Source organism: Diplotaxodon limnothrissa, linkage group LG3 (assembly GCF_057381915.1).
Source record: "Diplotaxodon limnothrissa isolate DT_005_m linkage group LG3, D_limnothrissa_male_GT1.1, whole genome shotgun sequence".
Classification (NCBI taxonomy): Eukaryota; Metazoa; Chordata; class Actinopteri; order Cichliformes; family Cichlidae; genus Diplotaxodon; species Diplotaxodon limnothrissa.
In genome coordinates, this window is record NC_140598.1 from 48,519,258 (window position 1) to 48,636,417 (window position 117,160).

Below are 117,160 nucleotides of genomic sequence, written 5' to 3' on the forward strand. Positions count from 1 at the left end.
AAAATGAGCTGGTTAGATTTTTATGGTCAAAGGTCAAGGTCATTGAAACTTCACTTCTTTCCACTGGTCCACTGGCCAGAAATGATGACTGTTTCTGGTGGAAGTAGTTTGGACAGCCATGTTTCTGCACACTCCTCGAATTTGGACATTTCACAGTGCACAAGCTTATCCATTGCATTGCATAACTAAAAACTGATTGAAATGGTTGAATTTTGTGATTAGTCGAACAACACACGTCTGTGCAGCAGCGCCTTCGGTCGTCTCTGTCTGTTCGGTTGCGGTGTGGGATGAATAATTGATCAGCTGGCTGCTTCCAGGCTGTTGTGCTATCACAGAGACGGTGGGTGGGAGCCGCTGTCCGCCGATGTCCGCCGCTGCTGCTGCTGGAATATGATGGGAACAGGAAGTGAACGTCACTGACACAGGAATGGGACTGAAAAAAGGAAAACACCACCAGGATGAGGAGAATGTCAAGCTCCTCGGCGTAGGAAACTAAACCCCGGCTTCAGCTCAGGAAAAGGATGAACTGCTGCGTCCGAGCTGGATTTGAGGCATCAGGAAGGTACGTTTGCTGTCATTTGCGGGTGCTGAGGTGAAGGTTAGCCAGCTGTGTGCTGGAGAACAGAGATGTGTGTTTCATCCTCCGAAGCTCTCCGTCCATCCACCCGTAGCTGTCAGATTCAGTGAACTTGGCTTCATTTCTCATCCTCGGCGCTGTCGAACAGGTGCTAGCGGGTTTGCTAGCTAGCTGTGGATACTAGCCTGGCTCCGCGTCGATGCCCCTTCAGTGGAAATTTACTGTTAGCCTGGCTGCACGTTTCACTGTGTTTTGCAAACAGTTTGCTGGAGTCAGGCCCTCGGGTTGCAGCTCAGGGTGAGTCTAGCTGGGGCTGTTGTCTTGTTGTTGTTGGTTTTTTTTCTGGACCTGTTTACCCTGTAATGCAGATGTAATAGTAGTGCACGCGCGGCTAACTGCCGAGCTCGTGTGGGTGCGAGAAAGGACTGTCGGTGCGATTCTGTTTCTGCCATGCTGGCTCTGACAGGGTTGTTTTTCTTCATTGGAGCCGAGGAAGCATCAGTGCGTCTGTACCTGTGCAGCTCTGGAGCTGAAAGCTGGCTTTTCCTTACTTAATCTCATGTATAGGAGCATTTTTAAGCTATAACTCGCTTACTAACTAACTGTCAGGGACTTTAAAAAAGTTGGTCTGCAGGTCAAGCGCTGCATCTTTACAGTGGTGTTGTTTTCTTTTCGTGCACCAGATAATTCAGCATGATGTTATTAATTTTACTCTGAGGTGTTTTCTACAAAGTGGAAAATACATTTGAAAACTGATGAGTATTTTTTTTTTTCAGGCATAATGTCCCCAAATCACTGAAAGTAGTAGCTTTCGAAAAGTGAACGTTTTCAGGCTTTCTGTGAAGGGAAACTGATTTTTGTTTTTTGGTATCATTGATCATTTGAAGTTGACCTATTATGCTGTCATATGCATGAAGTCCTAATTGTGGTCGCTGTTATTTATCACAACCATACAGGTCAGAATTACAATACACTCATCATGTGCAGAAATGTTATGGTGATTTTAAACTGTTCTTTTTCCAGGCTGGAATGATTATACAGCAATGAGTTTAAAAACAGATCTTGGTGCAAATAAAGTTTGAATTTACTCTTGATTTTCTCTAATCCATTCAAAATTACATATATATGTAAAAGCTGAAATACATATATACATACATTCCCACTAGTATTTGGCTAAATGTCCCTAAGCAAGTCACATCTCGATGCTTTTTGTAGTCATCAACAAGCTTCTGAATATTGGCTACTCTTCTTGGCAGAAGGTGTGGAGTCCATTTAAATTGGTTGGTTTGCTAGCATGGACTCTGCTGTTAGGCGCAGTCCACAAATTTTCAATAGGGTTGAGGTCAGGACTTTGGGGAGGCCATTCCAGAAGCTTAATGTTAGCCTGATCGATCCAAAACCACATCTGAAGTGTGTTTGGGATCATCGTCAGTTTGGACACCCAAATGTGTCCAAGTTTTATCTGTCTTGCTGCTGATTTGAGGTAAAGTTGAAGAATTTGGAGGAAGTTCTCCTTTATTATTATTCCTCCACTTTGTGTAATGTATCAGTACCACTGGCAGCAAAACAGCTCCTGAGCATGGTGCTACCACAACTCCCTTTAATGCTGACGAAGAGAAACGACCAGTTTTAGTTGATCATGATCACTAACAACAAGTTATTAAACCTTGGCCAAGTCAAGATAAAAATGTTGAAAAACACTACTTATTAATAGTTAAGTGAGTGTATATATACTTTTGACTGTGTGTATTAGAGAAAATTCTAAATAAATTTAAAATTATTCAAAAACAAGAATTGGATGCATAAGTTTCTTGTTCTTTCATGTTTTTGAAAGAAATTAAAGATGTATGGTGGCAGCCCGGCGTTTAGCACTGTTGCCTCACAGCAAGAAGGTCCCGAGTTCAATTCCACCATTGGGTCAGTGTCTTTCTGTGTGGAGTTTGCATGTTCTCTCTGTGTCTGCGTGGGTTCTCTCCAGGCAATCCGTCTTCCTCCCACAGTCCAAAGACATGCAGTTAGTGGGGTTAGGTTAATTGGTGATTCTAAATTGCCCATAGGTGTGAATGTGAATGGTTGTCTGTCTCTATGTGTTAGCCCTGTGACAGACTGGCAACCTGTCCTGGGTGTACCCTGCCTTATAGGAGAGCTGGGATAGGCGACTCTGATAAGGCTATGTGGAAGAGGATGGATGGATTAAACATGCATGTACAGTGGGGCAAAAAAGTATTTAGTCAGCCACCGATTGTGCAAGTTCCCCCACTTAAAATGATGACAGAGGTCAGTAATTTGCACCAGAGGTACACTTCAACTGTGAGAGACAGAATGTGAAAAAAAAATCCATGAATTCACATGGTAGGATTTGTAAAGAATTTATTCGTAAATCAGGGTGGAAAATAAGTATTTGGTCACCTCAAACATGGAAAATCTCTGGCTCTCACAGACCTGTAACGTCCTCTGTAAGACGCTTTTCTGTCCCCCACTCGTTACCTGTATGAATGGCACCTGTTTGAACTCATCATCTGTATAAAAGACACCTGTCCACAGCCTCAAACAGTCAGACTCCAAACTCCGCCATGGCCAAGACCAAAGAGCTTTCGAAGGACACCAGGAAAAGTATTGTAGACCTGCACCAGACTGGGAAGAGTGAATCTACAATAGGCAAGCAGCTTGGTGTGAAAAAATCAACTGTGGGAGCAATCATCAGAAAATGGAAGACATACAAGACCACTGATAATCTCCCTCGATCTGGGGCTCCACGCAAGATCTCATCCCGTGTGTGTGTGTGTGTGTGTGTGTGTGTAATTTCTGATTAGCCGGTAGTCCCGTCACAGCACAATCAGCATCTGTGGCGCTTTCACTTTTTCCACCCTGGCAGACACAGACAGGTCAGACCAAAGGCGCTGCAATGCTCTTTATCTGATTTGCTCTCTGCTGGGTTAATCAGCACTCACAGCAGCTCGTTCAACTGTTTCTCTCCCTCCTATCCACTTATGACCTGGTCTGTAAGCTTTGCTCCTTGCTATGTTGTAGGTCAGATTACACACACTGCCTGAGACTGGTTGAACATTTACAAATCCTGCTAAGTCTCAGTTTGTCTTCTTCCTTACAAGAAAAATATAGCCTGTGTCTTTAGTGAGACTTGTTTTCATTGTTATTGACAGTAATAGAAATAGTATTAGTGCTTTTGACTGCTGAGTATATACTTTTCTGTCAAGTTACTTCCATGTGTGTGTGTGTGTGTGTGTGTGTGTGTGTGTGTATTCAACAACCAAAATACAATCACTTTCAAAGTGAGGCCTGCGGTTTATACACAATTGATGACAATTAATTTAGTTTTTTTTTTTTAGGTAAAGATTTACTGATACTTCAGTGAACTTATAAATAAAAACTGTCTGTAGTTGGAGTGCAGTCCCTCAAGCTGCCGACCTTTTACTGGTAGTGTCCTCCACACTACATTAACTCTCCTGCTAGCTACCAATACGCCACTGCTGACGTGCTGTGTAGTAAACAACATGCAGTTCAGTTCCATTCAGGTTTATTTATGTAGCACCACTTCACAATAATGTGTATGTGCATACAGAACTTATTTTGACTGTGTACATTTGACAAATTTAGCTATTTATTGGTCATTTTAATATGTTTGTCTGGAACAGGTCGCTCTTGCAAATGACACATTGGATCTCAATACGACAACTTGTATAAATAAAGGTTAAATAAATAAATACAACTTTGAATTCCTCTGTGGTCCTTGTGCTATCAGCACCTGTATCAATCTGTTGTTATTGAATCACATATTTGTTCTTTGTGATACAAAACTCGCTTTGGAGAAATGCATATTCTGCTCCCACCGTTTGAGAAACTGGGACCCGATCAATACTGAGTTTTAGAGGCAGTCTAGCTATTATTCATGCTTTTATTTCCTCTCAATTAGATTACTGCTGTGGCCTTTTAACAGTTATCAGTCAGAACACCACTTAATAGATTTCAATTTGTTCAAAATGGAGCAGCAAGAATTCCTGCAAGAGCAAAGACAAGTGAACATAGTAGACCAGTTTTAAGGACTCTGCACCGGCTCCCAGTTTGTTTTAGAAGTATGTTTAACTCTACTGTTAAAGCCTTTCATTGTCCCAGTATTGGCTCTGCAGTCACCTCCTGACTGTTCTGCACCGCCTCTTTAATACAAAACACAACTGAGTGTTTGCTGCTAGCCAGGCAGGCAGAAGAGCCTGAACTTCACAACTATCTTCTTTTTCGTTACTGTTTTTTATTTTTTAACAATTGTTTGTTTTATAACGTCCAACTTTTACATTTTTAGGTTATTGTTAGTTTATCCTTGTCTGCTGAGTCACACTGCAAATACTCTCAATGCTGTGCTTCAGTCTTCACTGGTCTGTTTGAAAATGTAGATTTTAAATAGATATGCAGATTATGTCTATAGCTCACTATAAGATAAATAACTTTATTATTATTAATCATACTTTTATAATCATCTGCCAAACACATTGTCCACTTCGTATAGTTTTCTAAGTACAGATTTAATGTTATAAACTAGGTACATGTAGTTTGAACCGTTGTGCCTTTAAGCTAAACCCAGTCACACAGACCTAGAGACGGGTTGGTGACTATCTGGCAACCACCGGTCTCTAGGGAAAAGTGAGTATTCCCCAGCTGACACGTTCACCATCAAAGTAAAGATGTGCCTTCCTGCAGCAAACAACATGTTTCCATAGGTGCAGCTTTTACTCTGAAGGTAAATATTTTGCAGTTTGTGTTGCATCTTTCTCAGGTTCTCAACCGCTTGTAGAGCAACTATTGAGCGTTTGCAGACAAGTCTGAGTCCTCACTGCAGACTACAGGCAACCCAGGCCACCTGCCACTGACCAACAAATGTGCCTGGGCCTTTAGTAGTCTTCACAGACACTGCTATCAACTTTTAGCAACACTAGCCAACTGGGGAGAGAATACACTTTGCTTTTTGGGGGGGCTTTTTCCACTTGTAGCTGGTGGTTGCCAGATAGTCTATAGCCCTGTTTGACTACGGCCTATCTGATCAAATATATTATCACTGATAGTAGTAGTGTTATTATAAGTATTACCCTTATTACATTTTACTTTGACTGCTCGTTAAATAATTATAAAGCATTTTGGAAACGATCATTTCTATTGGGTGTAACTTTGGTGCTGAAGTGGCAGAAAAATGATGATATAAGTTGATTAAATGATACTCGTCTGTTTCAGTAAACTAATAACTGCTTACATTTATTATATGTGCATGTTTGGCTGTATATGCGTGTGTTATTTTCTCAAATTGACTTCCCTGCATGACTTCACACCTTCAGCCATCAGTGTCAGTGACACAGTCAGAGCAGTTGGCTGCTTGTTGCTGAAGTGCTGTTAATTATGATGAGTGAAAGCCCCGTGCTGTGCTGGGCTGCTCTACATCGGATGTTCACGATCCATATATCGACCGCCCGCTGCCTATGATGGATACGCATGTCAAGTCCTCTCTGTGAAGGAGGTACGAGCCCGACCGTTAGAGGGAGGGTAAAAAGCTGAGTCACATCTCAGCAACAGTCGCCTGGGCAACACCTCCATAGTGACCGGCTGAAGAAAGATAAGGTCCCTCGCTGCTCAACTAGTTGTATAACATCAGCAGACCCTGCAGCATTTTGTTGCTGCGCTGCTGATTATGCCGCACTTATCAGCTTACCCTCAAACAGCGAGCTGCAATCTGAGTTGCTCGGTTGCAGCTCCTAAATAATCAACACCCTCCGGTCTCCCTGGTGTAATTATTGTTTTGATTTCTGTTGCAGAGAAAGAGGGGAAACTTGAACAAGTACACTGCAGACTGTCATAATTATAGCTATCACATGGCACTAGCAGAGCTGAGTAAAAGAAAATACGATGGTTAGAAGTGAAGCTGTCCATCATTAAGAGACGCAGCAGTGTGGTTCATCTCATACGTGCATTTTATTGTCTTAGCTTGCGATGCTTCGTGAGTCAGCACCCCTGCTGTGCGCTTTATTTAAATGCCAGAATTGGCAGAGTATGGATCCAAGATCTTGGCAGTTTTTATGTAACTGGAGGTCAAACAGCGAAGAGAAAACAATCTCTGCCTCAGGGTTGTTTCTGCAAATAGGCTGAATTGAATTTCCTGACCGTACTGATTTGATAAAGCTCAAAGGGAAATCCCGTCTCACAGTGAATGAGTGTGATTGTTGGCTCGGGGAAAGTTTGTCTTTTCTTTTTTCCTCACATTGTGGAGTTGGTTCAGTGAGGATTACTGCTCTGTAGCTGCACCGTTGGCCTTTGCAGAAGGCTGTCGTGTGCTGTCATAACAAGTGTCAGCGTTTGCTTGTTGGAGGTGAGAGATTTTCACTACAGAACAGCGTCTGAAGGGAGGGGTCCAGTTATGGGAAACATGTTTGTGTGGTTCCTGCGGGTGGGTAAGAACGGGATATTTAATGACTTAGCATTTTTATTTGCAAACTGTGCGGGATAGATGATGATAAATTGTGTATTAGTGCACAATTATTAATTGTGATGAGTAATAATTGAAAATTGCAGATCTGTTGCCGTCTGCTGTACATATGGAGAAAATGACATTAAAGAAATTCACATAGATGCCTCCACAAATCGTGAGGTAGGTGCTGCCAGATAGTGATTCAACTGCCAAATGCCATAGGGAGAAACCCTGAAACCAGAAACCTCACCCTGCATCAATCTGTCTGAGAATGATTGAAGTCAATCTGAGGCGGACCACGATCGTTGGAAACAGGTTGCCATGTGTCGCATGTTCCACCTCTGGGTGACCAGTTGATCATCACAGGCTACGTCCACACGTTTCTCTTGTTTTCTCTCCGTTTTGGCCCCCGTCCACACTGAGAAACGCAGCGTTTTGAAAACGCTCTCGAAAACGCATTCATTTCAAAACGGAGCTGCCCCGTCGTAGTGTGGACACTCGAAAACGCAGCCTTTCTAAAATGATGACGCATTTTAGTCATGTGATGCAGTCATTTGACCAATTAAACAAAGATAGCAGAGGGCATTATACAGCAGTTGTTTTGATTGCTCTCAATTTTGACAGATGAATATCAGTTTGTACATGCTCCAGATAGCTTTTCTTCAAATTCTTTAATTCTCACTCGCTTGTGCGCATGCGCAGGACTGAAACGTAAGCGTTTTGGGCCGTTTCAATGTGGACGCACAACTCTGTGAAAACCACTGAAAACGCTAGTGTGGGCGCAGAGCGTTTTCAGACGAAAACACGGTTTTCAGATCTATCCGGGCTAGTGTGGACTTAGCCTCAGTTACATCGAAGCAGTTGCCAAATGTGACAAATGTGGAGAAGTACCTCATATGGGGCTGTTGAATGAAGGCTAGCAAGACAGGAGAGAGATGTCACAAAACCAGGTTACTCATGTTTGCAGAGGATTGTATTTGATCTATATTTATTCTTTCAAAAAGCCGTTGTGTGTGTCTTTCTGTGAACCACACAATTCACTTCATTGTTAACACAGCCTCAAAACATGCTGTGACCACCAGCTGTGATTCACACACACAGACTTTCAGCAGTGCAGTGTGCAGAGGTTAAGATGGGCTTAATTTTTGGGGCGAATTTAAGGACGATGCCACTTAATTGTGACAGGCCCAGTGTGACTCTGGCCTGCAGTGGAAAGCTGGATCTCCCGCTATTCCCTTTTTCCTGTCTACTTTTATACTATTATATTCAATCTGGATCCAATGACAGAATCTGTATCACTGATGGACATATGGTTATTTTAAAAGTCAATCTAGAGTTCCACAGTGAGTTCCAGTATCCCAATACTTAATGAAGAAAAAAATACTTCCTTATAATCCTGAAAAAGCAACAGAGCGGGGGAAAACCCCCAAACTTTATGTCAGATATAATCTTGACAAGGAGAAGATAGATGAACAATAGCAGTGCCTTCCCCGCGGTTTTTATCTTAAAACAGAGTTTTGTGCACCTTGAAGTCTAAATTTAACTGGTTTCAGGAAGTAATATGAAGAAAAGCACTGTGTGGAGAAACACCCGTCAGGAAATGAACGACTTTAGCGTGAAGCAACGTAGGAACTACAGGGCTGACTAAGCATGTTTTACTTCTGGCCATAATTCAGTCAGTGTTATCCAAGCAGGAAAACACACACACACACACACACACACACACACACACACACACACAAATCAGCAGTGGTCAGGTTTCAGCTCTACGCTACTTTTCTGTAGGAAGTTTAGCTCCTGTGGAATATAAATATAGAGAGCTAATGTCTGTTTTAAGCCCAAATCTCCTTTCACAAGTGTGTTGGATAAATATAGAGCCACCTGTGCATGCTTGATTAATAAAGACCCCCCATTATTCAGCACCAGGCTGCTGATATTCCATCTTTCCCCATTACAGCGTGGCTCATCATGTTTCGGGGTACATATTTCTATTAATAGCCGAAGGTCACCTTTAATCTTCAGGACCCGCTGCACTGTCATCGTGTGTGGGGCCTGCTGAGGATCACTTTTGGTTTGGTCCTGAGTCACGTTTGTGGTTACGTATTGAGTTGTAATTTCCAACTTTTCCACAAGGGGGCGAGATGTAAGAGCAGGTGGCATGCAGTGGCATTGAACAGGCTCTGTAATTTTTCCCCCAGCAGGAATATTATCATAATCGTGCTCTCATTGTGGAGAGGATACCCATGTGTCATTTTAATCCCTCAGTCTATAAATAACCTTCCCTTGGCTGCGCTGCGAGTGGAAGGGCCTTCGGTTTGGTGCATCATCTTTGCCAAATAAATCACCAAATCACTTTTATTGTCACGTCACATGTGCAGGTACACTGGTACAGTACATGCGAGTGAAATTCTTGTGTGCGAGCTTCACAAGCAACAGAGTTGTGCAAAAATACAATAACATAAAACAAGAAAAATATAAGACTGGCTAAATCTGAGAGTAATAAATATATGTGCAAAATAAGAGTGTAGCTGTTGCTTGGGGGAGCTCGTGACGAGGCTGCCATACTCGGCGCCATCTTGGTGTATCAAATACTTAAGATTTAAAATTTTTAGTGTTGTCTGAAGAAAACAAGTAGGCTAAGAAACAAAAATAAAGAAATGTCTCTTATTCATATGCCAAACACCATTGAAAAATTGGGCATACAAAACAAAATAAAGCTTTTACACAAAAAGGGAAAAAAGACTTTAGACGAGCGTTAAGAATAAGTAATAATATAGGGTTGTTAGGTTTTGGGGGGGGGTTTGTGGTTAAATGACCCATTTAAGTCTGAAAAATAACCCCAACACTGGGATTTATTGATGGACTGATCTCTTCAGTTAGAGGCTGGAGGTTTCTTCTGCTCACTGCGCCTCAGGTCTGATTTGTTGCTGTGCCACGTCATTGCCATGAAGGGTTCACTTTGGGTCTGATCATCATCTTCATCATCGTGCGTTTTTCTCTTCTCATTACCCGCTGTCAGCCTGCATTCATCTTTCAGCTGAATGGATGTCTCATCCCTCTCGTCTGCAGAAAGAAATTAATGGCTGCAGATGGTTTATCATATCAAAGCTACGCTCTGCAAAATGCCAGCAGATTAAATGGTGTAATATCTTTATTATGCTGTGTACTTTATATATTGGATCTTGTTATCTCTTTTTTATATTATTCAGTTAGTACAGATGGAGATACAAAGCATGTGTGATGCATGAAAAAGAGAGAGGGTAAAATTTTCTGTTTGGGGTGGGATAAAGTGTACTTGCAGACCCATGACGTGTGTGGATGTGTGACAGCGTAGGATCATGTGAATAAGTCTGCATTCACACTGGACTAGAGACCAGTCTGCAACCATTTGGCATCCACTGGTCATGAAGTAATGATGGGTATTCTTCGGCCAGTTGCGAGCCCCAGTCACACAGGTCTACAGACCATTCGGTGAATGTATCAACCATCAAAGCGTTGCTGTATTTGATTCTGATGTGTTTGTTTTGCCCGTCTATCGTTGCTATTTACCTGCTAACATACCACCCTGCTCACCTGTGCCCATCATAGACTCACTTCACCATGTAGACTCTAATCAAGCACAATATGTATAACTCCACCACTCCCCTCCTTATCACCCAGGGTCCCGGCGCGTTGCTAAATGGAGTCGGAGCAGCTGTACCACAGAGGTTACTGCAGGAACAGCTACAACAGCATCGCCAGCGCCAGCAGCGACGAGGAGCTGCTGGATGGAGCCGGCGTCATCATGGACTTCCACACCACCGAGGACGACAACCTGCTGGATGGGGACGCTGCCTCCCCAGGTAGGGAGTACGGGAAATTCTTTTCCAGCGCTTTGATTGGTCAGAATCTGGACATCTTGAGCTTCCCTTCACGAATCCCCCGACCCTCCTTTCCTTGAACTCTCAGTGAGCTTCCCCATCGTTGCCATCTTACGGCTCTCTGTTGGTCTCTGGGTGTGAGTCATTGCACTGCTGACGCTTGTGTATGCTTCTGTCTTGTGCCACCGCCACCCTCATCTTCATCATCATCAACTGTTCTCTATGTCAAACCCTGGAAAAACTTTCTCTTAAACCATCCACCCAGCATCATTGTCCTGCTTCCATTTTCACCATTGAAGACAAAGAACTTTAACTTATCTTATCTCGTATTCACTTTCTAGATTTTCTTTAAGAACCATTAACTTCTTCCTGTTTTCACCCATGAAAATTTCTGGAGCTGTATTACCAAATATGATAGTTTTCATCAATTAAATGTAACAGAAGTAACAAACATGTAAAACAGACATGGTACTTAACTGATTATCAATATCGTCCAATTAAAACTGAGTTAATTAGCTGTTTTGTAATCATATGTAAGGCAGTTTCAGCAGCTCCATGTAGTTTTTTTTCTTCCTTTGTTCATTTGTTGCTGTCTCTGCATACCACCTTATTTATAATTGTTGCTCTGTTGCGTGGTTTTATAGTTTGTCCTCTTCTAGCATCCTGTTTATCTTGCCGTGCTGTTTCCCTCGATCAGTTTGACCTTATCACCTCTTTAATGTTCTTGCTTCCTGTTTCCTAAAGTGTGCCTCGTTGCATGTTGTCATTTCTGCTTTTGCGCTTTCTCCTCCTCCTTTCATCCCTTGGCACATGCAGATGTTCGTGTCAGGTAGCTGTTAAGCGGAGGTGGTGGTAGTAGTACTGTCATATGACAGAGCGAGTTGATCCGCTGTGTTTTGCCAAGTTGGAGCAAATGTTACAGTTACTTAATTACTTCAATCACAGACAGCGCTGAATGTGATCTCTGTGCCAAGCTGCCATGTTTCATAATTCCCATCATGCCTATCATTTTTCAGCGCGGTCACCCGCTTCTCAGTCAGTCAGCGTCTCAGTGGTGCTCCGACTCGCTTATCCCCATCAGCACCCAATCCGCAGCTTCCTGTTTTCTCTTCCTCGTCTCAGTAAATATGCTGATTCGTTTAATTTCTTACTCGCAGCTGATCAAACAGAGAGCGCGCGTCGTGCTGAGGATGGTGTCAGAGGTGTCGGCCGAGCTCGGCTCTCCAAATATGAGCCGCTCGTGTTTAGTCAGGATATCTCTGCGCTGAAGCGGTGTCTCTCTTTGAATGCAGAACGAAGACTGATTTTGGCAAGCTAGTGTGTTTATGCAGGCGATAAAGGCACCGCATTCAGTTTCAACCCTGTTTTGAGTGTTTGTTTAGCACAGAGGTTATTTTCCCTCTTTGATAAAAGGATAATTAGGATCAACTGTTTCTATTTGATACATTTCTTGAATTGCAGATGACTTAAAATGAAGATACAGTACACGACAATAATTGTTTTCTTTTTTTTGGTAAGCCTGTGCTGAAAGCACAATCCTGACTGTCATCTTTCTTTTCTGTGGTCCCGGTGATTGCAGCTCTTCTTGCATACTGAATAGTGCAGCCGTGCATCTCTGCCACTTTTCCTGCTCCTTCTCCTGACTTTAAATCTGCAAAGTAAACACTAATACCTGTAGCCAAGCATACACACATACCCTAAGAGTCAGTCTAAGTAAAGGTTGAAAGGTTTCAGACAGGAGATTCCCTTTAGTAAAGTAAAATGTTGAGTCTTGACTGAGCATTTTCATTATTAAACAGTGAAACTGAGGGTGACCAGGCTAGTCAGAGGAGAGACACATGACTTTTAACTGCATGGGCGACCAGACAAGAGGGAGATTGTACGGAACAAGATCAGTCTGGCTAGCTTTGTTGTAATGATGATTAGAAATAAGTAAATCAAGTTTGGCTGGATTAAACAAAAGTATCCTGGCAGGATCTTAACAGGAGCAGCAAAGGCATCAGCTGTAGAGCTGATTGCTTGAAGCATGATTTATGTCTGCAGGTAGGTTTAGCATGCTAACACGTGTCATGGCTATTACACAACCTGATATTGTTCGTTATCAGGATTTCTTCAGTCACTGGGCCTGAAAATCATGTTTATATACAGTTTTGAAAGACTGCACATGGGAGAAGTTTGCCTGCAGGGCTTTTTGTAAAAAAAGACAAAAACAGAAAGGCAAATTAATGTGTTACCTAAAGACCTATTTTAAAGCAAATCCCCTTCTAAAAATAAATGTGTAGTTTACACCCATCCATAGGGGCTAGAGCTTATCCTAGCTGTCCGGTCGGGATTCTGTCGCAGGGCCAGCACTGAGTGATGCACAAGCATTTATAGTTACCAGCTGGAGAGAACCAATACAGGCACAGGAAGAAGATGTGAACCCAGCCAGTGGATTTAAACTGAGGAACTTGTTCCTGTGAGCAGTGATAGTGCTAACCACTCTGCTGCACCATGCAGTTCATTTTCTGCCTAAAACGAAATAGTGATTGATAACTGCTTTTCTTACAGCATTTTTTAAAAATTGTTATAAAATAGTCTTTGTTTTATCTTAAAGTAATGTTGGCAAATTTAGGGGGTTGGTTTTGCTCCTTAGCAATGTCAAGCTCTGAAAGCGACCTCTAGAACACAGCTCGATCCTTTTTTCTTTGTAACTCAAAAACACTGCAGCACGTTCCCGGGTAGACCCTGGTCAGTTCTGTGTGTGGCTTATTTAGCCAAAGTCACAAATACATAACAGTGGCTATACTGACCACACCGTTTACAGTTTAACTGCTGTTTATGTGCACTGCCACCATCTTGGATTGTTAAGCTGGGGTCGGTGGGGTTGCTTTGACGTTCCGAGTTGGAGATCTGACTTGAGGGCATGTTCCAGCCGTAAATTTCCACTTCAAAAGAAACCATCTTTATATGGAGCACACCCCTTCCACTTCAACATGAGCTACACCTTAGTGTTTCTCACTGAGCCGCAAAGCTGTGACATCACAATGTTGTGATTGGACAGTTGCAGTGATGGCGCTGGAACAGCAACACTGTGTATATATTGTTAGAAAACTACGAACACAGTGACATCGGATACACAATTACAGCACTGATGTTAGTTTTTGCTCTGATTTAGCATTTTGACATGTCAGCTTATTAGTATAAAATTCTGAACATGTTTTATAGATATTAGTATATTAGTGTTCGTAAAATAGCCCACCCAATATTTTTGACGCAGGTAGTAAAAGTAATATTTAGGAGATATGGCCTGATAGTATTATAGTTCCTTAAATGTCTTATAGTACATTTTATAGTAATTGTTTGGTATTGCTTGGTGTATACCAATCCAGGGTATACACCAACCATGGAGCTGGATCATTGAAGTCACTGAAATTCATCCTGTGTGGAAATATTGAGGATGGCTCTGAGAGTTGTCGTCTTTGTCTCGTCTCTTTATGTGCAGAGAGTAGCAGAGGGTGTGTTTCAGGTACTGAGTGTTTATATAAGAGGGTTTGGCTTAAAGTTCCGTGTCTTCAGGTTCTGTTGATGTACTCTGAACGTGGTGAAAAGGTGAAAGCATAAATTAACTTTAAGCTGTCACCTTTTGTGTTCTCACTGTTGCTACAAACAGAAAACTGTGAGAGAAAACACTAATTATACACTAATGACACAGTCAGACAGAGAAACCCTTTTCTTTCTTTAAGAAATCTTTAATAACTAACAGTAATTAACAGCTAATGACTGGCTTCCTTTCCACATTGATATTTTGGACCATATTGTAATGCAGCACATTACTACAGGCCTGAGCTCCACCTACCTGACTCGTCATTCATGCTTTGTGTGTGATAGACGTGGAACAGCATTCCCATGAACCAGTCTTGGTGTGAGCGAAGGAAATCTCTGGATGAATGCCTTTCCTTGAAGTTGGTGTGCTGCCCGTGTCTGCTTCTCTGTGCTATTTTTACGTGAGGGGTGGGTTCATAGAAAGCCCCGTAAAGCCCTCCTCTGAGCTTAGACTGCAGTGTGACCAAGGAGCCGGATCACTCAGTAGTCCCATGGAGTGTTGGAGTGAGACTTGTTGCACTGGACTTTTACTGGAACACATTTTATGGAAACCTGAGAGACCTGTTGTGGTTTTGCTGCTTTGAAGTGCTGACGAGGGCTTTTTTTAAAGGAGGGAGGTGACAAACTATGGCTGATATCACCTGTGCCACTGCTGAGCAGCGATAACGCGGCGTGACAAAAGGTAAGGGGGCGTGAAGGTAAAAGGATTTCAATTTGTGAAATCCTAGAATAACACATGTTAAGCCTGAAACCACAAAAGAGGGAACTGAGTCTGGTTTTTGTTTCATATAATAACACGTGATTACACCGAGTTTACAAAACATCTTTGAAACATAGGGACTGATTCTTTTTGGATTTTACCCGTGACATTGTTTTCAGTTATTTTGGAGATGTTTAACCAGTAATGTTGAGTCATAGTGCCTAAGTTCTGGGATGTCCAGATAATATCTCGGGTGATTTTTGTTTTTGTTTGATTTGGTCTGTGTCTGCTGTTCTGACGTGGTTGAAACTTTGTTTTTAGTTTTTATTCGGGATTCAGTTTCTTTTGCAACCCTCATAAATGTTTCATTTTCTTCTTGGATGCTAAAGGCAAGACAACACATCAGTGCCCAACTACTACATTCTGCTTTCTTTCTTTCCATCCATGGACTGACAGAGATTTCAGATAAAAACTGGTGTGGAAAGTTTTCTTTATCATTTTAGGATGTAAGTAGAGGTGTACTGTGCTGGCTGAGGCTCTAGGCTTTTCAAAATGCTTTTTATTGGCTTTTATTGGCATTCTTCATGTGTAGTGCGTCTTCAAGTGAGGTTTTACAACTTCACAGTGTCACGGACAGCAAATATTGATGCACTTCAGAAATGAATCAGTCTGTTGTGGAGTAAGATTTCAACGTGGATGACTCAAACTAAACAGCAACATATTAATGACTAACCTTGTGCTCTGGGTGAGCTCAACTCTTGGCTAAACATGAATGTTTACTGAGAACAGTCTAACCCACATCCTACATCCTTCCTGTGCTAATGTGTTTTACATTGGTGTAACCATAGCTCTACTGCTGGTCACAAGGCAGCAGATATACGCTAACTAGCTCAATTTCACTAGCCTTCAAAAACGTTGCTAGCATTTACTTTTCTGTCTTTGTTTACGTCCACTGTTTAATGTGTCACAGTGCTTGTTTGCCTTTGGGATTTGAAGGAGCTTTGCACTGAAGGTTTTGTCCTCGCTGCTGAGGGTTCAATTCCCCGCCTGGCCATTTGCATGTCATCCCTTGACCTCTATACTGTTACATATATGGTCATTATGTGGGTTTTTTGGCCGTTTTAGTCCTCCCTGCGGAGACTAGGCAGATCTAATGGGGATTTGATTTTCCTGAAATAACGCACATCAGTCTTAAACAGGAACGGGAAAAAGTAATCCCGTTACTTTACTGATTACTTATTTTCAAAAGTAATTAATTACTTAGTTACTTTTTAAAAACACGATTTACAACCTGAATAGGTGATAAAGCGATAGATCTTTCAGCCCAATTCTACTTTTCTGCATAATCCATCATACAAAATGTAATCAAATGGAAAGGTCTCTTTTTAAAACTTGTTTTATTTGTTTTAACCTTTTAACTTTATGCATCAAGCAAAAAATTAATTATATGCAACATTCTCTGACTGGAAGAAATTTGTTTAACAACATCAGCCCCTCTGATGACATGGTCCAAAAAATAAATAAACTGTGGCCACAAAATACTACTTCGTGGGCACGAAATGGGTATAACGTGCCCACGAAATACTATTTCGATGGCACTGAAGGTTTTGTCCTCGCTGCTGAGGGTTCGATTCCCCGCCTGGCCACGAAATACTATTTCGAGGGCACGAAACAGGTATAACGTGCGCACGAAATGCTAATTTGTGGGCACGAAACACTTGACCGATAACCGCGATCCTTCCCAGGCCCTTGCAGTTGGTTGACAATAAAATCTATTATTTAGGTAGCAATTACGTCTGTAAAGCAACTTGGCTCTCAATATCCTGTTTAAATGTCTCTCCGTAATAATGGTTCCTTGCATTGCAGGCTTTTCAAAATGCATTTGTAGCTCATTCCCAGCCTAAAATAAAACTCAATCATACCGTCTCTGTCCATGGTGTATGGGTTTAGCCTACTCTTATGCCTATAGTTGTACGCAACTGTGATGTGCGCACGTCATCTATTTCGTTGCCACAAATGCGTAATTCGTTGCCACGTTTCGTGCGCACGTTATACTATTTCGAGGGCACGAAGTAGTATTTTGTGGCCACAATTTGTTTTGTTTTTTTTACAAGTAACGCGTTACTGCCCATCTCTGCCATAAACTATTAAAAAAATTAATATTAGTCCGACTTTATTTATTTTTTTTATCATTAATTGATTTAATTAACTACCATATGATACAAAGAAAAGCAAGAAACATTCACTGTTGGACATTTTGGCTCAGAAAAATTAATTAATCGTAAATCTCTGGTCAAATTTGTTGCTAGTTAGCTATTTTGTCTTTTTTAAAGCATGGTGTATGTGTTTCACTCCATACGGCTCTGTAAAAACTTTCTTTTATCCTCCGTACTGCAGTGCTTAGAGTGGAATTTTCCGTTTTGGAGCTCACCAACTCCACCGCTTGTAAAACACACGCACACCCCTGTGACCCGACACTATGGTTTCTTCCGTAAGAAGCACGGCTCACTGATCTCCCTTAGCAACTAAAGCGGGTAGGGCCGACCGGCCTGTGATCGTCTTTCCCTGTGTATGATGACATCATCAACTCTAGCAGTCAGCTGCTGCAGTGAGGAGCGAGCGAGGCGGAAAAGGAAGGCAGGGAGGGAGGGCTGTGCGCGCTCTCTAACACACACACACACACACACACACAGGCACGTTTTTCCGCTCAAACAGACACGCGCGCTCTCTCTCTCACACAGCCCCATTTGTCCTCCTCTGGTAAACATGGCAGCGGGAGCAGCGAATGGCACACGCAGCGAGCATAGCGTAATGAAACTGAGCACGGTTTAGTTTAGCCTCATCTAGACTGTCAACATGGAGGAGGAGGACGCGGCGGCCGATCCCTATTTGCCTTACGACGGGGGAGGTGACACCATCCCCCTGCAGGAGATCCCTAGAAGAGGTAACGACACGTCCCCCCCTCCCTCTTGATTCCCTCCTTTTATAACGCTGCTGCGATAACATAGGTCGACCTCCTTCTGCTTGTACACTTGAGTGCATGTATCCATATGGCAGGTGGAGCAAACGACTGCCTCCTCTGCTTTATGGACCACAAGCTGCCATTTCCACAGTCAACAAGCTACCTAGCCGGCACATTCCTGCTCTGGCCTCTCCTGCTGATGATTAACCAGCAGTGTGTGCACGTCAGCCAAAGATAATGAGATAAACACAGGGTGGATTTGGTGTGAAGACTCGAGCTCGGGCCTGAGAACATCACGGGCATCCATTTTAATTTGTGCACAGACGTTCTGCAGAAACTGCTGGTTGTGCACATGTAAGCTGGATGTTTGTACATCTGCGCTGCTGTGCGTCTTTGCACCTCTCACAGTCTTTCCTGCAGTGAGTGTGAGGACACCTGTTGGCAAGATACAGGATGTCAACTCGCATCAATCAGCCAGGCTATCATTTTTTTTTTTTTATGACATGTTCTCCGCTCTAATCTTTATCTTTCCTCTGTGGCGTTCAGGGAGTCAGGAGTTGGTTCCTTTTGGCCTTGTTAGATTTTTTATGGTGAGCGGGCAGGGACAAAACACTTAAGCTTAGTAGGCAACCCCTACTCCCAGCATTCACGCTTCAGTCGGCAAATGTCTTCTGTTTTCATCAGTTTAATGTTGTTACTCTGGAATTTCTAGCAATTTTACGGTCAAAAGCACACTAGCTGTACTGCTGAAAAGTTTGAATTAAAGGTGAAAGTGGACACGGTGCAGTGCGCAGAGTACAGGCACTGCAAAACAAACTTATAGTAAGTCGATCGTCTTGTGGTCGTTGACCTGAAACACTGTGGCCTTGTCTCAGCTTGGTGAGCAGCACAACCTTTTGGACTTTGATCCATTTTTCTGTCCGCCTGGTTCATGGTACTCCAGAGACTCCAGCAGTGTGGACAGCACGCTGCTGTCTGTCCTCGGGCTCTAATGGGATCATTTATGATCACATGATGGCTGAGAAGTCTAACCCTGATGACCCAGCTGCCTCTAAACCCTTCTTTGAATTACTCAACAGTAGTAGAGTAGATCTAATGAAGATTAATACAGCTGTGGTTGTTGGAGTGAAGCATGAAACCTCTAGTCACTTCTCATTTCATTGGTGATGGTTGTACAGGAAGGCTGTCTGTTCATTTAGAGAAGTGTGTTCTCCACTGTCAGCAAGACTCCGTGCACACTGACGTGGCGTTCTTCCTCCAATGCAGGACCGCAGCGTCGCGGTGCCAATGCACAGGGGAACATAGTTGAAGCCTTCTTTTTCTTTTCTTTTTTAATATGCATGTGTATTGTCTGCATGTCTGCTGAACCATCCAAGCACGATGCTGGAAATGTGCGCACATACAATCCCCTCTGGTTTCCGTGGCGTCACCATCCACACCTGCAGTGGGACTAATGAGTGCCTGAAAGCGCAGCATCATCAGGAGGGGCTCGTCTGGTTTATTCCATCAGTGAAATCTGTTGTTTTGAAACGTTTCCCTTCTTAATCGAGCCACGTTGGTTCTGCAGTGTAGAGCAGCAGTCGTGTCTTCATCCTCCGTCGTATTCATAGGCAGATACTGCTGTGGTCAACAAACCAGTCGACAGCAGAAAATATTAAAGGCAGTTCGTCTCTTTCGTAAAGCATTCACTTTTCTCTTTTGTTTTTCTATAAATCTGGCCTTTGTCAGGTTCAAGGATGGGCTGGCACATCTGCAAAAGAGCAATAGCAGCACGTGGTGCACTGACGTAAACATGGAGGCCAGTGTAGTCAGCATTTATGGTGTCGGTTATGTCGATGTGCTGTGGAAACCTGCAAAACCTGAGCTCCAGGATAAATGGAGCCAACTATGGGCTTCTGTGGCTGCCACTTCTGCATGGAGGGTTAGGGTTGTGACTTAGATGACTACATTGAAATGCAGTTAGGCACAATTTAAGGATGTGATGAAACATTTTTAACCACATCCATGAGCACTTCGCTAGATGACTCTCACGGTAAGATACTAGAGTCCAGGAAGTGACATAGAAGTCCCTTTACTTCTGATTTGACTATTTAGATGTGCTGTGTACTCGATTCTCGCTTATGAAAATGAGAAGTGAAATGATTAGATTCTGTGTAATATGTGCTGCTCTTCACGTTGTCATGAAAAAGAGTTCAACACACAAATAAATTGGGTCACATTAGCTGTGGTATGATGAACCTGTTCTAACGTTGGACATTTCTCTAACCAAACTGTTTGTGGTCGTGTTCGTGGTTAGCATTTATTAACCAGTTGTCAGCTGTGTGTTGGAGTCTTTTTATTTCCTGTTCAATCAGGCTGTTTTTTTTCTTTCACTCCTCTCATGAGTCAGGCTGTGAATCATCTACAGAGATGCCAGGATAATAATTTTGGATAATAACTTTTTCAATTAAGGGGTAACATCAGGGCTAAAGGATTCTGAGAAAATTATTTTTTGTGACAAAATTCTGTTTTGTTTTGTTTTTTACAGTGAGTCAGGCTTCAGTTCAGTATTTACAAGCCATCAACTTTTTAAAAATCCTTTTCAGTCATCCTTGTAACGATTTTGATACGTTGCTCATACCGAGGCTGCTGGCCGCCTGTGAGCCCTGGATAGCTTTAGCTTTAGCGCTTTTTTCTTTGTAAGCTTCTTTGAAAAGTCCATGCGTCAGCTGCGTGAGGGTGATACAAGTGTCTAAGTAGGGTATCGTTTCATTTTTGAGGTGGTCTCCCTCTGATTTACCCTGGCAAAATGGCATCTTCAATCACGGTGAGGAGCTTCCATGCTAACCACTTGTTAGCATGTGGCTGCGTGACGACTGTTCGCCTGAAACTGACTGCCTCATAATCAAACATACATGAAGCTGGCTGTCTGATCAGTCCGGTCTCTGGCCGGTCCATTGGTAATGCACTGTGTGTTTTCCTCTCTGCCACACATACAACTGAGGATGCAAGAGGCAGGTGAAGATAAACTTAGGATTATACTTAAACTGACATCATTTCATTTCATTAAATAAAAACTGCAAACTGTAAAGGCCTTTTTCCAGAGCTTGATCCTTTACGAATCTGAGTTTTAAATTTGAATATGTTGTCTTGATATATTTAATGTCAGCTAAACAGCACATGCTGCAGAGCCCTGTCAGCAGAGGTTGTTATAGCAACAGGATGTCCAACTTGTGGTGTCGAAACAAAGTAAGTAATTGAAATTTGTTCTCAATAAACTAAAACCACCGAAATTATAGAAGGATTTTTGTCACTCTTTTGTAGTTACTATGCAGATGTAACCTTGATTAGTCAAAGGAAACTCGATACATAAACAGAAGGTTTATTTCTACCTTTGTTATTTGTTGAGCCCTTATAGGTGCACCTAGTTTATTGACCTGTCCAAAGCAAACATATGAGGCTTGTGTTGTGAACTGAGTCATCGCCCCATCACTCAGCCAATCCATCCCCGCACTGTAACCGTCACTCTGAAATCAAAATGGAGACGGATACAATCTCTGTAATGCTTCTCCTTATTGCTGCTGACTCCACAGCAGCTGCAGTAGTGTCTTACACAGTCACTACTCCTTACTGTTCACTGGACAGGATAGGCAGCGTCTAATCAGGAGCATTTCATCCCTGCTTCTTCTCCTCCTACATCCTGTCAAACCTCAAAGGGAGCGACATGAGCTAATAAGCAGCTCTTTCAGAATCTCTGTTACGGCCCCGTTCAGGTCTGTGGGAATCGGGCTTTACTCTGGACTAATGTCTCAGAAAGATTTTGACGTTACCCCCCTGCAGTAGTAGTTAATGATGTGGCTGTGTAGGAATGCAGAGGACAACATGAGGATGTGTTTCATGATCTGTTTTAATGATCCCAACCACTTAAGGTCACAGTGATGAACAAACCTTTGTGTGATAAGCCCCGTTCATTCTTAGTTTCTCAAGATATTAAAAATGTAAAGAGGAGTTCTGTTGTGGTGCCTGGAATTGATGTGTTTGCTGTACTGAAGGTCATGAGAGTTACCCCGTTGTATGTTTTGACTGGTTTGGCACTTATACTGTATTTATGCTTCTCTCTGTGTGTGGGTACCATATAATGAAATGCTGTTTCTACTGTAGGCTGTTTCTTTTTATTGAAGGTAAATTTATCTGATATTATATTTGCATATCTTACTAAATACTTAAATAAAACAATTATAATTTGTGTTGTAAACTTCTGACACAGTTATTTAGTTTAGTTTTACTCTTTGTCTCAGGGACTGTGCGCAAAAACAGTGGTGTCATGGCATGATTGGCTCGTTTTTGGAAATTGCCTCAAGTGGCCAGAAGAGGAACTGCAGGGATTTCTTTTTTATCCTTCCATGTTTGCAGCGCTTTTATTTCAGTCAGGGTGACTGTGCATCTAATTAATACTGACAAGTATGGCTTCTGGGAATTGGCTTGTGTGTGTGTGTGTGTTCCTGTCTAGCTATCTTTGTGAGGACCAAAATCTGCATTCTAATGTACTTGTGAGAACCAGCAGTCACTTGTGAGGACACACAACCTGGTCCTCACATTTTTGAAGGCATTTTTGAGGCTCAAAATGGGGTTTTAGTGTCAGGGTTACAATTAGGTTAGGGTTAGGCATTCATTTGTAATGGTTAGGGTAAGGGGCTAGGGAAAGCATTATGTCAATAAAAGAGAGAAAGCTGAACGTGTGTGTGTGTGTGTGTGTGTCAGGAGATATAAATATGAAAATCTATCCATGTTTTTAATCCTTTAGGGAGCTCATTCTGTTCTTTATTGGACTTGAGTAAAAAAAGAAGACTGTGCAAAAGCTGAGCTACTAGTAGTAGAGTACTAGTAGAGTGTAGCTCTACTAGTAGTTCATCACAGTGTGCTGACCCTGCTCTAGTTTCCTATTCAGAACTTGTGAGGTTTGTTTATAAAATAGTCTTTTAAAGTTGTCTAAATATTAGAAAGTGTCATTGCACTCACATGCAGCCTTGTTACTTCCTGTGAGTAACTTTCTGAAGATGACTATCTTGTATTTCCGCGTGTTCATCTCTAAGCTCAGAGAGCACCAAAGTATTAAACGAGCTCAGCATGAAGATCTGAAAAAGCCTTTTTGCTTAGATGTCCCAGTAAAATATCTGAAAGCCTTGTTTATGAAGATGTCCTGGTTTAGCTGCTCATCTGTTAAAGACAGTAAAATACAAACATTGTATCTTTTGTCCCCGTCATTATCAGCTGGGTCAGGTAGGACTTGTGAGCCATCTTACTGTCTGCTTTGGTGGTGTTGGTTTTAACACACGCAGTAATTACACCCATGTTCTTATTTGTTCATTAATCTCATATTGTTGACTGTCCCCACACAGGAGAAATGAGCTATACATGTTGGATTTGCAGGCCTTGTTGTTGTGTCATTTAATCTGATTGTTGCGCACAGTTCAGTCTTTGTTTTCAGATGAATACTTGTGTCATCTGAAGGAGGAGGCTCGGGCTCGATTTGATAACAGTTTTAAATGTCAGAGGATGGACTTTTCTCTGATTTCTCAAACAGGCTTTGTCCCAAGTTAAACAAACTAAATGGCGCTCTTAAGGAAACCTGCTGCATTATACGGATGTTGTGGAGGGATTTTAAAGTCTCCCACAGGTCGCTGTTGTACATCAGAGATCATTTCTCATCACGCCGCCGCCTCAGGCAGCAAAGAGAAATGTCAGCCGTGTAAAGCCTGTGATGCTTCTCAGATAAGAAGCAGAGAATCGGCCCCTCAACTCGCCCTGATGTGTGTGCGTCTGTGTGTGCAGATGACTCAGTATGTTTTGTTCTGTGTTCATACTGAGCATGTCCGTCCTGCCAGAGCAGGTCAGACCTAACCAGTGACTGCCGGCGTCTCGTCCCAGCATAATGAGCAAAGTCATTGCACAGAATGAGAGGATCAGCCCATCTCTGAATACTATATGGGTATTCATATAGTATTCGGCTAACAATGTTTGCTGCTGTTTCGCTTATCATTAATGAATTTTTCCTGATAATAATCCAAGTCATGTTCAAGTCATTACTTACAAGATAGAAGTGGTTATTTGGCCTGAAGGGAGTCACATGGTCCTGCAGCCTGTGGACCAGTGAAGCAGAATTCAAAATGGCTTTTACCCTCAAAGCAAACCTAAACATACATAAATATATTTAAAATGTAATGGCCTTTAATGGTTACATCTAGTTTGTAGAGGTAAGCTGTTATGATTAGTTATGGGTTTTGTTCCACATGAGGTGATGGGCTGCAGTGTTTCCAGCAGTCTCATTAGATCTCAGTGATGGACGTGCAGTGATCTCTGCGGTGCTTGTGATGGGGCTCGATTATGGAGGAGGTGTAACTCTAATGCAGCCGAGGCAGCACTGTGATGGATCTCTTTCTTTCTTTTCCAAGGATTATGTGTAAGAATCAGAAGTATAAACTGCCAAAATGTATCGTTTGAAAAGTCATCAGACTGATGTATGGTGTAACACTGTAAGCCTGCTCACACAGCCTTCTGGTTTCATACATTGTGGGGGAAAAAATCATATTTCTTGTTTTTTACTCTTTCAAATATGTTTTAAATGTCAATAGTCTTCTTTTAAAAAATTGGACCGTGAACTTGTGCTCGTTGTTTTTTCTTCAGGATCTAACTACGCCATGTCGAACGGGGGCGGGGCTCCCAGCAGCTCCACCCACCTGCTGGACTTCCTAGAGGAGCCCATCCCTGGTGTTGGGACCTACGATGACTTTCACACCATCGACTGGGTCCGTGAGAAGTGCAAGGACCGCGAGAGACACCGGAAGGTGAGGACCCCGACGCCAAACCAGCTACAAACCAGCCACTTTTCAGCTTCGAACAGAGACCGAAGCTGACCCAGAGACAGAAAAATACTTTTAATATTTTGTAAAGAAAATATTTTTCTTCACGGGCCACAAACAGCCCTACTTAATTTAAAGAAAAAAATACGTTTCCCACCACTGTGTTATGCACTTCCTGTTGTATAAACAGTTTGTTTGGGTCACATAAAAGAAAGAAATGTCAGGTAGGATCAGCACCTACTGCTCTGATGGCTTAACAGAGAGGGTAAACAACACTTTTCCAACAAAAATGATCCCTTCTTATAATGTTTTTCATTTATACAAACTCGACCACAGTTTCCAAATTATAAATTAAGAGATCAACTTCTTATCCACCACTAGCATTCATGGGCTAAGTGTGTGGGAGATTTTACGGCCCTTCAGTTGGTCATGAGCACATTTCGGGTCTGCCAACACTTTTATCCAAGTGTTTTACTGCAAGACGCTGCAGGACAATCTGAATGTTATTTGCATACCCGGTGTTCTCCGCCCCTCAGCTGACTGTTATATTGAGGCAACAGTGAATATCATGCCTGTAGAGGTGGTGTATTGTCACTGAAGGTCACTGTTTTTACCCCTCAGCTGTAAAAGGCTGATGAGGTATTGTTAACCTTTCCCTCACTTGCATTACTCTCACTGTAAGTTGATCTAATAGTTTTATTTTTAGCCATCGATGCTTGTTATTGAGTCTTTTGTGTGTGTTGATACAGATCAATAGTAAGAAAAAGGAGTCTGCATGGGAGTTCACCAAGAGCCTGTACGACGCTTGGTCCGGCTGGCTGGTGGTGACGCTCACTGGCTTGGCATCAGGTAACATACATGTGGTACTAAAGTGCACACAGCTCTTATCTGCCCTGCCGGTGACTCTCACATGCTTTGCCTCAGGCAGCTCACACTCAGTCTTTCTCTTGTTCACTGTCTTGTGCTTTCGCTCACCCACCTCTTATAAGCACACTGTTCTTCCTGCAGAGCCCCACGTGACACATCTCAGAGCCATGAAATCCTCGCCGTGTGTGTTTTATGGCCACTAAATAACAGAAAATCTTTTTCTAGCTGAGCTAGTCAAAGTGGAGTAGTTATGAAAAGGTCCAGGCTACAGAGGGGAGAAATGAGTAAAATGAGTATGCCTGTTGGGCTCTTTGTGTAAAAGAAGCTCTGCACTGTGATATCACATTATATAGATTTAAAACTGGGGTGACTGAGCTGTTTTAGGGCCTAAAATGTCCATTACTTCATAAAATACAGCCTTTTGAAATGAGATAATTATTACTGATAAACTTACAGATACCACTTTCCATTATCTTTATCACACCAACAGGCCTTTTCCCCACTCTCCCCAAAAAACTGACAGGTTGTGGGAGAAGTAGGCGGATAAAATGATGGTAATAATATGTAGAAATCTAGAAATGTGGCTGCACTCACTCACGTGAAGGTCAGCGAGCCTGTGATGTTTACAAAGATCCATCTGATATGAAAATGTCAGCCACACAGTCCCCTTACATGCCAAAGGTCACTGGTTAGAGAACAGGAGGAGACCCAGATCCCAGTATCAGGATATCCAGGTATCAGGCATTAAACATCTGTCAGATCAAACATGTGAATCTTTCCACTGTGGCAAGGTTTGTGAATAAAGGAGCAGCCGAAAGAAGCTTTGCTGTTTAAGTCAGACACTGATTTTTGTGCTGTAATATTTATGCATTGAGAGCTGAAGATCGTCTAATGTGAAGATTTGCTGCAGTTTTCTAGTGTGCGTTTAGGTTCATATTCAGTGAGGATGTTTCTCAGAATTATTGTTAAATCACCTGAAAACATCTTTGTCAGGTAGTAAGCCTGGTAGTGTAGTTAGGAACTCATCTCTCTCTCTGTTTTTCTGTTCTTCACCTTTCCCACTCGTCCCTGCCTTCACTTCTTTGCCCTTTTATTTCCTTTCCTTTCCTGGTTCCCTCCTCCCGCCAGGTGCTTTGGCTGGCCTGATTGACATTGCTGCTGATTGGATGAACGACCTGAAGGAGGGCGTGTGTCTGAGCGCCTTGTGGTTCAACCACGAGCAGTGCTGCTGGACGTCCAATGAGACCACCTTCGCTGAGAGGGACAAGTGTCCTCAGTGGAAGAGCTGGGCTGAGCTAATACTGGGGCAGGCTGAGGTAGAGGAACACGGGCACATGAAAGGGAGCGCATGCTGTCGATTTAAAACCAGACATTTTCTGCAGTACGTATTCGTCACTGCAGTGAGACCAAGAGGCTACGGCTTCTAAGCAACGATGCAAAAATAAAACCCTTGTTGTTCAAATTCATTAAAAAAAATTTCAATTAAAAAGTAGACAGTTTGCAAAAGCTTTGCACCTTTTCTCATGAGCTGACTGCAGTGACACTGACACATAAGGGCAGACGTAGTCTCAGGCGTCCACACGAGTTTTTTTTAAATTTTTTATTGAAGGTTTGGACGTTTTTCTTCCACTCTTTAACTTTTCCCTCCCTCTTCATCCGCCCCTCTCTGCAGGGCCCCGGCTCGTACATCATGAACTATTTCATGTACATCTACTGGGCTCTGTCCTTCGCCTTCCTGGCAGTTTGTCTGGTTAAGGTGTTTGCGCCGTACGCCTGCGGCTCAGGGATCCCAGAGGTGAGGAAAACATTGCTTTTGTAAGTCCTGGTACAGCTGAAACTTTCTTCATTTTAACCTCTTCTGGTGATACATCGATGTGCATGAAGGAAATCCTTGAACTCTTAAATGGGAAATGTTGTTCGACTGTTCGCTGGGTGATCGATTTGTCTCCCGGTGACTCTGTGAAAGAGTCTGATGGGTTTCAGGATCTTTTAATGTACTGAAGCACTTAAAAATGATTAATTCAGCTGGGAGATGTGAAATATTTTACTGCTAAGAAAAAAAAAAAGGGGGGGGGGGCTCTTTGTTGCCATGGAAACACAAAAGCGGCACGTGTTAGACAATGACCTGAAAGCAGAGATGCAGCTCAACTAACAACCCAGTGAATTTATGTCATTATTTCATTTTAACTTTCATGTGTTTACGTGTCTGATCCTGAGCACTTCGCTTTCCTCACTCCTGCCTCTGCCATAGATCAAGACCATCCTGAGTGGGTTCATCATCCGGGGATATCTGGGCAAGTGGACCTTGATGATCAAAACCATCACTCTGGTGTTGGCTGTGGCGTCGGGCCTGAGCCTGGGGAAAGAGGGCCCCCTGGTCCATGTGGCCTGCTGCTGTGGGAACATCTTCTCCTACCTCTTCCCCAAGTACAGCAAGAACGAGGCCAAGAAACGAGAGGTGAGAGCAAAAAAGTCCAGGTCCCTGTAGCACGAGTAATAAATGTTTAATACGTACGAGTGTTTTTAGTAGTTTGTGCCTGTGTGAACGAGCCCGGCGCTGGTGCTGAGGTGTGTTTGTTTTGTGCTCTCAGGTTCTCTCTGCCGCGTCAGCTGCCGGGGTGTCTGTTGCTTTTGGAGCACCAATTGGGGGAGTCCTCTTCAGCTTAGAGGAGGTGCATCAGCACTTAAACAAGTTACTATGTGGTGTTGTTTTAATGTGATGGTAACAGCAACAGTATTAATCCACCAATGCTCTCCTCGCTCCTTCAGGTGAGCTACTATTTCCCTCTAAAGACGTTGTGGCGCTCATTCTTTGCGGCCCTGGTGGCGGCCTTCGTGCTTCGCTCCATTAACCCGTTTGGGAACAGCCGCCTGGTGCTGTTCTACGTGGAGTACCACACGCCATGGTACCTGTTTGAGCTCCTCCCGTTCATCCTGCTGGGAGTGTTCGGGGGCCTCTGGGGCGCCTTCTTCATCAAAGCCAACATCGCCTGGTGCCGGCGGCGCAAGTCGACACGTTTCGGTATGATGTGACCTCGTGGTGACCTCACTATTTAAAACTTTTACTGAGAGCTTAATGGTGGAAAAAAGTGAAATGGAATAAAGACTGTTTCTATCAGTCGATACTCTCCTCTCATGTGCTTTTTATGATTTTAGTGAGTCCACAGTGCCGTGTCTGAATTTTAAAATCCTCTTTTCTTAAAATCAAATGTATAAAAGCATCTTTCCATGAAGCAGAGCAACAGTGTTTAATCTGCATTTGAGGCGTTTCACACAAACCTCTGTCTCGCTCTGTAGGCAGGTACCCGGTGTTGGAGGTGATCCTGGTGGCGGCCATCACTGCGGTGGTTGCTTTCCCAAACCCTTACACGCGTAAGAACACCAGCGAGCTGATAAAGGAGCTGTTCACCGACTGCGGTCCGCTGGAGTCTTCGCAGCTCTGTCAGTACCGCAGCCAGATGAACGGCACCAAAGCCTTCTCTGATGACCAGCCGGCGGGGCCCGGCGTCTACTCGGCCATGTGGCAGCTGTGCCTGGCGCTCATCTTTAAAATCATCATGACTATATTCACATTTGGACTCAAGGTGAGAGATTTTTTTTCCTTAATAATGAAGCAGATGTTTTGCCCTGCGAGTCTTCATCAGCACTGAAACATGTTCCTTTCTCATCGTTAGGTACCGTCGGGTTTGTTCATCCCCAGCATGGCCATCGGGGCGATCGCGGGGCGGATTGTTGGCATTGCCATGGAGCAGCTTGCATATTATCACCACGACTGGTTCCTGTTCAAAGAGTGGTGCGAAGTCGGAGCTGACTGCATCACTCCAGGGCTCTACGCTATGGTGGGAGCTGCAGCGTGCCTGGGTGAGTCAGCACTTAATGGGATTGTTAAGCTTTGCCACCAGTTTGTGCCAAAGCCTTCACGTTTCAGCACCGAGGGGCGGGTGATGAGCATATATGAGATATCCTGCTGCTATTGCAATAACTGGCTGTGTCAGAACATGTTACTCACTGTGAGTAACATGTGATCAGGGATGTGTAGCTTTGCCTCATCTGTTATAGAAATAAACACTTGTTTAGTTGGAGTCGTAGTTTAATGCGTGTTACTGTCACGCCTTCCTCCCTCTGTAGGTGGAGTGACTCGTATGACTGTCTCCCTCGTCATCATCGTGTTCGAGCTGACCGGCGGGCTGGAGTACATCGTCCCCCTCATGGCCGCCGTGATGACCAGCAAATGGGTGGGCGATGCATTCGGTCGAGAGGGAATCTACGAGGCCCACATCCGACTGAACGGATACCCCTTCCTGGATTCAAAGGAGGAGTTCACGCACACCACGCTGGCCCGGGAGGTGATGAGGCCCCGACGCAACGACCCGCCATTGGCAGTGCTCACGCAGGACGACCTGACTGTGGAGGAGCTGCAGGGCATTATCAATGAAACCAGTTATAATGGTTTCCCTGTGATCGTGTCTAAGGAGTCCCAGAGGCTAGTGGGCTTCGCTCTGCGCAGAGACATCACAATCGCTATAGGTAAGACTGGAGAGACAACACCTGAACCCCCCGTGACCTTCTGGAGTTTAAAGATGGTGTAAAGTGAATGCTTTTCATATCTCTACAGAGAACGCACGCCGCAAACAGGAGGGCATCGTGCTGAACTCAAGGGTGTACTTCACCCAGCATGCACCCACGCTGCCTGCCGACAGCCCTCGACCCCTCAAGCTTCGCTCCATCCTGGACATGAGCCCCTTCACCGTCACTGACCACACCCCCATGGAGATCGTGGTGGACATTTTCAGGAAGCTGGGTCTGCGCCAGTGCCTGGTTACTCACAACGGGTAAGTGTGTCTCGGAAGGAAGGAGGTGCTGTAGGAGCTGAAGGTGGATCCGTCTCACATCGTTGTTTCTGGTGTAGTGATTGCTTAACACACACACACACACACACACACACACACTGTCTGGTGTTGCATGAGCTCTGGGATCCCTGGATTTATGCTGTAATCTGCATGGCCTGGCCTAATCGCTGTGCTGCACCTCCTTTTATCCTCCCGGTGAGCAGTGACGGTCTCCTTTACAGGAGAAGCTGAGCTGCTGACGGAAACTAACCACAAACACATAACAGGTGTCACGCAGTGGGAGTATAGACAGTAAGAGGAGCTGATGTGTGGTCTGAATCTGAGGAGGAACGTTAAAGGTTTTACCTCCGCGAGAAACCTTCAGTGAAACTAATTTAAAAGTAAAGTCTCGTCCACGTGTGGAGACGCCTGCAGGAGATCCGGTCTGTTTGGGTCTTTGCAGATGTGCGATGTTGAAACTACGAGACAGACCGTGTTAATTTGCTGTGATGATCACTGGAGAGGAACTGTGCAGCAGTGTTTGTTTCATTTACCTTTTTTAGGATTAACCTTTTATTTCTTTCTTAAATAATGACACTAGGTTTTTTTATTTTTCATATTTTTGTTGTTGTCAACAAATCTCATGAAAAGACCTAAACTGTCAGTCATGAAGGAGGTTCAGGATGATTTAAAGATGTAAATTTATTACGATCTTTCCTTCTATTGTTATTGGGATTTGCTAGAGTAGCTTTGCTTGATTAATAGTTCAGAATAATCTGTATTTACCTGATACTGGGTCTTCATCCACCTGAATATAGGCAGCTACTTTAGCCAGCTTCCTTCTCATTGGCTGCCCCTCCTAAGCAGAAGGTTTGAACAGCAGGGGATTTGCTCAGAGTTCCTGAGATGACTGTTTTAGTGATAGACAGTGATGTCATACAGAGCAAAACACAGAAAGAACTGAGCACATAGAGCAGTCCGAATGCTGAGTTTGTGGCTCAGAGTCACACACTTATCTCATAATTTAAAATGTTTAATATGAACACTCACTCCTGTAACAGTAAGGAAGGAGCAAGGCCTCCTTTATACGTATGAAGAAGAACAACGTTACACAATGATTGAAAAACAAGTACTTATAAAACACTGAGCAATCCTACAGAGATTAGAGGGATTAGGTTCATTGGTTGGATTATTATTAGCTGCTAATAAATGCTGGTTCTTAATGATTCTTACATTCGCGTTGGATAAACCTAAAGTCATTTAATGCACCTGTCTGATACTCTGCTGTAACGTAATCTTTTTTACAGCTTACAAAAGACACTGTACACTTTATTAGGTACACCTGGCTAGTACTGGGTGTGACCCAGGTTTGTCTTCACAGCTGCTTCAACAAGGTGTTTAAAACATTACCGAGATTTTCGTCCATGTTGACATGAGAAGTTCACACAGTTGCTGCACATCTGTCTGCTGCACATCCAGGATGGCAGTGCCACGAGCAGTCTAACAGGTGTACCTAATAAAGTGGCAGATGAGTGTAAAATCCCTCTTCATGGGATTTGTTGACAGAAGAATCAGTCATATTATGAGTAATTAAACCGTTATTCTTTTATCATTACACTTTGACTTCATTTATAACTTTAGTTGTATTTGCTTGTTTAGTTTTGTTAGTTTTGAGTTGTATTTTTTGTTGTGTTTATTGTGTACTGCTGCTGTGTGTTCTCTCTGTGTCTGTCTGTTGTTGTTGTTGTTTTGGGCAGTCTGCTGAGTAACAGGTGTGTGTTTCAGGATTGTGTTGGGCATCATCACTAAGAAGAATATATTAGAGCATCTGGAGGAGCTCAAGCAGCACACGCCGCCCCTGGTGACTAGCCCCGCCCCTTTCACACGTGATCTGTTCCCCCACCTTTTTTTTTTTTTTTTTGCACCTGTCTCTTAGGCTCTGCCTCTTAGGGGAGGGGAGGGGGGGATGCATGAAGTGTAGTGTGAAAAGCTGATGGCAGTTCCCGGCTAAAACATCCAGACTTCCTGCCCTCTTCCTTACTTCAAGCACTTTTCTGCTCCTGGGTTTGTTTGTTGTGGATTTACCTCTAATGAAGCCAAACATGCGTAGACAGACTAGTCTGACCTCCATCTTCATGGTAGCTGTAGCAGTTTCGGAGACATCGCGTAGAGAAGCATTAGGCTGGTCCTGTAATGTTGGACCTCGATGGGAACTGTCGCCCACATCAGTTCAGAGCCCCTTTCAGACACGAGCTTCAGCGCTTACTGTGACTCGTGTTGGACGCAGAAGGAGTCACACGAAGGGCCAGACAAAGGCTCAGCTGCTCAGGCATGGCAGCTTCTCATGTCTGAGAAACTGGACAACAGAGTTTATTGACGTCCTGTAATACAAACAACACAGCCTTCATCAAACTTGTCATTTGGTCCTCCAGAAAAAAGTCTAATAACCGTTAAAACACTTAGTTCAAGGTTATTGTTAATAATATTGTTAATAAAAACTAAAAGTAGTTTAAAAGCAGCAAAAAACACAAAGAATGAACTAATATTATTAATTTTACTTAAAAAACAAAGGAAAATGCTGAATCTTACCGCTGACAGTTAAACTTCAGTATTTTAATCACTCATAAAATTAAAACTGAGCGTTATGACTAACGGCAACTAAACTAAAACACAACAGAACAAATTAAACTGAACTGGGACAAGAAGAAACTAATCAGAAAACACAAAACCGTCATAACTCTGGTTTAGTCCAGCACATAAACATCTCAAACTCATGACAACAGTAGCTTCTGGTAGTGCGAAGCATTTAATAAAACTAGACTGTATCCTGATGTAAAAGGGAAAAAATGTCTGATTTTTGATGATGGAGGAAGCTTCAGTTGAAAAGTAAAGAATCTGTCATCATGTAGTTTTTCTGCGCCGTACAGCCCAGCTTTGTGGCATAAAACCAGCTGCACATGAAAACAAAGCTTATCTTTGCTTTCAACTCCATTACTTTGATATTTGTCTCAAGGAGAAGCACACTGTGTTTCAGCTGCATGGCTATTTAATTTAAATGACTCTCTTCTCTTTCTGTGGCTTTCTTGTTTTTGCTTTTTGGAGTCAAACAGAGCCTCGTGGCAGGTGGATAAAGCTGCCTCTCTTACATTTAGTGCCTGAACTTCCTTTTTGCTGTCCTTTGACTTAACTGTGTGTTTAGTTTGGGACATAAATCAGAGTTTACTGAGAACCTGAAGATATTCATCGAGCCAGGTTGTAGCATGATCAGGGCCTTGATTTGATCAGATATGCCTCTTACACTCAAAACCTTCAACTTCAAACACATTAGTGGGGAAACCACCAGAGCCTCTGAGCGCGCACCTGAGCAGCTGCATCAGAGTAAACAAACTCTGCTACACGTTTTAATATTGGTCTAGAAAAAACGGTGTCCATTAAGTATTAATTGATAGTAAAGATAACGAGCATCGCCCTCCCTAAAACTGTTTGCATCCATAAAGTGCGTTAATGCACACGCACCACTTAAAAGCTGCAGTTTGCATGGAGTGTGTAAGCAAACAGAAGTGAGTCATAAACTAACACTGTGCCTGATAACTGAGATACTTCAGGCTATAAAGCAGGCTGAGCTAGTGATTGTGTGTGATGAACAATGATGGCACGTTGTAGTCGCTGTAAATCTCTGGATTTTATGCACAGTTCTCCGTCACTAATCCAGATTCAGATGCACTCTTTTGCTTTTCATGGACATTTTGTTTCACACGGCTTGAGATTTTCAACACTATTCAGTAAAAGACGTTTAACATAAATTGACTGATATTAACTGAAACAGTGATTTCCTGGTTTTTAAAAATAAACGGTAGTTTAGCAGACGTGTGACGAGTGCTGCTGACGGTGTCTGAAAGGGGCTCAGTAGATTCCCACAGAGCAGAGTTCATCCCATCGACCTGCATTTGTACACACAGTAGCTGTTTCGTGCTAGCCCCGTTCACTCACAGCACCCTGTTGTGTTCCTGGCTGACTGTGTGATCAGAGACACTCAGCATGTGTGCAGTCGTGTAACCGTGAAGCCTGTTGTGTGTTTCCCATCTCCCCCTCACAACAGAAGTCATTTCAAGTTCAGCCTCCCAAAGTTTTCTGTTTTCATTAACGACTGCTTTTTCCCTCCCCCCCCCCCCCCCCCTTTTTTTTTAAACCCCTCCCCTCTCAACCACAACCGCCCCGGGGGCTCCACAGATCAACGACATGTGAGCCGTCACCTGTGCAACGACTGGGCGAGTAGTTAGCCGCCTTGGGAAAGCGGACCACCGTTGCTTTAGTCCTTTTAAAGATTGAAGGGGGGGGGATGTTAGTAGGAGGGAGGGAGGGGGGCAATCTGTAGTGATGCGACTCATTCCTATAATCCCCCTCATCCTGTAGTGGTAGTGCGCGTGGTGGAGTGACGATGTTGTGTTGATTGGTGCCAGTAGTGCTGTAGCTTATGTAGCTAGCGTGCGATGATCACATGATTCCTTTTATGAAGTGATTACTAATCCTGTTCTTTAACCTGCCGATGTTTCCTCTGAGCCAGCAGTGTCCCGCCTTCTGCGTGTGGGCCCACAGCAGACATGGAGAAGGTGTTAGAATATACTCTGGAGTAAATGTTAAAAAAGCACGATTATGAGAAGCAATAGGAAGGAAAATAGAAACTTTCAAAGTAAATTATAAGTAAATTGTGTATATTGTCATTAGAAACACACAAAAAACACCATTTGCACAAGCTCCAGTTGATATAATAATCTGTAATAAGCAACATGGCTACATCAGCTACTGTGACACCACCCATCTGCTTCTGTTTCCAGATTTTGAAGCTTCAGTATTTTTGGTGCCATCATATCAGACGTTAGAAACGTCCGAGTGTGGACGAAAGGATGGAGGGCTCGTTTATCAGCTAACATGGCTGCACACGTAAACTGCAGCTCGCACACTCGTGTATCAGCACCAGAGGAATAATGACGGTCTGCAGCACAGATTTATGACCTTGCTGTGCATGCAGAGAAGAGTCAGGTGTACAGCACAGTTACAGGCTGCTTTATTATTAATGTGTTGTAATGTTAGTGCAGGTGGTGCTACGCTCACTTCCTGGCCCAGATTTTTACCTGAAATTAGCTGGGGCAGGTCACTGCTGGTTTAACTGGAAACATTGTGGTCACTCTTCACCTGACCCACTCTGATCTGCACCTGGCTTCCCGAGCCTCTGCTGCCGGTCTGATCGGCCGGCGGGGGAACCCAGGTCTGATCTGTGTGACTGCTGCTTCACACCTCCGCCCTCCACAGGTACCTCAGCTCCACCCACTCAGACCTGGGTTCGCTTTCAATTATTTGCCTTCTAGGGTCAAAACGCAGCTGAAGATCACGATTAATCATAAACGCATGAACTCCTTGTGGTCACCTGACTGCATTAACACAAAGCACACTGAGCTCTTTGGACCCAGCTCTACATGATTTGAGCTCTGTAGGAGTCACATAGCTCACTGCTTCTTCTTCTCACTGCTCTCAGCTGTTTCTCCTCTTCACCTGACCTCACTGCAGTCAGCAGGAGCATCGCCGATGTTTAAAAAGCTGCCGTGTTAGTCCTTAATGGCCCCAGCTGACTGACTAAACCCTTTACAGTGTCATACAGAGAGAAAGTGCTCCGTAGTGCTGCGAGGTGGATTCATCACAGGAGTCAGAAATCGCTATTGAAACATGATTATGAAATGAGCTGTAATTTATCACAACTTGAAATCACCTGTGTTTTGTGGAAACTTTCAGGAAAAGAGAAATCAGAAATGCAACCTGGAAGGGAAAATAAATCCTAAAATGTGGAACTTCACACTAAAAAACAGACTTTGAATGTTTTTCTGTACAACGACTGGGCGATGTAGACTTTCTGGCTCTACACAGTTCAAACCCTTCACCATTAAGTTTTTTAGCAATCTGAAATAAACATGATTACATTTTTAATGAAATTCGAGTCAGAATGTTGTTCATCTCCACAGACCCATGATGACTGACTTCATGCGAGCGATATAACCGCTGGCGACACAAAGCGGGTCTGTCGAGAGTTAATCTTTGAGGCGATCGACTAGAAATGAGGGTGAAGTGCACTGCTGATTGATATATGACAGAGTGGTAAACAGATTAGAGGGTTACCTTGGCAACTGGAGCTTGGACTCTCCACTAGCAACCAATGATGCTTTAATGTGAGTCACTTCCTGTGTGAACGGCCCTTTAATGTGACACTGTCGCCTGGTTACCAACGGGGACTCTGTCACCTGTCAGACATTCAGGGCTTCGTATTATGAAAATGATGTTACAGAAAGCACTTTGAAAAATGTCAAACATTAGAAATATTTCTCACAGGTTTAAAGAACAGGAGCAATTGATGTGTTTTTGTGACAGGCAGTAACAAAGTGTCTAAAGATACAAGTTGTCAATTACGTGTAGGCACATCATGAACCTGTAAAATATCAAAGGATGAACCAGTGTTACGCAGCCCAACGAACAAAGCATTCCTGTGAAAATGGTCAAGTACAAGGACTGAAAATGAGTGAAAAAGCATCCAATGAAAAACTTTGAAAGTCCTTCAAAAAAGACTGGAGAACTGTTGCTCAAGAGCACTTTAAAAAATACAAAAGCCGGACTGCTTGGAAACAAAATATAAAGAAGTGATGCTGGCTTGAGACTTTTGCACATCACTGTGATGTTTGCTGTCTGATCTTACTGCAAAAGCTTTAAATTGGACTGAATAAAAAGAAAAGGTAAAAGATAGAAATGTCCCGACTCCTGTGATGGGCACCGCCTCTTCCTCTGCTCCTCTGACTTTACTCCTGTTCACTGCTTCCTGTCTCCTCTGAAGGATCCAGCTCCTCCTTTTGCTCAGCAGCAAATCTCAAACGGCCGTGGCAGGGGTCTGAAGCGGGGGAAGCTGGGTGCTGTTTCTCACCTGCCTTTTTCCTCTTCCACCTCCTGCTGCTGACTTTTGCTTCCTCAGGGACTCGTGCTTTTGTTGGCCTCATTCTGACACAGATTCATATAATTAATGTCATACCAGAGCCAAAATTAAACCATGCGATTCTGTTTTTGCCAACAAAAACATGATGTTTTTATTGTTTCCTGCTTTACTTCAGCTGCCAACCACCAACACCACCACCACCACCTCCTCATGCTTCTGTCCCTCTTTGTCTCCCTCTGCAGGCGGCTTCTTGGTATTATCACAAAAAAAGATATCCTTCGTCACATGGCTCAAATGGCAAATCAGGATCCAGAGTCCATCATGTTCAACTGATCCGCTCTTTCCAGGACGGCTGGGGTGGAGGGGGCAACGAGGAGGAGGAGGAGGAGGAGGAGGAGGAAGAGGTGTGCCTCCTGAACGGCTCCAGTCTCTGACACGCGGACCCCGTTTTTGTTTGTTCGTTTTTAGTTTTCAGCTGTAGACCCTGAACCTCACTGACTGACTGACTGAGGCCTCCAGAGACTTTCAGGCCACCCGAGGAGAAGACGATGACACGAGACTTTGTTCTCATCGTCCGGCTGCCGAGGACACGATGAGGTCACGGGTCGAAGGCACGCACACACACAAGGAATGCACTTTTTACACACACACTTTTGCACTCGCAGACACCTCACTCATGCATGCTGTACACACACACACACACACACACACACACACACACACAAAAGACTCCCTAAACCTGTACAGCTACGCCCGTTTGCACTCTACACGTGCCTCACCCCCTTGTACTGTCTCCCTCCTCTGTGGTGGATGCCGCCTGGCTGGGGTCAAAGGTCAGGATGAACCGCTGATGAGGGACGCGATGAGGGACCTTGAAGCCTCCAGGCTCTCGTTTAAATAAAGTTTAAAACAAAAAGCAACATAAAAACAACTCACTTCCCTCACCCCTGCGCACACCTGAGCTGTCCGTCCTGCAGAAGATTACCTTGTTTACCTGTGAAGTGTGTGTGTGTCTGTGTGTGTGTGTGTCTGTGTGTGTGTGTGTGTGTGTGTGTGTGTGCGTGTCGTTAGCACCACTACATTCCAGCCAGGTTATCATCGGAAGTGAGGGGATGATCTTACGCTCCTCACCCCGAAAACACGGCAGCCTCTTGTGATCGCATCATGGCACGCTGCTGCTTCCCTGGGTCATGTGAAAATGAGACGTGTGTGTGTGTGTGTGTGTGTGTGTGTGTGTGTGTGTGTGTGTGTGTGTGTGAGAGAGAGAGAGAGAGTGCGAGGAAGAGAGGACGGTACTGTATTTCAAGAACAAACGTGTTCCCAGTGAGGAGGGAAGAAGTGAAGATCTCTGTGCGTCCATTTCTGAGCCAGTTTGTGCTGTGTGTGTGTCTGTGTGTGTGTGAGAGAGAGCGAGAGAAAAGGAAGGGAAAAAGGAAAAAGGTTGAGTTTTGTGGAATCGCAGTTTGTTTCTCCCCATGTGACCTTTAGATTATTGCTCTCCAATCATTTCCAAAGTCTGCTTTAAGTGATCAGTAACTTCATCAGTAACATGACTCGCGTACCTTCAGCCCGCCTTTTATAATTATAGAATATGTAAAAGTTGATCGTCTGAGCCCCCACAGGTGGCGTTTAACACTCCAAACTCATTTACACAACAAAGACTGACAGAAAGAGAGATCAACTGATCAGCACTCCGTGATCGATGCTTTGATCCACAGATTCTCAGTGTTTTTAATAAACGTGCTTCGTCCCAACATTCAGAGGCTGTGAAGCTGTAAATTGTCACGTTTTAGAAGATGAAGCCAGCAGACGGTAATTAAAAACCATTCAACTTTATCTGCACTACAGTTGTTGGAGTTTGAGAGATTTTTATATAGAGTTTGTACTCTGATCCAAAGCTGCCGCCACCTTAAATCCACGCGTGTTTGTTGGGTCTAACATGTCACTAACGCCTCGGATGAAGCTTGCTTTTTGCCCTGCATTGTTTTCAAGGTTGTAGAGGATAATACTGCAGAACATCTGGCTGCAACTGTCTGTCGCTTTCAATCACACCAGGTTTCTTTTTTTCCCCACGTCTGCCAAGTGCCTGGCACAAGTTTTTTTTGTTTTGTTTTTTCTTTAGGCTTTTCACACCCCGATCTCTCTGCTCCCTCTTTTTTTTTTTTTTTTTAATCAAACGTCATCACTCGATGAAGGGAAATGAAGTGAGGTGTGTGTGTTCCTGTGTCCGTCTTTGCATTGCAGTGACTGTCCTGCTGTGGTGTGACAGGATCGTCTTTGTTACCTGTGGTGTTGCCTAACGTTGTGTTTCATACTGATCTCGATGTTTTTCTTTTTTTTGTTTCTCTTTTTTTTATTTATGGGTAGTCTGGATAGAGTTGTGCATTACTATAATAAATTTCATGTATGATTGCAACAATTGTTTGATTGTATATTAAAAATAAAACCTGTAAAGATTAAAATTTGTTTTAAATTAAAAAAAAAAAAGATTCAAGTTGCACACGAGGACTGATGTGTGATTTGTTCTCGGCAGGTTTTGCTTGTTGTCAGGTTGTTGAGCTCCACTTGTTAGCTGTCATGAAGCTCACAAAAGTCCTCGATTTTAGAATCAGACAGACTTTTCAGAAAACTTTATAGTTTCCACGAAGACAAAGTTTATTTACCCTTTTCATTAAAATAGAAACTCATTCTTACAAAAAAGAAAAAGGTGCTCTATAAAATACAAACCATTCACCTGTTGACCGACAGGTTACCAGGTACACCTGATCAACTGCTTGTAAATCTAATCAGCCAATCACATGGCAGCAGCTCAACACATTTATTCATGTGGACGTGATCAAGACGACCTACTGAAGTTTAAACTGACACTGGTATAATTGTTACAGAAACTGCTGGGATTTTCCCCACATCGGGAAAATATCCAGTGAGCAGCAGTTTTCTGGAGGATTTTATTTTGGGCAGACTGCTTCAAGCTGAAGGCAGGCAGCAGTAACTCAAATAACTATTGTTACCATAGTAGACGATGCAGAAGAGCATCTCTGAATGTTGAATCTTGAAGCAGATGGGCTTCAGCAGCAGGAGACCACACCAGCTGCCACTGCTGTCAGCTAAGATCAGGAAACTGAGTTCACAGGTTCACCAAAATTGGACAACAATAGACGGCGTCTGGTCTGATGAGTCTCTGGAACTTTCAGAAGGTAGGATTAGAAGTTGGTGTCAATTGCATGAAAGCGTGGCTCCATCCTGCCTTGTATCATCAGTCCAGGCTGGTGGCGGTATAATGTTGGGGATATTTTCTTGGCAAACTTTGAGCCCCTCGGTACTAACTGGGCATCATTTAAAAACCACAGCCTGCCTGAGTATTAATGCCAGTCATGTCAATCCCTTTATGACCACAGTGCACCATCTGATGGCTGCTTCGAGCAGGACAACACACCATGTCAGAAAGCTCAGATCAAACTGGTTTCTTGAACATAATGAGTTCACTCAACTCAAACAACCTCCACAGTCTCCAGATCTCAGTGTGATAGAGCAGCTTTGAGATGCGGAAGAAGAGGAGATTCAAATCATAGATGTGTGATGCTGTCATGCCAACATGGACCATGAAGGTACCTAATAAACTGTCCAGTGAGTGTAACTCTTGATTTGCTGTCTCTTTTCCTTTCATGTAATGGCTGCTTTGTATTTCAGGTCATCAGGTTTTCTTCGGAGTTGTGGTTGCAATCTTGTGGTCTTTGCCAGAGGAAGAACCTGCAGGCCGAGCTATCACTTACTGTAAACGTAAGGATTTCATTATTGTTTGTAGTCAAATGCTGTGCAAATACTCTCCACCCTGCTTTGCACGTTGTTTATTCGGGCACTTAGAAACATTAGCATGGATAGGCACGCACTCACTCTCTGTTCTCATGTTGCTCCACAGCCATAATTTGCCATATTGTTGACACAGATGTGGCACATCTGGCAGCTGTGGTATAACTTTACTGTATATAATCTAAGATAAAAGCAGAATTTGATATGCAACTGATGATGCAAAGAAAATCTTGTTTAAAAAAGAATGTTATCCACTTTATCAGGTTCTTCCTCCAGAGCCAGTTGAAACAGGAAATGCCACCTAAATTTAGGGTGGATCTACTTACCCACTGGCTCATCTTACCCCACTTTCCTCCAAGGACACGCTGACACTGTGTGTGTGTGTGGCAGGACAGAACAAACAGCTAATAGGTTTCCACTGATGATTCTTCCACTGATGATTTGCTGTGCATAGACGGTATGAAACATCTTCTCTCTCATTCAGTCTCTCCTAATAATCTCTGTGGTTGCAGCTTTCTCAACAACTGCTCAGTCATATTGCAAGAAATCTGAGACGTGAAGTCATTTCTGTTTATACATGTTTGTAAAACAGATATTAATTGCTTTTTTTGTGATGTTAAAAAAGGATTTCAAGCCTAAAATGAACTCGTGTCTTACTGAAGCGTCTGAGGTTCCCTTTAGGTGTAATGCAACAGCCTGCTGCTGAAACAGAAAAGGCTTCTCTCAGATCGAGACATTTGTTTATTCGCACTGCACTTTGTGATTTATCTCTTGTCCTCAGACTAGCAGAAGCTAATTAGTGCAGACAGGAAGTCTTATAATGTTGTCCCAAACGCAGGAATGGGGTTGAGTTTGAGAGGTTCAGGTTTCCCAGAGATGGACCAGCTTCTGTGAGCAGTCCCTGCCCAGTGTCTCAGCGACCTGACAGCGATCCACTTACACATCTATCATTCATGACTCTGTCCTTTCCCTGTTCACCTCTATTCACAAAACGGTGTCTGATCCTCTTGCAGATTCAGAAACAAACAGGGCTTTCTCACCTAAATCCATATTAACATCGGATTAGCTGTGTGAACATTTTGTGTGCAGCTTCTCAGTTTGTGGGTTTGTTGTTTGAATGAATGTGCTGCTGTTCACCTGCATTCTGAAAGAAATTAGACTTATTTTATTTTTTCTCTTCTCAGGAGATCTGTTTCCTCCATCACCTGTGTCTGGCACAGCCTCGTAGCCATGGCTACCACAGCCATTACACAAAAAGGTCTAACTTGCATTATTAACGCCCTTCACATGAATGCCTTCGGGAGCATACGATTTCAAGCTGAGGAAAAAGCAGACCTTGAATGGTTTGTTATTGGACTGCAGTGAAAAAGAATAAAAGGACCAAAACTTCAATGCAACTTGTTTTGTCTTTATTCAGCTTTTAAAGGAGGTCAGTTACTCCCACTTCCATCTTAGATTTTTATTCTTGATTCTACTAGAGTAACTTTGCATGAGTCATGGCTCAAAATAAGCCTTGTTAGTGTATTATTAAAGGGCATAGTTGCAGCCGCTTGATGCTTTAGCTTCTCTTCTCTCAGCCAATCAGAAGTAAGATGACTGTTCCATTTTTTTCACAAGAGGTCACCACAGCTCCATGTTTTTGTTTTGTTTTTGTCATGTTACACTGGATGCTCTTTCTGATACAACCCCAAAGACTTTGTCTCCTCCTACAATTGAACCAGGAACCTTTTGCTTGTTGGGAAAAAAGGAAACACCAGAAAAAGCTGAGAACTACTGGTGTAAATGGAGAGGTGCTAATAATGGCTTATTTCATACAGGGTTGCTTGTGATAAATGATTACTTTGAACTGTGAATCATGCAAAGCTGCTGTAATAGCTGGAAATGAGCATAATAAGTTCCATTTAATATGCCAACTTCATGACTGATAATGAAAAAAAGACATCAGACCAAACTGTGGAATCATTTTAAGCACAGCACTTTCATTTTATTCCACTACAAAAGAGAAGCATCGAAGAGCACCAGAAGAAGCAGAACATCGCCCACTCATATCTGCCACAGACTGGACCGTAAGCCAAGCGAAGGGCCAAACAAAAGGAGTCATTTCAGTCCCAGAGAAAGATGTCTAAAATCCCAACATGCAGCAGAAATACGACTGTACTGTAAAGCTTCTGCAGAAGCAAGACGAAGACGCAGAAATCGGGTCAGGAGTCAAATTAAAATAAAATCACAAAGGAAGCGAAGCTGCTCTTCTCTACTCAAGCGAAAACAAGACACTAGTCTTAGTAAGAAGATAAAAATGACTAAGAAACAAAAATCACAGCACAAAATGGGCAGTAATAATAAAAATACTCAAAGTATTTTAAAGGAAACAGATCTAAGCTCCACCCAGTGTGTGTGTGCTCTCTCTCCTCGCTTACTTCCATGTTGTTAGAGATGCAGAGAGCTTGTACAATCATGAGTAAGCAGTCGGACTGTCGGCTATTGCTCCTAGAGTCCGGCATGCATCTGTAGGCTGTGACAGTAGCTGGATGTGAATTCTGGAGTGGATCTAGGAAGCTCGCTTTCACAATCCGAAAACAAGAGTACGCAGAGCAGCTTGAGGCAGATTTCTGAAGTATGTCGTTAAAAACCCCTAGCACTGTAAGAAACTACCAACTGAAAAATCCCCACAACTCTTTAAATAAGAACACAGGAAATGCCCGTTTACAATGCTTTGCTTGTTACATTTACACTGATATTCCTCCGCCCGGATACATTCAAGCACCCAGAGTCTCCTTTTGATTGATTTTCAGTAGATGAGCCTGCAGAGGTTTAGAGAGATTGTTCACAAACGATAAATACAACTGATTGTTTCTCTTCAAAATGTGAACTTACAAATGTTTATGGACCTTTTTCAAGTGGAAATGCATAGCAGGGTAACGTATCGTCTCTCCGGAGCTCGCCACAGTTCGTCACACGTGGCTCTCGTAGAACACCTGGCATGTTGGGGTCTTGCTTGCCACCGGTTCGTCGGCGGCAGCGACCTCCTCGGTGTCCTCGGGCTGCTCATTGTGGTGAAGAGAAGACGGCGGCGGGGACGGGGACGCCGTAGCCTCTGGCTGCTCTGCGGCTTCCTCGCTGTACCCGCCGACAACGAGTGGCGGGTGGACCGACACCTGGATGGCGATGTGCTGCGGCTGCTCGTGATCGGAGGAGTTGTCGGAATCGGCGGCGGGTGACTCGCTGCGTCCCCGCTCCCTCTCCTGCAGGATTGTGAAGACATCTCTCACCCCGATGGAGGGGAGCCGGCGTCCGTCGGGAGCCTGCCTGAGGAAGGTGTGCCTCATCTCCTCCACCCCCACCACCTCCAGGATCTCCTCCATGAAGGTGCGGCAGTTCATGATGAGTGGGGGCAGCGGGATGCTCCGGGCCAGCTCCTCGATGTACCGCGCAAACTCCATGGTCTTGAACTGCGTCACCTTGGCGAGCTCCAGCGTCTTGGCCGAGGTGATGATGGGGATCCTCTTGGCGATCTCAAAGGCCTTCTGCAGCTTCTCTGCGCCTTCGGTGCGGAAGAACTCGTTGATGGCTTTCTCCGTCTTCTTCAGGTGGCTGCTCATCATGCAGAGGCGTGTGACGTTCAAGATCATGATGATGGTGAAGGTGACCAGGCACACCACCATGTAGTACACGCCCATGTCGCCGTTGGTGAACACCACGCGCAGCGTCACCGTGCAGTTGGAGCTGCCGTACGCGTTGGACGCCATGCAGGTGTACTTCCCGCGGTCCGCGAACTCAATGCCAGTGATGTTGAGGACACCGTTGTCGAGCAGCGACCACTTCCCTCCTGCAGACACAGAGAAGGTCACGAATGTGTAAAACATGGAATAAAAAAACTTTTAAAGAATCAGGATTTTTGTTTTTGTGGCCCATCTGTTTGAAATGAGTTTGGAGGATTTGACTGTGTCACTGCTGCTGCTTTTCCCTGTTAATGTGCAGATTCGGTTCCTTGGAAGTTATTTTGGTCATGGCTGTGTTATCCTAACCGACTGAGCCAACAACATGAGCATTTTCCTGGCCTGCACTGAGCCTCTGAGAAGTGACTTATGGGCACAAATGGTCTTTGTCTATTCAAGGCAATGACTCTGTTACCTTGTTTGACAGAAATGTAGACATTTTTATCTTCTATCATTTAATAAGAAAAGCTGTCTGCTATGTTGGAGTAAACTAAATCCCAATCAAAAAATCTGGTTAAAAATCATTTTATTACAGCAGCTCCGACTGAGACGTCTTCGCGGTTGCCAAACATTTTAGACCACGCAGAAAGAAAATCCCGTCATTAGTTTTAGCAGAAACTGGACATCCTGACCAGATTTAGAATCATGACCACTCAGTGGTACAACACGGCCTACTGAAGTCAGAGTTTAAACCCTGAAAATCCTCTTAATGCATCAGTCTCCCTGCTCTGCGAGTCTGCTGTAACCTCTCCTCAGCTGTGTTTCTGCAGCTGCTGCTTTTGAATAGGAGCACTTTGTTTTTTTTATTCCTTCTCACTCTGCGTTTTAGAATCCGTCCGCTCAGGAAAACACGGCGTTTTATCTTCATGCCTGTCCTGTTACTGTACAGAAAGTCCTTTAAAGCATCGGCACTCTCTTATTCACCTCTATGCTGAAGTCAACAGTGCTACATGTTAATGAGATAAATGAACTGACTCGTTTTAAGGTAACATGTGGTTTGCATATGTGCGTGTGAGCGCAGAGCTGAAGTGACCTTAGTGTTCCTGCCATGCTTTCAATATTTAAACATGTCTCGATGTGCTGAGGTTTCCAGCACTGATCGGCACACAAGCGATCTGTTTACCCACTTGTAAACAGATCACGGGTAATGACGTCATCTATAAAGTTTGGTTCCCTGCTAGCCTACATTTGATAACCTCAGTCACAGGGTTGGCCACCAGTTGTGGTGACAGATAACTAACAGCACCTGTCAGGCAGCACAGGAGGTAACTCGAGAAGTGCTTAATTAAAATGTGGTTTACAGTCAAATCCATGGCAGAGCGATTCATACAGGGTGTGTGTGTGTGTGTGTGTGTAGCCTAAATGTTTGCTGGTTCTGTATCAGTTCTCATTAGAATAGTGAAGTGGCTGTTTTAGCTGAGAAACTGCCTGGAGTCAGAGTGGTGCTGTTAACACCTGTGTGTGGTTTAAAGGGAAAGGAGAAAAGCACTCGATGCCTGCTGTTCTCACCCTCATGAGCTATTCTAGTGAGTGATGGAGAAGCAGACGACTTCCTCTCACAGTCCAAAGACGTGCTTGTTAGTGAGGTACCACATACCAGGTGGTACCAGGTGCTGGTGGAGATATTGTTACTTACAGACCAAACAAAGTTTGTTGTTTCAACCTGATTCCAATCTTTGTGCTGAGCTCAGCTTAAGAGATGCTTGTCTGATAAGGTTTTGCAGCCCAGCACAGCGCAGGTGCGTTGTAGTCGCTCTGCAGTCTTTCTGCAGATGCAGTTAACATTCCTGAGTTATTGCCGTTTTCTACCTTTGGCTGAAAGTTGTTTTTAACGACCCTATTTGCTGCATATTTCCCCCACAGAGCAACGTTTTAGTGCATTCACCTCCTCCCCAGCTACTCACTGTCTCTACTGTGTGGGAGCAAGAGATGGACAGAAATCACAGAGGGCTTTTACAAATCTGCAGTATGAGGTCTAAAAACCACTTCTGCTCCTTTCTACTCGGCAATCACGATCAATTTCCCACACTGCTATCCTCCAGAGGAGAAGGATGAATGGGCATTCAGGAAATGTAGCCTGGCCGGCAAACAGTGTCCCGCCCATCCGCCTTTTTCATGTGGAGGCGAGCATTTCTAATTTTATCACCACCACCAGATTATAAAATGATTGATGTGCTGCCGAGTACTACGAGCTAACAAACTGCAGAAGCCTGTGCTACCAAGTAGGATGTGGGGCTTATCGAGGGAACTTCAGGGTTAACCTTGGGTGTTTTACTCTTGCTTCACACGCCACCTGCTCTTGAGCATGTTCTGTTTAAAATAAGAGATCAACAGGTACAAAACTACTGATCAATCAGCTCTAGGGAAAGGCACTATTCCTGGAGTATCCCTCAGATCTTAGCGCTGAGTTAGTAAGAAGGTTTAAGGTTTGGTTTTTTAAATTGGGTCTAAAAGTCGCTATTGTTCCCAGATGAGCATCAGTTTTAATTGTTTGAAAATAGTTTTTGTTCTTTTAACCTTAATCATAAACAGGACACATATGTACTTTTGGACCTTCACTTATCCTTTGATAAAGCCAGACACACACATTCATACAGCCCTTTTCCTCTCGCACACCCACATCTGCTCCCTTTATCTTTGTAAAAAGCATGCATAGAACTTTCACCAGCAGATCTGTGCGTGTTTCTGATTGGCCAGGTACTGCTAACGTCACCCCTCTTTCATTTGAAAGTGTTGGCAGCTAGACTGATAAACCCTGGGTAGACTTTTCGAGTCGATAACCAGCTTCTTGTGACAGTTTGACTGGTAATGTTACAGTAAGTGAGACCTGATAACAGAAATATGTCCTGGGTATGATGAACTGGCTTCGTTTTACAGGATCCAGGTTAGTGACTCTGCTACGTTTATTGCTCAGTGAAGTACTGCCAGCTATGGGAAAGTCTATCTGCCCCTAATTATATTCCTGAGTGTAACCCAAGGGAAAAGCTGAGTGGTGGGTACAGACGCACTTCTGGGTTTGTAGGTCATAATAACAACTGCGGCTTCTCTTTCTCTCGCTCTCAACTGCAGGTTTCAACAGGTCGGCTCAGGAGGATCGCGAAAACAACAAACCACTGCTCCCTCCCTGTTTCTACTAAGGCGGATCACAGACAAAAGGATAGTGGGCTCGAAAGAAAATCACTAGTTTAAGGCTTCCTGAATCTAATTGACACAGACCATCCATCAGAAAAAGAATAATCACTGCTGCCAGACAAAATGGAGAATAATTGGGCCACAATCCCCCCAGGAACACAAGTCAGACTCCTCTTTGAATACAGAGCCAGCAACGCTTCTGGTCTTTAGATTCTTACGATGACTGCTCAGAATGTTTAAAGCCCACAGCACAAGCTCCCGTGGGGAGAAACCTGTAGTGTTTATGCTGATTTCTAAGTCCTCGTTAACTTACTCCAATTAAGAAAATCACCCTAAACTCATGTGGTAACAATGATGATGCTGCAAGTAAATAAAAATGTCACTGCAAAAAGAAAAACAGTCAGGAACCACTCACTTCAGTGGGCTCCTTTAATGTGATCATTTTATAATAGGAAAGTGAGAGCAGGAAACCAGGTTTATAATGAATTTTAAAAAAAAGTCTATCTCACCGCTCGTGTCCACCCGGTGACCGTGGGAGTTGAACCACTGAACGCTGGGGAATGGGTCTCCAGTGACATTGCAATCAATCAGTGTGCAGCTCCCCTCTCGGGCAATTATCTGGCTCACGCTTGTGAACACAGCGGGGACAGATCCTCCGTCTGTCGCGTTACCGGTTTCCGTGTAGTTTCCGTCTGCGTTAAGCTGTGAGGCCCCGGCAGTTTGCGAGGCGACGAAGAACACCAGGACCAGAAAAACGAATCCACCGGCCCAGTTCATTTTCTCTAGCTGAAGGTTTGTTACCCAAGGGGGACGAAACTGTCATTCCTCCAGGGACTCCATCCTGCAGACTGGCTATCTCGTGATGCTTGAGGGTAATTTGGTATTCAGCTCAGGTCCATGAAGTATCTCACTGAAGCAAGAAAGTGAGGGGCATGCAATAATTAGAGACAGCCCAGGAACAAACTAATAATAATCAGATGTTTTGATAACTAGAACTCCAACCATAGGTTAATACACTTCTGTGAGACAGGATTACGTTTTTACATTTGAATTTTGTTCACACAAAGATCTAAGATCTAAAAGTATCCATTTACAATTACACTATATGGACAAAAGTACTGGGCCACCTGCATATTGCTCCTACAAGAGCTCCTTGGCCTCAAAGCTCCCAGGGCAGTGTTTGTGCTGATGTTAATGCCTATGCCACATCCCTCAGCACTCAGCGACCCCGCTCCGTAACTGTATCTGGGACTTTGTGGGTGAGTTGCTGTGGTTCCTAAAGGCTCCCACGCTCCAATAACACCACTCAGGGTTGATTTTAACCACCTGAATTCAAAGATTATGAGGTGTGGCCCAGCACTTTGCTTTATATACACTATGAAGAAACGCACTCCATGTTTAATAACCTGCAGCAGATTCTGTTTCTGTGCTAGATTTAAAGTGACAACAATCTTAACCCTGCAACCTCGCAGTTACTTCCCCTACACTGCGTTCTTATTCCGGTAAATACCATATTTTTGACCACTGCTGCTGTTATTACACTAATCACCCATTTCCTTTATGTCTCGCAGGGTTAACGGTATCTACTGTTCAATCAGCTTCTACTGCAATAAACTGCATCCGCATCTGAGCCAGTCACACAGAAATCCTCTCTAAAACACCGTTAAATGTTCATTCATAGACTTCAAAGTTAGCAACATCAAACGGCAGCATTTTTGCTAGTCTGAAGCTGACATCGAGCTAATATTCCAGCTAAAGGCTGGTAGTGTTACATCAGACAGATATAACGCACATAGTACAGCTTAACAACAACTACGATTAACAATGTTGTTGTTGTTTTTTTAACGTTTTATCCATATAGGCAGCCTTGCTTTGCGTTACAACCGCATCTTTGGGCTCGATTAGTATGAAAACAAAGGGAGACTGCCACATAACGGAGCTGTGTGTGGGCTCCGGCTATTTTCCGCTGTCACGCGTAAAGTCCCTCCGACAAAAATAACGTTACCTACATTACTTTATCAATTAGGTAGAATACAGATATGTCAATGCGGATATTAGTCATGTGTGGTTGAGCTGTTAAGATTTTAAACTGTGCTTGAGGATAAAATAAAATAAAACAAGGGCGTGGGGCCCGGCTACGTGCTGGACAGCAGATATATGTATGGGGACCCTTCCAGAACTGTGCCACCGCAGACTGTTTACACAGGACGAGGGTTCATTTCATGTATCGCTACAGTTAAATTGTCAACGTTACTGGACCAAAAGAGGAGAAACAAATAGCTGAAAAGACACCGGGTAATGCTGCAACGTTACCTCCTCGGCGGAGAGCCAAGCGGTCCAGCAAGCCGGTCCTTACCGTTGACAATGGCAGCGGCGGCGGATAAACGGTCCTAAAAACGGCAAAATCCGCGACTCCCCCGCTAATAAAACTCGGGCTTCATACTCACATCATGGTCGGCCGCTGTTTCACCTCGAAAGTTTGGTAGAAACTACCATAGTCGGCGGTTATCGCTGTGCTATTTCTGCTCGGGCATCATCGTCCTCCTCCTCATCGGACCGCTGACAGCTCGCTCTGCAAACGACGACTGAGCTGCTTCAAGGCACGGAGGGAGGCAACGTCGCCCAGTTGCTTGGGTTGCCCTGCCTGTACAGATGGCTGCCAGACTCAAACTCAATTCTCACTTTATACAATAAAAGAATATTTGTGACATGGTTTCTATAACTTAATCCATTTTAACATTCTTTGCTTGATTTTTGATCACGTGGGGTGCGCAGAGGGTGGGAAAAATGCAACACATGAACAAATACTGGTGCAGTGCAATACGATCTAATACCGCTAATATGCTGCCAGTACTTTCAACTTATCCAAACCATCACTAAACCGGTTCTCTTATGCTCTCTGGTTAATTTATTAGCAGCTTACACCAGGCAGGGAAGATATTGGAAATTATGTTAACTTGAGCTTGACAAGTTAAACCACAAAAAGCCACAAGTTAATACACAAAACAGGTTTAAAAAATGTAGATTTTTTTAATTTAATTAAAAATTAAGCACCATGGGCTGATTTAAAATGATACTTGTGTTTACATGGTTTACTTTCAGATAGATCAGACAAACCTAGACACACGAAGTAAGATATTAATTGGAAGCTTTAATACACAACACACCTGTGAGCATCAGTGCTGGAGCCTCGTTTATCCTTCCTCACACAGGATATAACTGCTGCATGTTTATGCAGCCCGGCCTCCAGACTCCCACGAGGACAGAAGTAAGGTCTGAACAGCTTTCCAGTGCAAAAGACTGATAACCTCGCTCACATAAAGCCTTGTGGCATTTAATAGCATGGCACACTAAGTAGGTTATTTTGTGCATGTCTGCATTACAGCGTAGGCCTATAGTAAGAGGTAAATGGGCTGTGGTGAAAACACATTCTAAAAGGCCGTTCAAGGAAAAGACTGTATGTGGATCACAGTGCCAGCTTCCTTTTGAAACAATTAAAGGCAGAATAAAGGCTGCTCTAAATTTAGACCCGGCCAGGGTCATTCAGCCTGTACAGGCTGTTATTCTGTTTACCAGGCCTGATAAAAGGAGACCCTGAAGCCACAGCGCGAGTCGGGGATTGACGTTATATGCCAGAACCTCAGCAGGCAGTCAATAATTAAGTCAATGCTTCATCTATGTATAGAAGCTGTGGAGGTTAAGGAGGTGGTGTGTGTTTTAGCTTGTGTGGACGGTTGTTTTTATTGTTTCAAAGTAAAAACAAAACAAAAGTTTATTCAGTAACTTTAAGAGAATTTCAACTTTTCTGCTCTAGAGAGGATTTTGGTGCTTTCATCCATTTCTGTGTTAATGTTTCACATTCTACCAAACAAATCTGGGGCACTGCTTCGGTTTTAAAGTTACTGTTGACTGAAACACATTCAAAGAGAGACCTCTTCACAGTTGCTCCTCTTCAGTTGTTGTTCAGATTCCCATCCTGGTATTTACAGAAATCTTTGCATTCAAATTTGAACGCTTCATCCACGACTGCAGTGAGAGGGGTAAAGTGTTAACAGTCTTGTATCTAAGCCACCTCGCTGACCCCGTCCTCCTTTCCAGATGAATGTTTGAGCAGTACACAAACACTTCAGACTGCTACATATTAACACAGCGGGGGCAGGAAGTCTGTACAAAGGAGAAGAAAACAGTTCCCACCAAACAGATAGACCCTGTTGTTGCTGTTGTCAGCAGGTGCTGTTATGTGAGAGCCAGCAGACTTTAGAAAAAAGGATGAAGAGGAAGACGAGTCGGTGCTGAATTGTTCATGACTCCACCTGAACCTGACCAGCTCTCAGGTCCCTCCACTTTGCATACCAAATATCCTTGGGCAAGATACTATCCTCAAGTTGCTATGGATGTGTGTGAATGTTAGCTAGAACAAGCGTAGAAAAAGCACTGGTGTGAATGAGGCAAGTTTTCTAAAGGGCTTTGAGTGCTCAGAGTAGAAAAGCACTATGTAAGAACCACACCAATTACTTTGTAAAGTGAAATCAGATCAGGCCACCTGCAATATGATCTGATTTTATCATCTGCACCAATCCCTGAGCAGCAAACTACAAACAGACTCAAAAAAAATACAACAAAATACAAAAGGTAAAAAGTCCTTACTTTATTTCACAGATGAGATAAAACCATGTTCTCATGCAGTAATGAGTTTGTGTAGCCATTGTTCATTATACAGCAGTGAGGCTGTGTCTGCCATGTTTGCCCTGGTTTGGGTCCCAGGGGTCAGAGTTTCTTTAGAGGGTTTTTAATGTGTTGGATATTCTGATCCTCTTAGTTTGAGGTTGCTGCTGTGCTGAGGTTTCGATTCAGCTATGTGGTGCTTCAGGTCTTGCTGTATTCTTCTTTCTTGGAGTTGAGTCCTTGCTTTTTCTACGTGGTTTCAGTTCCTAGTTTTAGTTTATTTATGTTTAGTGTTTTCAGGGTTTCGTTTTCTGTTCCTCCCTCCACCTCGTCCTTCTCCGTTTCCCTTTGTATTACTTACTTGCTTGAATGTTTCAGCATGAAAGTGAACCACTTTCATAGTACACAAAACTCAGGGCTAACCTTGAAGTTACCCAGATAAACCTAAATCTTGCTTTGTCGCAGAGGCCTCTGGTCTACTTTAAAATAATTATATCAAGAACTGTTAAGACGGAGCTCTCTGACTTCCTGCTCGCTAAGAAAGGGATCATTTTTCTTCTGGAAAATGATCTGTTTGTTAACATGAATTCATCCCAGAGATTATGACGTCTCTGTGATGGGTGATGGTTAGATTTGGAAAAACTAGATTTAGAAGAACTTCATTAAGCGTTTAGGGTGTGCTGTACCGATTTCTTGGTCTGCTAAACAAACTCTGAGCTGAGGAAGGCGGGCATCACTCAAATGATCAGATACCTTCTTCACCCAGTCAGCACACCTATAGTTTTTTCTGTGTAGGTCCTGATTTTGGGCTTGTAACACTATAATTTTGACAGTCATAAGAACGCACTATTAAATCTAAACTAAGCCCTTCAACCACATATTTAAAAAATCCTGCATCTGCCAAGGACGAATAAACCATCACAAAGCCTCTTTGATGAGCGCAGAGAGTCTTTTCAAAGCCTGGTGGGGAAAGAAATACAAGATTAGATTGAGTTGTAGAGATTGTATGTGTTTATCTGGTTGTTTATCCATTTGTTTACCTCATCAATCTGCTCCGGTGTGCTGAGAGAAAAGGCCGCTCTGACGTAGGGGCAGGGCTCACTACTGTTGATCATGAACACGCCTCCAGGAACTAGCAGGACCTGTAACACACACACACAAACATGTATCACCAGTTCTTACACATCTCCAGTTTTTACACAGGGAATAAAACATATTACATATTGTCTTTTCCTACATTCACCCCAGCCAAACTGTGTCTTGAGCTAACATAAAGCCAGGCAGGTCACCAGATTTTACTCTAAATGATAAAAATTACAATCGTGTCCGTCTAAGTCCAGAAAAGTCCAAAAAAAAGCTTACATTAGCTTTCAAACAGCTCACTGAGTAAAATGACAACTTTGTGATATATTTTAGTTACTGCAGGCTTTTTGTTAGGATTTCAGGTACTGGTTACAAACTGTGAGGCCAAATGTTTCCCTTTATGCCAGGTTGTGTCACCGTCGTATTTTTCTCTGTTTGGTAACTTTTTAAAAAAAATTACTATTTGTGGCATTATTCATGTGAAGTGAGAGGAACACTAGGAATAACGTCCAGGATATCCTCCATGTTTGGTCAACATCCTGTCTTCTCTGTCTCTGATAACCAGCTTTCTCACTCTGATATAGCAGTTTGGATTGGGTATAAATATTCTGGTATCTGTTTTGATCTCACAGGCTGTAAACTGTTCGCCGTGGCATTTATGACAGCACTGAAAGACTCATTTTAGATTCAGCTGTCCATTATTCCTCCTCTGCCCAATGACACAGTGGTGTTATTATCTGCTGTATGAAGGCTTTAAATGCTCAGGACTCAGGACACGAGCCTGCTGTGCAGAGGCCTTGGAAAATCCCGATTGTACCCACTCTTGTTCATACACAGCTAATTCAGTAGCATGGAATTACAAACACACTGTGTGTGAGTGTGTGTGTTTGTGAGGAGATGTTTGCACCAAGGCCGATGCAGGTTTTGTGTCTCGGCAGAGTGTGGGATGGTGCTTGTAAAGCAGCCTTTGTGCAAGTGTTTTCCCTCTCACGCACACACACGCACACAAGTGCCTCTGGGGTATCTGCTGTTCAATAGGCAGGTCTTAACCTGAAAAGAGAACAGCACCTGCATGTTTGTTCACACTGACCTCTTTCTCCAACGCCTTCTCCATGATCAGCTGCTGGGTATCAGCTATGCCCTTCAGTTTCATCCACAGGAACATGCCTGCTGATGGTGTGTGCCACTCTGCTACATCTGCACGCACACACACAAACAAAAGTGCCTGAGCATTTTTTTCTGTGATTCACAATGCCTCTTTGGTCATACAGTGCTTTAAGTAGGGCAGACAGTCACTGGTTTAGTGGCTGCTGGTGCAGTGAGCCACAAAATCTCACTTAGATTCAGTGCCTTTGGTTCCTGAAAAGGCTGCTGGGCAGAAAGTCCAAGAAAAGTGACTGAGGAAGATGAAGAAGGATGAGAGGAAGTGTCAAAAATCACTGATAGTTCACTACACCTTAGTTCTGGGTTTGTTAGTGAATCTGCTGCCAAATGTAAGTAATTTTACAAAAATGACTGCTGTTAGATGACGGCACTATTGCCTTACAGCAAGAAGGTCCAGAGTTCGACTCCACAGGCCGGCCGTGGCCTTCCTTTGTGGAGTTTGCATGTTTGTGTGTGTTCTCTGTGAGTACTCTGGCTTCATCCCATAGTTAGACATGCAGTTAGTGGGGTTAGGTTAACTGGTGATTAAACTGCCTCTGAGTGTCAGTGGTTGTCTGTTTCTCTGTGTTAGCCCTGTAACAGACTGGCAACCTGTCCAAAGTCTAATTGTAAGTAATCATAAGCTTTATGATGAATGTAAATAACTAACACTTTTATATCAGTGTGGCCCCACTACAGTACTTTTCCATTTATACAGCATGACCTTTTGGCTCCAGCCCGTTATGAATGAAGGTCAGAGCTGTCTGGATGCAGAGGTAAGTTTTCCTTTTTCCATTAATGGGGATATAATAAATATTAAATATGTTTAATCCATTTCCTTCCTGAGAAACCAACTGTAAACCAGACATTTTCCTAATAATTTGAAACACACACACACAAACTTAGAAATACCGGTTAACCTAACGAGTTGGTGTTTGGACTGTGGGAGGAAGCTGGAGTAAAATGGTAAATGGCCTGTATTTGTATAGTGCTTTACTTAGCCCCTATGGACCCCAAAGCGCTTTACACTCCATTCAGTCATCCACCAATTCACACCCACATTCACATACCCAGAAAGACCCACACAGGCACAGAAAGGGCCTCAGCACACTCAAATAATCTTGGTCATTGCTTAATAGTGTTTCTCTTCTTCAGAAAACTATACAGGAACCTTAAAACGGAGTATGCTGACAACAGATTTCACCTTCAGCCTCAGTGGGTGTGAGCCTTCCATCAAAGATCTAAATTTATGTTTGCAAGCACAGACTGTATATAAAGGATGACTGTTGCTTCCAGCAGGAGGCGACACCTCTGGATGCAAAGAGAAAATTACCCTATTGGTAACTTGACCTCATTAAATGCCTACCTGCTGACTTTATGGTTCAACCACTAGTTTATAGACATACCTAATACAGCATGGAACAATTTAAAGTGAACTAGAATATAAAACATGGTACCCTTCACGGCTTGGCCATGTTTAAAAGCCGTTACTGTTTGCCTATCAGAATCACTCATGTCAGTCTGGAGTGTTCACACATCAAAGCTGATCTGACTGTGGCTACATCACCTGTTATATAGAGTCTATGAGTCCAGCTTAAAGGAAACATGAAGTAAAGTGAACAGGTCACTGCTTGTTTACATGTGGATACTTTGGGCTTCATCAGTGAGTGCACAAACCTTTGAGCCATTTGTCTGCAGAGCTGATCATGGCATCTCGCTGTTTCCTGTAAAACTCAATCACCCTGCAAGAGGAAAGAAAAGAACTGTTTGATTTCCTGTTGGAAACGTAACTGGATCCAAGTCAGTTTTTAACAAGTCAAACTGGTCAGACAGGAAGTGACATACTTGTCTATGTGCTGGAGGAAACCCTCCTGTCCCCAGCTGTGCAACAACTGAGACACCATGAGCTGAAAGAAAGCAGGGCACTCTGATTATATATTGGCATCACTCCAAATCATTTGACTGTAAAATGACTGTACAGCAGATAATAAAACTGCATATTAATAGTTTAATGAGTTGAAGAGGCACACTTTCCTCCTTCTCACATGGGGTTTTTATGCCTGAGCTGTTTGCATTTTAAATCTTTCATGCATTAATAACATTTCTGGTTTAGATTAGATGAATATGCAGAGGTGAGGATTAAATAAGAGGTTGGAGGCAGATCTTTTGGAGGTCCTCATTAATCCTCTCCTCCTTCTTTCTGAGTAAAATCTGCTCTGCTGCTTCTGCTAGTTCAGACACGCGATAAATTCTTTTTCAGCTTTAAATGTAGCGTGACAGCAGCACACCACTCATCCTCGCCTGGTTTGAGTTTATGTCTGTGCAAATCAGGCGTGCCTGGTGGGTGGGAACTTAATCTGGCAGAGTATAAAAGTCAGTAATGACTCTGCTCACAAATATGCTTCATTGCTAGCACACTGCGCAACTGTGCTGCCCTGCTCTGTGTTTACTGCTGCTTTATGTGATGGCATACTGTCACTATCAACAGCACTTCACGCTGAAAGATTTCTTTTAGTCCATTCAGGGTGAATACGATGAGATTCTGGGTGGTGTTAAGTGGGAGATTTCTCACCTGTGTGAAGGTGCTTGTGTGCATCGTCGAAGCCTGGATGTGCAGCACCACCCGGTCTACAAGCGGTTTGGGGCCGGTCACGAAACCTATCCTCAGTCTGAAGCAACAACACAACCAGCTGAATAATTCAAGTCAGAAACACTCACAGTACATAAAACCTGGAGTCAAATATTAACTTCACTCTTAAACCTAAGACATAAACTCTCTGTGACCGGATCCTGTTTTAACAGACTGTGTTTCGCAATGTGACTTCACTGAAACTGAGGAACTGGAGCCTGGATAAGCAATGCTGGAAACATACATTACTGTGCAGATAAAGGCTGGGGTGCCATATTTACATTTTGTGTCCATGAGGATGTTGCTTGATAAACGAGTGTCTGTACTATGTCACTTGGCTGGAAGCCGCTGAATGTGTCGACAACATAAGTCAGTAAACCCTGCTTGAACCCCTTTAGAAATAGCTACACACTATACTACTGTAATCTTTATAATTTCCTACAATTCACCTCACTACTATACTTACGATTGTTTAAAAAAACTGCATTTGTTGTTTTTTATTTGTGGTTAAAGTGTAAAAGTTATTCCATGCGTTACCTTTGGCTGCTCTCTTAGTCACAAGGCTTCACCACAGCAGGTAGCGCTCTGTGTTTGATTTGGCAGATTTTTATGCCTGATGACACAAAAGGGATTCGTGTCTCCTCCCGGAAACAAACCGGGGAACTTTTGCTTGTTAGGTCAATATGTAAAAAACTATGGAGCCACTCTCCAAAGCCATCACATCATGTAGTTAAAAACATAAATAAAAAAATAACCGGAGGGATTTTTCTAGATAAACTTCAAGCGAGTGAGTGAGCCATATATTTTTATGTGGCACTGTGATATTTCTTTTTTAGGAGTTTATTTTTGAGCGTTTTTACCTAAACTGAAAATGGCTGAGAGCAGACTCGAACCTGGACCCCTGCAGTGACCCTTTAGCACATGGGCTGCCTTCTAGACCTGTATGCTACATCAGTGTCTGATCTTTGAGGTACTTTGACTCATAAAAATGTTTCCTGACATTTCCCCCCCCCCCCCATCATCTATAACTCCTACAGCTTTTCACGGGTCCAGTGATGTGGCAAGAATACCAATAGAGCAACACATGACACTGGAAACATGTTATTTTAACATTAATAGTACTGATTTTCCACTTTTACCATTAAATACAAATTTTTTTTACTGTGAACTGCAGCTAACAGAACAAGATTACAAGGTATCCTGAGGTGTGTGCAGTTTCACAACTGAGCAGCTGGAGCTCAGACACAGGCCACGGACAAACTTGTTGCTTTCAGGCATATTTGGACAACGTTTGCTGCCTGAAATACTTTCTCCCTGTTACTGATCTCTGTGTACATGAACAGTTGGTGGCCTTTAGAGGCAGGTGGTGTTTCAGTCTCTTAAAAAAAAGCAGCCAAATATGGCATAAAGATCTGATGAAAAAATGTGATGCCAGAACCACAAATAAGTACATTAGAACATTATTTAACATGTCTGTCATAGACAAAAGGGAACGCTACAGTTGTGATAAACACATATTCAGCCATTTAAACAAACTATTCCTGCAGAACATATTACAGGTCATACATCACCCTATTCTGTCATTTTAGTCGCTAAAATAGTTTGTTTACTTGAGGGTTGGACCCAAATATATGTGTTCCTGAAGGATGCTGACGTTTTCATTCCAACAAACGTAAAAGAAATTTATGTGTCAGGTTCATAGTCGCTAGGGCAAATCAAGAAATGGGAACATCAGTTCCACATGTACTGGGAGTAAAACAAATCCACCCACCTAAACGGTCACAAAGGTTGAGAAACTCACCCTGAAGACAGAATTTTGGAGAAGGAGTCGGTCCTGATGATCCTCCCATCAACATCCATGGAGAGAAACGTGGGAGCCCACGGCTGCCACACAAGTAAACATGACATGAACTAACTGTGACCTTTATTCATTATTAATGAAGGTCAGATTAACAGGCTGCCGTTTGTCATTTAAAGAAAAAAATCTCTTGTCTTTGCACCTTTTCAAACTGTAGGAAATAGTAGGGGTCATCCTCGATGATGAGCATGTCGTACTGCCTGGCCAGCTATTAAAGAGAAGAGAGGTTTAAATAAAAAACGTCAGAGTGAATCTGCAGGGAAAGCAGCTTTACAACAAGCTGTAATTAGCAGAGTGCACGCTTCACTGGTTTGCTTTGTACGACCGTGACTCAAGAGAGTCAAAATCTGCAGCGTGTGCATGTATTTATCTCACTGAGTATGACTTTGGCGACGACTTACCTCATACACTTCCTTCTTCCTCTCTGCTGTCATGGAGGCCCCGGTGGGGTTTCCTCCATTAGGGATAGTGTAGAGGATTTTGGGAGCGGTGCTTCCGGGCTTGTGGATCTCTGACGGATCCCACCGGGACAGGACTTCCTTCAGAGCTGCAGGTATCATGCCATGCTGATCGCTGGGAACGTTTACCAAGTTGCAGCCGAGAGGATGGAGCTGCACAGGAAATGAGAGCGTAAGGTGGTCGCAGTGCTTCGTGTCACAATGTTTGTGTTGTGCAGAAGAAAAATGCTCTTACTGCTGCGAGCGTGCCCGAATACGTGGGCGCATCCAGAAGAACATTGTCTCCGGGGTTGACCAACATCTCAAACACCTGCACCAAAACCAGCAAACATACGAGGCTAAGACACAGGCTGTGAATGTTTTCCTTGACATGAAAAACTGCTATAATAAATAAAACTATATTAAAATATAGAGATTCTTACTTTAAAGCTATAGCTTAAGGGTTTCAGTGGGTCTAAGCTGTTCAGCTGATGTCAGATGGACAGGTAAATCTACAGGTGATGGTGTCAGTACCTTGCAGAGCCCCTCCTGGCTCCCCGTCGTCACACACATCTCCATCTGCCCGCTCTCAGGGCTGTAGCTAGCAGTCGGCGGGTTGTGGAGGTTCTTCTGCAGGTTTTTCATCCACGTCAGCAGCTCAGGTATTCTACGCATTGAAGAGAAATCAGGTGTTTCCAAGACAAATCTATTTTCATAAAATAGTAATCTGTTTTATTTTCACACAAATACTGCACATGTCTGCACGAGTGTCTGTCTTAATCCTCTAATCCAAACTGAAATGCTGTTCTGAAAATTGTCACAAAGCAGTGACCGATTCTGTCATCTGGATTTCTCACCCATTAGAGGCGGAGTACTGCAGAGCTCTCTTCATCGCCACCTCATCGAAGGTGACTGTCTGCCCGTTCTTCACCGTGATGGAAGCTGACTGGAAGGGGAAGGTGTTGGAGTTAGGAGCTCCTCCGGCCAAAGAAATCAGCGATGGAGGTGACCGCTGCTGCAGCTCAGCTTCATGTGGGATCACAGAGAGAAGATGATGAAACCTTCAGCTCAGCGTCCTGTCTTTTATTCAGTTCCACTGTCTCACCAAACCATACATCACAGCATCACTACCATCTTGTAAACCTTCCCTTTTACTCTTGCTGCTATCTTTCTGTCACAATCCACCACTGATATTAGTCTCCACCCACTCCACCCTGCCTGCACTCTCCTCTTTACTTCTCGTGTGCTTTCTGTTGCTTTGCATGGATGACTCCAGGTGTTTAAACTCATCCACGATCACTACTTCTGCTCTTTGCTGTTATACTGGTGTCCCTCTCATTTACACACATGTGTTCTGCCTTGTTTCTCCTGACCTTAATTTCTCTTTTCTTCAGTGCATATCTCCACCTCTGCAGGCTCTCTATCAACCTGCTCCACACTCTCACTACAGATCAGTGTCATCTGCAAACATCATAGCCCACACAGATTCCTGCCTGACCTCATCTGTCAGCCTGTTCATCACCACTGCAAACAAGAAGGGGCTCAGAGTGAATCCCTGATGTAATCCCACCACCATCTTGAACTCACCCGTTACTCCAACTGCACACCCCATCACGGTCTCACTCTCCTCATGCATTTCCTGCACCACCTCACATACATCTTTGCCACTCCTGACTTCCAGATGCAGTATCACAGTTTCTCATTTTGCACCCCATCAATTTAGAGTCACCAGTTGGTCTAAAATGCATGCTTAATTCTGATTGTGCCCACACAGGAAGAGAGAGAACATACAAACTGCACACAGAAAGGTCCCAGCTTATAGTCTCATCACCACCCAGACTTACAAATGTTTAGTTGTAACAGAAATATTTGTATATAACAGAAAAAGTTAAAAAACTGAAATTGTCATCTGCTTGCTTTTTCTTCTGTTCTATTATTTCTGCTGGTCTTTTCACCTAATCTGTTATGTGCAATGAAACAGGGCAGATTTGGGATGTGCCTCTTGTAGCGGTAGACTACTGTTCCCATAAGGCTGTGTGTGGGGGGGAGCTTCGAGTAAAGTTGGAAAACATCACCCGAACACGCTGCGTCCAGTGTCATCATTTATACGTGGTGTCAGAAGTGCGAACGGCGGTCTCCACTGTTTTTTTCTTCTTCTTCTTTTTCGAGTACAGTACGGTGCAGTTAACTGCGAGAGAAGTTTTCGCATCGGTAACCCGAACAAGACCGGCATGCAGGTGAAGCGCGGCCGAGGCTGTGACCGGCGCTAGCAACAGGGCGCGTGCGCGCGCGGTCGAGCACGAGCCTCACATGTCGGAGGGAGGAGACGGATTCTGAACGCGAGGAAGCCAGGGATCCACACGTCACGATGGCGACCACGGTACCCAGAAACATTTGACTTTTCTCATCCTGCCGAATGGCCAAAGTGGATCAGAAGGTTCGAAAGATTTCGCATTGCAACTGCTCTTGATAACAAATCAGACGAGTATCAAGTTAATGCACTCCTGTACGCTATAGGAGACGCTGCTGATGATGTTTCGGCAGTTTTACCACTGTGCGATGCAGATAAAAAGAAATATGCAACTGTCAAAGAGGCATTTGACAAACATTACGTAGGAAAACACAACGTAATTTTTGAAAGAGCACAGTTTAACTCCAGACGGCAACAGGAAGGGGAAAGTACAGAGTCGTTCATCACTGCTGTGCACAAACTTGCAGAAAATTGTGCATTTGGAGCACTCAAAGACGAACTCATAAGGGACAGAATTGTAGTTGGCATAAAAGACAAAAGACTGTCGGAGCTGCTGCAAATGGACTCAGAGTTGACTCTTGCTAAAGCCACTGAGAAAGTTAGGCAGAGCGAAACGGTAAAGAAACAACAACCAATACTTCACAGCAGCGCGGCAGTGGAGAAAACACTGAACATGGACACAATACGGACAAATACAACAAGCGGGAAAACGCAGACGTGGCAGAAGAAAGAACAAAAGCCAATCAAGCAAAGCGGAAAGGAATGTGGCCGCTGTGGTCGCAAGAACAAACACTCATGGAAAGAATGTCCAGCCAAAGAGGTACAGTGTCGAAAATGTCAGAAAAAAGGGCACTTTGCTGCGGTCTGTCGCAGTAGTGAAGCTACAGCGCTACGCGAAGTGACAGAAAATCCGAAAGATACAGACAGCGAGGATTGTGTGTTCTTGGGTGAAGTAGAGACTGGGAGGTCACAGCCCTGGGTGTAAAAGGTCAAGTTAAATGAGGAAAATGTATATTTTAAACTTGACACAGGGGCGGATGTTACATCTATTCCAGAGGGTTTGTACAGTCCAGACAGGGATGGTAAGCTGCAGAGACCCAGAAAGAAGTTACTAGGGCCGGGCAGTAACCCACTCAATGTTAAAGGCTGCTTCGAGGCACAGCTAGCAGTGAAAGGGCGCAATGTTTCTCAAGACGTCTACCTTGTGTCAGGTCTAGTACAGCCACTGCTAAGCAGGCCAGCGTGTGAGGCTCTGGGTCTTGTGTACAGAGTAAGCACAGTAACGGAATTGGTGACAGATTTCAGGGCAGCATACCCAAACGTTTTTAAAGGTTTAGGCGTGATGAGGGAGCCTTATCACATTGAGATAGAGCAAGCAGCAGTAGATCAAACACTAGCGATGATGAAAGATGCTAAAGTGTTCACAAAGCTCGACGCCCGGTCTGGATTCTGGCAAATTCCGCTCACGCCAGAGTCAAGGCCACTCACTACCTTCATCACGCCTTTTGGAAGGTTTCAGTTCAACCGCCTTCCTTTTGGCATTGCATCGGCGCCGGAACATTTCCAAAGGCGAATGTCACAGATGCTGGAAGATTTTGAAGGGGTGATTTGTCACGCCGATGATGTGCTTGTATATGGCAGAGACAGGCAGGAGCACGACCAGAGGTTGCACTGTGTGCGCCAAATGTTTCAGAAGGAGGGTCTCACTCTGAATGAGAAGTGTGAGTTTGCTAAAAGTCTAATAATCTTTGTGGGACACAAAGTGTCAGCAAAAGGCATTGAGGCTGATCCCAACAAGATAACAGCAATCCAGCAGCTGCCGCAGCCTCAGAGTGTGGGAGATGTGCGCCGTCTCATGGGCATGGCCAACTATCTTGCCAAGTTTATGCCACAACTAGCCACAATCACCACACCATTAAAGGAACTGCTAAAAGACAGAAACGAGTGGATATGGGGGGAGCCACAGGAAAAAGCATTTAGGAGACTAAAAGGGATATTAAGCTCTCCAGAAGTGCTCGCTCAGTACTCCAACTCAGCAGATACACGAGTCGCTGCAGATGCATCGGCATACGGTGTCGGGGCTGTTCTCACTCAGAAACAGTCTGACAACTCCTGGCGACCGGTCACATATATCTCAAGAGGTCTCACAGACACAGAGAAACGCTACGCGCAGATAGAAAAGGAGGCGCTCGCTGTAACGTGGGTGTGTGAACGACCGTCATCTTACCTCATGGGCCTACAGTTCACTCTAATCACAGATCACAAACCCCTGGTCCCTCTTCTGAGCACAAGAGGCCTGGACGACCTGCCTCCACGCATCCTGAGATTCCGCCTCAGGCTGCTGCGCTTTACTTTCACCATTGTCCATGTTCCAGGGAAAAACCTTGTCACTGCTGATGCTCTCTCACGAGCACCGCTGGCAGGACCTCCTTCTGCTGGGGATCTTCAGCTGGAAAAAGAGGTGGAGGTTTTCGTGGACGGTGTAGTTTCCCATCTCCCAGCAACAGATAAAAGGTTGGAGGAGATTAAGTTGGCGCAGGAAATGGATGACCTGTGTAGAAAGGTGGTGTATCAATGTGGGACAGGCTGGCCAGAAAAAGGTAAACTAGATCCAGAGTTAAAGGGGTGCTGGGAATACAGAATGGACTTCAATCTAGTCCATGGTCTCCTCATGAAAGGGGAGAGACTTGTGATACCACCTCAAATGAGAGCGGAGGTTTTGTCACGTTTGCATGAAGGCCACCAGGGCGTTTCAAAATGCAGGGCCAGAGCAAAAGAGTCTGTGTGGTGGCTGGGAATCTCAACCCAAATATGTCAAATGGTAGACAGGTGCGAAACATGTCAAAAACATAGGTTACAGTGCCGTGAACCAATGCTGGCAACTCCTGTTCCCGACCGCCCATGGCAAAAAGTCGGCATGGATCTGTTCGAGTGGTCAAAGAAACACTTCCTGCTGATTATTCATTTTTTCTCAAGGTACATTGAGATAGCTGAACTGAGACACACAACTGCAGAGGTCACTATTAATGCTGTAAAAGAAGCCTTTGCAAGACATGGTGTTGCCGAGACTGTGATATCGGATAACGGGCCGCAATTTTCATCAGAACAGTTCAAGCACTTTGCCAAAGAGTACCAGTTCACACATGAAACGAGCAGCCCTAGGTACCCCCAAGCCAATGGGGAGGCAGAACGCGCTGTTCGTACCATTAAAGACTTGTGGAAAAAGTTATCCATTCATGCCTTATTCAAAGCTAAGCTGTCAGAGATGTTTACAATAATGTGTTTTGTTTAAATGTAAGTGAACAAATGAGGGATGTGTATAATTTTCACGTTTCATGATGTTCCCCATTTCTGTTCTAGTGAGCCGTTTGAGACGTTATGAAGTATGTCTTTAGCTAAAAGGAGGAGGTGTAGCAGTAGACTACTGTTCCCATAAGGCCGTGTGTGGGGGGAGCTTCCGGGTTACGAGTAAAGTTTTTTTTTTTTTTTTTTCCCCAAAATCTTTATTTAAACATCAGTACAATACAAAATGGAATTAAGCAGTATTACAATAATGGTGATGTACTTACAGAAGAATTGTATGCATAGATAAACAAATACAAGAACAGCATTCAAAAACAACAATAGAAACATGCTAGGGGGAAAGTAACTAATCAAGCCAAAGAACAAAGTGATTGAAAGATCTTGATTTTTTCACAAACACCAATAGTTTTTATAGCTTTTGGGTTAGTGGAGTTCTTAATAGAGTTAAGATACTGTACAAGTTCAAAGGAGAATACATAGAAAGAGGGATGTCTTCCTAAATATTTGGACTTGTGAATATGAAATTTAGCCATTAAAAGTAACAAGTTAATCATATATCTGTTATCAAAATTGAATTGTTTTTGATTTTTGTGCAGACCAAACAAAACATATTTCCAAAACAGTACAAATCCTTTAAATATATTTTCTGAAATAAAAACACATAAGCTCTGCCAAAAATCTTGTACAAGGTTACAAAACCAAAAAAGATGTGTAGTAGATTCCTTGGAAGTTTTACAAAAGCTACAGCTTGTATCAATGTCTAATTTGAATTTGCTTTGAAGATAATCTTTAGAAGGATAAATTCTGTGTATTAATTTATAAGAAATATCTTTAATTTTGTTGGTAATTAAAAACTGATTAGGGAGTTTCCAAACTTCGTTCCACATAATACCATCTGACAGCCGGTTCCAGAAAAAAATAACATATGGTAGCGTGGTTATGGTACTCTGAAATAAAGCTCTAATCGATTTATTGTTGTTTTTAGATTGCTTAGAAAAGCAAATCTTGCCAACAAAAGTTTGTATGGGAGATGTCAACGGCCTGTGGAATGAAGTGATATTAGGTTGATTCTTAAACAGCATACAAACCCCTGATGGTATTGAGCCAAATACTTTGGTATAATCATGACGATTTATAGCTAAATTGAAGTGTAAACAAAATTCTTCATAGGAGAAAAGCATACCATTTGAGTCAAATAATTGGTTGACTAAAACAATGTCATTCCTAAACCAACTATCTAAGAAGAGAGATTCTTTTAAATAAAACATCCTTATTATTCCAGATATAATAACTGTGTGGACTAAAGTTATGCTTGTAAATAAGGGTCCAAGCTAAAAAAGCTTGATGATGAAAAGCAGAGATCTTTAACGGGATTTTATCAATATCAAAATTACAAGTAAGGAAAAATTCAGTGCCACCTAACTTAGAAAACATGAATACAGGTATAGCATTCCAAATGGAAGTAGGATTAGTAATTAGATTCTTCAACCAATTTATTTTGAATGTGTTATTTAAAGTGTTAAAATCTAACACATTAAGTCCTCCGTTGACATAGGAGTTCATAAGAACTGTTTTTTTAATGTAGTGTGTCCTATTTTTCCAGATAAAGTTGAAAATTAACTTATCAACCTCTTTTATAAGCTTTTTATCAAGGTGCAATGCCAATGCAGCGTATGTAAGACGAGAGATGCCTTCTGCTTTAGTTATTAATACTCTGCCTTTTAACGACAAATCTCTTAAGAGCCACTGATTAAATCTGTGTTTGAGTTTCTCTAGAATAGGATAAAAATTTTGAGTTATCCTACTTTCCTGGTTCTTGGTTATTATGACACCTAAATAACGAACTTCTTGTTTAAGTGGAATGTTACACAAAGCTGTTTTCGAGCAGTCTTTTATCGCCATAAGTTCACATTTAGGAATATTCAAGTATAATCCAGAAGCTTTGGAAAATATAGAGATTGAGTCAATAGCAATAGAGATTTGATGTTCATCTTTTAGGAATAATGTAGTGTCATCCGCTAACTGTGTTATGAGTAAATCTTTGCCAATTAGCGATATACCTTTTACATTGCTTGATTTCAAATGGTTAGACAATAGTTGGGCAATTAACAAAAACAGGTATGGAGAAATGGGACAGCCTTGTCTTATCCCTCTTTGTATGTTAAATCTGGGTGAAGTACCGTTTGTTAATTTAATACTGCTGTTACTGTTATGGTATAATGTTTTAATCGCTGTAGAGAAGTAAGAGCCAAAACCATACTTATCCAGAGCTTGAAATATAAATTCATGCTCCACCGTATCGAAGGCCTTGTAGAAGTCTAAAAATAATATGAAACCATTGCAATCTATGAGGTCAGAATAATCCAGAACATCTAAAACCAATCTGATATTGTTAGTTATGTGTCTTTTGGGCATAAAGCCAGATTGTGTTTCATCAATAACAGAGTCAAGAACCATCTTAAGTCTGTTAGCTATAATTAGAGCAAATACTTTATAGTCATTATTTAGCAAGCTAATCGGTCTCCAATTATCAATCATTAATAGGTCCTTATTAGGCTTCGGGATCAATGTAGTCAAACCTTGATTCATCGTAGTGGGAAGCTGTTGGTTTCCTATGCTTTCTGCAAATACCTCAAGAAGAAAGGGAGACAACTCTTCAGAGAAAGTTTTATATAATTCAGCAGTAAGACCATCCGTACCTGGAGATTTATTATTTTTCAATAGCCCAATTGCAACTTTGACTTCTTCTAATGAGATGGGTTGATCACATAATATAGATTCTTCTTGGCTGATAGATTTAACATTCAGCGATCCTAAGAGATGATTTGCATCTTCCTGAGAAAATGTAGAACTATAAAGTTCCTTATAGAAATGACTACAATATTTAGAGATTAATCTGTAATCCTCTGTTATAACCCCATTTATCATTAATTTGCTAATATTATTTATACTTGAGTGTTTCTTTTCTAAACTGAAGAAGTAATGGGAGTTACGCTCACCTTCTTCAAGCCATTTAGATCTTGATCTGATAAAAGCGCCTTTTGCTTTGTCTGTGTATAAACGATCTAATTTATCTTGTAATTTAGCAAGGTTCATTTTATCCTCTTCAGTTAAAGTGTCAATTCGTTTATTAGATAACTGTGTGATTTGAGAAATTATATTTTCTTCCTCCAATCTTTTGGATTTTGCATTAAGGCTGCCAATCTTTCTTAAATATTTGCCAATTTCAAATTTTAATAATTCCCAGTTATTACCATATTTTAAATCTTCTTGAGCTATAGACCAAAAGTTTGAGATCAGTTCTTTAAGATCCTTTTTCACATCGTCTTTTTGTAATAATGAGCTGTTGAGTTTCCAGTATGTAAATTTAACAACAGAAGAATTAGGTAGAGAAGTTAGATTTATTTTAATATATATGGCTTTATGATCTGTTGCTGGAGAAGGCCAAGCACCTACATCTATGCTATTGCTGTCAAAGCTCTCTGAGACTAACCAAAAGTCTATCCTTGAATGTCTCGAGTTAGAATTGTTGCACCAAGTAAACATTTTGGACTGAGGAAATTTGAATCTCCAAATGTCTGTAAGTTTCAGGCGTACCATAACAGCCTTCAATGTGGTATTAATTCTTTTCGAATGTCCTGGAGGAAATTTATCTAATTCAGCATCCATAATACAGTTAAAGTCTCCACCTAGTAATAATTTTGCATTTGGAAATTTATTTAACCAGCTAGATATTTTTTTTTCAATCGTCAAAAATAAATGATCATTTTCTAGCTTCGTGTTAAACCCATATATGTTAGTAACAATTAAGACTAAATCATTATATCTTATGACTTGACATATGTAATGACCTGCAGAATCACATTCTGTATGTAAAACATCCCCATTATATCTGTTTTTTAGGATTGATACCCCAGCTGATCGTTCAGTTCCATGAGATAACCAAATAGAATTTCCCCATTGAGATCGCCAAAAACTAACATCGTCGATAGTAGAGTGAGATTCTTGCAAAAACACAAAGTCAGATTTAAGTTGCTTTGCATAAAGAAGGTTACGAGTAAAGTTGGAAAACATCACCCGAACACGCTGCGTCCAGTGTCGTCATTTATACGCCTCTGACGTTTTTTTTAACCATATAAACTAAATAAAACTCGTGTTTTAATGTGTTCTGTTTATTTCATCTGTTTCCGGTGGAGTAAATAGAGATGGCATGGAAAATATGAACCTTGCGGTTAGAAAGATCACCGGTTTAATTGGTCATTTTTGTTGTAGTTAAATAAAAACCACAGCAGACAAGGAAAAACTGAAAAAAACTCAGAAGACTTGCTGTTTTTTTGCATTCTCACACAGACATAACTCACACGAAAGAGAGGTAAACACCAAACACGGGTGCTACCAGTGACATCATAGGCTCTATTCCACATTAGCTACAGACCCTTAAGGTGATTAGGAACACCCGTTTTTACCATTTTGTGTCAAACTGGCTATTGTAATGGGTGCATTAGTCTCGCTGTACAACCGGACACAAGTGTATTAATATATGAAAAGTACTCACTCAGCATCCTGATGGGGGAAGGCTTTCTCGCTGCACTGACAGCTGTCAGAAACCGAGCGTAATTCATGTTTCCTGTCAAATTACAAGGTGAAAAATATCAGCTGCCTCCCCTCACACAGCGGGGTTATCTGCCCATTAAGCTTACACCTCCTTCCACAGGCTTTCAGTGAAGCATTTACGCTGTTTCTATAAGTTAATCTGTAACTGTAGCTCTTAACTGAGCCAGCGGCTATGGTAGAAATGTGTTACCTTTTTTTGGTATGTAACGTAAAAACAGATTCATATCTATATCTATATATATACATATATCTATATATACATATATAGATATAAACCCGAAACAGCTATAAGGTGAGCTAACACGGACACACACTATGGGAGGCTACAGTGAACACAGGACTAAACATATCATAGGTGTAAACAATTATTTTAACTGTAGTTATGACATTTGCTCTACCACACTCTGCAGTGTAACTGACCTTGCGCGTGTGGCAGAATCGACGCGGGGGCTTCTGGTCAGTGTATTTCTAGATGCGTGGCGACTTTCTGTGGTGGTTAGCGCCGGTGACCGCTTCTTGAACTACATTACCCAAGATGTACTACAAAGAAAAATATTAACGCCTGCCTGCTTACCGGGCAGAAATGTCTGCATTTTCTGTTGTACGAGTCTGTGTCACGAAGCGTTAGAAATTATTTCACGTTAAAGAAAATATCGGCTGCTCGACATTTCACAGATGCGAAGCCTGAACGAGACGTTGTGCAGCAGTCTCTGGTGAATGTTTATTCCTCTGGTCCCCGCTAGGGTGCAGTGAAGCGCGGGAAAGCGGAAACAGCAGGAAAACGACGAAGAAGCGGAACTTCCGTGTTGTTCAACATGGAGTGAGAAAATGTAGCGTAATCTCGCTTAGTTAATATCTAAAATGAGTTAGTTAATGTTTTGTGTAGCGTTTCTTCTCCAAAGTTTATTGGTAATTGGGTTTTTTTTATCATTATTTTGAGCCTTTTGACTATATTAGCAGTTGTTTGATGCTAGCAGAGGAGGCTGAATGAGGCCGCTCAGTGTTTAAGCTTTAATGTTTGTTTACCGTGAGGTTTCTGCTGCTATGTAAGCTGCTTTTGTTTCGTCGTTTCAATGGGAAAAAGGAAAGACATGATTCACCCCAGATTTCTCGGTGAGTATTTGAGAAAGCTTGTACTGTTGCAGTCGCACGTTTTCGTATATTCTTTCCTTGTGCTTAAAGTCTCCAGTTTGTCTGCTTAAAACCACAGCCTGCAAAAAGCTGATTAAACATATCCATAAAACAAAACAAAACATAAGCGCATCTAAACCAGGGGTGATCTCTTGGAATATCCCATCCTCATATAAAGCTTAACGTGGGCCTTTTGTAGTGGCTGGCCTCCGTTTTTAGCAGTAAATGGAGGCTGTGTGTGTTGATAGTTTGGGGGGGATAACAAACAGGAAGTTTGGCTGATATTTTGAAATGCATCTTAAACAAATGTTTATAGGAGAAACCTCCTCCAAGTTGGGACAAAACATGTCCCTTCACAGTTTACTTTGTAGATTTAAAGAGTTTCTTACAGCAGTAGAAAAGGTCTTTTCGTTGTTGTTGTTGTTGTGTTTTTGTTTTTGTTTTTTTTTAAATCTGCCAGCATTCAGACTGTGGGTCAGTTGTGAGCCCAACAACACATAAACTACACACAACAAATGTTGTGTGATTTGGAGACGGTGGCACTGACAAAGACAGGTGGTTGAGCTGGAGATAGGGCTGCTCGATTATGGCAAAAATGATAATCACGATTATTTTCACTGAAATTGAGATCTCGATTATTTGACGATATTTATTTAACCCTTTAAGACCTACCATAGAACCAAGTCCGCCAGAGCTTATATTATTTTTTTACATGTTGTAGTGCCATTTGTGGGAGCATTTCAAGTTGCTATACAACTGTTATAGCCCATATTTTAATAATATGTATGCATTATGTCCATAGTAACTGCATAAATTGCAAAAAAGTTGCAATAAACTACAAAAAAATTGAAAATCGGTTTTGTTTTTTTACATATATTTCTACTTGGAGAAATTTAAGAGGTTTATCCCTCAAAACTTTAAATACAAAAAAGTTGCAAAAAATAGTTTACAACAACAGGAAATTTATTTTGAGTGTCTTCATAGTTTTATTTTGGAGATACACCAATTTTTATATACACTGCAGGAAAAACGAAAAAACAATCCTATGATGCAAATTTGCAAAGAAAACAGCATGTGCATCAAAATAAACGATTTCCAGCAGTGCAATTCGAGTTCTAAGCATCCCAGAAACTATTCAGAAAAGTCAAACATGACCAGTATAGGCTTTTAAGGCCTACAAGTAAAAAACTACATTTCCGCGAAAATGACGTCACTTCCGGTTTCGGGGAGGAAATGGCCGACATGTGATAGTTCGTGCTGATGTCTGATTCACTGTGGGAAGTGTTACGAACAGCTGATCGGATCGGCAAAGCGTGTTTCTGGAATATTATGTTTTTGTTGCTGCAAGCGCTTTCTATGCAGTTTTTGCAAAGCTTTATGTGGAAGGAAACCGTGACCGAGGACAAGCTGATGGCATCAGATGTAAGTACAACTCCTCCGGTTTCATATGCAAAAAAAATTATTGCGCTAGCTTACACGGTTCAGGTTCTACAGGGATTTAAAAATAGTTACACAAAACGGAGTGTGCTGCTCTGACCGGCTTCAATGACTTTAAAAAATAATATAAAATAGTGTGCAACACCACTGAAGTTTTTTTTTTTTTTTAACCTCTCTTTTCAACCAACAGCAGTCACTCTCTCCTCTCCAAATAACTTCTGCTTAGCTTTCCGAGCTTCCCTCGGGTCCTCTTAATCAGCGGTCTCCAACCTTTTTTGCGCCACGGACCGGTTTATGCCCGACAATATTTTCACGGACCGGCCTTTAAGGTGTCGCGGATAAATGAGGGAGGGGCTAATAATCGGCTCAGTCATTTTTAATGATCGTTGAAAGCCCAGATCGTAATCGTGATTAAAATTCGATTAATTGAGCAGCCCTAGCTGGAGATGTTAAGATTTTCAGTGGGAGTGACCAGAATAGACAAGAATAGAAATGAATGTAACAGAGGGACAACTCAGGCCACACAGAAAGGGAGAGAGGCAAAGCCGAGATGGTGTGGCTATGTACAGAAGAGGCGTAGTGGATATACTGGACAAAGGAGAGATGGAGCTTCCAGGCAGGAGGGGAAGACCACAAAGCAGGTTCATGGATGTAGTGATGGACATGGTGTGACAGAGGAGGATGATAGGAATACATATAGGCAGATTATCTGCTTCAGTGACCTCTGTAGGAGCGGCCACTCTATTAAAAATGGCAAACTAGAATGAAATACTTTTTTGCTGAATGTATTTAAAAAAAAAAAAAAAAAGGTGAAATCATATTGTTTTTACTCTGAGCTGATTCATTTGTAATTTTATTGTTATAGGGTTCAAACCGAGTCTGTTTATTAGACCTTTTAAAAGGCAGCCATCACTGAACAAAGTGATGTAATTAATGTAAGTAAGTAATTAAAAAATTACGTGGTTTTTAAAAGAACACACACAAATAAAACAAGAAAAATAATCAGAACCCGAGAATAGAAAGGGATTTGTTTGTTTGTTTGCTTTTTAATGAGGTTGATGTTTCCAATGCAGGTTATTTTACTTGTGTCACATTATTCCTATGTTAAATACATGTTGGTATATGTTGTGATGGAAAGCTGAAAGACTTGGAAACAGTTATCTCTTGTAATGAGTTTCTTTGTTTACCTGACTCAAAGGGGGATATAAATGACACAACTAGATCCAAAGATGTGGATTGTTTATATTAAAACCAACTTGGAGTTCTGATTCTTGACCTTTGATTTCTGGTTCAATTCTGTAGAAAACAAATTAGAAAAACCGTCTGGCTCTGTGAATCTGAATTTGATAAGCAGAAGATGAATGGATGTGGATGTAAACATTTTATTTGAAAAGAAATCATTTTGCGTTTTAGCTCATCGAGCTGATGGACCACTGCCCTTACGCTGTGGCGAGGTGTCTGTTCTTCCACAGTTCTCCTCCTACAGATTTGATCAGAATTTAATCAAACTTGCACACAGTGATTGTCTCATCATCTTAACCTAAACTGTGCTCAATTAGCCATTTAAAAGTTCTAAATTGTGAACTGTGATGTACCATGAGCTGGATGAGCAACTAACTCACTGACGGTCTTTGTATTAATCTGTGCTTTGTCCCGTCCTCTGCAGGTGAAGGCGGCTCCAGCCTGCACAGCGCTCACAAGCGGAAACACAAAAAACACAAGAAGCACAAGAAGAAGCACCACAGCTTCCCCGAGGTGCCGGAGCCTGAGCCTGTAGTGGTGCCTCGGCCTCCGCCGCAGCTCCGACTGAAGATCAAACTGGGAGGACAGACGCTGGGAACCAAGAGGTGAGACGTTTGAGCCAGATTTCAGTATCGATAACTGTTCATGAATCAGTTTGATCAGTCAGTTAAAAGGACATTGTGCTCTCCAGTGTTCCCACTTTCACCGTCCATCCTGGTGTGGCTCGTCCACCCTCACCTTTAATGATCATTGACAACAACGTTGATGACGACGATGATGACGACGATGACGATGATGATGACGAGCCCTCTGTTCCTTTGGAGCAGTATCGAGCCTGGCTCGGTGAGTTAGCAAAACAAGTGGACTCAATTCTAATATAGGAGGAGGGATGACCTCAGCTTGATCGGGACTGTTGACACTTCATGGATGAAACCATGAAGGAAGTCATATTTGAAAGAAATGATTACTAGTTCCTGCTGTTTAGTTTCAAGTTTCTGCCAACCTCCTGAGATCTAAGCTCTTGTAAAAGCTTTGTTGCATACTTTAAAAAAACCTGGTTTTGTTTTTTTTTGTTTTTTTCTGGCAGTTTTGTTGGTTTTTTCTGCATGTGTTTGTCACACGTCTTTGACATACTATTTTTATGTTAGAAATGGTTCCTTTGCCAAAGATTAAAACATTTGTGCTGTTTGTTGCCAGATATTTTCTTATTCCCAAATACTTACTGCTTTTGTCTAATCTGGTCATGAACTGAATATTTTTTTTATCACCTGGACAACATCCTCTGATATTTACAAACTAGTTTATAAACTGTGGTTTGAAAGAAATACTCCACACATTAATAAGTAGAATCTGCCTGCATCCCTACATGACTCCAACTTCAGAGCTGAAACAAACAGTGATGTCTGAGAATCTGCTGATGGTACAGAATAGCACAACAGAGCTTGATCTTGATTTTATTTTAGCCTTGCAACAAAGACTGTCTGTATCTTGATTGTTTTGTACCAGATGAAGACAGCAACCTGGCCACATCCCCTCTGCCGGATATGGACTCAGATTCCATGCTGGGCGGGCCCGTGGACGAGGAGGAGCGGTGGCTGGACGCTCTGGAGAAAGGAGAGCTCGATGACAATGGAGAGCTGAAGAAGGAGATCGATGAGTCTCTGCTCACTGCCAGACAGGTAAGAAGCAGCTGTCAGTGTTGTGGAGAACATTTTCACCTGTGCCTGACTTTAATATGAAAGGTCTTCCAGCATTTGAAATCAGGGGTAAAACTTTTTTTCTTTTTTTTTTAAAAGTAGCTTAAAACATGTTTTTCTTTCCTTGTCTCTCCCCCTCAGAAAGCTCTGCTACACAAGCAGCAGAGTCAGCCTCTCCTGGAGCTCCCCATGGGCTACAAGGAGAAAGAGATGACCGCTGAGATGATGCAGAAGCGGGAGGAGCGTGCCCGAAAGAGACGCCTGCAGGCCGCCAAGAAGGCAGAGGAGAACAAGAACCAGACGATAGAGAGACTGACGAAAACCAGCAAGGCCAAGATCAAAAGCATGAAGGAGAAGAAGTCCAAGCAGAGCCAGTGCCCCATGGTTCGGTACAGCGATTCTGTCCAGGGAATGGCCATCTCCTTCCCAGCAGGGGTCCCCGCTCCTACCCCGGCACCTCCCTGCCCTCCTCCTCCAGCCCCATTGAACTGTGGAGTGAGCGGGTGCACAAACCTCAAGAAGTACTCGTGCTCAAAGACCGGAGTTGCTCTCTGCAGCCTCGAGTGCTACAAGAGGAACCTCATGCTCGTGCAGAGCGCAGCGTGAACCCCAGACAGTTGAGTTTATGCCACCCTGGGATGTGACGATGGCGAGTATTCATGCTCGTGTATTTACGTTAACAGGACACTGGTGACTGTGTAGTGGTAGGAAGGTGATTTTGGACTTTCCTGACCTGTGTGAGGAGACTGTATATCAACATGCTTTTTTCATGTGTCATGATAATGATTCTCTGTGGAGCTGCTCGTCCAATTATGTACAATATATATATATTTTAAAAAGATCAATCTGTGTACAAATCGAATATTCAGTAATTATGATTTGTAGAACATCGTCATTGTTGGTGCAGATAAAGTGCATCTTTTTGGTTTCTGAGTTTTGAGAGTAGCTGTTTCCACTTTTCGTTGTTAATAATGTGAAAAAACAAATTGGTCTGGAAGCAATAAAATAATAATAATTTTCCTTTTTAATGTTCATTCATTAATGTAACAAATGAGTCAATTTCCTTACAAAACTGTACAAAGTTTAAATTAAGCAACTGAAAGGCATTTTTACATCACTGTAAACTGTTTGTGAAAACATCACTACACCCCTGTGTGCTGTGTCCGCGTGGACATGTACGCTGCTGCTGCTGCAGGAAGGTCTTGCATGAGTTTCTGCACAATGGCGTCATGAGGTATTCCCTGATTGACTTGAGTGGATTTTCATGTGCACATAAAAAATGTGTCTAGGGTCTTTTATATGTGCAATAAGGTACAAAATAGCAGTCAGCCTAATATCACTGTTGAAAAAAAAAAATGTAAAAAGGCTCCCTACATTTATGCTCGCGTGCTTCGACAAGCGTCACAATTTGAATTATCTTCCTGAGGATGTTACGGATGCTTCACTGGTAAACGAAGTCTTAAAGTTTCTGTTCATCACTGCCGCTGATCTGGTGCAGAAGAGGATAGCGACAGGTCACAAAGCCAAACCAAAGGAGAGTCTGAAGGCCATTTCCACGGGAACCTCGGGCACAGAGTCATGGAAGCACACGTAGAACTCCTGAGGAACGGGCTCCAGCAGCATGCGTCTGAAAGCCGAAGGAAGGAGACTGAGATGAGAAATTCAATTTACTTAATTTATATAGTGCCGAATCGTAACAGCAGTCGCCTCAAAGACTAGTCTAAGGTAAAGACCGTACAATAATAGAGACAAACAATCATATGACCCCTTATGAGCAAGCACTTGGTGACAGTGAGAAGGAAAAACTCCATCAGAACCAGCCATCTGCTCTAACCAGTTGGAGGTGAGGGGAGGAAGACGGAGGAAAAAAACAAAGATAGCCAGATATGATTAAATGCAGAGTATAAACGCAGTGAGTGAAGAAGACACAATGCATCATGGGAATCCCCCAGCAGCCTACACTTATTACAGCATAACTAAGGGAGGATTCAGGGTCACCTGATCCAGCCCTAACTATATGCTTTACCAAAACGGAAAGTTTTAAGCCTGATCTTAAAAGCAGAGAGCCAAGTGCTCTAATGGGGTGATACTGTACTGTAAGGTCTTTAAAACAAGGTGGGCCATTATTATTCCAAACTTTGTATGTGAGGAGACAACATATGATATATATAGTGTATGTGAGAATGAGGCGGGGGCACATTTACAAAACGCCTTGGATAGAAACAAGAAATGTTAAAATTCATGTTATGAATCGACAAAGGAGCTCAGTTAATTCATTCTAAATTGTTCCCCTGTGACCCTTACAAATCCCGTTTTAACTCCATCTCTAATCTGCCTGCCCCTCTCCTCTTTGACTTACTGAGACTGGGAGTTTTTCCAGGATAAACACAAAGTACCAACATCGGGTCCAACATGACGAGTTCCCCGTCTCCTCCCCGTGTTTCACTGAACACACTGCACAATGCTTCGTATTCATTTCAGCCATTAAACAGCAGACTGAGAAAACAGAGTTACTGGAAGTCTCCCTGAATGGGACCAAGACCAGCTTTATCCTCCAGTAATATTATTTACTAAAGCTATGAATCAGGTTTGGCTGCTCGATCATTCAGGTGAAGACAGAAAGTTGAATGGTTGCAGTCCCCAGATGAGGACTCAACCTGAGCACACTTCATTGCTCCAGCTGCCGCCTGAATAATCTGAACATGTAAACCTGTGCGGTTAAAAAAGCAAATAAGTGGATAAGTGGAAGCTGACGTACCCAATGACCCAGTAAGTCATGGTGGGAGCAGGTTTCTTCTGGTCGGTCCAGTTCTCGGGTTTACACTGAAACAGAACCCCGTGTTCTTTGACGGGACCCAGACCCCAGCCGCCGCCCTGCGGCCTGTCTGCTGCACGGCGGCTCTACGGGAAACAAAAATCACACCAACAATCACCTGATTCATTCAACACATTAATGCGCAGAATACAGAAAACGCCCGCTGAGCCCTGCAGGAAACGGGTTTCCTTTAACCACAGTGGAAACTCGTGTTTCCACACCTTAGTCTCTCCATGCTGGGTAAAGAAGTCCTGACCAAAAAGTTACTGTTGAGGGAAATATGAGTCTGTAGCCTCCGTTAATGTGTAAGATCAGGAAAATCTGCTGTATTCATGATGGTCCTGATGTGTTTGTCTATGAAAGAAATCCCAGCGAACCCTTTTTATTGTCAGCGGCAGAAACGAGCTTCCACATAATTCTGGAAACCTCACACTTAAAGGAAACACCTTTCTGTCTCACCCTGGCTGGCAGACTCTGCTGGAAGGCGGCTCGTATGGAGAGGCAGCAGTGGTGGAAGTTGCGAATGAGCTGTGGGTGAATGGAGCCGCTCAGCTGAGCCACCTCTCTGTGAGTGGGAGCGATGAAGATTCCCTGCACGGTTTCCATCAGGACGTAGTGGAACAAGGTGTTCTCTGCACCCGATGTTAGTCTGTGGCAAACACAGGACCTCAGGTCAAACTGAAAAGAGATCGTTTTTATCTGGTTAGTAAAAGGAACCGGATAACCGGTCACTTACTTCATGGTGTTGTACATCTCCTCTGTTTCTCTCTCAGTCAGGGTCTTCTTCAGGGTGCCCAGGTAAAAAGGGTTTGGGTGCTTCATCCTGGGTATCTGATAAAAACATATAAAGTGTATCAAAATGTCAAGGTTAAATAAAATCTGCTTTTAATTGGCTTTTAGACAAAAAAAACAAACATTTAAGCCACTCTCACTTTACCTATTTAAAAAGAAATTCTATTAGTGTGCTTTTAATTTCTTTAAAGTTAATGCAGTCCATCGACTTCCAGCTTTGTTCCCTATAACTTGTTTTATTTGTGACCAGCTGGCTTGTTGCAAACAATTCGGGCAAGTTTTCTGCATTTTCAATGAAAATACTTTGAGCCAAACCTTGTTCAAAACCTCTGTGTTCAGCACTTTTCCATTTATGTGCAGATTTATTAGAAAATAAATGAGATATTTCACATCCTGTAACAAATTTAATTCACTGATATTGGCTAACAGATGAAAAAATAAACAGGAACAAATATAAACTCCTTAAAAGATTACAGATGAACCTTGAAGAGTCCTCCGCTGCCTCCGCTCCCATCAGACCCTCCAGACCCCAGCGAGTCCCGACGACCTCCCAGCTTCCTGGCTGAGTCCGGTGTGGAATGCGGACTGAGGCCTGGAGCCGCTGACGAACTGGACCCCGACCCGGCATCCATCTGCCCCTCGCTCCCGCTGTCCGACAAGCTCCTCTGCGGGCTGGCCCTCCACGACTTCTCCCCAAACAGGGCGCGAGCTCTGTACCCGGACGAGGAGGCTTTAACGGCACCGGCGAGCTTGCTGAAGACGGGCGAGGAGGAGGCCAGGCTGTCGAGCCGGTCACGAGCTGTGGCAGCAGGGAGGAACCAGTCGGCGCAGGACAGGCAGGGAGCAGGCGGAGCATTCAGACGCTCTTCGATACCTGGTTCCAACACCTCCAGCTGCAGCAGGGTGGCTTTCACCTGGGGGCCAGAACAACACAGAGCTTCAGTTTGACGTAAATGATCATGGCAGGAATTCATCTTCAGGTTTAAAAAAGCCCACCTGATCAATGTAAACACAATCAGGTCCAGGAGAGCCTAAAGCTGGGGAAGCACAGCCGCCTGCTTCCAACAGTACACACTGCATAAAGTGTCTCTGAGGACAGAGGGAAAATGATATCATGAAGAAGCATCGATACTGGCAGATAACACACACATGGGCAGAGACTGAGGAGATGAGGCAGAATTACAGTCATGATAAAAAGCACCCCATGACTGCATAGCTTGTAGAACCACCTTTAGCAGCAACAACTTGAGGCAGCTGTTTTCTGTCAGACTCTCACATTGAGTCGGATGAATTTTGGCCCACTCTCTGTGTATAATGTTATTGAGGCTTGCAGGTATTCATCTTTCTTAAGGTCCCACCACAAAATTTATATCAGGCTGGACTTTGACTGGATCGCTGTGACACTTTTTTCTTTTATAGCTACTCTGTTGTAGATGTGCTGCTGTGCTCAGGATCAATGTTCTGTGGCATTACTCAGTTTAGGCCAAGTTTAAAGCTTCTCAGACGGCTGGCTTCACATTTAACTCAAGAATATTTTGGTATACAGAGGAATTCATGGTCGTCTCAAACACTGCAAGATGCCCAGGTCCTGTGGCTGCAACCCAAACCCAAATCATCACCCCTCCACCGCCGTGCTGACAGCTGTTATGAGGTGTTGTCCGAAGAACATCAACTAGAAGTCTTGTGGTTTGTTCAGATCTAACTTTGCAAACATAAGCCATGTTGTTATTATATTTTTAGAGAAAAGAAGCTTTCTCCTGCAAACCCCTGTAAACAAACAGGTTCCAAAGACTGTCATGAACTTTAACATTTAACATGCTAACTGAGAGTCTGAGTCTGAGATGTGGCTCTTGTTTTTTGTTGGTTTTTGTGCAGTTTCTCTCAGCATTGCACCGTCTGTCTCACGTCCACTCCTGGGAAGACTGACAACTGCCTCGAATGTAAATAATCTTTTTTGCTCTACAATGATGGATTTCCAATTGATTGTCTTCCCTCCTTGGAACTGCGTTAACACACACCAAAACAATGTTCCCTCTAAGCTGCGCGTGTGCGCAATTGTGCACTGCTGGCACGGTCTCTGCGCACAGAAAATCTGTGTTGCGCACAAAAAAAAAAATCTAACCTGAATTGAAATTAAAATTAATACTTTAACAATTCTGTTTTGCAGTGTTAGTCAGTCAGTGACTGGCTGCTCCTGTATGGGATTAGAACGATGCCACCTTATCCCATAGTCCAGACAATAATGCGATTCACATTTGTATATACGCAGATAATCAACGTCGTTGACAGGCTATGACAGCGTCCTTATGTGCCGACACCGGTGTTTTAGCTGGAAAAGCGGCTGATGAGGAGTGAAGCCACGTTAATAACAACGTGTACAACCATTGGAGATGTGAGCAGCATAGACGGAACAATTGCTGGAAAAAGTGTGGATTTTATACCACTTTTTAAATTGTGTTGATCGGCCACGTAAAAATTAGAGGGAACATTGCACCAAAACCTCTGCTTTCATACTTGATGATCAGTTAATCAAGTGCATTTGATTAGCAGCACCTGGTTGCTGCTGCTACTGCTACTTAATTCCTATGCAAGTTTGCATAGACATTTTAATTTTGGTTCAGGTGTAATATGTCATGTTTTGTCATTTATCTGAGGTTTTACTTACCTCATTTTAAGACTAGAATACTAAGGACCAGATAATATATGCTTAGAATTTAGAGATGATGTACTTTTTTCTTCACACAAGGAGGGTGAATGTAAAGAGGGATTAAAGTGGGTTTTGTGTAAACACGATAATTAAATACTCCTTTTATTTGAAATGAGAAAAGGAGTTTTGTCAAGGAAAAGAATAAATATCAATAAAACAAGTCAGTGATTTCCTTCCCTACCAGCCCCACAATGAGGAGGAAGTGTCGGCCCTCTGGCTGGCTGTAGCCCGGCGTGGCTCCGTTAGCCCTCTGCTGGGGAAACACCTCTCTCCAGATGACCAGCTGACCCACGCGCTGCTCTGACGCCAGCGGCAGCAGGCAGTAGTGCTGGCAGTACAGACACACGTCCAGCAAGTCCTCCTTAGGCAGGTGGTTGGCGATCAGGTAGGACTGGAAGGGGAGGGAGTGGAAACATGAAAGGATAAATTACTGTCTCCCTTATCCTCTCAGTTAATAATTTAACAGCTTAATTTGTTTGTAAATTTGCTGTTGAGCCACAGAACACACTCATCATCCTGTTATCCCGTGTGAGAGGCCACCTAATGTACACAATGACTGTTATCTGGACGAGAATAGCTGTGTAGACCGTAGATGCTATCAGGAAGTAAAAACATGATAAGGCTGCTGGCGCTGAAGCAGGCATGTGCGTGTTGTGACTATGAAACTTACCTTATAGAACAAACAGGAGCCGAGGATTATATACAGACGCCTCAGGCCAAAGAAATCCTCAGACTGTAAAAGCACATAGAACAAAAAAAGTCACATTTAAGGTTTTCTGTGTGTTGTGTGAGTGCAACATTAAATCAGTGGAGCTCAACAGAATGATCATTTAAGTGAAAGCAGTAACAGCTTCACTGCTCCCAGCATCAATAATCCATCTCTAACCTGTTAGCGCTGCGCGTACAAAGGGACAGACCAGACCTCATTAGCTGCTCATTAAAAATACACACAGAGACATGAACGCCTTCCTATAAATAGTCTGACCTTCTCCCTTCTGCTGCTCAAGACAGAAGACAGATCTCAGCAAACATGCACACATGCTCAAGAGAAGCCCTTATGATGGTCGTGTGTCTTTGCCCACTTAACCTTTTACCCCTGAAAGCCTGCTGCGAGTAAACCTTGAAGCTCGTTTCTGAACAGAGTGGTTTATTGATGTATAATGAGTGTGAAAACTCGTCATTAAGGGTCCAGGGGCAGGTCGTTAGACGTTCTTTATGAGAAAGAGTTAAACCTCACTGACTTGCAGCTGACTGCAAAGACAGCACAGCTTTATATGTGCAGGAGAGAACGTATAAAGGTGGAAAACTAACATTTCTTACCATTTCTCCAAAATCAGAAGACTCAAAGTCAGACAGAACCGTGTCCACCTCCATCTACAGATGAAAACAAACAACCAAACAAAACGCACACACATAAATATTATTAACACTAAAGCTGCCTTCTGCAGTCATTTTAAATGTGATTTTTCATGAACTCTTACGCTTTATTCCCACCACCCACTGTCATTATGAAGTCCATTAAAATTTAATCAGATTTAATAAATCAATCAAAATCAAGCAGGTATTGTTTTTAATATTGAACACAAGGGGGCACCAGAGCTAAACTAACAAGCTATAGCCACATGTAAGAACAGAAAGATAGAAGAAACTTTACATTCACAGATCCAGCAGTGTACCTTGATTTCTGGAGGCAGCGTGAGCCATCGAACCGCCGGCAGTCCGTCCAGGAAGAGAGTCCCTGAGATGTCGGGCGGAGGTGCCGAGGAGGAGCCTTCCCTCAGACGCGAGGGCTGGATGAGCTGCTGGAAGAACAGGCAGAAGAAATGGTCCAACCTGGGAGCGTGGTCCGCCTTACAGAACGCACTGTGGGAGGACACAATTAGAAGAAATCTTTTTAAAAAAAATATATTTAATTTTATTGTTTAATGTTAATTCATGAAATTGGCAAACATGCAAAAGCACAAGTTCATCTACTAATAACAGACATGAGAAAAACAACTGAAAAGATGAAATAAAATTGCACACATCACTGCACTCACAGTCGTGTTCCTTGTAATTAGTCTTTTCAGGCATATGACATAAGCACCTTTTAGATTCATTTCTAGAGTTGAAAAACTATAACATATAACACATTTAAATTACAGATAAATCACAGATGCACAGACAGAGAAGAAACACCTCTGATTCAAAAATGTGTTGCATTTTGACCAGTCTTTAGCTGTGTCCAAATTCATGAATTTGGACACAGCTTGTGTCATATAAAATGTCATCTACTTCCTGTGTGATTTCTATCCAGTCTTTAATAGTCTGGCATGTTTCGCTACCCACCATTAGTATTTAAAAAGTATTTATTCTAAGTATTTATCTTTTTCATCGAGTCCAGATGGTAGGTTTCCTAGATAAATTACAGTGAAGTCAAAGACCAACTCCTGAACCAATTATTACATTTTTTTCTGCCAGCTGCCTCAGTGGGAGAACAGCTTTGGAAGAGACCTGCAGATTTATTCCTACACATTGTCCAGTAGTGCTCCTGCTCAGGATGAACAGTTTCTCACACTTTATCTTTGAGGTATAAAATCTTTACCATGTTCTTCCAAGTAAATTGTGGTGTATCAGCGTGTCTCACATAAATTCATCCAATCAGGATTTTTTGTTAATTTTATATTTGCCTCTGCCTCCCATCTGCACACAATATACATGATATACATTTTTCCCTCCTGCAGAGATTTATACAGTCTGGAAATAAACTTAAAAAGTGTGTTGCACAGCTCTCTCCATCCCTTTTATATAATGTATTGTTCAATATGGTTTCTTGACATTTTTTCCTCAAGGTCAGGTTTGAACTTTGGCGCCAACAATGAAGGTTAAGGTCAAATGTTTAGACTTATTGTTACATTTGCTGTGGCCTTGCCCAAGCTGTACCATCTGTGATCTACCATCACGCAAAATATGAAAAATGACAGCTAGAAACCTGCTAACAAAGAGAGACAAACAAACAAGTGATTACATTCCCCCTACTCCCTCCTTACATACATGGGCCTAGAAATGAGTGGAACAGGTCCCCTTTAAAAGAAAAAAAACATGCTCATGAGAAGAAAGTAGATCAAGTAGACAAATTGAGACAATAATGAGTTTGTGGGGAAGGTTTGCGCTTTACAGCTAAGACATTTTACTTTGATTTCAGCATATTTTGCATAATGTGGAAAAATGGCAACCAGAAAGAGGAAGTTCCAACCAGCTCTCAGCAGGACTGAGGGAAAGGCAACAGTGACCAACCTGTCTAAGGAGCCGTACATCACTTTTAGTGTGCGGACTACGTCTCCTACCACGGTCTGCAGATACAGCAGAGGAACCCTGGAGGGAAATGGAAAAATTCAAGCTTATCAAATATTTGGATTAACAGCCAGCAGCCACGGAGAAAAACATTTTTACGGCAGTGCTTTTTTTTTCTGCTTGTGGGTGTTCTTCAAGAATCGATCCATTATTTCCAGGCGTGAGACGATGACTGGTCGGGGCTGACCCGCTACAAACATAAAGGTGGCTAATGTGACTCATCTCGCCAAGCGTTTTACGACCACGTGCTTCTTAAAGAGGCATTCATCTGGCCAACAAAGGACAAAGAGAAGCACATGGTAAAGTTAAAAGCGAGGAGATGAAGAAAAAAAGACGGTCCTTTCCGATTGTTTTTACAGATTGTGCTCTTAAATCTTTCCTTCTTTCCAAAAATACTTCATTTCTGGAGCACAGGTCATGCTCGGGGGATTTATTGCCACATCAGTGACAGGGCAGCAATTTAAAAAAGGAAAAAAGATATACGTGAAAAATTACTGTCAAACTTTAACACCTGCCATGTGCTATCGACTTGTGTAATATCTACACAGCATGTCGAATGTGCCTGCAGTTGACCTCACAGCATAAGTGTGTGTGTGTGTGTGTGCGTGTGTGTGTGTAACGCTGCCTGAGGCTACCTCTCAGCAGGAAGGCCGATGACCAGAAGATTGTTGCTTTCTTTCCAGTAGCCAACATGTACCAGATGTTTGCCGAGTAGAAGAGACGAACTGGGAGGGAAAAAGAGGATGGATGAGGATATGAGAGATGGTGAAATGGGTGACTTAATTTTAATACAATACAAGAAACACTCTTAGTAGTACACACATCTGCCAAGGCAGCTCACCCTCTGGGCAGTGATCACTTTAAGGGAAAAGTGTTGTAGTTTGTTTTCTTTGATTTTTTTTTTTTTTACGTACGTAATGTGGGTGGGTGAGTTAACCAGTACACCATGGAGCGACCTACTGGGGCGGAGCTGCTACAAAAATTTATTGGAAACTTAAATTAAAAGTGGCTTCATTGTGACCACAACCAGGTTAATCAGGTTAATAGGCAGTAAGTGTCTATAAAGGCAGTGAGCTCCAGCCTGACAAAGTATCAGAGCGTTTGGAATCATAAGCGCACCATGTGTGACAAGAGACCAGTGTCACTGGCAGTACACGCAATACAGGAGTTCTCTTTCCCCTTACATGTGAAGATATCTTCCAAAGATCCCCTTATCATCTTATAACAGATCTATAGGGCTAAGCATTATATGATGATTAGATGGCTCTGCTGATTTTCTTGTGTGCGTAGCCTGGATTCAGCACGCTGCAGCACATTTTATCTTTCCTACCTGATGATCCGCCCGCCTGTGACATTCTCCAGCATGTCACACAGAGTGATGAAGATCCCCCTCACTCCTTTCAGCTGGCTGGATGCTCCAGACACAGGGTACTGGTACAAGACTTCCTCCTGCAGACACAGACAGCAGCGTCGCTTAGCATTGAAACAAACTCTATTGTTAAAATCGCGCACGCTGCATAGAGGGGAAAACAAACTCTGGTTAGTTTTTCAATAGCAGAATGTGAAATATCTGAACTTGGCTGCTACCAAATGCTCTCTGCCATAAATTATGGAGAGAAAAAAAAGAAAGAATGGATGAGCCACAACTCAACAATGTCACTTTGGCTCCAAAAAGCAACAAAAATATGTCACTTTAAAGACCAATGTTTCCAAACACATTTTAAATATTTGACTTTCCTGTCCTGGAGGACACACAGGAATTTAATTGCCATTCGTTCTCAGGGACATAGCGGCACACGGTTAATGTTCAGCTAGTTTCTGTACAACTCTTATTCCTGCGACTGCAAAAATCTGCAGGTCCAAAATCTGCAGAAAGAGCAGCAGAGAATCAGAGCGCTCTGGGGCAGATCCAGCGCATTGTTTGAGTTATTAGTATTCCTCCCAGCACGCTGGCAACTTTAAAGGAGCGGATAAGATCCAAGCCGCCAAGAGGATAAGAGGATGGTGGGTGAGGGGTAAAAACTTTGAATGAACGGCCTCTTATAGCCTTGGCAACCAGAACAAAGGCACAAACAAGTGCCGATGGGAGATATTCACCTTGGGGGACAAAGCACGCACGGAGAGGCTGCTACAGAACAACCACCACAGAAAGCAACTTCAGCCTGTACACAAACATCAGCAAAACATCGCACAGCTAAAGCTCAAAAATATCACCACTGAACCTCTCCGGTTCCTACTACCCTACAATCAAAGGACTTAAAAAATCAAAGTCAGAGTTTAGCGGGTTCGTGCGCAGCACTGTCATTTAGAAAAATCAACCGCTGGCTGATGTGGCTCCAGACAAGCTGTACTCTCTATCACCAGTGCTCTTTAGGTCGAGATAAAAAAAAAAGAAAAGAAAAAACTCTGGCGTGCAGAGACACAAAAAGGAACTGCAGAACAGTGAAGTGCAACCATAAAGGCAACGTCAACCTGCCAGCAGCGTCCACGGGGAAAATGTGATTACAGTGTGGGAGGTGTGGGTCAGCAGAGACTTTGGGATTAACACTTTACTACAAGTGAGCTGTGTCCTACCTACGGGATGTTAAAACAGCACCATGCACATGGATCTAATTAAAATAGGAAATGTTATTTTGTTTATAGCCCGACTGGAAGAACAGCTCGCTGCTGCTGCAAAGGGAACGTGGGGCAGGATAGAAAGTTCACGGCATTAAAATGATGGAGAGCACCTCTCGCTTTTCTCTCCACTCTCTAGTTTTGGTTGGTAGCACCCGCAGGCGCTGGACGCTGTCCAGAGTAGTAGTTTTCTGAAGTGTCTGACTCACATCAGAGAAATTCAGAAGAGAAGAGAAGCTCACCACTCCCAATCTTGGGGTTTCCTACACAGCTACGGCCAATACTCAATACTCCATTATCAGAATGCCCTTTGTCAGAATGTGGATAATTAAATCAGTCTGTTCAGCACAGCTCAGTGTCTTAAATTGAGTTTTATAGTTTGCTCCGAGTCATGAGAGCCGTTGACCACAAAAGTCACGATCAGATTTCCGCAAAAACCAATTTACTCTCCAAAGGAATGGGAAAATATGTGGTCATCCGGGGTTTGGATATCAACAGCAGCCTTTAGGGTTCTGTTTATTCTGCCAGTTTCAGTTAGGTCAAACCTATCAGCAGTATTTAAGGTCTGAAGGTGGCTTTCTCTTTTAACAGCTCCCTACATGTTGTTCTTTAATAGCAGCCTGTTTTCAGTGGAGGACCTCCAGGAACCTTTTGCAGAGAAACACAGGAACTCTGCTTGTAATTCAACTGGAAGACCCAAAGTCTAAATGTAGCTCTTTGGCCAATAAATCCTTCAAATCGTACCTTTAGTGCTTTGGTGACAGTACTTATAACCACTGTGGAGTCAGCAGCACTGCCTTTTTTCCCAGCAAACACTTTTTTCTTCGTTATAACTTTAAATACTAGCTATAAATGAGTGAAACAGAAGCACCAGAGACTTTGACAGAAAACTAGATGAATATGAAAATAAACAATTGCTATTTTTTTATTTGTCTATCCTTTTGGGATTCAATGGAGTCTTTAAATGCAAAAATGTGTCAAAGCCAATGCTTTATCTTTAATAATATCCTAGATGTTGCTAAACCTCAGTACTGGTGGCTAGCATGGTTGCATAGACATAACTGGGGAAGGATACAAAAATTCCCCCAAATACTTTAAGTTTGCTTTCACCAAACAACAAGCTGCTGGTTTACACTTACGCTGCACTTCAGGCAAAATTAAACAGACAAACAAAAACAGGTACTGTAAAGTTTTATAGCTACTGTTTCAAAATAGGACATGTCTGCAGATCCAAATGTTTCATAACAAAATAAGTAGTTTTATTTTTTTTCCTACATAAAGCAGTTAACCTGGTATCACTGCAATGAGCATTCAAAGTACCAAATAATTATATACTGTATAGCTCACTGTAGAGTACCCATGTGGTTATTAATTCAAACATTTAAATAGTTTATTAGTAATGTTGACAGGCTCACTTATACTTAATAGGCTGGGTCATTATTTAACTCAAATATGTTTTGAAGCTCTGCAAATTTTTTTGAAAATGGAAAAAGAGGACTTTAAGTTTGTGAAGGCGCGTCACCTTTTATCCAAGAAGCTTCTTCAAAAAGATGATGAGAACCAGGCGCTTAAACCCTAATGGAGGTTGTCCCCTTTGGAGGTGGTGGCTGACCCACTATTGATCACAGCAGGATAACACACCATGCCACGGAGCTCAGATCCTCTCAAACTGGCTTCAAGAACATGACAGTGAGCTCACAGTAGTGTACACAGTCACCAGATTTCAATCCAGTAGAGCACCTTTGGCACGTGTTGGAACAGGAGATTGTCATCGTGGATGTGGAGTGAACAAATGTGCAGCAACTGTGTGATGATGTCATGTCAAAAAGGACCAAAATCTCTGAGGAATGTTTCCAGCACCTTGTTGAATCTGTGCCATAAAGAATTAAGGACGATCTGAAGGCAAAAGACAGTCCAAACGCCATTTAGTGCTAGTGTAGGTCTTTGAGTATGATTTATGGCTCCATGTCTGTCTGTGTAACTTTTGAGTTTCACACAGAATATTGAGCAGGAAGATTACTGAGACACGTTCATGCACAAACCTCCAAAAAGTCTGCCATCTGGAATAAGATATCTGTGTGGCTGAAAAGCTGGCTCAAACAGGAAAAGAAGCCACATCGGACTTTGTCATCGTGAGAAATAAGCAAAGCAAAAAACAATGAAGATCAGAGAAACAAAGAGAACAAGCACAAACAATGTCTCCACTGGAGACTTTTCTCTGTTTTTAAACACTCGAGTTTCATTTAACTTCAAAGAAGTTCTTTGTGTATAAAACTTGTAATTCTCTGTGACGTGGCAAACCTAAAGGATCAACAACAGCACAAACATGAACAAGAGTGAGACTGCAGACTGCAAAGCTCAGCGCAGCACCAACGCAGCACAAAGATTTCACTAAATGAACTTTAAAGACTGTTCATCGTAGCATTTTTATTGTCTAACCTCCTCCTGTGGTGATGTGGAGTCCAGTTTGAGTGACAGGTACATGACGATATGAGGGATGTGCGATATGGACATCTGAAGTTCGGCTGTGTCCTCGCCCCACAGCAGCCGCACCAGCTGGCTGACTGGAGGAGAGGCCTTTGTCCTACGGATCAGGGAAGCGTCGCCAGCGCTGACCTGGTCCAACGGAGCCACGGTCTCCAAGGTCAGCCTCACCTGGAGGAGGAAGACATGAGGGAAATCAGAGAAAGACTACGGAGAAATAGTTCTGAGTGTAAAGGAACAAACCGAGACACAAAGAAGAAAATCAGCCATTCTTTTACAATATCACTTCATCAGTCTGCCTGCCAGGGCCTCTCAGAGATTTCATTCATTTCTAAAAATTCTGCAAGTCACTGCGTCTCCACTTGATTATACTTGGCGAGGTGTGCATGTGTGCCATGCTTCCAAAAGACGGGAAAAAAGAAAAAAAAAAACCTTCAATCATTACACATTCACTAAGGAGAAAAGTGAAAAGCGGGACGGCGACTGTCAAAGAGAAAGTGACACTGACATCTAGGCTTAACCGCAGCATGACACATAGCAGAGATCGGTGCGGTTGTGTGTGTGTGTTTGACTAAAATTAAAACCAGACTGCTTCACAAGGCCGAGGAACAGCGCTGAGGCAGCGGACAGCACTGCTGCTCTCATTCATGCAGCAGTTTTACTTTCCATCCACAGTCCTCCATTTCACATTGTCATTCATAGAAAGTCGCAGTGGAAACAGACACAAGAGCCGCATGGAAATCGGACCATCCGCACATGGAAACACATGTGTCCGAGACGCACAGGAGGATGAGAAACTGCAACTCTGCGGTGTCTCTGTTTAAACAATTTGTCAGACCTACATTTAAGTGTGATTATAGCTGGAGTCAGAGGCTGCCTGCTGACCTCACAGATTAGGACACGATAGACGAGTCCGGAGACAGATGAATTAAAATCATCGTGCTGGAGTTTTGATTAAAGAAGATCTGTATTTATTTAATCAAACTTTTTAGTTAGGCCCTGTGATTACTGCTTTCTCCATTTCAAGAGAGCCTCTTTTATGCACATACAGATTAGAAACACACCAAAAATGAATCAACACAAAGAAAGACCGTGTGGACGTATGTGCGCTCATACGCAAACACTGAATTAAAGAATCGTTCAGGCTGAAGTTAGTGCTGACGGCTCACAGTAAAGACACGCTATAGCGGCATACCTGCGCACACGCTGTGTTGACTCTGGGCTGAAGGCTGTCAGCGCCACAGAGGCCAATTATGGAGCTAAGCTGATGCTAATTCAAGTAAATCAGAGCCAGAGTCCAGATGTGAGAGGGAACAGCTGGTTAACATAATGTGTGCAAGAGTTGCTCAGGAAGAGCTGGATGAATAAAGCTTTACCTTCTTCCTTCCTTTAACAATTTGAAGCAGGCCTCTGGAGCTTTTCCTTGTTTTCTGTCAGTGGTTATACAACATTGGATTATAGTGGTCATATTAAACGTGGTCAAATTTCAAATACTGAGCTGAGCATGTGCAAAAGAACTCAGAGTGCTTTAAACAGTGAGTTCCACGCATTTTTTTCTTCAAATCTTTAATCTGTATGATGTGGTATAGAAACCATATCACTATCATGTTCATCAGAGCACATAGTCTGTGAGCGCAGAAGCCCCGCCCACATACCATTCAAACCTTTTGTTTATGAGGTACAACCAATCAAAACAAAGCTGAGTTAAAAGCGGGACAAAAAATGTTGTGGATATTATTAAAGATGATACACTGAAACAAATAAGCAAGTCTTTTCACAACTTATTAAAAGACTTTTTAAATCTACGAAAATAAAAGTAATAGAAGATGAGTGACAGCAACATTTAGGGTCTGTTGTTCAGTTTGCTGTAATGCCAAGACCTAAAGAGCTCTTTAGGAGGAAAAGGACGTGGAAAAAAAACATATTTAAATTATTTTTTAAAAATATATTTCACTCCAAGGAAAATTACCTACAAGTGGCAGAGATTTTAAAGGGCTGGCAGCCCAAGCAAGTTTAATCCAACACCAAACTGATGTTAAAAGACGTCTCCAAGAACTCCCTAATTTCATTAGAGGACCTGTAGGTAACTCTTGATGTCGAAGTCCATCTATGATCGAGACTGCACAAATTTACCTCATTTAAATTTAACCTACATGGGAGGTGTGCCAAGAAAAAGACTTTGTACTCCAAAAAGAGCAATAGAGCAAAACTATAAGTTGAACAAAAAAACAACCATCTGAGTGAACCCTGGCTTTTTATAATAATGTGCTCCAGACAGACGGGTCAGAGTTACAGACGGATGGACACACGGACCAGGGTTAGTATTACCAGACGTCTTTAGAACAGACAGTTCTTCAGGAGAAGACGCTCATACCAAATGTGAAGCATGGTGGTGGAAATATTAGAGTCTGGGGTTACTTCACTGCCTCGGGGACTAGAAAATATGCCATCATTCATTCGAATGCGAATTCTGCATCATATCAAACAGATTTATGACACAGAGAGGCAATCTGTGTTAAAGCAGAAGCTGAGCTGGAAGAAGACCACAGCTATAGTTTGTGGAAGGCTCTGCCACAGAAGCACAGGGTTTGAATTGTACTCAAATGCTGGAGGGGAATTTGAAACAGGCAATTAAACAGGACAGGACTCAGCTGTACACCTGCACCCAAAGAAAAGAGAGATATATGGTTTGAGAGATGAATAAAGGAGGCCACCTACGTCCACTGTGACTGACCATCGGTGAACAGACGTGGTGGCCTATGACACCAGCTAACTGCCACCTATAACGCAGATCCATGAGAACTTACATGGTGAGCTACAACTACTACACCTTCCCGACCTTTCATGCACTCAACATTCAACAAGTTGATATGGGGAGACAACAACTTGTTGTGGCTAAACTACACAATATTAGCCAAAGGTATACTTCATTCTTCATTTTTACACACATAAATATTATATCTAATGAATCTTTTGTAAAAACCGGCTGAAGAAAAAGACATTACCTTTATGTGGTTGTCTTAAACTAGGTCACATTTATATGAGGATTAAACCCAAAAATTAACGATTCAGTTAGCGTTGGTATTTGAGATATCTTCAGCTAAAAAAGTCAGGTTCTCACCACATCACATTTTATTTAGCATTTCAACCCGTGAGCGCCAGTGAGACTTTAGCGTGGCACAAAGGGGCAAAGCAGAGTATCGCTTAAAATACTGTGTTTAACCAAGTATAAATTTATGGGATATTTTTATAGACCAGCTCAATTTCTTTTGTTTTAACTCAAGACTTTTGTTTATAAGAAACTGCTCCTGCTAAAACACAGAGCGCAGTCCCACTTTCATGATTTCCAAATGAATAGTAAATAAAAAGCCTTATAAATACCATATGGGCAGGGCACTTAATTACTTTTTTTAAGCTGGTATGTTTATTTGACCATCGGACATAAAAAAAGATATATTAATTTGCGTGTGTTTTCATTTTTGTGCAATCATATTTTGTTTACCTTAAACAAAAACCTATAAATCACACTGATGATATAGAGCAGCGGTCCCCAACCCCCGGCCACGATCGGTACTGGTCCGTGAGTCGTTTGGTACCGGACCGCGAGAGTTGAGGATCGGGTGTGAAATTTATGGTTTTCAGGGTTTTTACTGTTAACTCGGTCTTTTCCCGTGTTGTAGCTGTGTGTCTGATTTTGAAAGAAATATTTACGCGTTACCATAGCGACCAGAGAGCATTAAGGGGCAGAGAGGAGGATTTTACTCTCAATGTTGTTGGCGCATTTCAGGAGGACGCTGCTAATAAAGTTACACAATTACACAGTGAATTTGCGTTTATTATTATATTTACAAAATACCACAATTTTTTCTTGGTCGTATCATTTTATTTGTTGTATTTAACTGCGACACCTTAAAGGTTGGTCCGTGAAAATATTGACTGACATTAAACCGGTCCGTGGCACAGAAAAGGTTGAGGACCGCTGATATAGAGGTCTCAAAAACTCTTGTATCAAACATGATACACTTGGGATTAAAGGGTTAAGTGTCTTTCCTGATAAAAAGTTAATAACCTGACATGAACTGAAGCAATATGGTTGTGCTTGCATGCTGTTTATCTCTTGTCCAAGGTCAGCACCCTATGGGGTGAACCAAGCTGCTTTAAGTCGTTTTTTCTAAGTAAAATGTTTGCAGGAAAAGCAGAAAGGCGAAGTGAACAGAATTGAGACTTAACCTCAACCCACAGTGAGTAAGTTTTAACCACTACATCTCCACTGTCACTAGTCACACCAAAACTACAATCTGGTTGTGAAACACAGAATGTGAACTATGCCATTTATTGCACACTGTAGAACCGCTCACACTGATTTATGCGAACAGTTTTCTAAAGAAAAAAAAACTCAATCTGGAGCTAAAACTCTAACACGGGCATTGTTTGCTCGGAGAAGTAAATAATAAGCCGATGCAGACTTTCCAAAGGTATAAATCTGTATTTATTTCTCCCAACTTTAGACTACATGGAGCCTACCTAATATATTTTAGAAAAAAGATCAAATTACCTGGTCAAAATGTTTAAATCGTATTTCTTTAAACCAGCGATCGCTCCCTGAGAACTCTCCAAGGCCTGTCAGCACTAACCACAGGCCACCCGCCTCTCCAGCAGGCGCCTACATCTGGGAGCTCGGCCATTTGAGCCAATTTAAGGGTATTATTAAAGAAGAAGTTAGCGCTGGAGAAACACCCGCTGATCTACCTTTCAAACTCAGTGCTGCAAAGTGACTTCTAAAAGCTGTAAAAAAAAAAAAATGATAGCATATCTTTAATTATTTTGGGTGCACAGATGATGAAAGTGGTAAGTTCTGAGCTGTGGACATCAAATTGAAATGACGTGAAAAATAAGGGTGTACCACAGTTTGAAAGAGGCTGGGCATAAATTGGGGAAATCTCTGAGTAAAGAGGCCGAGTGGGCTAACTGCAGCACTTTCTCTCATCATAAATAATAAGGATGTGGTTAGACTGGAGTGTGCTCTTGCTAGAATTCCAGTCTGTTGATGTCAGTCATTTACCGCTCATTCATGGATGGACACACACATGCAGGCACAAAGGAAAAGCTGTAGTTCATTCAGGGTTGGTAAAGGCCATGGTGGACTGACTTTAATACTAATATTTGTCCCTTCAAACTTAATAACTACTGTCTGTGTTCCATTTGGCAGGCTCGGCGCACAGAAACACACTCTATCCTCCAACAAACCCACACGCACACCAAACAATGATTCTGTCAGCAGCACAGCTCTATTTCAAGTTTCTGAAAGTCATCATGGTGCCCGAGGAGCTGCGCATTTTCCCCCAAAAATCTCTCTCGCTCTTCCCGTACGATGTAATTTAGTTTCCGACTACAACTTCTAATCAGCTGAGCTTTCAGTCCCGCAACAGCTTCCTGTGGCACCGAAAAATAGTCACACCGCCGTCCTGTGCATCCGCCATGTTTGCCATCAACTCTGCGTACACTCTGTCATTTGCAAATTCCTTCTTTTTGATGGTCTGCTTTTTGGTGAAAATGCACATCTGAGACGCAGACTGTGGGTTGTTGTTTTTTTTTTTCTTTGCTGACGATCAAAGGATCATTGAAGGCTTTCTAAACAGTGCTGGCTTATGCTTTTTTACTCACAATTTAGCAGCTTGGCAGGCCCGCTGCGTTTTAAAGCAATTTGATCTGTATCTGCATTCGACAACTGCTGCTCATGACAGGCAGCGGGATCTTAAAAGCATACATGCTGCCTTATACATTTAGAAATCAAACCAAATGAAAAGAGGGCAACACAAAACACTCACTAAGTGGCCATCAAATAAAAAAGGGGCCTCCCAATATTGACAGTAAGACTTCTAGCTTTATTTAAGTTATACATTAACTCTTTACGACTTGGAGCCATTTTTATACAAAAGGCTCAAAAGTAATTTGACAACTGACTGATGAGCAGCTTCATGACCAGGTAAGGCCAGTTCCCAAGTACACAAAAAACAAGCCAAGAGTTTGTAAAGAAATGGGATATTCTTCAACCCAATAGAGCATAACTGTTACTGAAAATCAAACATAAGGCAGAGAGACCCAAAAACAAGAAGCAACTTAAGGTGGAAATACAGCATTTTGTGAAGTTTGCGGGTTCTAGACTTTAGACTGCAAAGGATTTCAGTGTAAAAAAGTATTCCTTATATTTAAATTATGTTAATCTTTACAATTAATGTTGAGCCTGTGTTTACAGAAAAAATGTCTGTAATTCATAAACAGTTAGTGGAAAACTAGTTTAAAAAGATAAGCTGAAAGTCCGCACTTCTTCATTAAAATCCACCGTGGTAGTTCACAGAGGCATAACTACAAAACAAAAAAACACGTCACTTTGGAGCTAACTGTTAACAGAGGCTGAGAATACAAGCTCCCTTTGATTCGCTGTGTCAAATAAAAAATAAAAAAGGCCATAAAAGCCATAAATGAATGCTGCTACAGGTAATCCAGGTACGTCAGAGCTATCGTCAACTCCCCGTGTCAGCTTTATCCAGATCTGGAAATCATCACTGACTACACCACCGGCATGTCACCAATTCCAAACACCAGCAGAAAAAGTGATTTTGGCAGCTTCACGCACACACTGACCTGCGTTGGTCCCGGGATGCAGGAGAGAACCCTCTCGATGTTCTCCGAGGTCACGTCGACATCGTCTACAGCTACGAGCGCATCGCCTGAGAAAAACATGCAGAAAGTATATATTTATCAAGTAAACTGGCTCAATCAGGACAAAAGCAGCAAGTTTTAACAAATACACTGTCATCATACAGAAAGATAGACACGCCGTGTATATTAGGACTGAGACATACAGTGAGAGTTAGAAAGCATCTGGTAGATATACAAAACAGGTTTCTTTAATGTAACCATAACAAGGAAATGTACCTTCATTTTTTTATGCCAACCCCTTTCCTGTAAAAACTAATTATATGCAACTGCAATCTGCTACTAAACCCACTGCTGTTTGTATTCGGTAAAGAGCTTCACCTGCTCTTGTGCAGAGAAGCGCTCCACCGACTCAGTAACGGAGCTATTTCAGGTATTTAAGCAGTCTAATTGTTCAAACATGTAGCTGCACTGCATAAAAGCTCCTCTAAACCGTAACTGATGTGGGTAGTCATTTGTGGTGAAGCACAACTGGCATTCCTCTGTTTGCTGGTAAAACAAAAAAAAGATTAGTCCTCCAAGAAGAAAATCACTTCAGAGATGCTTAGCTTTCAGACAGACAGGACCACATCTGACCGCACAAAGTTCCAGTCACTCTGCAAATCTGCAGTAAAAGCTTCATTTAAGGCGGAGGATTGTAAAGGTTTAGAGTTGGTCATGAATAACGATTTTCTTTAAAGTAGATGAATTAGGTTTAAGGCATTTTTTTTTGCTAATCTTCCAATCTTCTAATGATATTCTACATTTTCCTGATCATTGGGATCATTATTATTATTTTTATTTTTACAGATTTACAATAAAAATAATTCATGTGGATTTTGCTGATTTGGCTCTAACGCAGCCACATCTCTCTTTGCAGTCGCCACTCTGAAGTCTAGAGCAATATCTCACCTACACCCGCTATCTGATTGGTTACATGACAAGAGTAAAAGGCCATCACACAAGTGCATTCAGTCTGAAGTAGCTCCTGAAATCTGAGCTGCGGTTTGAAAGTAAAGCAGCAGTTATCGCTGGAGTCGCGATAAACATCGCAGTCCTCTCGGCTGAAGTTACAGGACCACAACTGTTCTCGATTTCATCGCTGACAAGCACGCAGAGCTTCAGCTACTGTAAAATGTTAACAGAGGCTTTTTGAAGGGACAACGCAAACAAGTATGTGAGGACTGGATCATAAGAAATGTGGCTCTGGTAAGAAAACTGAACGTGATTATCTCCCCCTATAAAACTGACATAAGTCGATCCCTAGTTTGTTCTCCTCTTGGATCTTCGCTAGAGGATATCCCTAACATGTCATGCAACACACAAGAGCCCAACCCACAAACATTGTGTTTGTGAAGGGAAATCAATCAGAAGAAAGCTAAGCTGAAACCTTTTTGCTTCAAGCAGACAATAAACTGAGTGACTCCAACACAGCCTGGGATAAACAAATAAGGAGTTAAAAAAACACACAACTGTGAATCATGTAAAGCTGCTCTGAGCGAATACATGAATAAAAACATGGCACTGAATAAATTTCTTTAAACAGGGCAGATAGGTCAGTGTGCTCCAGACAGATTTATACTGCTTACTAGCACTATGGTTTCAACACACATGGCTGCTACCTACACTGCAAGAAGCAAAATTAAATAAATAAGATATGACAAACTTAGGTTACTTTGTTTACTATGATAATGATGATAATAACAAGTCAATTAACAAATCCTAAGAAATGAACTTTATTTATAAACATCATTTAGATACAGTTCACATCCCAATTTGAGTTTAATTGTGTAATTTAAAATAAAACAGATTATTAAACAGAAGGCAAACGGTGTGCAGACTTTTCTCTTTTCCCTAAGATTTTTTTCTTGTGTTGCATGCTAGAGTCATCATTTAGGCTTTGCTTAGGTGATTATTAAAAAAGAAATCTGTGTGCAGTCACTATGGCTATGTCGTCATAATTACAGCCCGTGTTTTGGCAGGGCACTTGTGTGGTGTGGAAATTAATGTGTCAGTACTAAAACACGACTCCACTAAAGCCTGACCAATCTAGGGTTTTAAAAACCGATACCAATATTTGGTGATTTTTTAAATCCCACACACTGGTTGTATTTTTTTTTCCTCCCATCTCTTCTACTTTTTAAATTTTCATCTTTATCAGTACTAAAACAACTAAAATCTCGACTCTGCTGATGATTGTTACAGAATCTTAATGGCTACATAGCTACTTTTTCCTCACTTGTGAAGGTAGGAGTTTAGTTCTGAGGATGGCGCAAGCTCCTCCGCAAACAGTTTTGTTACAATTAAGTGATTAATTTCTACCCAGATACTTTTCTTTCTCTGAAGTATAAGCTTTGAAGTAACAAATATATCCCTCACTGATAAAACCAGCTGACTTTTGGATTTATGTTCTTACCAATTAGGATTTGGCCACATTTGATGGCTGGACTGTTTGGTATTAATCCATGAACAGTCAGTCTTTCCTCCCGTGTGAGCACTGCAGGGTCTTCCTGACCTCTGCTCCAGGCAGGGCGATGCACCACACCCAGCAGTGCTTCCAGCAGGCCTCCGCCATCACTCAAAGGGGTCGAAGAACCTCCTAAACGTTTAGGGTTGAGGTAGACACACACCTCCTTCAGCTGCTGCTGCTGAACAGTCACACCCTGCCTTTGGCCTTGCTGGTTCTTCAGGATTGATGCTGGAGGCGATGAGCTGTCTTTACACCCATCCTTCCCTCCTCTACGCTGTGAAGGCCGCCGTTTCCTCCTCAGGATCCTAGCCAGCTTTTTAAGCGTGGGCTCACCTTTTGCCCGTGAGCCGCAGCGCTGCTTCTTGTTTTGCTCTGTGATGATCTCTGCCTCTTTTTCACTGAAGCGAACATGATTGGTGGATACACCTTGATTCACCTGCTGGGCCAACGCAGCCTCCTCTTCGCCCTCGCTCAACTCGAGGTAGAAGAGCTCGCCGTTCTTCTGAATGTCGTCCAGCCATTCTGGTTCCAGGTCACTGAGAGAAAGCAGAGGATTTAAGCCTTATGTACTGTTCATATTCACCGTATGGTTCCAAGAATTCACTCATAATAAGTGTCTACAACAAATTTTGAACTGCAGCTGAATTTAGAATGTATAAATGGCATGTTTGCCATTAATAAATGGAGGATTAATCATGAATTAATGCTTCAGAGAGCGGGGAGTTTATTTTTTAGGTTTTACAACAGTTGTTTTTGCAGAAAAGCAACCATTATCACACAATATCAGGTCCTGTTTGACCTAAATATGTTTCCCACACTTACTGAAATGCCAGCTCAGGTGGCTTTAAATCCTATTATATCAAATGGTTATAATCTCCAACCCCTCTTTGATCTCTGTTTTATTCTCAGTTAGCTCAAAATAAATGGATTCTAACTTCTTTATTACTAGATTACTTTTTATTAGTGCCAACAAATAGGTATGTAAATGACTTGCACTTATATAACACTTTTCTACTCGTACTGACCACTGAAAACTTGTATAACTATATATTTATATAGCATTTTCTAAACTTCACACAGAAAGACACCAGCCAGGATTCAAACTAGGAACCTAGGCGACAGTGCAAACTACTCCAACACTGTGCCACCCTTTAATAAGATCTCATATTTCTGTTAAGCCAACATCTGACCTCTGTGCGACCTCTGTTCCTATTGTGCACCACATATAATCACTATTTTAGTGTTTGAATATTCATCCCTGATCCCTAACAGGCCAGCAGCAGTCTCTGTAGGAATCTAGGTAGATGTGGTGGAAATACAGAAAGGTCCTGTAACAGTGTCAAGGTCTCACTGCCCCTTAAAAAAATACACACAAACATGTTGCACTTTTGTTTGTTTCTGGGGGGTTTCTGAGTGAACTGTAGAACAAATATCAAAACTCCTAAAATATGTCAATGTCTACCATGTGCATGCTGTAAAAACAGAACAGAGAAAAACACCATATGTACAAACATCATATGTAAAAGAGTTGGAGCTATTTTTGCCTCGGGTCTTTCTTCTTTTAACTTTAAGAAGTTGCGGTAAGTAGCTTTTACACGGCATCCATAAATTTACTAAGAAAGCATGTAATTATTTATGAAGGTTTACCTCCCAAGTTGAAAACATTGCCCAGAGCTATGAAAAGCACAAGGGAGGAGACGGAAACTGCGGACACCGCTCTCTGACAACCTAGCAGTACTCCCACTCAAAAGCAACATTTATCTGGACATTTGAAATGAACAGACAGGTGAAACGTTTCTAGTCTCTGACACATAGTGTGTCCTTACTCTGAGGAGTCGGAGCTGCTGAAACTCGATGCTGTGGATCCACAGTCACTACCTTCGTCGCTCTGGGCTGTCTCTTCGTCCGTGTGGCGGCTGGATATACTTTTCCCGGCACAGTGGCGGGGATTCGCGGTGGCCATCGGTTTATGGACGGCTTAGTTCACCAAAAGCGCGAAAAAACAGAGGAACTTTCACCAAAACAAGCACCAACATCCACTCGCCATGTTGTAAGCAGTGGTGAGCGCTGTGGTGTGGTCACGTGACACGTGAGCACCGAATTCTATTGGTGGATAGCACAGTTGCCCCTGACAACGCAGAAGCTTTTGCTTCTTGCTAGCTGCTTTCCTGCTGAAGTTTCCTGTTAAAATAGTGTTTTCCGTCAATCACGCCGCCAATTATTAGCAACATAAGCATATCATGTTATAACGGGTCGGGGATACGGTTTACTTCATGTTTACGTACGATAACACACTTAACGGTTTATTTGGCACCGTGAAGCTATTTCCTATAAAATAATGCAGCAAGCACACAGACAACAGCTCAAGCCTGCTCATATTATACGTACTATGAGTAATAATTCAGTTTAACTGCTAATGATTTATATGTTTTAAATTTTTTAAAAAATCCAGTAAAGAAACTGAAAGAATATGGAGCCTTAAGTAGCCTATAAAATATGACAATATAGGCTTTTATTTTGTTAATTTGCACCTTTATTTTGATGCCCGGTGCCTCCACCTCCCTGAATACATAAGGTTTTTTAAATCCCCTCAGGATTTCAGCAAAACAGTGTCTCCGAGCAAATGAAAGCACGGGACGTCGCCTTTGTAGAAAAATAAATAAATACATAAATACATACATAAATAAATAAAGTGCGTAAATGCTCTGTATGCTCACTGAGGGTAAAGTGAAGTTTAGACTGACCTGTAAAGGAGAACACTGCGGATGGAGTCAAAGTCCTCCAGGTTCTTAGAGAATGAACCTCCATCTATGGAAACGTTGAACATCATTTATGTTTCATGTTTCCACCGGGACGAGCCTGCCCGATAAAAGAAGAAGACTCCCGAAGAGAAATCCTTTAAAACTTTTATTAGTCCTCCTGATGGATGCCTCTTCTCCGTCCTGAAGTTTCTGTATGCCCGAGCAGCAGCGTGCAACCCAAACTGCGTCTGAGCCCAGACAGGATCCTCCCCCTAGTTTCTCACGTCAATCACAGGGTGCACGGTTCAACAACAATTCAAAGCGGGTCCTCCTTTATTTCTTTTCTCCTTTCATAGTTTTGAGTGTTTTTGCAGGCCAGCAGGGCGGAATGTGTCCCGGCAGTCTTCTTGGCAGGTGGAGCAGAAACACGCCTACCAACAAAAAAGCTCTGCAGGCAAGCCCACATTTATATGTACATAAAAATAAAATCCACAGAGAATCACGCAATGCTGCTGCAAGTGATGTAAAAATGCTCATTTACTTAACCACGCAGTAAAAAACACAGTTTGTAGCGTTTTTATTGCATTAAACCTCTTGGAAAAAAGCTGAATCAGTTATAATCTTACTACTAAGAATTGACTACTTCTTCGTCCCAAACCTTATTTTGCCATCAGTTACGTTTAGCTCGATTGGTAACATAGTTATATCAGACCATGCGACAGTTTTCCTTCATTGCAACGTCAGGAATCCGCCCCCCAGGATAGCCATTGGCACTTTGACCCCTCTATCCTGTACGATCTTGGATTGACAGTTCTTGTTAATTAATACACCCTCCACGGATAACCCGTCGTTACTCTGGGAGACATTAAAGGCCTACTCAAGAGGTCTCATTATTTCATATACTAAAGGTAAGAAGCGTAGACAAGCAGAGCAAAGGAAGGTTTTGGAATCCAAGCTAAAACACACAGAAGGAGATTATCTTAAAAAACCTTCTAAGGGTAAACTCAAAGAAATTTATGCTCTATGCTCGGCATTAGACTGTCTACTGACAAAAGATGCAGAGACTAAAATTAGATTTGCTAGGCAAATCCAAGATGTAAATGGTAAACAGTTTTTTGACAACACCAGTATTAATAATATATTTAGAAATTTCTATGAAGACCTTTATAAACCACAAATTCAGACTAATACAGCAGACCTATTGGATGTATTTTTTGCCCCTCTTAACCTTCCCAGGGTGTCTGGAGACCAGAACCTCAAATTGGACTCTCCCATATAAAAACAGATGCCATTAAAGAGCTGAAGGCTGGCAAAGTAGCAGTACCAGACGGACTATGTGCCGAGTTTTATAAAGAATTCAGAGAAATTTTAGCTGGCCCGCTGCTGAACATGTACAATGACTCCTTTAAAAAGGGTCTCTTGCCCAATTCTTTAAGGGAAGCCAATATATCCCTTATACTTAAAAAAGGTAAGCTACCTGAAGATTGTGCCTCCTACAGGCCAATCTCTTTGTTGAATGTGGATCTGAAAATCCTCTCCAAGATATTAGCAAAACGTCTGGAACTTTTACTCCCCTCGCTTATTAATGAGGACCAAACGGCTTTCATTAAAGGGCACAATTCATATAATAACATGCGTAGGTTGTTGAATATGATCCAGTTCTTCCAACAAAAATCTCTGCCTGGTGTGGTAATTTCCCTTGATGCCGAGAAGGCATTTGACCGTGTTGAATAGTCTTACCTGTTTTTTACACTACACCAATTCGGTTTCAGTGGAAACTTTATAAACTGGATTAAGTTACTTTATAACAATCCCTGCCCTGCAGTCCTCACAAACGGGGTGCAGTCCTCCAACTTCTGGATACTGAAGGGAACCAGACAAGGCTGCCCCCTCTCCCCTTTGCTCTTTGCCCTAGCCATAGAGCCATTGGCAGAGGCAGTACGAGTTCAGACGGAGATACATGGTCTATCTGTAGGACAAAGACAGCATAAGTTTACTTTGTATGCTGATGATGTACTTGTTTTGTTGACTCGGCCGGAAACATCAGTCCCCTCTCTGGTTGAAACTATTAATAAGTTTAGTGAAATCTCAGGCTAGAAAATTAATTTCAATAAATCAGAAGCGATGCCATTGGGCAGTCTGAAACAAAAACCACGGTCCCCTTCTCCATCTCCCTTCACTTGGTCCCCACAGGGCTTTACGTATCTGGGGATTTGGGTCACGCTTGCCTTTGAACAGATGTATAAAAGTAACTTTACCCCCCTATTTGAGCAGGTCAAATTAGATCTGGAGAGATGGAAGTCCTTACCGTTATCCTGGCTCGGTCTTCTGAAATGAATATTCTACCCAGGCTACTTTACCCAATACAGATGGTTCCGACCCTTTTTCCACATAAAACTATCCAAACTCTAAATGGCTGGTTTAGCTCCTTTGTTTGGGCAGGGAGGAAACCTCGTCTTAAAATATCCACGTTATGTCTTCCATCCTCAAAAGGGGGCCTTGATTTCCCAGATATAAGGAAGTATCAGCTGAGCACCCATGCGTATAGCTGCCGACTGGGTACTCCTGTCTGGTTGGATATTGAGAGCTCTATGTCTAACTTCCGTTTGCAAAGTTTGCTTTTTGTGGGGAAACTTAAGACCTTAACAACGTTCTGTAGCAACCCACTCACATTATCTACTGTTAAAGCTTGGCGAATGGCTCAAAAACTAGAAGGAAGGTCTCACTTAACATCTCTTTTCACTCCCTTATCCGATTATCCTCTTTTTTTGCCTGGGACCACTGACCCCGGCTTTCTGAATTGGGCTGCGAATGGTATTTCTACCTTTTCTGACTTAATGGACGGGTCTAACCTTATGTGCTTTTACCAGCTAATCAATAAATACAACATTCATAGGCATGACTTCTTTAGATATTTACAAGTGAGGGAGCATATACAGAGGGCTACAACAATACTCACTAATCAAACCGTCTCTAAATGTGAAAAGCAGATATTTCAGCCAAATCTCAGAACTTCTATAAAAATTTGTTATGGCCTGTTAACAGAATTTGGGGTCACTGACACAACCTATTTGAAGAGCACTTGGGAAAAGGAATTACATATAGAGATCAGTGACGAAGTCTGGGAGAATGCTAAATCTCTGAGCGTGTCTAATAAAGTATAGGCAATCCAAATTTAAATCCTACACAGAGCTCACATATCACCTTCTCAATGCCATAAATACAATTCAGACCTTTCTCCGTTGTGCCCTAAATGTAAAATAGAGGTGGGCAACCTCACGCACTGTCTATGGTCCTGCCGGAAAATACAATAATTCTGGTTTCTCATAAAGTGTGAATTGGATAAGATCTTCACCACTGACACTGAATGCAATCCACTGTGTATGCTACTTGGAGTGGCAAACGACAAAATCAGGGGGAAGTTTGGAAAGCAGCTCTATGCACTGTTAACATTCTGTGCAAGGAAATGTGTCCTCTTGAACTGGATCATGGACACGGCCCCATCTAAGACTCAATGGCTAACATGCAGGCTACATAGTAGGGACAAAAGGTTTCATAAAATATGGGACCCATTTATTATTTATGTCGGTTTGGATATTTCTGCTATTTTCTCACGGGCCCTGGTATAATGCAAGCAGATCACTGCAATACACATATATGTATTGCTAATCGTATCTCATAATCAAAATGTCTGGATTTTCCATTGATTTCTCTGTATTCATGAACCGGGTTGCCAGTCTGTTTGTTTTGTTTTGTCTGTTTTGTTTTGTTCTGCTATGTTGGTTTTGTTTTGTTTAATCTTGGTGTCAGTGTAAAGTTTAAAACTCACTAAACACACAGTTACAAAAATCTTACTACTGCCTTAAAATATTTTAAAATGTAATATAGCAATATTATTATTATTAATAATCTCTGCAAAGGATGTGCTTCCCCAGTAAATTTCTCTGTGGTGCTAAACAGAAGATAATGTAGCTCCAACTTGCCAAGCTCTCAAAGTCTGTTCACCACAGGTGGCAAAAGTACACACATTAGTCCCATACAAGTAGAAGTACACATACTTTAACAAAAAAAACAACAAAACAAAACCTCTGGTAAAAGTGAAAACGTACAGGCTCTGAAATCTACTTAAAGTATTAAAGTAAAAGTAACTCTTTGTAGGACATTTATATTGGCTTTAAAAAAAATTAAATTATTTATTCATTTATGCCGAGCTTTCTTGACGTCTTGTCATATTAATGCCATGATACAATTATATTAATATTGGGGAAAGCAGTCATTATTTCAAGTTAAATTCTTACTAATGAATGTATTTGGTTTGAACGTCAGCTTTGTAGAAAACAAGAGAATAAAGGGAATAATAATAACTAGCTTGATGTTGCCTGCATTGTAGATGGGTGACTTTGGCTCCACATCTAAACAGAAAAATGAGTCAGGGGTTAAAGTGGGACTCAGATTGGTTGTAGTGGCGCCGTGTGGTGGAAAGAATCACTTAGAAATGAGTCACAATAATTTCTGTTGTGAGCTCCAGTAGATTTTTCTGTGTACAGGCTGTGATCAGCTGATGCTTTTTGTGGATTTAGCTAACTGGATTAAACAAGCTATCAGATGTTACGTGACTTGTCTTGGCTGACCTCTAACCCCTGGAAAATGTAGAGGTGGAAGTCAGTGTCTGAATCTGATCAGCATCAACATCTTTAATTTAATCTGATGTCTGATACACTTCATGTAACCTAACAGTGACCCCCAACATACTTAGGGTAATTAGCACAGTACTGCAAACTAATCAGATTATCTTACACTAAACTCCTGAGAATTTTCATGCAAAGTTAGTACATTTCAAATATGTTTTGCAGTAAGAATCCTAGTTGTATGTGACCTTTTATTTCAATTCAATTCAATTCTTTATTTATTTGTCACATGTAGTTATAGCTGGTACAACATACAGTGAAATGTTTTTTCTGGCTAAAAAAGTACTCCCCCCGACTGTGCAAACATGCTAAAAAAGATTTTACATAAACTAAGAAAAAAAAGGAAAAGAAACAAAAGTTAAAAGTAAAAAATATATATAAAAACAATGTAAAAGTCCATATGTTTGTGCTTATAAGTATATATCCATGACGTGCAAGATATTGCACTGTAATGATTTGAATGAAAAAACTATAAAAATATACATATTTACATAGTACAGATGTATATAATAAGGTACGGATAAGGTTCAGAGAAAAAAGTAAAGTGCAAATTATGTACTGTGTGTGAGATTGTCCATCATGTTGTCCGGTTTGTGTTTTGGTTGAGGAGTCTCACTGTTTGTGGGTAAAAACTCCTCCTGAACCTTTCTGTTCTTGTTTTCAAGCACGAGGTAATTATTTGTTTATCAAATGGACAGAAACAACAGGAAATGGACAATTTTGTTAATAAAATTAAAACAGATTAGATTTAGAGCCTGGAAAATCCCTGATTGTTGAAGTGCATTCTGGGATACCTGGCTGCCCCAGTTCCCCACCTCCACCTCCACACTGCACCAGCCTCTAGACAGTGACGCCTCGTCACTGGGCCGGAGTCCACCATCACTCAGAGCTGTTGAGTAAGCTTTATTTAAAGGGCTCTGACTGACTATGATTACTATGTTTTGTAATAGGGAATAGTATGTTTTCTTTTATTTCTATCCATTTAATTAAAAAAAAAAAAAACTTTACTAGCTAGAGCCAAAGGAAAGTCATCAGTGTTGTAGTAAAATGAATTTTGCTAAACTTTTTTTTTAAACTAAACTGTTGCATGATTTATTCAAGTATACAGTTTCTTGATCATCAAATAATCATACATATCAAGTAAATGCTCAATTTTTTGTCAAATAAGGCATGGGAGAGCCGTTGATTTTACTGCACATGAACAGATAAAGCTTATTGTCACATCATCCTGCTACGCATCCTTAGATTTTGCTAGATTTACACACACTGTTGTGCCTGAAATCCTGATTCTACATATAAATGATTGAATCCCTACAGAGATGTCAGAAAATGACATGTACTGAATACATTACTGGAAGTAAAAGCACTAACAGAATTACAATTTTAAAAAGAAATGGCAACATAGGTGGGACACAAGGGTAAAAGAAGCAAAAGGAAGACACATCCAGAATTCAAGGAAAAGTGGCACAAGTGAAGACAACAAGGAGAAAAAGAAGGGAAGGAATCACATTAAGAAAATTAAGAAAAGGTCACACAGGATTAAACTCACTTTGTAGCTTGTAGGTGGAAAGTGTTATGCAGGGCTGTGTGTTGAGGGAAGGAACTGAATATGTTTTATTAAAATGTAGTCGATGCAGTGGAGCTGGAGAAATCTTTAAACTAAGATACAGGACCAAGAGGGAACTTTAGAGGTTTTATTATCAGTGGTGGTGTGACAACACGTTTAAGATTTTTAAGGGAAAGCAAACTCCAGGGCCGAAAGACAAGCAGTATTACTGTGTTGGGGAAAATCAAGTGTAAGGACTCTTTGTGGGAACCTCTCTGTCTCCTGCTGCTGTGTTTTTGAGTGTTGTATTTCCATTCCAGCAGGGTAGGTGGCGGCAATACACCTTTATAATAGTTGTCTAAGGAGCTTGTAAAGAAAAGCGTCTGGACTTCTTTAAGTTGCTTGAAGACGTTTCACCTCTCATCCAATAAGCTTCTTCAGTTCTAGGGTCAGATGGTGGAGAGTCCCAGATTTAAACCCAGGTGCTGATGAGGAAGAGGAAGAAGTGCACATCCTTTGAATTTTGACATGTCCAGCTCTTCACAGCAGCTTACTGCTATTAGTGGGGTTTTTTGGTCTCATTTTCTCAGCAATAATTCAGTTCACGAAAGTGTTTGAAAAAAACTGAATGGTCAAATAACTGAATTTTGTGTGTTTGCAGCCTTCGTTCTGCCTTTTTACTCTGCAGCACTGCCATCATGTGTCTAAACGCACAGTGTACAGTCAAACTCAACATCTTCAGATCTGAAAGCAGAGCTGCTGAGCACCGTGCAGGCTGTTTATGACCCGTGTTTGTGTCTTTGAATAAATCACTTCGCAAATGGAAAATGTTGTATATTTTTAATGGATGTGAAACACTGCATTAAATTCCAATAAATTCACACCTGCAAAAAAATAACAAAAGCTCAAACTGCAAAGATGACAACGCAGAATAACGTCGGAGAAGCCTGCAACTCTTACGTGTGTGAAAGGCCTTTGTTGGTTACGTCTATTCTCCCACACGCTTATTTTTTATCTACATGACTGACCTCATGATTTCTGGCTAGACAACCAAGAAAAGAGGAAATTAAGCCTGTGGTTTCAGAAAAAAGTTTAATATTTAGCACATAACTTATTTGAACTTATTAAGCAAAAATAAGATCATATAAACATGTACATACCACATGTTTATATGATCTGACATACTGGAGCAGTAGCAATCATTATCACTGTGATATTTAAGTATGCAGGACACGGGGTGAAAACAGATAGACACAACACACAACACAAAAAATACTTTCCAATGTGTTTTTCTATCACAATGACAAACTTTTTCAAAATGATACCCGAGGGGAGCTGAAGATCTCTGCAGTGTCAGAGTCTGATGAAGGTTTCTACAAGCTTGAATTAACGTCTCCTTTTGCAAAGTGATTCACCTTACTAAAAAACAGATACTTGTTTGTATCTTGAGGTGAAAATCTTGTGACATACTCGAACTCAGTGGTTCTTAACCTGCGTTTGCTCGAACCCTAGGGGTTCGGTGAGTTGGTCTCAGGGGTTCGGCAGAGCCTCTGCCGTGACATGCACGGCTCATTTTGTGCACCATTAAAAAAACATATCTATGTCTTGAATTTGAAAAAAAAAATCATATTTTATTTTTCACTAAAGAGGGTTCAGTGAATGCGCATATGAAACTGGTGGGGTTCGGTACCTCCAACAAGGTTAAGAACCACTGCTCTAACTGATGTAGTATATGCTTTAGCCCTGTCATATCGAGACAATCTCTCCATGTCGTTACACATTCTATATGCATGGGGTATGACTCCCCCTTGGATCTTAATCCTCTTTTTCTCCACCACTTGTATCCCACTGTTGGCATCATGTGATCAAACATAAACATGGTCAGATCTGCTGCAGAGCTGCATATTTTCTAAAGCAAGATTAAACTCTAGAGGCAGAAAAATCCATGTGACGTGTGATCATCCTTGCACCCTAACTGACCTGTGTTTGTTTTTTTGAACAAATCTCCTGAAAAGCTGTGCAAATGAAGAATTTAGTATAGTTTATAGTGGATGTAAAACTTAAAATCGTGAAATAGAATTCCAATAAATTCGGACCTACAAAGGAATACAGTGATTATATTTTATTCTAGAAGCAATTTAGGCATTAAAAGGTCACACTGAAAACATAACATTACAGAATAAAATATTTGTTCTTCTGAGCAGTCTATGACTAATTTTGTCTGAAAGACTAATGTTTGCCACAGTCTGTTTGCTGACAGGCTTATTTTTACCTACTAGTAGGTAACCTAGAAAACAGGAAATTCCGCCTGTGGTTTATTTGAGTCTGACGTCTTCAGGTTACCAGATATCTTGGTTTTTGGTTTTTTTTTTTTTGCCCATAATGGAATAATAGCAATAATGCCACTCATAACACTCATTTATCTTATTGGCTGGTGTTACAGAAATGGTTCTTACACTGGTGATGATATCAGTGTGACTCCAACCTGTCTGCTGGACTCACACGCACAGTCAACGTTGTTCAGTTAACAATTGTGCACCAGTTCACAAAAACAAGATCACAGTGAGATGTCGACTGAGCCTGGTTGTTATGAAATGTCTCTACTTTTAAACTGCTGTACAATGAACATAGCTGTAAAACAGCAGAGGCCATGCTCACACAGGAGGACAATGATGGAGATGCTGCTGATCTAAAACCACAGACTAGATTTTAATTTTAGTTTGGATGAAGGTTCTACTGTGAGTGAAATTAATAAAGTTTTAGTTGTTTTTTTTGTTGAAAAGGTTCAACTAACATTACAAAGATGTAACATAAATGAAGCTCAATGTGCACAGCCTCCCAGATAATATGCTTTAGCCCTGAGAGCTGACATCACAGACAGATTATAAAGACAATGAAAGACATAAAAATAAGGTTGAACGTCTGACAAGGCAGGCAGGTCAACGGCCTAAGCACCCTCAAACTGTGCAAAGGTGATTGAATAACACTTTTACAGAAAGATAAGAAGAAAAAATAGAAAAGCAAAAGGTTGCAAGTTTAACATTTGTTCACATAGGATCCAGCACAGGGCTCGGAGTTGATTCATAAGGCTGATACGCAGTGTGGCAAAGATTTTTTTGTGTAGATTACATCTATGACAACATGAATAATTATGAATACACAAAACACTGGCTGGGCTGAGAAGATGGAAATTCCAGTAGGATCACAATCAAACTATTCAGAACTATGACCTGCAAAGTGTGTCACCTAACTAAGAGAGCGCCTCTGAATATCACAGAGAAAGGTAGGAACACAAAACAGGAGAGGAGCTTAAATGCTTGCAGTGGACAGGAAATGTGAACACGTCACACAACTTCTGTGGTGAAAGCTATAGGGGCTGTTTGAGGTTGGTGTATAAGGGAAAGAAGCACAGAGAGGTGACAGAAGGAGGAGCTGAATAAAAACTGGTTTTTATGCATTTATTATCAATGCAAAGTTGAACACTTTGAGATTAGATGCAGATCAGCGTGCAGGGCTGGACGTGAGGATGGGGCACTCTTTGCTCTGTTTGCTGGGGTTATTCTGTGAGTACAAAACAAACCTTCTCTGTGTGAATGGTGACAGTGTATCCCTGCTTTAACCCTTTTGTACATTTTTTTCCAACTTTTTTTTTTTTTGATTTGGTGATCATTTTAGCTGTGATATAGCTTGTGGCATGGATTTCTGGAGGAAATCTCTTTTTGAGTCAAATTTATGAAATCTAGTGTCTTTTACTCATACATGTCATCCATACTGTGTTGATAATCTTGACACCTTTGTGTACAAAAATGTAACAAAATCCTCAATAAAACAATATTTTTTCTACTTTTTTTCATAATTTGCTTAATGAGACTCCAACAAGTCTCAGCTATCTTTATAACAGAAAAAAGATGCAGACAAAGCGCAAAAAAATACAGAACCTACAGATATTTGTTGCCAGATGCAAACATAACTGCTTGAGGTTTATGTTTGCAATTCTGATTTACCACCTCTTCACCTGATTGCCTCCCTATCCTGAGCAATTTTCTGATTGAACCTGTGGTCTGATTCGCTTGAACTGTCAATTTACACTTCCTATTGGATAGAAAAATTAAGTCACATGCCCTTGTGGTGGTTGAGATTAGCTGCAGTGTGAGACAACATTTGTCCACACTCAAAGAGGAGATTCAGGAAGTGTAAATTAAAAGGAACTGTGCTGCAACAGTTTTTTGGTGAATTTAGCTGAGCTGAGTTAACTAACCTAACTATCCTATTTGTTGATACATTGGCATCTTGGTCTCTAGTTCCCTTTGCTGATAGGTGAACTAGACTTCACACATTACATTTGCTGCTATTATGGTTGCTTTAAACTTTTTGATATCTGCCTTTGCTTTTTTTTGATGTTATATTACCTCATACCTGTGTTAGTGTTACACTATGTTCAGTGCAGCACCCGTGCTAGTAATAAGAACAACAACAATGAAAAAATCAAATGAAACAATAATAACAACATGTAGTATGATTAATATGACTACTGCATATGTGCATTTTCAAATAATAACTCCTAAAAAAATAATAAAAGGAAACAGTGTTGGATATAAAAAGGCCACTGGAATTATGTTGTAGCATTATTTAAAATTTTTGGATTTTATTTTCAACATGGCAGCTTAATATTGGTATTTATTGATTGGCATTAATGCAGTAGCATCCCTGTTTTACGTTCCATATATGCCTTGCCTGCTAGTATCTTGCACCCTTCCCACGTAAATGGCCTCCTTGACGCCTCACTCAAACCAGTGTTCCTCCCAGGTGTAAATGGACTGCGGAGTGCCGACGAAGGCTCTTAGGGTCCTGTTAATCTTGTGTACTTCTAAGCATTCCAGGATCCAGGTGTGGGGGATCGAGTGACAGGCTTTCTTGAAGGTTGGTGAGCCTGGTCTTGCAGTCTTGGGTGACTGCTCTGTCTACCAGTAGCTGGTGTTTCGCTCCTCTGGTATTCCTGCAAATTCTTTTTTGTGCCCTGCTCATGTATTCAGCCATATTCCTGTTCATCTTCGCTGCTATGATGCCTGACAGGAGCTTCCATGTGGTACTGTGGCAGGTTATTGGTCAATAGTTGGATGGGACGTGTCCTGGGGGTCCTTGGGGACCAGGACTGTCCTGCCTTCAGACACTCATGCCAGACACTCATGGAGTGCAGTCAACTGCAGATCACTAGCCAACCCCAGCCCCAGGCCAGGTGTGGGTGGCCTGGGGCTGACACCAAACAATTCCTTCCCATTTTTGGGAAGGAAACCCCCATTGTTTCCTTCCCAAACAATAGAGGTGTGAGAAGACCCAACTACTCCACTCCTTGTCCATGTGAAAAGTGGTCTGTTGGATGCGTGTATTGGTACAGCTGAGTAACTAATAGTAACTAAATAGTTAATGTCACTGTGTGAACACCAAAGTGCTATTAAAATTGAAGGGACAGAAGTGACACAAGTACAAGAGTGCTGCTCAGCAGATACCATGAATTTGGTCTTATATCAATTCAGCAATAATTTATTTACGCCAGCAATTATTGCCATCTACATTTACATCTGCCCCAGAGCCTCCTCCTGGTGAAAGGAGGTCTCGGGGCAGACCCAGGACTCACTGGAGAGATTGCATCTCTCAGTTGGCCTGCGAATACCTCCATGCTCCCCCGGATTAGCTGAAGGATAAGGCTAGGGAGAGGGCTGTCTGGGCTTCTCTGTTTATGCTGCTGCGCCCATGACCCAGCTACTGAAAAGAAGAAGAAAACGGATGGAGCAAACCATTTTTTTTTGTTCATTTCTAAAGTGATTTAGGTGCAAGATATTTGTGTCACCAGCAAATAAAACAAATATTTTAAAAAAATCGGACATTTTGCAAATATCATTTATATACATAAGAAATAGTTTTGGTCCCAACACTAGCCCTTGCGTGACTCCACAAACAACGTAAAAACATGCTGATTTATACTCTCCCATCTTTACCATTTGTTGCCAGTTATGTAAACCAGTTTTATGATATTTCAAGGTTAATTGTGTCAAATGCTTTTTTTCAGATCAAAAACACCCCAACCTTTAATCTCTTACTGTCTCTGGAATGTATTCTACATTATCAAAGGTTGTGCTGCATCTTCGGATTGTCAGTTAAATAATATCTCATTTCTTTCTTTATTTTAGTGCTCAGTACAGTCATCCATGGAAACGCTAAAGGTGAGGAATCTTTCTTTCTTCATATATGTTGTCTGTACTTGAGAACTAAAAGAGTACATCTCCCATACTGGCTTCTTGGATAAATCCAAGGTGATTATTCCCTTAAAAACTTTCAGTGGATGAAAATGCTGCAGCGAGTGACACAAACAGGGACTAGGAAAAAGAGCACATTTCTCCTACACTGGCTTCTCTTCACTGACTAAATCCAAAATCGACTCCATCGAAAACCAGTCTTCTCACACCTTATCTTAAAGACCTTATAGTACCGAATCAACCCAATAGACCTCTTCATTCTCTTCATTCTCAGACTGCTGGTTTATTTGTGGTTTATTTAAAAGCAGAATGGGAGGCAGACCCTTCAGCCCCTTTTCTGTGGAACCAGCTCAAAGTTTGGATGCAGGAGACAGACACAATCGCTACATTTAAGATTAGCCTTAAAACTTTCCTTTTTAATAAAGCATACCCACATAGCAGGCAGGTCTGGCCCGGATCTGGTATCAAACTGGCACTGCTGGTTGACTTCTGGCATGATAAGACGTATGTCATCCATCTTTGCAAGTGGGAGGCTGTAGCTCAGGTGGTAGAGCAGGTCACCTACTGATTGGAAGGTTATTGGTTTGATCCCTGGCTCCTCCAGTCTGCATGTCAAGAGTGTGAATGTAGTTAGGAAGCACTCAGTTTAAAGAAAGTGTGTGATTGGGTGAATGTTGGATGGAGCATTGAGAGTAATCCAGGAGGGCAGGAAAGTGCTATAAAAGAGACAGTCTGAACAGAGTTTTGTCATGTTACTTTTGCGCTATTATGTTCCGGCACATGTTGTTATCACATGGCTTGATTAAGGTAAACATTAGGCTGTCATGTGTTGTGGGATGAGGACCCAAATGCAGACATTGAGACAGGCTGAATAAGAAAGTGAAACTTTTATTTTGGTCCAAAAGAACAAAACCCATGCACTCACACATATTACACCTTGAAAAGGGGCTAAATCAATAAAGACGCTCACACAAGATGCTTCTCCTTGAGCAGCTTCATTGCAAATTATTTAGAAATATTGAAATAGCTATAAAAGTATGGAATCTTTTAACAGTGTTGCATATCCTCTGTTGTTTCTAAGATAACATCTCTAGAATGTTTTGTGTCCTTTCCTTTCACTTACAATATTATATAAAGTAAACGTTGAATTTTCCTGTTTTGCAGATGAAAACAAATGTCAGCATTTACAAAAATCGTCTATAAATCAGTAAGCACAGACATAGATCATTAAGTTTGAATGTACTAAAAATAAACATATTGATAGAAAATTGCCTCATCTGTTTATTACTTCTTCGTTAATCATCATAAACAAAACATACACACATCAGCAAATAACTACACACACATACACATAGAAAAAAGCAAACGATAAGATACATACCAGTTACCAACCTCTTACAATGTATATACTTGAACTAAATCAAATGCACAAATTGGTGCATGGTGGTCTATGCTAGCCACCAACAGGGTGCCTAGCTTAGCTAGCTAGCTGCTTGAACAGTATCCCAACAATATAGTAAAACATAACTAATTTAAACATTCCTATTGTCCGATTGGTACATTTGTAAACACAGCTCAACATATATTTTCACATTTTAAAAGCCAAAATGCTCATTTAATACTTGAAAGAGTGATAAATCAATAAAGTCGCTCGGACACAATGCTTCTTCTTCCTGTGGTTTCTAAATTATCATATATAAAGTGGCAGGTTAGCCTTCTTAGACTGTGAGATTTCCATCAATAGTGGGGGCCATTTAAAAGTTGATGCGTTCCATAAACTAATGCATACGGATCAGTACTTAAGGTTTGACTCTCATCATCCACTGGAGCACAAACTGGGTGACATCAGGACGCTACAACACGGAGCGAACACCATCCCCACAGATACAGCGGCCAGGGAAGCAGAAGAACATCACATCGAGAAGGCCCTGAGTAAATGTGGTTATCCCAGCTGGACATTTGTCAAAGCTGGAAAGGCACCCAAAGAAAGCTCCAGCGAATCCAGGAGAGAAGGACAACTGCTGGCTAAGCGAAAACCCTTAGTGATCCCTTATGTGTCAGGAGTATCGGAACAGTTGAGACTTATTTTTTCTAAACACAGCATCTCTGTGGCTTTTAAACCCCAAAACACACTGTCAAAATGGGTCCACCTCAAGGTTTGGGTCCCCAGACGCATATTGCAAACATTCAAGGAAGCAATAACTTCATCTAACTC

At 42.2% G+C, this 117,160-nt stretch overlaps 5 protein-coding genes and 1 long non-coding RNA gene across 10 annotated transcripts; 3 read left to right on the forward strand and 3 right to left on the reverse strand.

The window, feature by feature from the left end:
• Positions 1–442: 442 nt before the first annotated feature.
• clcn3 (Cl-/H+ antiporter 3) lies at positions 443–40,030 on the forward strand. Of its 2 annotated transcripts, XM_085349498.1 has the most exons (15): positions 443–562; positions 10,701–10,882; positions 24,811–24,971; positions 25,736–25,835; positions 26,982–27,169; positions 27,526–27,648; positions 28,105–28,311; positions 28,445–28,525; positions 28,623–28,875; positions 29,151–29,437; positions 29,528–29,714; positions 29,982–30,380; positions 30,469–30,685; positions 32,468–32,543; positions 37,895–40,030. In XM_085349498.1, the coding sequence occupies exons 2-15, from the start codon at positions 10,720–10,722 to the stop codon at positions 38,084–38,086; spliced, it is 2,634 nt and encodes an 877-aa protein (XP_085205624.1). In that variant the 5' UTR covers positions 443–562; positions 10,701–10,719; the 3' UTR covers positions 38,087–40,030. The 2 variants fall into 2 exon arrangements, with proteins under 2 accessions (XP_085205624.1, XP_085205623.1); XM_085349497.1 differs by lacking the exons at positions 443–562; positions 10,701–10,882; positions 32,468–32,543 and adding an exon at positions 17,862–18,129 and having other exon boundaries at positions 37,895–38,045.
• Positions 40,031–41,146: 1,116 nt separating this feature from the next.
• Positions 41,147–42,837, forward strand: LOC146636267 (uncharacterized). Its single transcript, XR_014905436.1, has 4 exons — positions 41,147–41,260; positions 41,343–41,432; positions 41,726–41,919; positions 42,647–42,837. It is a non-coding gene; the product is annotated as an uncharacterized LOC146636267 (long non-coding RNA).
• Positions 42,838–42,947: 110 nt separating this feature from the next.
• mfap3l (microfibril associated protein 3 like) lies at positions 42,948–50,879 on the reverse strand. 3 transcript variants are annotated; one of them, XM_085349501.1, is made up of 3 exons: positions 50,758–50,879; positions 48,820–49,220; positions 42,948–45,288 (listed from the first exon to the last, which is right to left on the reverse strand). In XM_085349501.1, exons 2-3 carry the CDS (start codon positions 49,085–49,087, stop codon positions 44,414–44,416), a joined length of 1,143 nt encoding a protein of 380 aa, XP_085205627.1. In that variant the 5' UTR covers positions 49,088–49,220; positions 50,758–50,879; the 3' UTR covers positions 42,948–44,413. The 3 variants fall into 3 exon arrangements, with proteins under 3 accessions (XP_085205627.1, XP_085205626.1, XP_085205625.1); XM_085349500.1 differs by having other exon boundaries at positions 50,667–50,879; XM_085349499.1 differs by having other exon boundaries at positions 50,624–50,879.
• A 2,078-nt stretch (positions 50,880–52,957) lies between these two features.
• Positions 52,958–70,738, reverse strand: aadat (aminoadipate aminotransferase). Its single transcript, XM_085349502.1, has 14 exons — positions 70,714–70,738; positions 70,235–70,306; positions 60,983–61,151; positions 60,660–60,792; positions 60,382–60,456; positions 60,090–60,299; positions 59,831–59,896; positions 59,632–59,714; positions 57,774–57,870; positions 57,047–57,108; positions 56,879–56,943; positions 55,149–55,255; positions 54,016–54,117; positions 52,958–53,935 (listed from the first exon to the last, which is right to left on the reverse strand). Exons 2-14 carry the CDS (start codon positions 70,299–70,301, stop codon positions 53,894–53,896), a joined length of 1,278 nt encoding a protein of 425 aa, XP_085205628.1. The 5' UTR covers positions 70,302–70,306; positions 70,714–70,738; the 3' UTR covers positions 52,958–53,893.
• On the forward strand, positions 62,673–76,628 carry ino80b (INO80 complex subunit B). Of its 2 annotated transcripts, none has more exons than XM_085349504.1 (5): positions 62,673–63,196; positions 74,528–74,708; positions 74,795–74,946; positions 75,610–75,782; positions 75,942–76,628. In XM_085349504.1, the coding sequence occupies exons 1-5, from the start codon at positions 63,139–63,141 to the stop codon at positions 76,404–76,406; spliced, it is 1,029 nt and encodes a 342-aa protein (XP_085205630.1). In that variant the 5' UTR covers positions 62,673–63,138; the 3' UTR covers positions 76,407–76,628. The 2 variants fall into 2 exon arrangements, with proteins under 2 accessions (XP_085205630.1, XP_085205629.1); XM_085349503.1 differs by lacking the exon at positions 62,673–63,196 and adding an exon at positions 71,108–71,406.
• A 687-nt stretch (positions 76,629–77,315) lies between these two features.
• intu (inturned planar cell polarity protein) lies at positions 77,316–101,679 on the reverse strand. Its single transcript, XM_085350761.1, has 17 exons — positions 101,543–101,679; positions 99,663–100,252; positions 97,193–97,278; positions 90,503–90,718; positions 86,778–86,896; positions 86,083–86,172; positions 85,391–85,468; positions 83,791–83,977; positions 83,435–83,488; positions 82,785–82,847; positions 82,296–82,505; positions 80,404–80,496; positions 79,890–80,321; positions 79,352–79,446; positions 79,075–79,264; positions 78,559–78,701; positions 77,316–77,427 (listed from the first exon to the last, which is right to left on the reverse strand). The coding sequence occupies exons 1-17, from the start codon at positions 101,677–101,679 to the stop codon at positions 77,316–77,318; spliced, it is 2,895 nt and encodes a 964-aa protein (XP_085206887.1).
• Between the last annotated feature and the right edge of the window lie 15,481 nt (positions 101,680–117,160).

Coding starts and splice junctions, on each gene's coding strand:
- ino80b (XM_085349504.1), top strand. CDS start 63,139: ATGTGGCCGCTGTGGTCGCAAGAACAAACACTCATGGAAAGAATGTCC. Junction 63,197..74,527: donor AAGAATGTCCAGCCAAAGAG/GTACAGTGTCGA, acceptor CGTCCTCTGCAG/GTGAAGGCGGCTCCAGCCTG. Junction 74,947..75,609: donor GCAGTATCGAGCCTGGCTCG/GTGAGTTAGCAA, acceptor GTTTTGTACCAG/ATGAAGACAGCAACCTGGCC.
- intu (XM_085350761.1), bottom strand. CDS start 101,679: ATGGCCACCGCGAATCCCCGCCACTGTGCCGGGAAAAGTATATCCAGC. Junction 100,253..101,542: donor AGCAGCTCCGACTCCTCAGA/GTAAGGACACAC, acceptor GCTTTCTCTCAG/TGACCTGGAACCAGAATGGC. Junction 78,702..79,074: donor AGCAGAGTCTGCCAGCCAGG/GTGAGACAGAAA, acceptor TGTTTCCCGTAG/AGCCGCCGTGCAGCAGACAG.
- aadat (XM_085349502.1), bottom strand. CDS start 70,301: ATGAATTACGCTCGGTTTCTGACAGCTGTCAGTGCAGCGAGAAAGCCT. Junction 61,152..70,234: donor TTCCCCCATCAGGATGCTGA/GTGAGTACTTTT, acceptor TCCCACATGAAG/CTGAGCTGCAGCAGCGGTCA. Junction 54,118..55,148: donor AGAAGGCGTTGGAGAAAGAG/GTCAGTGTGAAC, acceptor TGTGTGTTACAG/GTCCTGCTAGTTCCTGGAGG.
- mfap3l (XM_085349501.1), bottom strand. CDS start 49,087: ATGAACTGGGCCGGTGGATTCGTTTTTCTGGTCCTGGTGTTCTTCGTC. Junction 45,289..48,819: donor TCACCGGGTGGACACGAGCG/GTGAGATAGACT, acceptor CTGTGTCTGCAG/GAGGGAAGTGGTCGCTGCTC.
- clcn3 (XM_085349498.1), top strand. CDS start 10,720: ATGGAGTCGGAGCAGCTGTACCACAGAGGTTACTGCAGGAACAGCTAC. Junction 10,883..24,810: donor TGGGGACGCTGCCTCCCCAG/GTAGGGAGTACG, acceptor TTTTTTCTTCAG/GATCTAACTACGCCATGTCG. Junction 30,686..32,467: donor TGCCTGGTTACTCACAACGG/GTAAGTGTGTCT, acceptor TGTGTGTTTCAG/GATTGTGTTGGGCATCATCA.